We start from the raw sequence: 121,896 nt of genomic DNA, 5'->3' as shown, positions 1-121,896 counted from the left end.
CAGTTACTGTAAAACGAACTGTAGTGAATAAATCTACATGTACCTCTAGACGTACTGCATAAATACCAGAATTTATCTGGTATATAAATGTTAACTTTCTAGGCAATTGCTACAGCACATTAAAAAGAAACACATTAAAAAGAAAATGACAAGTATGATTTTTTTTTTTTTTTTTTTTTGCGGGGGGGGGGGGGGTGGGCTGGGCTGGGACACGAGACATTACAAGGAGGAGCTGAAAGATTAAATCTTGTCAAACCGCCAAACCTCCTTTAAACGTCCAAATAATTGTCAGTACTACACTGACAATTATGATAACATACCATACATCAAAATTGAGTACATGCATCTATTCATTCAATATCGCATTCATATAGTGATAGTGCTATATGTGTACTATCTCATTTGCAAATATAAATCCTGAATGACAACAAATATTTCCATAGATTCAAGGTCCAATTGAACAATCATTCCCTAGTCTGGAGGCAAATGAACATGTATGGATATGTACTATGCCAGTTTGAGTCTGCCCTTGTTAGAGGCTCAACACTATTTTCTTTTCTTTTTTTCTTTCCTTTTTTTCGTGGCCCATGTGGGCAACGAAAACAATTTCATTTTCTGGTCGTCAAACAATAATCTTTAGTGAAAGTAAAATTCCTGAATAATAATAAAAAACATTAGAAATAGATTATAGAAGCAACAATTAAAAGAAATAAACTGATTGCCATGTGCAAATTGGTAGGTATAGTGCTTCAAATACCACATATTTTGACTAAGAAGTATGAAAGAACAACAAATAAAGATGATTATAATGAAACATTAGAATACTTGTGAACCAGGATTACCTGTGCGAAAGTTAACAGGCATGACAAGAGGGCTTTTAGTACTGTAGGGATACCATATTGTGATCATGCTCTCTAAGTTTAAAATATTCAACGTTGAATTGAGCCTCAAACATGATTTTCCATAACAGGTATTCATAGCACGATTACATTTAACATTGAAGTAGCCTATACTGTATGTTGTATAAATATTACTACTTGTATTGCTAGATAAAATCTCGGCATGAAATTCAGCCATGAGAACAACATAGTTTGGCTAAATTTCACAGAAAAACATGGAGTTACAAAAGACGGAGTTACATCCATGACGACCAGCTGTGTTCTGACAACCCCGGTCAAGGCAGGCAAGCTGAAGTGCGAGCAGTTATCCAGCACTGAACCGAGAGTTATTCACCCTTACTGGATGAGGAAAACACATTAAAAAAAATACACTCAAATTGTCAGTGTCCTGATTATTTTCTGTCTTACTACATTTCGATCTAGAGAGAAAAAAAAATCACATTTACAACGTTTATCCTGGGACCTAATTGCCTCGCTTGGACCCCTTGTTGGTCATTGGTGCTTTTCAAACAGATTTATGTATGGTCTGTAAAGATAATTAGTAACATGTAAATGCAATCATGTATGTATATGACAGAGCAAGTTGAAGACTAGTCCTGAGTATACTCCTGCAGGTGTCCATGGAAAATGTGTGTTTATATCGCAAAATCAGTTCGTCCTCAACAAGTTAAAGATCTACAGAGGGTGCACAATGAATGACAGATGATAAATAAGTGATAACAATAGAATATATTCTTGTACTCAACTTTTTTTTTCTCATCTTATTCAAAAACTCTTTGATTTCTTTAGTTTATTCATTTATGATCTGCTCCTGTTGTTGTTCTGTCTATATCTGGAGTCCAAAATTTGCACATTGAGCTAACAGTAGCAGTACTTGATATACAATGTATTTCCTCTCAAGCTGTTTGCAAGATACATCAAAATCATTTAAACTCCATGAGAAACACCTTTAACCAACTGATAATATCACAATGACGATGAAACTACAAAATGGACCGACAATCAAGTGAGTGACTCAGTAAATATGAATCTTGACATTACTGCTAATGGTAATTCCATTTGGTGTTTTAAAGTGTTCAGTAATAGTCCCTAGACAGACTGGTGTTAACTTTTATGCAATGGCTTATCTTGAATTTCCGCGAGACGCCTTTGGCGTTTCTCTTCCAGCTCAATCTGTACTTTATAAATTTTCTCGGTCATGGATCGCGGGATCCTCGTGAACATTTGCACTAGACTGTATAGTTAGATTTTACACATTTTAATTTATGTACATGTATCTTATATTAATTAATTTTAAGCTAATTTATGCAGAAATATTTATTTTTGCCTATGAATAAAAAAATAAAGCTCCAAGACTTGTAATTTTTGGTTTAACATATTCTTTTCAATATCCTCAACAATAATATTGAAGCAAAAATTCAGCTTCATAATTATTTCTCATGCATTTTATTGTTTATTGAATTTCTTATGTATTTCTGTTTTTTACTTTTTGTTTTTGTTTTTTGTCAAAATTTGTCGCAGAAACTTTTTAAAGCATAATCAGGCTAAACTAAATCATTATCAGTCATTGAAGTAAAAATATTTATTTTCATATGAATTAATTGCAAAAACACAATTTAGATTGGATTTGTACACAAAATCATGTTTTTGAGCAATTTTGGGGTCGACAAATTTTTCCAAAGGGGCGTGGCTTCAAAATGGTATGCCCGGGAGCAACAAATTTGGTCTCAAAAGTTGTGCGATACTTGAAAGAAAAAAGTCGTAAAATGTCGCGGCAAGAGCATCAAGCGTTGCAGAATAATCACGCGAAACGTCGAGGGGGGGGGGGGGCAAACAAAATGCTTGATATTTTTCCTACATAAAGTTTTGTATAAGATACATAAAAATCATATTTACACTGCATGAGAATCACATTCATTTTACTAATAAAATCACATTGACTTTCATACTACAAAATGGACAGACAATAAATTCAGTGGCTGGGTATATATGAATTCTGACATTACTGCTAATGGTAATATCCATCTGGTGTTTTCAAGTGTTCAGTAATAGTCCCTAGACAGACTGGTGTTAACTTGTATGCAATGGCTTACCTTGAATTTCCGCGAGACGCCTTTGGCGTTTCTCTTCCAGCTCGATATTTATTTTGTAAATTTTTTCAGCTATGAGGTGGTAATACTCTTCCTGCAAAGAGAGTGAAGGATTTTATTTTATGTCAACAAAATAATGACAGTTAATATTAAAGAGACAGTGCAATCTTGATGGAGACTAGCCCTTCATTTCTTATACACATATATTATACATATATGTATAAAAGAATGCTCAGAATATCTTTAGTGATGAGTTTCCATGGTTATCAATTGAGTATATGAATATAAGAACGACCCAAGTCCATGGAAGACCATTTCGAGTAAACTAAAAAAAACTTCATATCTTTTTTGTTTGTCCAATAATATTCTATTTAACTGTGATGGGATGGCAACATTGTATATACAAATTAGAACATTTATATTATTATGACAATTAACATTAACATTAATTGTGGAGAGGCCATTTTGTGTGATGGACTTGGGTCGTTCTTTTATTCATATGGACTTGGGTCGTTCTTTGATTCATATACATGATATTCTGCTATAGAGATGAGAGAAGGACGAGAGAGGGCGCTATAATATGAATGTAAGAATGACCCAAGTCCTTCATTCTTACATTCATTTAAGATTTAACTCATTTATTTCAGGCACTTCCGGGGGTAATTAGGATTTATCATTTATACACAAGATGAGTCCATGCATAAGCTACAATTTCCCATGTCAAACTGAATTTGGCCAAAAATTGGACTTGGGTCGTTCTTATATTCATATACTCAATTGCAAGCGTATACAAAAAAGAGAAAGAGAAAAAAACAACCATTTTAATGTTACCTAGAGTGCCCACAACATACAGAATATATCTGACAAATTTGCCTCTCAATTGCATAGATAAATGCACTATAAAGAATATAATCATTCAGGCACTTTAGTCAGCAAGTTACCCTGCTTGTGGCTCGTTCAAACATATCCTTCTCCACCTTGCGGGCATAGTTCACCAGGTTCACTATGCGCCTGTCTCGCAGCGCCTCTTGGGTAGGAGAGGGAAATATTGCTTGTACTCTGAAAAAAAAAGAAACAAGAACTATTCCTCTTAAAGGACAAGTTCACCTTCATTAACATAAGGATTGAGAGAATGTAGCAATATCAGTAGAACACATCATTGAAAGTTTGAGGAAAATAGGACAATCCGTTCAAAAGTTATGAATTTTTGAAGTTTTTGTTCTTTTTTTTTTCTGGATGAGAAGACTACTGCAGTGTATGATGTCACATGCGTACAACAATACAAGGAAAATATAAAGAGAATTTCACAAAATTTCATCTTTTGAAAAAAGTACACATTCCCTTGACTCGTTACTGACATATGTTATGGGTAATATTATTCCCATTGCCTTTAAAAAGAGGCAAGTCAAGTGCTCTTTTATTATGCAAAAAAAAAAGGTGAAAATATGTTGAATTTTCTTTATACTGTTGTACTCATATGACATCACTAGTCTTAGTAGTCTCCTCATCCAGCGGTTTCAACACAAACATTTTAAAAATTCATAACTTTTGCATCGATTGTCCAATTTTCCTCAAACTTTCACTGATGTGTTCTACTAATATTGCTGCATTCTCTCAATCCTTATGTTTATGAAGATGAACTTGTCCTTTAAAGGAGAATGAAACCCAAATATGTGTGAATTTTGGGAATGCAGCAATATTAGTAGAACTCATAAGCAAAGTCTGAGGGAAATCAGACAATCCATTTGAAAGTTATGAATTCTAAAATTTTGGTGCAGCCATCGATTGCTTCATGAGAAGACTAGGCTTTGTGATGTCACATACAGAAAAACAATAAAAGAAAAATATCCAGAAAATTCTACACATTTTAATTTTTCTAGTAAACTAATCAAAGAGCTGTGACTTACCTCTTTCAGAAAGCAGGGGAAATAATTCCAATATCTACCTTAACCTTTAGAGGGTCAAGGGGGATCCCCCCCCCCCCTTTCAACGTTTTGCGCAATAATTCTGCAACACGAGAAGACCTCATCATGAGGCTTCTTGAATTTTTTCTTACTTGCATACCATTGTGAAGCCATGCCCATTTTTATAACGGCATGTCACCCCAAACAGGCACACTCTGAGTACATTTCCTATGGAAAACGGTGCTCTGTCATGAAACTCATAGAAACCTGACTATGACTATTTTCACTATTCATCACTTTGGTTGATTAATTTTATGCTAATTTGGTGGAAAAGTGGTCCATGCCAATTTCCATTGAAAAAACAGAGAAAACTAGAAATGACGCTATGGCGACTGGTATGCCTCCGCCATAATGCATGATTCTCCTAATAGGCCTATAGTACATGCGGACAATGTGTGATGACAGTTTCACATAACTGGCAAAATATTAAAATGACATGTTTGTCACAATTGTGTTGAATGTTCACCTTCCATTACCTAGGTTTAATTGGATGAATGGGAGAGCATGTATTTGGGGATATGAGGACTTTTACTTGATTTTGACCCTTATATGCATTGAGTAATTTTCAAGGTATGGAAAAAAAAGTGCAATTTCTGTATTGAATAGTAAATTGTTTCCACAGGGATGCCAAGTTCAAAAAATTTCTATGAGTGAGATTTTCATAGCTCGGCATCTCGGCGAGCGAATGTGCGCGCAAGCGAGGGTGTGGGAGGGGTCCCCCCTGTGGCCTCCCACGGTACGGAGCTTTTTCAATTTTTGGCTGTTAATGGTGCGATTACGCTTAAGTGACTATTTTTTTTACTTATTTTGAAAGACAAAAGCAAAATATACCTTCAATTGTAACTATCACTTTAATCCTTTGAGCTATGCTCCTTATTATGGGCCCAAATTGCAGACTTTGCCCGATGCGTGAGAAAAATGGATGCCATGCGTGAGATCGTGAGACGACCCCTAAATGCTTGAGTCTCACTCAGAATATGTGAGACTTGGTAGCTCTGTTACCATATCACCTGGCCTTTGACCCTTGACCGATGCAAGTATGGCCCTAAAATTCATAAGAGAATCACTGTCAGGCAGAGAACATGCATAAGTATGGACTAGGTTTCAAGATAACTTGAGCCATTTCCGAGATATGGAGGAAGAAGTGAAGTTCAGCACTTTCACTTGATCTTTGACCTTTTGACCTTTGAGGCAAAAAAAAAAAAAAAAATCCCAGAGAACCTTAATATTGGGTAATACATATACACCAAGTAAAAAAAAAAGAAGAAAAAATCCTGCAGGCATTGCACAAATATTGCAACGTACTGCATGATAGCAACTGATATATGGGACCTAGTATACCAGGTTCCCAAGATGAGGGCATCATGCCTGCTTTTGTGGCCTAAATTCATGCTCCTTTGTGGTATAATGCCGAGAAATGTGGGTTTGATAAAAAGATAAGAGTTTAGTATCAGCATCTGTTCTCTTTCTGTTGGAAAAATGTGTATACTACAGTATAATTCACCCTTTTTCTGATATATATAGTTTGCGTTTATTCTGCTATAAATCCCATATTAACATGTAGGGACCTACATACAGCTCTCAAAGCTGAGCTCAACTCCATGCTTACATTTTACGGACTAAATGTGCTCTCAGCTCCGTAGTGATGAAAGCATGCCAAGGCTCGTCAGTTGCAGGCGCCTCGGAGGAATTGGGGGTGATGCTGGCCATGGTGTTGATGGATTTACTGACAGGGCAAAAAATGCTGTGTGGTGGCAAGCTGTTAGGGGTGGATACATGGAAAGACAATCATTTCTTTGGGATCGAGTTCAAGATACATCAAAATTTGTGTCATTATTACAAAACCAATATGAAATGTCCCCAACATCTCTGTACATCAGGTCAAAATTCCATTAGAAAATCATAAGAGATTTCTGATGGTTTCCAATATGGTTAGTTCTGCTGGAGACATCTGGAGTCTGATGGATCAACAGCAATCCCCGATGGACATTCTGATGGTCAAACAGAAACCATAGAAAAATAAAAGAGAAAAGGAAATTCTGTGAGTTTGTGTATAAAACATTTCTGGTATGGGAGACTTATGCTCTAATGAAGCTGACATCACCTTGTTTGAGAAATAATTGATACAGCTATAACTGCAAACCTCCTTATTGTACAAACGATCACTTATCATGTGATACGACAGACGTTAAAGCATGCCTGCCCTGGTACATTTATACAATAGGCTATAGATAATAGCCAGGCACTGACACAAAACAATCAGCGGTCCTTTGGATTATTTCTTTTTCTTTTCTTGGAAAGTAGAGTCCACCAATGGGTGTATAGTCATACTATTTGGCAGGTCTGGTGTGGTGTATACAGTGCCTTTTTATCTTAAAAACATTTATGTGTCTATATGATGCTCAGCCTCTATTACTCAATGAATCAGGATGCTCTGCACGTACCTCCTGCTTGAAGAGGTTTGCAGGTCGGTGGTGGTGACTAATACTGGCAGCTAGGGCGTTCCATATGAAGGGTTTGTTTGCAAAAACCGATAAGTCCATTTTTGAAGATTTTGAAGTACGAGCTCTGTCATAAAGTACAAAATAATACCTTTTAAATGATATATTGGGCACTGCATATGTTTCTTTTTATTTTTCTTGACTTTTAATCGCAAATACCTCCATTTGGCAAATATAGACTTATCGGTTTTTGCAAACAAACTCTTCATATAAACCTAGCTGCTGATAGTGATAATCTGGAAAGAAGGATCTCTGACAGACAAGAATCCGTTCCGCGCAAAAGGTATCTTGAATAGTTGGGTGTGTGTCCACAGAGTACATGTTGGTACCGGATCATTAATATTTTCAACTAGAACTACTAGTACTGATATCGACTGAAGCTAAAAGCAAGGCCTATCCGAGATTACGACGTAAATTTAACCCAACTACAATGTATTCAAAAATCAGATAAGAGATAATATGAGCACAATGAACCCGGGATGAAGTACAAAGTATGCGTGGCCTCTTCAATGATAAATTACCCCATATCAAAAGTGTATAGCAATTTAAATGATATAGACTACGATCCTTACCGTGTCTTGTCTTGGGTAGGCTCCTACTCGAATGAATACAATCGGGGACTAACGTTAGCATACGAGGCCGGATCGGAGGTGGAAATTAGGCGGTATACGGTACACAACTCGTTTCAGTATCCACTAGATCTATAAATGCATTACTATTTACTTATACTATAGTATTTATGTCCAACTTCGGTGTGTCTTTATCGTGGACCCATTTCCTTCTCCTACTATGATGTTGACTCAGGCTGTACATACTAGTCATAGTATACACTATTGCACCAGACTACCTCTACGTAAGAGATCAGTTTGTGGGGAATACCCGTATGTCCCAAAGAGAGTCTGGCCCATTTTGAGGCCTGTGATTGGTCAAAAGTGGTCCCGTGATATTTGCGGAGCCATGTCGTTACCAAAGTGCGCCCATACCATCTGTTTTCCCCAGTGAGAAGAGAAAAAATCTCTTTGGCTCAAGAGGTTCTATATGTAATAGAGTAAGCGCTCACCATACAGTGCGTACAAAATTGAAAACGGGGCTAATTGAACAGTGGCGCGCGCGCACGAAAGAGGTCGACTACCAGAAGCCCGAACCCGGAAGTGCCTATATATATAGTAATACACATAAAGTACAGCTTCGAAGATGGGGTTGGGTTGGAAAAATCATTCTAATTTTAAGGAAAATCAATATTTGTCCATATGCCTCCGGATTTTATAAGTGAGATACATTCTCAACACAGTATACGTGTTTTGATCAAAAAAGGACTTGCTCTAATGTGTCAAATATGTGCCTTAACATGAAGCCAAAATTGCCAAACAGGCATTCATGCATTCATACTACATATAAAGACTGCAGAAAGGTACAGTGTATACTCTTTGGTATGGGAGTACTGATTTCACATAATATACGTCACTTAGAAACATCAGAAACACATACTGATACAACACACACTCCCTCACGCATACAGCACACACTCCCACACACTTTTGTTTTTCAATGATATTTTATTGATTTCATTCAAATCAATCATAAATCAACCCATTCTGGGTGTAACATGAACATAAAAATGGTGCAAATGCCATTCAAAAGACAAATCCATTACCAACTTATACTGCCAATCATCTTCCTTCAAACATAACAACTCGATTATAAATCAATCCTACTGACCATTTCTTCACGAGAAAGTATTGACATGTACAAAAAAAAAAATATATATATATGTATTAACTTTGACTATGGTATACTTATACTGCCAATCATCTCTCTTCAACATAACAACTCGATTATAAATCGAGTATTATAAGGGTATATACAAGGGTATATAATCAAAAAAAAATTGTTATACAAAACTAGAATGAAATCATTTCATTGAAAATCAAATCCCCATCCCCACCAACCCCGATGCACTCAAACCTATCCCACACCCCCACCACAACCCCAAACACATACATCCACAACCACCACACACCCCAAACACCCACACACATACACACCAACACCAAAAACACACATACACACACACACACCCCACACACAAAACACACCCGAAGCGATACCACCTTCCTTCCTATAAATGAAAACGACTTCCAAATGTTAATTGATACGTACAACATCCAAGCGTGTAATGGCCTATGCAGAAAAGCATCGTCCGCCCGCACCCAAATACCACTCCAAATACCCATTCAAATTCCCCAAACAAAACTCATCAAACTCCTAGCTGCGGACAAAATCCTAGAACTTTTACACCACCAAAAACTTATCCCTCCCCGCGCGCGGCCAATGACACATATATTGCCTTCACCACTGATAACTACACTGTACTAATAAAAAGAAAAAGAAAACAAAACAATACTTAAGCTCTCGTTTCAGAAACATTTTCCCATTTCAGCAAATGTAATCCCAACTTATTTCTTTTTATAGCAATTTCTTTTTCTTCATCCCAAAAACTTATTATTCTTTTACAAATTTCCTCCAAAGTAGGAATTTTTCCCTCCGACCTAGATCTGAAAATGATATTATATTTCAAAATAAAAATTATTGTATTATGAAATTTTACTTTTGGATCCCTTCCCGTAACACCAAAATGAACATCTCTCCACTCTATATTTCGAAGATCTGCCATCTCTAACCTATCTATCACTTCCTGCCACAAATTCTTAACATACACACAATCCCAAAATAAATGTTTATATGTTTCTACCGATTGCTCACAAAAAGAACACCGGTTATTTGCAACGAAACCAAACTCAAAAAGATTTTCCTTTGTATAAACAACTCCATGTAATAATTTACATGTATACTGAAATTCCCTAAATTTTGTTAGAAGTGTTGTCATTCTTGGTCTTAAAAACATGTGTGTAATTTCCTTTTTCGAAAACAAATAATCATTTTGGCCATCTTTCATTCGTAAAACATACAATTGCTATAAATTTGTAACAAAGAGTTCATACACCTTTCTAAATGAAACATCTTTCAATAAATTTACATTCTCAAAAATTTTCAAAGAAATATTATATTCCTCTTTATTAACAGAATAAAAATCATATATATTTCCCTCAAATTTCTGGCTTCTTACAACAACCTCCCCTATTTCCCAAACTTTAACTATATTTTCACTATCTAATCCTAACCTGTGAAAATATACTGCTGATCTCATACGATCTTTTTCCAAAATTTGCCTCACTAAATAAATATTCTTCCTATATAAATTTTCACAAAAAATCATTTTCCCTTTACACAAATAATCCTTGTTATTAAAAAAAAATGGATTAATCTTGCCTTCTTGATAATTCCGGTTATTCTCCATTTCTTGCCATGCTCTCAAAATTTCTAAATAAAACAATGGTACATTAAACTTTAGAAATCGTATATCATAATTGCACAAAAATATGAATCTTCCTCCCGCAGTCCTAAAAATAAAATAAAAAAAAAGTTTCCATCCCATGAGCTTCTCACCATATAACAATCGCTTCAACCACATAATTCGTTGACTCTTAACAGACAATTCAAAATTTGTCATTCTAAGACCGCCCTCACTATAATCCTGATAACAAATAACCCTTTTAATTCGATCTTTACCATTCCATATAAATTCAAAACAAATATCTGCCACTACCCACTTTGGAACCTCTATTGATGAAGAAACATAATATAATTTAGACAGAGCATATGTTTTGAGCAAAAATATTTTTCCCATTACAGTCAAATCTCTTTGTCTCCACCATCCCAAAAGTCTTTTAATCTTACTCAGTATCTCTTTATAATTCATTTCTTCTCTGACCTTAATATCCAATGCAAAATACACTCCTAAAATCTTTATTTCAGTTACAACATTACCCATGGGTAATCTTTCATGTTCTCCCTTTTTCTTCCCTATACTCATTACCGTTGTTTTATCAATATTAACCTTCAAACCACATAATTCATAAAAATCCTTAAATATTTCCTGTATTCTGATAATTGATGACCTATGTCTAACAAATAAAGTCATATCATCAGCATATAAAACTTGTCGAACCTCAAAATTCTCAAACTGAATACCTCTAATCCCATTATCCCTTCTCACCGCCTGCGCCAGAATTTCCATTACCAATAAAAACAAATATGGTGATAATGGGTCGCCTTGCCTCACCCCTCGCTTTATATCAAAATAACCTGTCGAAACACCTCCGTTCATAACACAACTACTTATTCCATTATACATGATTTTCACCCAAGAACAAAACGACTCACCAAACCTAAATAATTCTAACACCTTAAATAAGAATTTGTGCGAAACTGAATCAAACGCTTTTTCAAAATCAACTGCTATCAAATATGCCTCTTCTTCGCAGTAATTATTACAATAGAAAATCATATCGTCTATCAAACGCAAAGCCTCACCAATATACCTGTTTTCTATATAACCAACTTGATCCAGATGAACAATCTCATATAAAACTCCCTTTATTCGCTTTGCCATTATCTTAGAAAGCATCTTATAATCCGTGTTCAACAAAGTAATCGGTCTATAATTCTTTATAAATAATGGATCTTTGCCCTCTTTTTCAATCAATGTTATTACACCTTGTTTTTGAGATGTTGCTAAACAACCTTTCTCAAAAGCTTCATTGAAAACTTCAACCAATAAACTTCCTATTTGTGGCCAAAATGTAAGATAAAATTCAACTGTAAATCCATCATTCCCAGGTGATTTATTTAATTTCATACTTTTTAAACACTCCCAACATTCTTCCTTAGTAATTTTTCCTTCACAAAAATTCTTACTGTCATCACTTAATTGAGGAATGTCTTTACAAAATACACTTTCTCTGAAATCATCACATACTGATTCATTTTCTGAATACAGATTTCTATAAAAATTTCTAATCAATCGCATTATTACATCCTTCTCTTTAATCACATCTCCCTTATCATCGCACATTTCCCGTATAACCGTTTTCTGTTTATTCGACTTGAGCAACTGCTCAAAATACTCTTGATTCTGTTCACCCTCTTCACACCAGACCACTCTTGACCTAACTTTTAATCCATCCGTACACATTATACATTTTCTTCAATTCCGTTTTTTTACTCTCTATATCCTTTAAAATTCCACCACTATCAGGAGACGACAGAAGATTTTTCTTCAAAATATCTATTTCATATTCCAATTGCTGTATACTTAATCTTCTCTCCTTTGATTTTTTCTTCGAAAATTTCATTGCAAAATTTCTCATTTTCATCTTTAAAAAAATCCCAGAAAGAAGATTTAGTATCAAACTCCGTCAACCACTATAATTCAATACTTTTTATTTCTTCATTCATTCCCTGTACAAATTCCTTATCAAAACACAAACTATTATTAAATTTCCAATAAGACTTCCCATAACTTTCATTATATCGAATAGATTTCAGTTGTAAAAAGATCCCAGAATGATCAGGTGCTACTGATGATATAATCTCACATGTTCTTACTGAACTTTCCAAATCCTTTGATATAAACCAGTAGTCTAAACGACTTTGAACCAGCGGAGCGATTTGCCTAAAAGTAAATTGCTTTAACACTGGGTTCCGTTTCCGCCATATATCAATCAAATTCATTTTCTTTAAAAAAACCCTCTAATTCTTTACTACCACTCATTCTCAAATTAGTACTTACACCCATATAATCCAAATCTTTATTCATTACTACATTAAAATCTCCACCCAAGATTTACGAATAATTCATAGAATATAAACTTGACAAACAATCATTAAAATTCACAAGAAAATCAATTTGTCTTTGCACCCTATCCCTTGTTGGGAAATAACCATTTCCCAGAAGCAGTTTATAACCTAGCAAATCCCCTTTTAAAACCTCAAAACGCCCTTCATCATCTTTCATAACCTGATCAATCTTAAAATTCAATCCAGGGGCTAACAAAATCATTACTCCCCTACTATGATTTGACCCATGACTAAAAATGATACGTCCTCCCCATTCTCCTTCCCACTCTTCCTCAATATCAGGGGTACTGTACGTTTCCTGTAACATAACCATATCCCCTTTTCTCATTCTAACCCAATCAAAAATCATCTTTCTCTTTACTCGATCCCGTACCCCCCTCACATTAAGTGAAATTAAATTCAAACCCGCCATGATGTATGATAAACGGTATCTACGTAACCTAGAGGGAAAATCCTACCTACATGATATTGATAAATCAGAGCAAATAACTCAGACCTACTACCTCCAAACCTCTGAACTGTATACCAAGAAAAAATATGGTATCCCACACACCACTTCAATTTCACACCACCACACACACACAACAGAACACACACCCACTCACCCGTACCCTACTGAAGCCAAGTCTAAAAGACCAAGAAAAAAGATGGTATCCCACACACCACTTCCATTTCACACCACCACACACACAGCACAATACACACTCACTCATCCGTACCCGACCCACCCCCGACAACACAAAACTTATCCTATTCATCCTCATTCTACCACACATCCGTCAAAAATTAACACCTACACATTTCTGAAGCCGCTCCCCTCCCACATTATACTTTCTATCAGGGAGGTGAGACACCTCCCTGTTTCTATCCCGTCACAAACAATTATCACACACAAAGTTACCCATCTATTGCAGTGGTTACCAATAATCCCAAGCATGGTATACCTGCTTACCTTCACACAAACAACTAGGACATCCACTCCCCGCACACCTATCTCTCCCACTTAATTATTGATCTTAGTCTTCCAAAACCTCCTAAACTCAAATACCGACAATTATAAATATAATGAAAGTACAAATATTCTATATCCCCTCCTCCTATTCCTAAAACAAAATGTTGAAAGCTTATTTAATCTAACAGTCTGAACCCCCAAAAAGAGAGGGGGAAAAAGAAACAGAACAGTGGAATCTACGTTATAATCATTATGCACGTGATATAAGCAATATAAAATCACGTTACTGGCTACCTCCGCGTTGCCAAGGCAACACTCGAAAACTGATCTGACACAACAATCACACTGGAGGGTGATTTGGTATACACAACAATCCTCATGAAAGGATTGGAAAGACACAATACTCTTTTTCCTATTACACCGAGCAAAAATATCTTGAAGAGTCAATTTCAAAAAAAAAAAAAAAAAAAAAAAGATAACGACATGGCTTACCAAACAAACAAATCAACCTGTGCAAACCAATGTCTTCACCGAAACCTGTAGTGGCAAATAGCCACTTTGACAGCATGAAATCACATTTTTATATAAATTAAAAATATGATCTTTCCTTCGAAGCATAATGACTCCGCACAACAAACAAAGGAAAACGTCAGGTCAACATGTCCCCCATTATGCCTAAAACGGGAAACCCTCATCTCATTACGTCACTGACTGCCTCCGCACTGCTCCAGGCATTCCCAAGACGTCAAACGTCTATTCAAAGACACAACAGAAATACCGTAGGAGTCGACTCCTAGCTGTCACCCACTATGCCTTCAATGATAAACATTCATCGAATTTACATATTCCGTGGCTGACTGTCTCCGCGCTACCCAAGGCAGCGCAGAAACAGCCATTGAGAGGACCGCATGGCCTACACAGCGTAGAAACAGCCAATGAGAGGGCCACACACACACACACACAACAAACACACACATACGCACACACACGTACACACCAAACCACATTTTTTTTTTCGAATTCCAACACACACACACACAACATGCAGTGTGTTTTGTGTGTGTGTGTGTGTGTAGGAATTTGAAAAAAAAAATGTGGTTTGGTGTGTACATGTGTGTGCGTATGTGTGTGGGTGTGTGTGGGAATGTGTGTTGTATGTGTGTGGGAGTGTGTGTTGTATGTGTGTCTGAGGTGACATATATTATGTGAAATCAGTACTCCCATACCAAAGAGCATACACTGTACCTTTCTGCAATCTTTATAGTGACCGTGGCACCGTGCACCTCAAAACGAACATAAAGTCGCACACACTGAATTTGCGTGAGGACTGAAAATAAGTGAAATGGGTCAACCTAGCCGAACTTGACTTTTTCATATTTTCTGAAAGAGCGGGTCATCTTCTACATTATGCTAAAATTTGGTATCATAAAACGGGCAGGAAAGTGTTTTTTTAGCAGTTTATCTCGAACATTTTTGGTAGAATATTGTGATTAGGTGTGTCTTTAGAATCCCTTTTTTTCATTTCTGAAAAACCTTGTCCACACTCTTTACTTTCAACTCTAATGACTTTTGGAAGGATAGTGCTACTGCTTTGAAAGTTGGCATTCATTATGGACAGAATGTGTTAATGAGGCATGCTTAATTTCAGTTTAATCTGATAATCCCTTCATTGTTGTTACTCTGGTGGTTTACTTCCTGCTTTTTGTCCCATTCATCGCACAGCCAGCACGGTTTGGTAAAGATTAAGCGCTTGAATAGACACTGTACTTATAATTCAGAGCCTCTTTTCTCAGTTCACACTTTTCCTGAGTTTGTGCTTTCTTTCCAATATTTAGATAGGTTAGGAGAGTCCATTCGATTTGTGCTATACACCATTTTAAAGCTTAAAGTCTGGTCTTTCAGAATATGGTCTTAACTAAAAATTCATGTCTGGCGACTTTTTGTTTGTTTTGAGGTGCACGGTCACAATTATTATAATGTAGTATGAATGCATGAATGCCTGTTTGGCAATTTTGGCTTCATGTTTAAGGCATATATTTGACACATTAGAGCAAGTCCTTTTTTCATCAAAACACGTATACTGTCTTGAGAATATATATCTCTCTAATAAAATCCGGAGGCATATGGACAAAATGATTTTTCCAACCCAACCCCATCTTCGAAACTGTACTTTACGTGTATTACTATAGGCACTTCCGGGTTCAGTCTTCTGGTAGTCGACCTCTTTGAAAATGGCGGCGGGTCGTTCAATTGGCTCCGCTTCTGTATGCGAGCGCATGCTCTATTACATATAAAACCTCTTTGGCTCATACGCAGTGCCCATTGTTCACTACCCCTTGGTAGGTTTATTACGTACGTCTGCAGCGTGCACGGTAACATTTAATATATTGTAACGCGTAATAAGCTGAGCAATGACTTTCTTTCTTTGTTTTGAATGGAGATCTATCTAGTGATAATTTTCCCCACAATATGCGTATTCTTATATAAATTCATGAGTTGTTAATGAGGATGGGTGGTTTGTTTACATGTGAAATGAGGGATGTAGCGATATATAATATTGGGTTCATTAATTCGTAACAATTTAAAATGGTTCATTCTATTTGTAATAATATACATGTGGGTTCATATTATATAAATTCATAATATATAATGATATACTGCTAAGGCTCCCCGGCCCAGTATAGGTTCATATTATATAAGAATATATACGTGGGTTTATATTATAATAAATGCGCAATGATATGTATTATATCATTACGCATATTATATGAATTCATAATGGTGTATATAATATATATGGTTTGTATTTTATAAATATGCGTAATAATATAAGTTCTTATTATATAAATTCAAACTTTAAATATTTCTGTGTTTGTTCTGAAAAACACCAAGCTGTCACCTAAGGGATCAACTTACAGACGCCTATATCCCACAAAACATATAGTATCTATTCATAATACCTGTCTATATCATTTCCGCGCAAACATATACTTTGTATCTGTATACATATATTAATTAATATCATAATTACAGACAGAAATGCGACTATATTAAAAAGGGGCTTCAAGCCAATGACTACTGAAAAATTAAAAGCCAGAAGTGGGTCAACCATGGAGTAAGTACTCCTATAAATTTGGTACATACATGTATTTAACAAATTTGGGACAGTCGCAATTCTGTCTAATAATTTTTTTTTTTCTTTGTAATTTGTAACAGGTCTCACTCGCCTGTGTACATATTCAATGTTCAACCCATCAAGAAAACATTACAATATCGGATGGGTATCAAAAAAAAAAATTATATAATATAACAAAGTCACAATGTCCAATGATAACATTTGGAACCGCTCTCAGCTTGTTGGTTGACCTCGGATTTGGAACAGTGCTGGGAGCGTTTTGTTGATACTGGACTGAAAATCAAATTTCAAATCATACTCTCTAAAAAAGAAAGAGTGAATTTTCACTCGATTTTCACTCCCCTTGGTAGTGACGTCAAGGATCACTAGAAGTGGAGTGAATTTCGAGTGAACAAAAATTTCACTCCAAAAGAGAGTGAAAAAAGACGGAACTGTTTTTGGTGGGATGTTCACTCCTTTCTCACTCTAAATTCACTCCTGACGTATTTCACTCTTTTGTCAGTCGTTTTTCACTCCTTTCTCACTCTCAATTCACTCCTATTGTATTCACTCTTCTTTAACTCCGGAGGTTTTTCACTCCTTTTTCACTCTTTTTTTCAATCCTTTTTCAATCTTTTTTCAATCCTAAACGGAATTACACTCTACATGAGCACACATCTCTATCACCATTGATCACAGCACTCAGTGCACTAGTTATTCAACCCTGGAAGAAAAAGTGACAATATGGTGATGAATTTGGGAATAATCTAGGTGGTCTGGACTCATTTTTGGAATAATGAATACCAATCAAACTAATACAAACAAAAACAGCAAGCTACTTTCATAATATAGATATTTGTTAATATTAATGCATGTATTTAGAAGCCAACGATCCACCACTGGTAGCCCAGTGCATTGCCAACTTTGTGTTCCAGTTTTGAAAGTAATTCCTATCCGAGCTGGATCAATACATGAAACTGAATAAATATAAGCTAGTAATCCAAATGATTGTTGTTTCATTCTTTCTTACTAATTTATTCTTTCTTTAAGTAGCATTGAGGGGGATATGAGAAGATAATATACTAAATGCTACGCATGTTATGGGTTTTTTTTTATGAGCTGATTCTCTATATTAAATAAATGTGTGATGTCCACTGGATCACCTGAAATTTAAAAAAAAAAAAGGAATATACCTCTTGAAATATCTAAACTTCAACTGCAGAGCAGTACACCATTACAAACAGTCTTCATGTGCTGAGTATCTGGTTTTCCATGAATTATGTGGCCAATAATAATTATACATATTTTTATCATTTAAGAACAACTGTCACCATAATCATCACAAGGTCCCTGTAAATAGGCTATTCTAGCTGTCATTCCCAAAGCTCTACAAATGAAGAGTTTGTTTGCAAAAACTGCTAAGTCCATATGTGCCAAATGGATATATTTGCGATTAAAGGTCAAGAAAAATAAAGAGAATAATAAGAAAATGTTTGCTTCTTTTGATCATAACTTTAAAAATGTACCTTTATATGTAGTGACCAATATATAATTTAAAAGGTATTATTTTGTACTTTATGACAGAGACCGTACTTCAAAATCTTCAAAAATGGACATATCGGTTTTTGCGAACAAACTCTTCAAATATTAACATCACACATTTCCCCGAAAATATGCCAAATTCATAAAGTTTGTGCAAAAGTGAAAAATTTTACAAGTACCCTTCCTGAACATGTTTAATTTTTGACTACAAGTGAATATAATCATTGCATGTCCAATGATAAGCTACAAAAGACTTGCAAAGTATAGTCACCATCATCTATATTATAATACAAAAATAATTACACATGTAGTAGGAATTGTGATTGCTTCGAAAAGTTGACAAAAATACAGAAATTTTCAATACTGCATGGTTAATCAAGTTTGGATCCTCTGTCATGTAACACAGTGATGCTCTACAAGTACATTGTACAAATACCTAAACATACTCGATCAGAGAAGCATGGTCTTGACTTTAAGTAGGCTTTAGGTGGGGTATTTATGTAGATGATAGAGCCAGAGGGGGGCCTCCCTGGAACCCCCAGACCTCGGCCATCAACCGTGCGATCATTACAAAATCCACATACAATTTGCCTCTGACATAATCTATAAAACGGTAATGTTGATTTTCAACAACAAAAAAAGTCACTTGGCTAAATTATGCTAATTTGAGCATGAAATCAGACCATTTGCCATAAATAAAGTTCCAGCAAGGCACATTTTTTGTTTTTTTGTGTAAATATTCTTTCTAGTGTCCATAGCAAATGAAAGAGAAAAAACTGTGCCATCAAAAAATTCTGAAGTATCTATTTTTTTCTATTTACTCATGTATTTCTTTGTTTCTTACTTTTTGTTTTTCATTGCCTTTTCAATGAAATTTGTCAGCAACACGTCCAGCATGAAAATATTTGTTATTGATTACAATCAATAACCCCCCAAAATAATCATGCCTTCATGAAATTGGGCATGGAATGTCAAAGGGGAGGAGGGCTCGTAGCCCCCCCCCCCCCCCCCAACCAGGCCCACTATTTATGGAAAAAGAATTGCAATCAATACAGTTGACACAACATGTATCATATCATTGATCTTCTTCACCTAAATAAGGCATCATTGTACAATATTGAACACTTGTAATCCTTTCGAGTCTTGACAGATGTAGCAAAAACTAATGCGTGCAAACTGAATTTCTTATAGAGTGATTTCATGTGACGTCATGTGGGCCACCATAATGGTGGCTTCCATAGCAAAGACGATCAATATTCATTCATGCATGCCTCTCTAACAAAGGTGTTCTTTTGCCTTAGGTTTCCCTGAAGTAAGCATTGCTGCAGCTTTTGTATGTAGTCTTGATTTCCAGTCGGTTTAGGCAATTGACTTCATTAGGCTGCGTTCACATAGAAGTATACAGTATTCGCTATTCGCTATTCGGGCACCCAGTACACCATCACCCGCACCGTCAACTCGCCATCCCATGCAGTGAGGATTTCTTCCTCCTACATCCCAGCAAATCTTATCAACAATTTCTAAACTGCATCAGAATGTCAGTCTACATGCTTATTTTTGCTAAAGGGCAAATCCAGACCAAAATTGTCATTATTTCATAAACGAGAGACGGTATACGCTGCAAGAAAATCGAACAAGCTCGATTCCCACTTTGCTATACTATTCTATGCTATTCGGTACATTCAAATAGTGTCCTCTTATGTGAACCGGTGTTAGGAAATCCTTTCGTTCGATTCAAGCTATTTGCGTGCCTTCGAAAACGAGTCCCAAATACCCAAATAGTATACTTCTATGTGAACGCAGCCTTATGGTGGGCAATTGTGACATCACTGCTAACACTCTATATCAAAATATGATTGTCAGTTGCAGGTTATCTTAATAATTTGTTATGAGATCAAGGGAAGAATTATCCATAAGTTTGACTTGGCACATTAGTGAACTAATCTATTTAACTCCATCTACTCTAATGCCGTGGATTTATCAATGATGGGCTGCAGATGTTTCGGGGAAAAAGAAGTTGAACCAATTGAGCTTCTACCCACAAGTTTTTCAAAGTACAGTACATCAATTACATAAAGGTGAAAATGTACAAAATAACTCTTGGTCCCGTAACCCTAGGGATCAATGATTCCCATCAATTTTGCTTTATTTTTTTTAAAGATTTTTCCCCCTACTCCAAAGAAGATGGATGCAATAAACTTGAGCACATGCATATTGTACTGCATCAATGCTAATCAAAGTGGTGACAAAGGTATGTGGTAACTTAATCACAACATGGAGACATGATCTTCATCCCAAGAGCATGGATGACAATTGAAAGATTCTGCTATTTTGAGCTGCTATTTGTAGCATCCCCCCCCCAAAAAAAAAAAGAGGGAAAGAAAAAAAAAATTACATACGAGTGTCTGTCAACAGTTTTCTCTCTTGAATATTAGACCATGAAAAGGTTTTATTAAAGCAAGTCAGAATTGCCTGGAGAGAAGGGGGTGCTTTGCAATCATGAGCGCAGCCAGATTCGTATCATGCGGAATGCCAAGCTGTGTGTGGCCAAACATTCTTTGATATGCTTGGAACACCTCACAGATGAATGTATTGATTAACTTGTGGCCATGAATTGAAGAGGGGATTTGTTTGACTACAGTATGTAAGTCAAAACTATTTTCAGTTACTAGTATATACAACAATCAACAATTTAAAGCATTAACAATTACACATTCTATGCAACAAACTCTTTTCATTGGCGAGCCCTGTTCTACTTTTAATGTTGAAGTGCTGCAGTACATCCTGGTAACAGCTTCATGCTAAACTACCGCTGAGCCTGATGAGGCTGACTCTTCAACAAGAATGTAAGTTCCAACGTCAGCGGAGCATATGATGTATCTCAAAAGAGGAGAAAGCAAGGGTATTTAGACCTATACACTGATGGTAGCTGTCTCTTCTCATTGGGCTTCTAATCTAACGTTGGAATGGTGCTCGGTCAGGGGCTTGGTGGGAGCTGCAACTACTCTCTCTCTCTGCCTGAGGTGATGTGTGGTGTCATAGCTCCTCAAGGTCTTCAAACAATACTCAATGAATCCATGATCCTTGCCATACAGGTATACTCCTGAAATATAAGAATACATTGTAAGTCAAAGCTTTTTCTTGAGTCTCAACAAATTTGACTTTGGCACAGAGTTGACTATAACTGATGAAGATCTGATAGCAGTAGAAATACATGTACCTGTAGTGGCATTCTTATGGAAGAAAATGAGAATAGGTTTATTATAAATGAACGGCACAACTGGCATGTTGGAACTTAAGTTACATTACGTTACGTTGAAGTTAACGTTCATCGAACCTAAGTCATGGAATCAGGCCAATCTGCACACAACTTTATTAGACATCTATGAGAAGGTACATCACAATCCCCACATTGCCTGTATATTTGCACAATGAGTTGATTAAGAAATAGATGCAATTTCCCTGTAAAGGCCATTTTTTTTTTTTTTTTTTTTTTTTGGGGGGGGGGGGGGGTCATGCCCATAATCTGAAAAAACTTTGGGTCCTTGCCCCCTAACTAAACAAGGATGATCAACTCCTCGTTTGGTTGCTTCATTCTGTCCACTAGCTCTTGAGAAAAGTTGAAAATGTTGAAGTTTTTGCAAGCTAGATGAATAAGATACCATGTATGTCACTTAATCTTTCTGCTAAAGAGGGCTAAAAAAAAAGTTGTAGATCACATAAACTTACAAGTATAAACTTACATGTCCTTTTGCACCTTGTGTGGTGTCTCACAAAGTGGGGTACTGCATCGCAACTGCCTTGGTTACAACATCCTTTGCCCACGACTTGGTATCTGAATTTAAAAAGAAAGCAAGAAAAATTTTAATCATATTCTACGACGCAAACATCAAAAATTTGGCCCTCATTTTAATCTTTTAAGGGGCTGAACTATTTTTATGTTTTTTTTTTCTTGGCATTAATTTCTATTGCTATTCAGTACCACTGTTTCAAGTACATTTATTGCTACTTGAGCCAGATATCAGTTAATACATATGAAAATTTCATGCAGATAGGTTAAGTGTGAATGTGCACAGTTAGTAGAAAAATTTATACAAGATGTGATTATCCATTGAACTTCATGGCACATCAACTCCCACTTTTTTATTAATCATTGTGATGATTAAATCATAAGCATTAGGACTATTATCAAATCAATATACATGTGGCCCGATGGGGCTACCACGAAAATAGGTCAGCGTGGAGTCTTGTACGTACACTCTGTTTACATGTTTCATACAAGTATACCAGTCTTTATTTTTAAATCTATAACCATCACTTCATTAACAATGTTATACTTACCGGTCCCTTCTTCTTTCTTCCCCCCCCCCCCTTTTTTTTTTGGTGGGGGGGGGGGGGGCAAATTTTAGTCTGCTTTTCTCTATACTTGAGAAGACAAAAAAAAAACACACAACAACAACAAATGAACAGGCAAATTACATGGTTATATATTGGACGGAAATGTACATTGCAGTACATGACATGACAATGGGAAACTGGTATTCCAGACCAATTTTCAAATTATAATGATAATATATGAATGTTACCCGGGTCTCGGGTAACTGGGTTGAATTCACAATCCAATATCACTTTCGATCTGTATGCAGAGAAAGATAACACACGTCCAGTCAAGATGGATGCAGGGATGAAAGTGTTTCTCTTTATTCTGGTATAAATCATACCGAATTTCAATGATCATATTAATTGCAATCAACATAATTATCAAACACTTCTTCTCATCAACACAATATGAATGACACATGCAAGTTGCTGATATGAATACCTAATTCTTCATCAGTGTAATTGATAATTTGCCTTGCTCAATATGATGCTTGATTTATACCTCAAAGAGTCTCGAAAATCAAAGGTTATTTATAACACTTACTCGTAACAATCACTCTTATCATTCCTCTGTAGTAAGCATAATTAACTGTAAGCTTCTCTTTTAATAAAAGCTAGCTAGTTTAACCTTAACCAGTCATTTAAAATACAAATGATTTAATCAAATAACGCAACTATCATTAATCTCTGTTTGTATCCATGAACCAATCAATGATTAAATAAACCTAAACCAGGAATGCATTCATTTCTTTGGCAAGAATTGTTTTAAAAGCAAGCGGGAAACTAGTCATCTTAGTACACTGCAAAACAAATCCAACTTCTTTAGTTTTCCTTTGTTTCTCTAAAAGTCAGGTTTTCTCTCTCTTTCCTGCTCGTTTCTATATTTTATTCCTCTCATATAAAACAAAACGCTTCTGTAAAATCTTTTACCTTATAAACTTTTGCAACATTTGAGATGATCCCTGCCGTCAGGCAAAAGCGAAAGTATTTCGGAATTTTTACGACAGTCGCTCTGAAGACCAAACTTTGGGGACGATCCCTGAATGATTCCTTTTTAATTTCTTTATACCAAAGTGAGGAACTGGCCAAAAAGTGAGGAACTGAGGAGCTGGGAAAGTGAGAGAGACACTGACCACAACTATAAACACTCCGTCCAGAGAGCTAGTGGTCAGAGCTCTGGCCGATAAGGTGTGGAGGTTGGCGTGAGTCACCCAAACTGTGTTCACACCGACTCTCTGTCTCTACCTCTATTCTACATGTATCTACAAATGTACACTATTATCATCCGTCCCTGTTTCCATTCTGCACAATGCTACACTACTATTCCATTAGCATCATACCAAGTATCCATGTATTTACAATTAGCACACGTTAAGGCATTTGGGCTTTCAGTCAGAATAACATATATATCAGTTACTTTGCAGTCATTCCCAAGATAGCCTAAGGTCAACGGACTCTTGCACGGTGCACCGCCTAGGAGAGTGTTTAGACTGACCGTCCTCCTACACAGGGTAGTACGGCCTATGGCTTGTTCACACTCGCACCAACAGCACTTAGTCCGGAATTAAATCAGCTTAAGTTGTAATTTCAACTCTTGCAGCATGAAAACTACTTAATCACTACACAATTATAACAGTAACACGATTTCTATTATTCACCAACACTAACATATCAGTCATATCCAGTCGTAAGTGATAATAGGTCAATACAAATACATATATTCAATAACTTCGCTAAGAACACCACTGGTGTTCAGAATTCCTCTTCTCTGAAGGAATAACCATTCAATTCAACTACAAAACACTAAATATCACAAAATCACCAATTATAACAATCGGAAGGAATGATTTTGAATAGTTGAAAAGGGGTAAAAGCAAGATTTCTTACCTGTATGCAGAGAAAGATAACACACGTCCAGTCAAGATGGATGCAGGGATGAAAGTGTGCTCAAAACCACATCCATCTGAGTGATGTCATTTTTCTCTGAATTTCAAGCAGTTTGGTTAAATCCACTCCGGGTTTTAGGGGTGGATGGATCAAGTTTGTGAGGGTATGTTCTTGTCATTTGAATCAGTGCAATTGTCTAAACTTTCAAAAAAATGGGGGGGGCTATTTTCTTGGGGTATCACATCTTTCCCTCCTGAAAGAAATGTCGTCCTCGACATTTACACAATAACTATATATTGACACCATCAATGCATGGATTACAAAATACCTTATGTTCAAATTCATGTCAATTAAATCCATACAATATTATTACATGCTGTCATTATCTTATCGCTTTCATCGTCTGTTCATACAGCACAGTGAACAAATCACTTCAACTGTAACATCATATTAACATGTCCTGACACATGGCGTTCCTCCATATCACAGTTTGCATTTCAATTTCGCGGGGTTAAACCCATTATATATGCTACATTGTATAGCACACTAAGAAAAAATACAGCTTCCCAGGCGCGCGCTTCTGAGAGTGTATTCTTCTGATCCTTTGAGATCCACGTGCGAAATATTACATAGTATTACTCTATATTCATACAAACATGATATGGCGAAAAGAAATGACTATTGACCTGTAGAACTTCATAACTAGCAAACAAAATAAAGTTCTTCCACTTTTACACTGCGCAGTGTTTCTTTTCTGTTCATTTCTTTTACAATTCATCTTTGCCACATGATTCAGGGGTACAATTTCTGAGAGAAAGCTGCTTTCCACAGAGGTTTAAACTACTGGTTACCTAAATTACAACTACCTTCATTTGACGAATCATCGTCTTACTCAGCGTACCCCTCCACTATGGGGCACACATAATGTTCGGCGTATTAGTCGACTGCATAGTTCACTGTTGATTTCCCACCTGTTGTCCGTGGTCATACATTGTTGGGAATGCAAACGGCATTCCGTAAGGTACAAAAGGGTTATACAAGGGGTAGTTATAGGTCGGGTTCATAGGTAGATTGGGAGGATACATATTAGTATTTGGTGGCATTGGTACCTTGGGCATGGCAGGGTTTATGTCATTAATGTACAGCGGCATGCAATGGGGGGCAGGATTTCCGAGATTGTGGTATGTTAGGGTATTTGGGGGTTGCCTGTTTCTGCGAGGGCGGCCTGAGCTGAAGGATGCATTGTCAGATGGTGTTGTCTGGGGTGCAGCGGGGGGTCCCTCAGGGTTCGTCGTCGTTCCTGGCTCCCGGTTGAGAGCAGCGTGTTGTGGTGGCACCATCGTCTGCTGCCCATCTCCATCAATCGGGGTGCCCTCGTTATGATGACCCTCAGTATCCGCGTTGATTTCCTGGTCTGGCTGGTGGTGGCCCTCAGAGGCTGGTACCGCGGTGATTTCCCGGTCTGGTTGGTGGTGACCCTCAGGGGCTGGTACTGCGGTGATTTCCCGGTCTGGTTGGGGCTGGGTGTCTGGTGGTGGTACTGGTTCTGGCTCTTTTAGTACCTGCTGTGTCTGGTGACGGGTTTCGATGAGGGTCTCTTGACGGCCTTCCTGCTCTCCATACCCACGGCTGTACCATTCATGATGGAGATCATCGTCAGAGCTTTCCTCCATGTAGGCATTGGAGGGATCTGGTGTCTCATTCGGGCATTGGTCAGGAAGGTGTCGTTTTCTTCGTCTGCCTCTCTCCGGTGCTCCTCGTCCACTTCTCTCTACAGCCGGTCTCACAGGAGGGGTTTGTCTTTCAGCGAGTAGTGTATCGCAGGGGAACAGGAGACTGCGATGGAGGGTACGAGTCCTACCCTTGCCATCATCTGGCTGAATGTCATAGACGGGGAGGTCACCCTTTTTGGACACAACAGTATATACTCTGTCCTCAAAGTATGACCGTAGCTTTCCAGGTCCTGATTTCGGGGAGCAGTCTTTGACGAGAACTCGATCGCCCGGCATCGGCACCGTACTCGCCGGTCTCTTGTCATGGTATTTTTTCCCTCTCTCTGAAGCCTTCTGTGCATTCTTACGTGCAAGGTCATAAGCCTCTTCCAGTCTTGTTTTCCACTTCTGAACATACTCTGGAAGATTCTGACACTTCGCCTGTTCTGACGTGGTCAGACCGAATGCTAGGTCGATAGGGAGCCTTGGTGAGTAGCCGAAAAGTAGGTAATGGGGTGAGTAGTTTGTAGCGTCGTGTCGTGTGTTGTTGTAGGCATGGACGACTTTATTGATGTGGCGTTTCCAATCGTGCTTCTGCTCCTCAGCCAGGGTTCGTAGCATGGCTAGCAGGGTCCGATTGAACCGTTCCACTTGTCCGTTGCCTTGGGGATGGTACGGGGATGTCCTAGAGGCTGTGATCCCAGAAAGTTGTTGTAGTCGGGTGAAGAGTTGGTTCTCGAACTCCCTTCCCTGGTCGTGATGAAGCCGTTTCGGGAACCCGAACTTCAATATGAAGTCATTGAAGATTCGGTCAGCAGCGGTCTTGCCAGACTTGTTCGTAGTTGGATAGGCCTGCGCAAACCGTGTGAAGTGGTCCATCACGACCAGCACATACTCTTCACCTCCTCGACTGCGCTCTAGATGGAGGAAGTCAATGCACACAAGTTCAAATGGTTCGGAGGTGGTGATGGGGACTAACGGGACTTTGGTGTTCTGTGCGGGTTTCTTCTGCATGATGCATTTACATTGCCTGGTGATATAGGCCTCGATGAAGCGCTCCATATGGGGCCAGTAGAACCGTTGCCGGGCGAGGTCAACTGTTCTATCAGTCCCTAGATGGCCCATCTTGTCATGCAACTCAGTACACACCAAATTCCACCACTTCAAGGGGAGAACGAGTTGTGTTTTCGTTTTCGTTCTACGCCTGAGAATTCCATCATGTCCAACCTCTAGTCTCCTCCATTCGTGCATCATTGCTTTGGTTCCTGGAGATTCGCCTGTGCGTTCATCTGCACGTGGCCACCTTCCCTTTTGCTTGTAGAGGAGCACTCGTGAGATGTCTGGGTCTTCCTGCTGGGCTGTTTTGATGTCAGTCATGGAGAAGGAGGTAATGGATTCTGGAGACATGTCTGTTTGGGTGTCAGTGGGTTGTATGAATAGTGCCTGGACCAGCGCCATTTCGTCCTGGGTCTGGTGAAGGGAACCTCTCAGCGCGGCCTTGGTAGTCGTCGTGATCTCCTGCGTACAAGATTCCTGTTGTTGGGTGGGGGTCAGGGGCATTCTAGATAGAGCATCAGCATCGCCGTTCTTCCTTCCTGGTCTGTACTTGATTGAGAAGTTGAAGTCGGCGAGCTCACCAACCCATCGATGCCCTGTGGCGTTGAGCTTTGCCGTGCTGAGGATGTAGGTCAACGGATTATTATCTGTATACACGGTGAAAGACTCAGCATAGAGGAGGTAGTTTCGGAATTGCTCAGTAATCGCCCACTTGAGCGCCAGGAACTCAAGTTTCCCTGAGTGGAGATGGTAGTTTTTCTCCGCAGGTGTCAGCGTTCGGGATCCATAGGCGATTACCCTGAGCTTTCCATCGCTCTCCTGGTACAGTACGGCTCCCAGTCCCTCCTGTGAAGCATCAGTGTGTAGGATGTATGGTGCACTGAAGTTCGGGTACATCATCACAGGGGGCTGTACGAGGTCATCGATGAAGGAGTTCACGATTTCCTGATGAGAGGTTGTCCAGGTGATTGGGGTGTTGGAGGGGGCTTGTCCGTGGTGTTTTGTCTTGTTTGTCCGTTTGGCAGGTCTGTGTGTCCGTTTTGCGTCCCTTGTGGTCACTGGTGCTTTTAGGAGGTCATAGAGGGGTTTGGCACGCTTTGCGTAGTCCTTGAGGTATCTTCGATAATACCCAGACAGGCCAAGTATCTTGCGCAGGTCTCCTACCGTCTTCGGGGTGTGGCTCTTAAGTGAAGTGAGGGCCTCTGTTTCACTGGGGTCTGCCTTGTACCCTTCCCCAGAGATCACTTTGCCCAGGAACTTCACTTCCTGCTGGAAGAAGCTGCACTTTGCTGGCTTCAGCTTCACCCCATTCTCCCGGAGACGCTGTAAAACTGTCTGGACATGCCGGAGGTGATCATCGAAGGTCTGGCTGTAGATGACAATGTCATCCAGGTAAACCTCACAGATGTTGTGGTTGAGGCCCTCGAGGATTGTCTCCATGCACCTTTGATATGCAGCTGGTGCATTCTTCAGTCCAAATGGGATCCTATTCCACTCGTGGAGACCCCATGGAGTGATGAATGCAGTCATCTGTCGGCATTCCTCGGCGATGAAACCCTGGTGGTATGCCTTACCCTGATCTAGGGTGGTAAACCACCGATTTCCTCCGAGTCCGTCGATCAGGTCCTGCATTCTAGGTATGGGTTGTCGGTCAGGAATTGTCTTCTTGTTAAGTCCGCGGTAGTCGATACATAGACGGAGGCTTCCATCTTTCTTTCGCACACACACGACTGGAGAGGCATAGGGTGATTCAGATTTCCTGATCCACCCACGGTCAAGGAGGTCCTGTAGGTAGAGTTTCACCTCTTGGTAGAGTGGCCGGGGAATAGACTGGTAGGTCTTCTGTACCGGGACGTTGTCGGTGAGTCTGATGGTCATCTTGAGGTCGGGGATACATCCCATGTCCTGGTCACCCGATGAGAAACTCTCTATTTCCTGGTGAAGGAGTCCTTCCACAGCCTTCTGCTCCTCTGCTGCCAAGTGGTCAAGCTTGAAGGCGGGTCCTTCCATTTTCTCATCGGTACCTGACACTGAGGCGATGTAACTGTCGGTTTTGGGTTGGTAGTTGGCGGGTTGTGGGTCATGTGGATAGTCAGGGAGTATCGAGTGCATTGATTGTAGTCTTCCCAATTGCGTATACCGAGGGACTACAATCGTTTTCTTGGAGTAGTTGTACACAGGAATGTCTAGACGAGGGGACTGACCTTGGGAGACTTGTACAACACAGGAGGGAACTTCTACATCTTCGGGCAGGTTGCTGTTGATCCCTGGCTCGAACAGTAGTGCCTCATCCCTCATGTTCCCAAGTCTCACCATTACTGTCACCTTTGTCCAGGATTCCGGGCGCAAGATGATGGGGGAACGACCAGTTCTTACGGTGCACAACTCTTCTGGTGGTCCTGTCCTCAGTAGGGAGATTACTTGGTCAGCTGCCCTAGGTGACACTTGCATTGAGCTTCCAAGCTGTCGCGTGATGCCAGGAAGGCTCCCAATTGGTGTTGCTTGGACCAGCTCACTGATTACATTGTAACCAATGATGGTCTCAGGCAGCTCCTCAGGTGTCACTAGAAAAGGTACGAGTATAGTTGATGATGTGTTGGTGTCAGGGTCGAGGCTAAACCAGACTTCTATCCAGCCTTTGTATGGTAAGGAAGTGCCGTTGGCCGCCTTGAGTTGGAGGTCAGTATCTAGTATTTCCTGGACTTCCCTCAGTTGGACTTGTGGAAGCACCTCTCGATAAATTCTCTCTGGCATCACCGAGACCTGTGCTCCTGTGTCCCAGAGAGCTGTAGAAGGAATCCCATTCAAAGAGCATTTAACTAGACACCTATCACCAACAAGTTTCACAACCCGTCCCCTTTGTTTTGATGTGGTGACATGGCCAGGGCTTTGTGGGAAAATCTGGTTTAGTTTTGGTTGTCCGGGTCTGGTCGTGGTTGGGGATCCTGGTCTTGGTTGGGTTACACCCTGTCCCCGCTGGGTGCCCCCTGGTCGTTTCCCTGTCGTTTTCTGCATCCCCGAGCGAAGTGTTCACTGCTACCACACTTGTAACAGTGCTGACACTCATCTCCTGTCCCTTCTTGGCGGCATGATGGGCAGCCCCGTGGTCGCTGAGGTGGTCGACGCCCGGCTCCTTGTGGTTTTTGTTGTTGTGGGGAGCGCTGAGATGTCGACATTTTCCCCTGAAGAGCTTCAATACTCGCTCTCAATTCTGCAATCTGGGCAGCCATCTCTTCGCGCAGGTCTGGCTTCCGTTCCTTAGGGCTTTTAGATGGGGGCTCCTCCGTCGTGATTGTGTTGATTCTTTGAGGTTTTACCCCAACCTTCTGGAGGCGCTTTGCTTCTAAGGATGCAGCGGCAGTGAGTTTCTCCAAAAGTTCTTCATCAGACACTCCTGGGGTGAGGGATTGCTTAATGTCCTGCCGGATGTTATCGTTTGTTAACCCCGTGACCACTGCATGTACAAACATGCTCTGGACGAGGTGGGGGTCATACCTCAACCCAGCGGTGGAGTCTGCAGACGCGAGGAGAACCCGCTGTTTCAGGTCAAGTGCCCTCATTACGAATGCCTGTGGCGTTTCACTTTTAAGTTGGCTAATGTTTGACAGTTCCTGATAGACTTCCGTGGCATCCTTCTCCTGAAAATGGGCCTTCAGAACCGTCCTCAGAGTGACCAGGGTCAGGCAAGCGTGATTCTCGAGGTAGGACCTAAGGCGAAGTCCTGGGGTGATGGCTCTCACCACTGCCTCTATTACTTCCCTTTCGCTGTAACCCTTTGAGAGGGCAGCCTCTATCTGGTGGTTGAGGCTAGTGTAGGTTAAACGATCTTTCTGGTTCGGTTCCCCGATCTGCCCACTGATCCGCAGTTCCTTCCGGAAGAGTGGAGGGACAGTTGAGGGAGGCATAGTCGTCATTGCGTGGTCGGGGATGGTAGCAGCAGGTGGTGGCGTGGAAGGAGGCAAGGGGTGCGGTTCTTCTTGTCGATGCGTGTTCTCATCAGCACGGGCTTCCAAAAGTCGCAACCTCTCCTGGAAGTCACTCTCCATCTGGCTCATCCTGGCCTTGTGAGCCTCTATTAGAACCTGCATCTCGTCCTTGTCATCACTGGAACCTTGCTTAATCGCATCAATCCGCGCTTTCAAGGTCTCCAGTTTTTCCTTGGCTCCCTCCTCCTCCGGGCTTAATTTCCGAAGGGAAGACTGCACCATCCGTACTAGAGCTTGTCTGGACAGATCCTCGGCCGGTGTGGGTATGCCCAAGAGAGGACATACTTGTCGTAGCTCCTCGATGCGAAGACCAAACAGCTGCTCTTCTATCTCAAACTGAGCTTCCTCGAAGGCTTCCATGTCGAAAGTGTCGAATTCTCGGATCTGCAAGGTCAGGCTCTCCGGCAGCTACTTTGCTGATATTCTGCCCCTATCTGGCCTTGTAGACTAGCTTTCCTTCACTTTCACCCAAGCCTTCGCCGTGGAGTCTCAGTACGTATAGCTGTTAGCCAATTCGTCGTCGCATCACGAGGTTAACTGCTCATACCAGGTTCAGTGTCCAAGGACAGCAAGTCGTCATCCTTCAAACCCGTTGATTTGCCGTCCTGGCAGGGTCGCCAGAAAATGTTACCCGGGTCTCGGGTAACTGGGTTGAATTCACAATCCAATATCACTTTCGATCTGTATGCAGAGAAAGATAACACACGTCCAGTCAAGATGGATGCAGGGATGAAAGTGTTTCTCTTTATTCTGGTATAAATCATACCGAATTTCAATGATCATATTAATTGCAATCAACATAATTATCAAACACTTCTTCTCATCAACACAATATGAATGACACATGCAAGTTGCTGATATGAATACCTAATTCTTCATCAGTGTAATTGATAATTTGCCTTGCTCAATATGATGCTTGATTTATACCTCAAAGAGTCTCGAAAATCAAAGGTTATTTATAACACTTACTCGTAACAATCACTCTTATCATTCCTCTGTAGTAAGCATAATTAACTGTAAGCTTCTCTTTTAATAAAAGCTAGCTAGTTTAACCTTAACCAGTCATTTAAAATACAAATGATTTAATCAAATAACGCAACTATCATTAATCTCTGTTTGTATCCATGAACCAATCAATGATTAAATAAACCTAAACCAGGAATGCATTCATTTCTTTGGCAAGAATTGTTTTAAAAGCAAGCGGGAAACTAGTCATCTTAGTACACTGCAAAACAAATCCAACTTCTTTAGTTTTCCTTTGTTTCTCTAAAAGTCAGGTTTTCTCTCTCTTTCCTGCTCGTTTCTATATTTTATTCCTCTCATATAAAACAAAACGCTTCTGTAAAATCTTTTACCTTATAAACTTTTGCAACATTTGAGATGATCCCTGCCGTCAGGCAAAAGCGAAAGTATTTCGGAATTTTTACGACAGTCGCTCTGAAGACCAAACTTTGGGGACGATCCCTGAATGATTCCTTTTTAATTTCTTTATACCAAAGTGAGGAACTGGCCAAAAAGTGAGGAACTGAGGAGCTGGGAAAGTGAGAGAGACACTGACCACAACTATAAACACTCCGTCCAGAGAGCTAGTGGTCAGAGCTCTGGCCGATAAGGTGTGGAGGTTGGCGTGAGTCACCCAAACTGTGTTCACACCGACTCTCTGTCTCTACCTCTATTCTACATGTATCTACAAATGTACACTATTATCATCCGTCCCTGTTTCCATTCTGCACAATGCTACACTACTATTCCATTAGCATCATACCAAGTATCCATGTATTTACAATTAGCACACGTTAAGGCATTTGGGCTTTCAGTCAGAATAACATATATATCAGTTACTTTGCAGTCATTCCCAAGATAGCCTAAGGTCAACGGACTCTTGCACGGTGCACCGCCTAGGAGAGTGTTTAGACTGACCGTCCTCCTACACAGGGTAGTACGGCCTATGGCTTGTTCACACTCGCACCAACAGCACTTAGTCCGGAATTAAATCAGCTTAAGTTGTAATTTCAACTCTTGCAGCATGAAAACTACTTAATCACTACACAATTATAACAGTAACACGATTTCTATTATTCACCAACACTAACATATCAGTCATATCCAGTCGTAAGTGATAATAGGTCAATACAAATACATATATTCAATAACTTCGCTAAGAACACCACTGGTGTTCAGAATTCCTCTTCTCTGAAGGAATAACCATTCAATTCAACTACAAAACACTAAATATCACAAAATCACCAATTATAACAATCGGAAGGAATGATTTTGAATAGTTGAAAAGGGGTAAAAGCAAGATTTCTTACCTGTATGCAGAGAAAGATAACACACGTCCAGTCAAGATGGATGCAGGGATGAAAGTGTGCTCAAAACCACATCCATCTGAGTGATGTCATTTTTCTCTGAATTTCAAGCAGTTTGGTTAAATCCACTCCGGGTTTTAGGGGTGGATGGATCAAGTTTGTGAGGGTATGTTCTTGTCATTTGAATCAGTGCAATTGTCTAAACTTTCAAAAAAATGGGGGGGGGGCTATTTTCTTGGGGTATCACATGAATAATAATAATATTTTAAATAATTGAACTTACGCTGTACAGTTTTCTGCTTCCACTTTCAACAACAAATATGCTGCAATGATCTGGATGTGCAGATGTCTCCTCGGAACAGTCAGAACTCCTTCCCTCTGCTTGGAAGTATCTCTTCCCCCTTGAAGTGATGTGTGTGTTGAATTCCTGGGCAAATAAGTAAAATTTAATGGTTTTATGAATAGTACAAATGGCATGAGGATAGTAGGTTCCTCCAGTTTACATTATAAACTTGAAGAGCAAAATCATTTAACATACATATTTGACATAAGCAACAGCTCTACTTACACAACTCAAGACTGAACATAACATGGTTTTCACTTCTGTCGATACGACAAGTACACGGTACACATTTTTCTTAAATACAAGTACTAACCTGTCAAGACATTCATTGTAAGAGGGAAGGACAGCTCCAAAACTGCTCCATGAAGTATCTTGAAAATCATTTCTTCAAACAAAATAAAACCAACCAAGCATTCAGTCTCTTGATGTACATGTAGCCTCTTATGTAATTACTAAGACTCTAGAATGTAAAATAAATGTAAATCAATTTCAAAGTAGTCTCCCTTCATTAATCATTGTGGAAAACAACAGAATAGCTTACAGCAGGGTTAATGCAATGGAAGTCCATATCTCAGAGGCTCCTTCGCTGATGTTGGCCCTGTGTTTCCAGCATTCGTCAACCCTGAATTCAATGGCTAGTCGTTGTATGACCACATCTGGTACTTTGCAATCTGGTGATCTGCACCCTCTTCGTGTGACAGAGACTGTACAGCTATCAATATCTGTCTTTGTTCTCCAAATGATGACCCCTACACCGAGTTCCTTTAAATCACCATCACTCCCGAAGAGCTGTCATGTCTACGTCCTTATCTGGAGGAAAGTATGAAAACACAAGGTTCAGAAATGGATTTAGAACTCATTTCCACAAGACAATATGCAGTTGTTTTGTCCACACAAATACTAAGTGAGCACCAATACAAAAGCTAGTACCAGTAGGCCTAATTACTTTTTTAGCTACATCAGCATATTTAATGTTAGAATTAAAGACCCAAAGATGATCTCTGCCAAATTTCAATACCTAAGGTCACCTGTAACTTTCATAAAAAATAATGTTGAAAATAGTACCAGTCATCGTCTGCTACAAGGGGGATCGATCTCCATGATGTGTGAGCACGCTGATCTTCAGCTAACGTTTTTAGAAGTGTGATCGTCACAGTGGACCAACACTTAACACGAACAGTACACGCATCATACTTAATTCTTACCTAGTACAGTAGTAGATGATCACGACACATGACGTGGGAGCTAGTGTACGTGGTATTCTCTCAGCTGTTTGGATGCTCAAAATCAAATGTAGCGGCAATAAAAGTCCTTTTTACTACATACAGTGTATATAATGAATAATCATAAATCACCAAATTTCACCATTCTTTATTACCGTACTGATCGAGATCACCATCTCATCTGGCAACACAGACCAGTGTCAGTGATTCGGTTGTCAACTCAACAATAGCAATGTAGAGTATGTGTCTGGCGCTAGGCGCTTCTAATGTATTGCTTTAATTAGCACAGCTTAGTAACAGTTAGGACCCTATAGTATAAGTTCGATCTCAACACTCGACCACAGTAATCTCTGTGTGATGATATGCTTACGAATGTCAATTCAATGACTAACAACCAACGTTTCATTCATCACTCATTTTTTTTTTTTTTTTTTGAATACTGGTACTCGTAGTTCAAGCCCTAGATCCCAACGTGTACAATTAAAGTGTTGTCTCAGAAGACTCAACGTATTATTAGATCCCAACACCTAGCGTGTATCAGCTGAGTTTCGGCCTCGGATTCTAGCTGTTGGTAAGGTGTTCTATGGTATGACCAGCCCCATAGCTAACTGTGTACAAACCATTGTATATTGTTCGAAGGAGCGCCAGTACGGGCCCGGGTACTGTTATTCGTATAGAACCCTGGCCTAAAGGTAACTTACTTATGGTCGTTTACGGAGAGGTATAGATCGATCTATGGTTTGCTTACCTTCAAAAATGTGAATAATATCTCCGCCCCACTCAATTTGAAGACAGACATTTTCTCCCGTCCATCACGACATCCAGGCTCAGATTCTCACGATTGCACTTATACACGCACGTAAATCTGTGATCCTATGCATAATACACGCACAGTTAGCACACAGCACACAATTGCACACAGTCCACGCACAGGCGACGCGTCGCTCTTCAGGTAAACCTGCCCGCGCCCAAGCCAGGGGAAATTGCGGCTGGTGATTGGCTTAGAGTAAACACATGACAGGGGAATTCTCAATTTCTATTGGCCTAGCCAAATGCGTTTAATTGTGTATTCACTCAAAATTCACTCGGCTTAATTTTCACTCGGAATTCACTCGGCGAATGGGTTTCACACAAATTTCACTCGTTACAAGAGTGAAATTCACTCGACAACTAGTGAAAGTCACTCTTAATTGAGTGAAATTTTATTCACTCCTTCCGAGGAGTGAATTATTCACTCGAAATTTTTTAGAGAGTAAGGTTACTTTAATATTTAATCAATACAAAAGAGCAGAATGATATATAATTCACATGGATTCATGCATAAGGTTGAAAAGGAAAACTATAATCATAAAATATTGAAACAGATTTTTATTGGGGACAAGAATGCGGCTGGAAGAGGCAGGGAATGACATGGCCAGACTATCTTTATATACGGCACTGAACCCAAGAATGTAGAAACGCCCCCTAATGTTAGAAATACATCAATCACAAACGTATAATAGAGACCAAAGAGTATAGAAGCTACGCTAGCTTCTACAGGTTGGTAGAGACGAACAGCGCTCAACGAAGTTGCAGCTAGACATCAACCACAAATACAGAAATTTTGTTGGCCGAAAGATCGGTCTGTATCTTGTCGTCGTGGGATATGTTCAGCGGAGACTAAACAAGGGATATGTCTGGCTTCACGGAATCCCCTCCTATATACAACGGAGGAGCACTGTAAAAGTAAAAATAAAAGTAAAAGTAAAAAAAAAAAAAAAACGAAACAAACAAACAAACAAACAAACAAAAACTCCTCCGGACATTTCACGGATTTTCTGTCTAGGGAACAAATTATTTGCTTTAAAAGAATAAGTATTCTTCATTAAACATCACAAAAACATGATGTAAATGCCAAGATATTTCAAAATAAACAAATCTCTTCAACTGAATTAAGAAAAACATAATTTTCCAATGTCATGGTTACATCATAACAATGATGGTTGCCATAGTAGCAATTATCATATTTTTTTTTAAAGTAATAACTTTAGTAGGTATGAGAACTTGATGAGGAAACAATCACGTCTACCTCCAGGGCAGTCTTCAAACAGAGACTTCAGAATGTGAAACCTCTCCTGCCCTGCAACACACGACCATAACCCTGTAGGCCTATAATCACAGCGTTGATAGAGTAGGCCTGTGGAGCCGGGATTTGTAAAAACGCCGGGAAATGTAATAATGTCTCATCGGGAAATGTAAAAAATCTCGAAAATTGCATCAACGGGAAATATAAAAATATCCCGCCGGGAAATGTAAAAATGTCCAACTTTGGGGGGGATTCTAAAAACGCTGCCGGGAAATGTAAAAATCATGCACTTCAACGGTATGACGGTATTAATAAAGATGAAATTGATGTCTGTAAAAAAAACTGCTCATGAACTTTACCGTTTTCATTTTTGTAAACCCCACAACAGCCCGGATTTTCACCAAACTTGGCAGATAGCATCTTGTTTGTTTGTTTGTTTGTTTGTTTGTTTGTTTGTTTGTTCGTTTGTTTGTTCATTTCCATCTGAGAGATGGCTGGATAGCCCATATTCAGCTACGGGATCCAGTTGGATGTGAGGTGGGACCACTTCACTGGGTTATATACACCCTGCTCTTTGCGATGAATGAATGAAGCGGGATCTTTTACGTGCATGAGTTGTTACTCTCATACACGGGACTTCCATTTACTGTTTTGCCTCTTGCTAGAGGGGACGGTATGCTTATACTCAACATTGCTCAGTCCAGACTCGGGTTCGAACCCGGGCCGCGTGATTGTGAGGCAGACGCGCTACCGACTGAGCCAACTCACCGCCCTTAAAGGACAAGTCCACCTTCATCAACATGTGGATTGAGAGACTCCAGCAATGTTAGTAGAAAACATTGGTGTACATTTGAATAAAATCGGACAATCCGTTCAAAAGTTATACATTTTTAAAGTATTAGGTTCGGGATCGCTGGATGTTAAGACTATTACAGCTTGTGATGTCATATGTGTAGAACGATATAAAGAAAAATCATTTTCACTTTTCTCGCATTTCCACATTTTCTTAATCTTCTTGAAAAATCTATGACGGATTTCCACCAAACTTGGCTGGTAGCATCTGATCTTAATTTGTGAATGATTTGTGAAGATTTTGTGAATAAAAACCTTCTTGTTGGATCTACAGATGGCGGATTTGAGATTCATTCTTTATAGGCCTAACATTCGAAGTCCAACACGTGGAAAATGCCAAAATGGATGTATATAATACCAGGCCATTGTTCGAGGTTGCCTGGGCCCTGTTTCATAAAGCTGTTTGTAAGTTACGCACGACTTTACGAACAACTTAATGGAAACAAGTGGGTTTCCTAATCATTGTTAATTTCAATAGCTAAAGTTGAAATTTGCAGATGATAATGATTACATGTTAACATACGTTTGTAGTTGAAAGTGTATTTTTGCCCCAATGTAGATGAAAATGTGACATACAGTCGTACTTTAATTATTAAAACGTATAAGGGAAAAATGTGCGCACATTGGCACTTCATAATATTCCAGTCGTTCGTAAAGTCATGCGTAACTTTTGGTATAACATCTTTATGAAACGGGACCCAGGTAGGATATATTTGTATAATAGCTACTCATAATCTAATTATGTGTAACTAATGACAGCAGTAATATATAGGTAGGCCTATGAGTGAGGAAAATCTCTTTGACATAAGGGGCGGTAGAGAACAGATATATCCTGCCATTAGGCAAGGTCTAATGCGTGTGCGAAAATGTGGGAATCAGCAATTACCCATCTTTTGACACAAAATTTGTAATGATCTCAGGTTTGCTGCTCCTCATCATCTGTATTTATTCAAAGACATTTCCGTCTGAAAAAAAAGGCACATCAGCGAAACAAGACAGAAATGAGGGAAAAGATTCTTTTGTTACTAGTGACGATACATAATCACACAATGTCGTTTCTGCCAGACACCTGAATGTACTCATTAAGATGCACATAATCAAGTGTTGGCGACGATCATTACATCAAAGAGAGACTGCAGTGAACAGTCCATGTATATTAGGTCCATGCTTTCAGGATCAGGGCCCTTGGATCTTTTATCAATTCCCCCTCCCCCCCCCCCCCCCCCCTCCAAGGTTTTTGAACTCGAATGTGACATCTTGCGATAGCCAGAAAATCAAATTACCTGAAAGAAACTTGAGTTTAGTTTCAATCAAATATGTCAGACTAAAAGAGGATTGTATCATTCATTGCATGCATGATGAATTATCGAAAAAGATGTGACGTCAACTCAAAATCGGCCACTGTATCTAACGTATACAGAGAACACCTGTTTATATCGAGCTCGCTTACAACGATCGGGGTATCGCTTTTAACGAGGGCGGTCCTGATTTTCGATTACTGTAGGCCTGTATAGTTAGCTGGTCTAGCTCTTTTTTAGTACATTACAAGGAGGTATTGGTTATAACGAAAATAACCATTTTTTCCCCTCTAAAGCGCATAATATGTATAGAGACCTTGCTAAAGGTATTTTTCGTTATATAAGAACAATAATAATAATAATTGATAATAATAATTAATAATGATAATGATAATATTAATAATGATAATAATAATGATGATAATAATAATAATAATAATAATAATAATAATAATAATGATGATGATAATAATAATAATAATAATGATAATAATGATAATAATAACAATAATAATAATAACGGAGTAAAATCAATGACCACAGCAACCTTATCGTAACAAGATTTCCCTTCATCAAAATTATCAGATGAAATAGGCATACCTTGACGCACTGTATTATACTCAATAGGGCCTACATGACAGTCTTCTATAAGCAGATCAAGAGGCTGCTCTCCGATCAAGGCCTAGATTATATATTTTGCTGCTTCACTTAAAGCTATTTCTCTTCATACTGACACTCATTGGTGCAATGGATGTATATTTTGTATTCTTGAAGTTGAAGATAAAGAAAAGGCTGTTCAATTACTGAAGGACAGCTTTTCTTCATTCTGGGTGTACATGTATGTTAACCGAGAGTCAACAGGGAGGCTCCTAAAAGCAAAATGAGTGTATTATTGAAAGATTTTGGTTTAAGAAGTTGATCTGTGGGAATTGCTTTCATCACTTTTCATCACATTTTTCTCCAGTGTATGCCGGCAGTGAACGCAACCCATTTCAGCAAGTCATATTAATGTGTACAAACATTGACAAAGGGAACTATAAAAGAAGATGAAAGACTTTTTATTCCCTGGTGATCTACAGTTTTGACCATTACCGTACGTGCTTACACACAACTAACAAATACATCAGCAACAAATCCATGTAAAAGGCATGTGTACACTATACACAGACCTTATAAATTTTGATGTGTTGTTACCAAAGACACGTCAGTTACCCCCGAGATAAAAGGAGGGTCATATTGTTGAATGGTTCTCTATTCTTTTTAAATTTGTATGCATTCCCCTGAAGGTTGTGAGAACAAGTTCTTTTAGCCAAAGCAATACCCAGGCCCTGTTGCATAAAAATGAAATTGTGTATAAAACCAAATTTAAATATCAGACGTGACTTTCATTCAATCACAATACTGCATTTATGATGTATGGAATGCATGGTATGTTCGTAGTTTATATTTGATTTTAGTCATAACTTTCTTAGGTGCAACAGAGCCTACGAGGATTAGCGTCCATTTTCTTCTAATTCATATGATTGTAGTCAGAGGTGATCTAAATTGAAATTGAAGCCAGCTCTGAGAGCATTTTTGAAGGTTTGAATAAAGGATTATGTACTGTCATGGTAAGAAGAAGGAGAATATTCTAACTGACCTATGGTGTTTAACTTGCAAAGTTTTTGTGATGTGAGAGAGTTTATTTATTACATGCATATCGAATGTTTCTGTTCATTGGTGATTGTTGTGGTCCAGATTTGGACCAAATGATAACTCTGGTAGAGCAGTGGCAACACTGAAGAGGCTACCCTGGGTAAATAAGACCTTATTATTAAGTCTTGAAGTCTTCAAGGGAATTGTTGAAATAAAATGTTCCAAACTAAAACAAGTTTCATGCAGATTTTAATTTTGGGAGTCTGGAAACAAATACAATACATGTATTGGGGGATTAGCTCATGGTTCCCTTTAAGGAAGTTTTGTTCATGAACAAAGGAACTGTACAAGGAAAGGTGCTTGTATATTTATGCAAGTTACAGAACCAGACTTCATTGTTTGATATTTTGGTGCATTTGTAGTGTAAGATGTAGTAGCTAAAACGCACATACACATGCACACACACACAGTTTACATAATGAACATCAATGAAACTGAACGTTACAGGGAAATTTCTGTCCCAACGTCCCATTTTTCTTATATACAAGTTCATTTATTTTGTTATTCTTGTAACAAAACTACCCTTTATTGGGACTACTTGTATAACAGTTTTACTGGAAAAAAAAACACTTCATAGAATTGTTGAAACTTTTACCATATGCTTGAAAGACGAAGGTAAAACAGTAAAAAGTTTACAGATAACGGACAACAATAATAGTGGAACTCTCCTTAGACAGATAGTACTGATAGTTCTATTAAAGAAATATCCTTAAATTAAACAATATCAAATTTTCACCTTTTGATCAAGACAATTATTCATTAGTCCACAGCAATCTCTATTGGCAGTGTGCACACACATGTACAACTTCATTCATAAACTGCACATGGCTACACAGTGTACATTACTATGTACAATGTATCGTTATCATCATCATTAAAATTATGGTCCATTTTTCCCACTCAGTGGACTTGGGTAGTTAATTTCCCCTGATGGTTATTCTCCATGGTATGCTGTCAGAAAGATCAATGTGGATAATGCTAGCTCTTCAGTCTTAAAGGGAACGCAAACCCAAAGAGCAATGTGGATTGAGTGAAAGCATGCAGCAACATTAGTAGAACACATCGGTGAAAGTTTGAGGAAAATCGGACAATCGATGCAAAAGTTATGAATTTTTAAAGTTTTGGTGTTGGAACCGCTGGATGAGGAGACTACTAGAGGTTATGACGTATGAGTGGACAACAATACAAGGAAAATGTAAAGAAAATTCAACAAAAATTAACTTTTCTAGCATTATGAAAGAGCACTTGACTAACCACTTTCAGAAAGCAGGGGGAATAATTGCTACCCTTAACATATGTCAGTATCAAGTTGATGGAATTACTAATTTTCAAGAAAAATGAATTTTTGTGGAATTTCCTTTATATTTTCTTTATATTGTTGTCCACTCACTATATTGTTGTCATAACCTCTAGTACTCTTCTCATCCAGCGGTTCCAACACCAAAACTTAAAAAATTCATAACTTTTGCATCGATTGTCCGATTTTCTTCAAACTTTCACTGATGTGATCTACTAATGTTGCTGCTTTCACTCAATTCACATTGCTCTTTGGGTTTGCGTTCCCTTTTCCTCTTCTACTGCTTCCTTCCCATGTCTTGTGGTTTCTCCCACGTGGATTTATCCAAACAACTGGGAAATTTACTATTCTCTGAAACTGAAAGGTCTTTTCTCTCCGAGCCACATGTCAATACCATCTCAGTCTGCTCTGCGTCATCACCTGCCCTTATTCCTACCAGCCCAGTTGACTGGACAAGGTTTTTAGTCTTCTTTCTATCACATAGTAATGCCCTGCACATCCATCTGGCCATCCTCATCTTAGCCTTTTCAATTTGTTCTACACTGGATGATTAATTCATTGCCCATGTCTCACTACTGTATGCGCAGGTCATACATTTTTGCACACAGGCATTGTACACCTTCCCCTTCACTTATATGAAGGAATTATTCAACATCCATATGATAGGACTGAATGGAGATATATTGCTTTCTAATATTGTTTTCTGCCATTGGACATATTCTTAAGTATAAACTGGATCATACTGTGTATTAATTGAGAATAATGCTTGGACAAGGGAGGTGTGAGAAATTTGTCACACCTCCCTGCTTGGACACAAAGAAAAGGCATCAACTTCATAAAATACAGTTACATTATGAGCAGAGAAAGCATATATATGAAGTGTTTGTTCGCAAAAACTGATAAGTCCATATTTGCCAAATGGAGATATTTGCGATTAAAGGTCAAGAAAAATAAAGAAAATAATAAGAAATTTTTTGTTTCTTTTCACCATAACTTTAAAAATGTACCTTTATATGTAGTGACCAATATATCATTTAAAAGGTATTAATTTGTACTTTATGACAGAGACGATACTTCAAAATCTTCAAAAATGGACTTATCGGTTTTTGCAAACAAACTCTTCATATGTTCTATCATTTGTACGAAGTGCCCTGTGATGTTTGTTAATCTTTGTGACAGGCAAACATCTGCTTTCAAAAGTGCTAATAACTGAATAAGTTCAGACTAAAAGACCTGTTGCAGTTGTGCAACAACCCTTCACTTACTGGAAAGGGAGGGGGATGAGTAGAGTTTGGAAAAAAAAAGTGAGGAGGGAAAAAAGGGCTAAATATCACGAGAGCATACAAAATACAGAATGACCCATTTCAGTTACAGCAATACAATGTAATTATGTACAAGAACAATGGGTTACCACTATTGTACAAAGAGCTAAAAAAGTGGAATGTCAATTTATACAGTGCACTCCCGTTATAACGAAATGCTCGGGACCGGCAGTTTTCTTTCGTTATAACGAAATTTCGTTATAACCGAACAAATACAATATATAACGAAAACAAGGAACCACGTATATTATGTTTGCTGAATACTCCTCATACACTGCAAAGCTATGTGAAATGTGATGGGATAACTGTATTACAATAATAAACGCAAGTTCCCCTCAGAAACTGTGTGTGACACAAGGAGCGAACACACAGTGGTGTGAAGCGTTCACCCATGCAGAGACGCTATAAATGCTTGTTCCGCTACGTATTTTCGAAAGCAATTCGCATTTCGTTATAACGGAGCACATTTCTTTTGTTTTTCTTTGTCTGTGGCGCTCGGAAAAGACTTTGTTATAACGGAAATTTCGCTATAACCGTGTTCGTTATAAGCGAATTTTGTACCATAGACTTTAATGGTGATAATTTTGGGACCAGAAGATTTACTTCGTTATAACGAAATTTCGTTATAACCGTGTTCGTTGTAACGGGAGTGCACTGTACTTCAGATATTCAATTGTAATGTGTACTGTATATAGATACTCTCTACACAGATATGAAATTTCGGTGTTCTCTTTTGTTTCAGTTGGAAGCATGTACAGACAATAGTCCGGGGGACTGGCAAAATTTCGTTACAGCTGAACAAGAAAATAAAGATACAAAGACAACAATTTGTGTAATCTTGATCATTATAATGGGAGTGCACTGTACAACATCAAAATTATGAAATACAGTTGTAGTAAAATGAACTGTAGGCCTAGTGAATAAATCTACCTCTAGACGTACTGCATAAATACCAGAATGCAGTATCTGGTATATAAATTTTTAACTTTCTAAGCAACTGCTACAGCACATTAAAAAGAAAATGACAAGTATGATTTTTTTTTTTTTTTTTTTTGGGGGGGGGGGTGGGGCTGGGACATGAAACATTAAAAGGAGCAGCTGAAAAATTAAGTCTTGTCAAACCTCCAAACCTCCTTTAAACCTCCTAATAACTGTCAGTACTACAATGACAATTATGATAACATACCATGCATCAAAATTGAGTACATGCATCTATTCATTCAATGCGCGCATTTATATAGTGTTAGTGTTATATCTGTACTGTCTTATGTTCACATACAAATCTTGAATGATAACAAATATGGTTTATTTCCATCGATTCAAGGTCCAAATGAACAATCAGCCCCTAGTTTGGAGGCAAATGAACATTGTATGTATATGTACTATGCCAGTTTGAGTCTGCCCTTATTAAAGGCTCAACACTATTTGAAATTGTATTTATTTATTTATTTATATTTTTTGTGACCCCTTCGGGCCACCAAATTCATTTCATTTTCTGGTCATCCAATAATAATCTTTAGTGAAAAAAGAAACCCGAAAAATAATGAAAAACATTAGAAATAAATTATTTAAGCAAAGATTAAAATAAATAAACTGATTACCATGACCAAATTGGTAGGTATCATAAGTGCTTCAAATACTACATATTTTAACTAAGAAGTACAAAAGAACAAATAAAGATACAATGAAACATTAAAATACTTGTGAATCAGGATTGCCTGTGTGAAAGTTAACAGGTACAACAAAAGGGCTTTTAGTACTGTAGGTATACCATATTGTGATCATGCTCTCTAAGTCTAAAATATTCACTGTTGAATTGAACCATAAACATGATTTTCCATGACAACAGGTAATCGTAACATGATTACATTTAACACTGAAGTAGCCTATACTGTATGTTGTATAAATATTACTACTTGTATTGCTAGGTAAAATCTCGGCAAATTCAGCCATGAGAACAATATAGTTTGGCTAAATTTCGCAGAAAAACACAGAGTTACGAAAGACGGAGTTACATCCATGACGACCAGCTGTGTTCTGACAACCCCGGTCAAGGCAGGCAAGCTGAAGTGCGAGCAGTTATCAAGCACTGAGCCGAGAGTTATTCTCCCCCTACTCTGGATGAGAAAAACACACACAAACAATATATATACACACAAACTGTCAGTGTCCTGATTATTTCCCGTCTTACTATATTTCGATCTAGAGAAAAATCTTCACATTTATAATGTTTGTCTAAGGACCAAATTGCCTCTCTTGGCCCCCTTGTTGGTCATTGGTGCTATTCAAACAAATTTATGTCTGGTTTCTAAAGATAATTTGTTATATCCAATCACATATGCACAACAAAACAGGTGAGTTTAACCAATTGAAGACTAGTCCTGAGTATACTCCTGCAGGTGTCCATGGAAAATGTGTGCTATTGCAAAATCAGTTTGTCCTCAACAAGTTAAAGATCTACAGAGGGTGCACAATGATTGACAGATGTTTCATAAATAATTGATAACAATAGAATATTCTTGTTCTCAACTTATTTTTCTCATCTTATTCAAAAACTCTGATTTCTTCAGCTTTATTCATGTATGATCTGCTCCTGTTGTTGTTCTGTTGGTACATGTAGTAGGAGTCAAAAATTTGCACATTGAGCTAAAAGTAGGCCTACTGGTACTTGATATTATATTTCCTCTCACATTGTTTACAAGATATTTCAAAATCAGGTTTAAACTCCATGAGAAACACATTCAACCAACTGATAATATCACACTGACAATGGCACTCTACAGAATAGATTAATAGCAACATGAGGGGCTGGGTATAAAAATGTGAATTATGACAATGCTGCTAATGGTAATCCATGTATCTTTCTAATGTTCTAAGTGTTTGGTCTAGTCCCTCGTCAGACTGCATGGGGTTACCGTTCAGCGTGGCATACCTTGATTTTCCGGGAGACACCTCTATCATTTCTCCTCAAGCTTTGTTGTTATCTTGTAAACTTTTTCCGCCATGAGATGATAATATTCCTCCTGCAAGGAATGTAAAGGATTTTGTTATATCATCAAATAATGAAGACTAGACCCAGTCTCATCTTGCTGGAGACTACGACTTTTCACTTCTTATACAAACAAAAAATGCATAGAATTACTTTATTGACACATTTCCATGGTTATCAGTTGTATTGCATACAAAGACATAACTATAACCGATCTAATGTCAGTTATAGAGTCCAAAATACATACAATATTCCTGAGAAATTTGCCTTTCGAGGGCGCATAAAATAGATACACTAAAAAGACGTCTTAAAGGGTGTCTACAGTTCTGGTTGAGGTGAGGATTTAGCTTTTAGCGTTTTGCGAGATATTCAGAAACCACTTATGAGATGTCAAAGAGCATGCAGTTCTAAGGGGTATCAAAAGTTTATTTGATGAAAATCGGTTTTCAAATGGCTGAGATATCCAAAAACAAGGTGAAACAAAGAGATCCTAATAAAAGGCATGGCCTGTCGCCTTTTATTATTATCACTTTTTTGGATATCTCAGCCATTTCAAAACCAATTTTCATCACATAAACGTTGAATCCTTCTTAAAATTACATGATCTTTCATATTTCATAAGAGGTTTCTCTTTATATCACTTAGGAATGTTATAAACCTGAATCCCCACCTCAACCAGTACTTTACAATCCCTTTAAAGGACATCTTAAGCCTTTGTGTCAGACAACTTACTTTGCTACTGGCTTGTACAAAGATATCCTTCTCCATCAGACGGGCAACATTCACTAGACTTGTCATGCGTCTGTCTAGAAGGGCCCCTTCTTCAGGAGAGGGAAATATTGCTTGCACCCTGAAAAAATAAAATGGCGACAAGAACTAAGCCATCTCCCTATGATATTATGGACTTCTTGTGCATCATGAAATGATACTTGGAATAAGACTGTTGATTACAAAGAGAAGACTTCAGATACCATAAACTGGTATTATGCCAAATATTTCGCGAGGTTTTTATTTTCGCGAGTCAGGTGCTATTCGCGAAATTAAAGATACACAAAAATATTGACTCTGATCACGCTATGAATGTGACGTACACGTACACATTTCTCCGTCTGGTACAGGACTCCATGATTGCGAATTTAATCAACCGTGAAATCGTCGGGAAGTTCTGATTCACAAAAAATTAGGCTCGCTAAATATATGGCGTATACAGCAATTTCGTTCTCTGTCAGTACTGAGCGATCGAAAACTAACAGGATTGCCATCAGTTTTTAATAGACACATGGCCATCGTGTATAAGAGCAAACCAAACAGGGCTCTGCAATAGGGATATTAGTTCTCTCCATTTAATTGTGGTATGACGGCAATTTCACACAGGTTGCTGCTACAATCAATTAGTATATTTGACTGTGTATAATATATATACAGAAGTAATATTCATTTCTTGCATTATTTATGAAATTCAAGACATAACGCAACTGCAGTAAAAAGATGCATGAAGCGAACAGTAATGATTATTCTACATGCTTTTAATTTCTGCCGGTTTTGTTGGAGCAGCATTATCATGCTTACAATTCATGGACTAAATGTGTTCTGTGCTCCAAAGAGATGTTTGCATGCCAAGGCTGACTAGCTGCTGTGGATGGCAAGGCTGTATAATTGGGCAGGTTTTCAGCAGTGAGTAGTGCTGTGAGTTCCTCCGGGATGCCATTGATCTCCTCAGTTTCTGGCCCCTGGCCTATCGAGTCGATGGAGGCATTGGGGGCGCTGCTGGCCGTAGTGTTGCTGGGAGTGCCGGCAGGGAAAGTGCTGGCTGGTGGTATATGTTGCAACGTAAAGCATTTATATTTCATGTGAATATTTTAATTAGAGTTCTTTTGGGAGAGCCCACGCTTTAACAGATAGAAAAGTGTTAATATACAGCAGCAAAGAAGAGGGACTCAGAACCCCTAAAAGAGAAAGATGATTACACCCTGGGGCCTAAGGAGAGAGGCTGCATATGTACAGATTGGTTAGTAACCATGATGTCATCCACATTCCTGTCACTGACAGCATTTGTATTTGTGACCATTCAGCTCAGAAACCAACAAAAAGTAGGCCAAAATCAATGTCTGCTTTTTACCTAGTTTACAAGAGCATGCTCTTTAGAAGCTAAAGAACACTTAAAAAATTTTTGAAATGTCGCTATGGCAACTGGTATACCTCCGCTATTTCACAATCTCCCAATAGGTCTACACAGTAGAACATCCTGCCAATGTAACCAATGGTTTTGATGGTAGGCAGATAATCATACATAAAAAAGACCTTGTCCAGGGATGTTTCTGACTGTTTCTCATCTCCAACAATGTTTTTCAAACTCATAGTGTAATAGCTCGGCTTGATGATATGTTTGTTGCTGTTACTCAGTAGGCCTATGCAGCCATGCCTGAGAGTTGCCCGGTAAGCAGATTGTACAGGACTGAACAGGATTGTAGCCTACACCTTATAAGGCGCGGTCAGACTGGCAAAAGATCGAGAAGTTTAAGATCGCGAAGTTTGGGCCATTCGTACGTGCACAAGAAAGAGTGCGCCGTCCGATGGCTAGTGATTGTGACGTAACAATGCACATCTGTACATGACAATGGTCTCGCGCTTCGGAGACACCGCCCGCAAACAGATCGAGAAGTTTCGCGAGAAGTTTCGCGGGAAGTTTGCGGTCACACTGGCAAAACTTTGAGATCTTAAAGATCGCGATCTTAAACTTCTCGATCTTTTGCCAGTCTGACCGCTCCTAAAGAAACAGTACACGTATTGCTGGGAAAACAGCTCAAATCAATGCTATAATGCCAATGAAAGTGCTGGGGCATTCATTATTATATTGCAATGTAGAATCCAAACTATTACCTACAATCATATGTATAAACTTATACTTGTGCTACAGGTGTGTAACATCCCTAATTTTGTTTTCTTAACGAATTATGCAAATTCCTGAAAAAAAAATGTGGATATGTTGTGTGATATTACATTTTTAGCTTTGAATGTGAATTTAGAACAGATTTTGACCAAAAGCCAGCATGCTAAAAAAAACATTTACATCTAAAACATTACAGACATTACACTTTAAAAGAGGTGGAAATAAAGGGAAAATTGTAGTGCTCATTAAAAAAAAAAGAATCACTTTCTTCCAAACCAAGAGGAATGAATTAAAAAACTAGAAATGTCGCTATGGCGACTGATGCCTCCGCCATAATGCATGATTCTCCCAATAGGTGTATGGTACAATGTCTTCACAATGTGTTATGACAGTTTCACAAAACTGACAAAATATTGAAATGACAGGTTTGTCAGAAATATCTTGAATGTTCACTTTCCTTGAACTAGGTTTGCTATAATTGTCTAAGAGTGCAGGTACCTGTATTTGGGGAATTGAGAACTTTTACTTGACTTCTGACGTACCCTTTTATAAGTTTATGCATTGAGTAATTTTCAAGGTATGAAGAAAGAGTGTAATTACAGTATAAAATATATATATATTTGCATTTAAATCTGACCTTTGACCCTTAACCTTTGACCTTCTGGCTGGAAATTTCTCAGAGAATCTCCATTAGGGAATACATGTATAAATCAAGTTTTAGTTTTAAAAATAATAATGTAAGCATTGCATATACTAGTATACGAGGGAAATAGTAAAATTTTGAGGAGTTGACCTTGACCTTTGACCCCCTGACTAGTGACCCATGACCCCTACATTCCCAAGAAAATCCCTGCCAGTCAGTACATGTGTATGTACCAAGTTCCATGAAGATACATTAAACCATTTGCAAGAAAAGTAAAATTGTAACATATTCACCTAACCTTTGACCTTTTGACCTTTGACCTTATGACATGAAACTCTCTCTGGAGAATCTTTATGCAGTAGTACATGTCTACAATAAGTTTCAAGATAATACCTTCGGGCATTGCATGGATATGGGGGAAATAGCAGCGTTTTTAGCATTTGACCTTGACCTTATGACCTTTGACCTCTTGCCAATGTCACTAAAATCTACTCAACTAATTGCCCCATCATACATCATCCTTGGACCAAGTCTGGTGAAAGCTGCTTCATCCAGTTTAGAGTTATCACGTAAACAGATAAATTTTAGGATTTGACCTTGATCTTTGACCTTTGACCTCTGTCCAATTTCACTCAAAACCTAATCAAGTAATTGTCCCATCATACATCATCCTCAGACAAATTTTGGTGAAATTTGCTGAATCCAGTCTTGAGTTATCGCGTAAACAGATACAATTTAATGATTTGACCTTGACCTTTGACCTTTGACCTTTGGCCGATTTCACCCAAAATCTAATCAATTAATTGCCCCATCATACTTTATACTTGGACCAAGTTTGGTAAAATTCCAGTCAATATTACTCAAGTTATCGCGTAAACGAATGCGGACGGACGTACGTACGGATGTACGGACGTACGGACGTACGGACGTACAGACGTACGGACATACGGACGTACAGACGTACGGACGTATGGACGTACGGACGGACGGACGGACGGACAACCCGAAAACATAATGCCTCCGGCACCACTTCGTGGCGGAGGCATAATGAGTCATCAGCTTTATCACAGCATAAAGAAACTAGACATGTCGCTACGGCGACTGGTGTATGCCTCCGCCATAATGCATGGTTCTCCTAATAGGTCTATAGTACAATGTCTTGACAATGTCAATGTGTGATGAAAGTTTCACACAATTGGCAAAATATTGAAATGACAGGTTTGCCACAAATGTGCTGAATGTTCACTTTCCTAGAACTAGGTTTAATTGGATGAAAGATTAAAACGTCAGAGTGCAGGTATTTGGGGGAACTGATGATTTTTACTTGACTTTTGACCCTTTTATAAGTTTATGCATTGAGTAATTTTCAAGGTATTGAGAAAAAGTATAATTTCAGTATCAAATGGTAAAATAGTATTATCTAAACCTGGCCTTTGACCTTTGACCTCACAGTTCCAAAGAGAATCACTGTTAGGTAGAACATGCATAAATATGTAAGTTTCATGATAATACCTTGAGTTACTTTTGAGATATGGAGGAAGAAGTGCAATTTAGCACTTTCACTTGACCTTTGACCTTTTACCTTTTGGCAAGAAACTTCCCACAGAATATATATTGGGTTATACATGCATACATCAAGTTTTAAAAAAATCCTTCAGGCATTGCATAAATATAAGGAAAGCAGTGATATTTTGAGGAGTTGACCTTGACCTTTGACCCCTTGACCTTTGACCCATGACCCCCAACTTCCCTAGATAATCACTGCCCATCGGTACATGCATATATACTAAGTTCCATGAAGATACCTTGAACCATTTGCGAGATATGGAGAAACACACGAAATTTCAACCTTTTTTTCACAAAATAACCTGTGACCTTTGACCTTTGACCCCGTGACCCTAAAATCCAAACAAAGTATTATCCCCCCAGGATATACCCTCATACCAAGTTTGATGCAAAACCACCTCACGGTTCTTGAGATATCGACAAAAACAAAACGGGATAGACGGACGCACGACCCGAAAACATAATGCCTCCGGCCACTTCGTTGGCGGAGGCATAAAAATACCTGTTCATTTTTGTACTGAAAATTTCTACTTCAAAAGAATTACATGGAAATTAAAGTGAATTTTTCTACAATGTCTTTGAAAAAACAAGAAAAAACATATTTTTCAACAGCTAAAGATTTGCAGTATTTTCCAAAATGGACCATATTTTTTTTTTATTATATAATAATAATAATAATAATACAGGGTGCTTATAATGCGCCAATTCCACATAGCTAACGTGCTCAAGGCGCAGTAGAAGTAACTTATGAAATACAAAAATCCTTGCACAAACATGCACATGAAATTAAATGAATGACACAATAATGATAATGAAGAAATATATCAGTTCAATATGATCCTTCCTGAATAATTTCTTGGGTGAAAAAAAAAAAAGTTGTTTCTTGAGTTTTACCTATTCACCCTTGGGTAACATTTTTCATGGTAATCCCCACATCTAGAAATTGTCCCTAGAGGAATGGGTCCATACTGGCCCAAACACTATTGTACTTGACATTACGTTCCTCTTAAAGGTAGGGAATCCCATTTGCATGCCTTAAATGAAGAGTTGTATAAATACAGTGATATGTTGAAGAGAGTATCATTTTAGAAACTCCCATAGAGTATTGAAAGTGGGAGGTAACATTTGGTACATTATTTTGACCATTAGATTTTGAATTGAATTTTTTTCGGGGCTCACCGTAAATTCCAGTACATTACTAGGCTACCTTTGCAGACCACTGCACTGCATGTGTGTCCATCATGTATATTTTGTGAAGAAAGTTCATCCAAACTTACAAACATTTCTATATACATTCTTGCCACACACTCTATATGTTATTACATCAGCTCTTATACTTTTAGATTTGTGTTTATAGATAAAAGATACAGAAGACTGCAACAAAAAGGCTTAAGTGTGGCTGACACACAGAACTACTGAGTAGTTGAGTTTTGTGCATTATTCAAATTGTAGATAAATGTTGACTTCCAAATTTCTCAGCAGTGGCCTAAACAAATCCCATGAGGTTCATATTTAATGTTTTGCTGCATTTTGGGAGGTCTGTAAAAGGTATCCCCTACCTTTAAAGGGGATGGCTAGTAACTGGTCATTGGGAATCAGTGGGAATGCTGGGGGACGGTTGTTCCAATTCTTGTGGGATTCATTTAAGAGTACTAGTTGTGTGAAAATTACTTGCTTCAGAATGGTCTAACATTCAAGTAATGTGCAGTTTAATGCCCCGTCACTGTACAAGCATGCTAACCTGGAAACATTTAACTGCACATTACTAGAATATGAGATCATTCTGAAGCAAATAATTTTCACACAATAGATATATAATATACTCTTAAATGAATCCCACAAGGATTGGAACAATCATCCCCCAGCATTCCCACTGATTCCCACTGATCAGTTACTAGCCATCCCCATTAAAGGGGAAATCCAGTACAAAGATAAGTTAGTCTGCTAAGAAAGAGTTAAATATTACGAGTTTAACAGTATAGTTTTGATTGAAATCGGATGAAAAATAAGGAAGTTATTACACTTTGAAGTTTTGCTATTTTGGGTGAAAACAGTTTTTGTACAGTCAATATGAATATACAAATGGAAAAGTGAGCATGTCATTCCCTCACAACTTGCCATATGGTTTGTACATAAAATTTTGAAATTTCCAGTTTTTCATTCAAAGGCAATGCAATATACATGTATGCCTGAGGCTCAAATCGTGGTATATCTAACGTAATGATCACTATTCTGAAGTTATTCAACCAGGAGTAATGTCATGTTTCAGACTTCTATGACAAAAACACTGAATTTTCATCATTTTTTTTTTTTTTTTTTGTACACAATCAATGAAAAATTGTGAGGGTATGACATGGTTTTATAGCTCACTCATATGCATATTCATATACACTGTACAAGATCTGCTTTGCAGAAATTAGCAAAACTTCAAAATGTCATAACTTCCTTATTTTTCATCCGATTTCAGTCAAATTTTTACCGTTGAACTCGTAAGATTTTACTTATATCAGACTAACTTATACAGTGTATTTGGACTGGATTTCCCCTTTAAGCTTATATGTACACTACATAAGAAAGACATTCATCCTACTAAGAATTATCACATTAACACCACAAAATGGATGGACAGTCAAATAAATAGCTGGGTAAATATGCATTGTGTTTATACTGCTAGTGGTTATCAGCCATCTGATGCATATTAAGTGTGCAAGTTAGACCCTAACCAGTCTAGCGCTGCCTTTTAAAGGGGAAGTCCACACGATTTTCATTATTTCACATCAAGTAGTAGGCATACATAAATCAACAGCTCCATGTTTAGATTTGTGGAATTAATTGTGGTCCTTGAGCAGAGAAATACTATAAAAACCCAAAACAAACTACACTGAATAAGGTAGCAGTTTCACCTCAAGAATGCATGAGTGGGGACTCACCATAAGAATGCATGAGCAGGAGGCTCACATACTTTAAAAATGTAGCAAAACAATTGCTATGTGTAGATATTATGCATGCTTTCTTATTTTGTTCTGCTTCCTTGAGCCACATTCATTTATTATTATGGTGAGGCTGCTATGTCATCATCCTTAATCATTCATTGTGATTTGCTATAAATCTTTAAAACATTCTTATTCCTTATCCTAATCACAATAAATTCGGAAATTCCGTACCCAGTATATAATAACCAATTTATGGTGATTCAAACATAAAAATCTAAAAAAAATCAGTCAAATATCTCCTTTGTGTACCTTGATTTTCCACGAGGTGCCTTTGGCGTTCTTCCTTGAGCACCATCTGTATTTTGTAAATCTTCTCCCCTAAAAGATGGTAATATTCCTCCTGGAAAGAATTAGAAAGATTTCTTCATTGTGGAAAAATAATGAATGTTTAACCAAGAGATAGTTTCATCATGCTAGAGTCTAACCCTTCATTTCTTAAACAAACAAGAGAATTATGCATAGAATCTGTTTATAAACAAGTTTCCATGGTCATCAATCATGATTTATATATCCACTTTAATGTTAGACAGAGTGTTAACAACACATAGAATGTACTTGAGAAATTTGCCTCTCAATTGCATAAGATAGATGGGCTTCAAAAGGACATCTTCAAGACTTGTGCCGGATATTCATCTACAGTGCCACTGCTACCCAGATTGAGAAATTACAGCAGGTTCAAAATGCAGCTACCAGACTTGCCACAGGCACATCCAAATATTCCCACATGCAACCTGTCCTCCGTCAACTGAATTGGCTTCCCATCAGGTCCAGGATCCACTACAAGATACTTCTACTCACTTTCAAATGTATCCATGGTCTCGCCCCTCCTTATGTCCGAACTCATAACCATCCGTCACCCATCCCGGTACGACCTCCACTCCTCACAAGGTATCACACTGAATCATCCAACTTCCAAGATGCTGGCCACACTTGGTAATAAAGCATTTTTATATGCTGCTCCAAAACTGTGGAATCGAATACCCAAAACTCTCCGCATCCAGCAATCTCTCATCATCTTAAAAAAAAATTTAAAAACTCACTTGTTTCATCAATGTCAATAATCAATGGGGTTACTAGTAAAGCGCATTTGAACATGTACGTTTATGGAAAATGCGCTATATAAATATTATATGAAGAGTTTGTTTGCAAAAACCGATAAGTCCATATTTGCCAAATGGAGATATTTGTGATTAAAGGTCAAGAAAAATAAAGAAAATAATAAGAAAATTTTTGCTTCTTTTGACCATAACTTCAAAAATGTACCTTTATATGTAGTGACCAATATATCATTTAAAAGGTATTATTTTGTACTTTATGACAGAGACCGTACTTCAAAATCTTCAAAAATGGACTTATCGGTTTTTGCGAACAAACTCTTCATATTATTGTTATTATTATTATCTCACCCTGCTGCTGGCTTGTTCAAATATATCGTTCTCCATCTGACTGGCAACATTCAGTAAGATTGTCATGCGCCTGTCTAGCAGTAGCAGGGCTCCTTGGTTAGGAGAGGGAAATACTGCTTGCACCCTGAAAAAAAGAAACGAGAACCAAGCCTTCATCCTTTTAACCTGTTGAGGACGTGTCCCGAGTATACTCGAGCAGGTGTCTACATGGGAAATGCGTGTCGTAGCAAAATCAAACTGTCCTCAACGGGTTAAAGATTTATTCACTCTGTGTGCATCATCACTACACCAAACACTGATTGTGTCCAATTAAAGCTTGAAACATGAACAAGTTGTTGCTTTGAACCCTCAATAATATTCTTCAAAACCCGTTGCAGACGAGTCCCAAGTATACTCGGGCAGGTGTCTATGGGAAATGCGTTTTGTAGCAAAATCAGCCCGTCCTCAACGGGTTAACAAGCAGGGGAAATACAGTAAAAATTTAGAATAAGACGATACACATTCATCACAAAAAGAAGACATATGAAACTGTCAAACAGGTTAGCCCATTCCCATTCCCATTCCCAATCAGTGAATGAGCAGGCCTACAAACTGATGAAAGGACTGTGATTAGTTTAATTTGATAGACACATGGCCATTGTGTATGAGAATAAATGGACAGGGCTCTCATAGAACAGGGACATTTTTTGCTGCAGTTGCTGTATGGTGGCTATTAACACTTGGCCAACAGCTTTGACTACGTGAATACAGTAGTCATATTTGGTCCTAACATTAAGCATGAATTTAAAGTCACATTTGCAGTATAAAGATGCATGACATCCATGGAAACCGTTATCCTACATGCCATCCATGGAAATCAATATCTATGATGCTTTTTATTTCTGCCAGTTTTGTTGTAGCAGCATTTATACTTACAATTTACAGGCTAGATGTATTCTCAGATCCGAAGTGATGAATACATGCCAAGGCTGACTAGCCACCTTTGATGACGTGGCTGTACAAATAGGCTGGCTTTCAGCAGTGAGTAATGCCGTGATTCCCTCAAGGATGGTGTTGGTCACTTCAGTGATCGGCTCCTGGCTTATCGAGTCGACGGAGACGTTGGGGCCGCCGCTGGCCATGGAGTTGCTCAGTGTGCTAACAGGAAAAATCCTGGCTGGTGGCAAACCGCTGGTGGCGAATATATACAGCCACTGCTGCATGAGATGTTCTAGTCTAGATCCAGTCTAGTTCTGTTGGGGCTGCTGGACAATCATCTTCTGCTATTAAAGGCTATGGCAGTAAAAGGTATTGCAACATATAAGCATTGAAATATGTGAATATATTCATTAGCGTTCTAATTGATTCAATATTAAAAATCTCATCAAGTAATAATAATAATAATAATAATAATAATCATGATAATAATAATACTAATACATTACAAGGTGCTTAAAGGGTGTGTACAGTTCTGGTCGAGGTGAGGATTTAGCTTTTAACGTTTTGCGAGATATTCAGAAACCACTCTATGAGATGTCAAAGAGCATACAGTTCTACGGGGTATCAAAAGTTTATTCGATGGAAATCGGTTTTGAAATGGCTGACATATCCAAAAACAAGGTGAAACAAAGAGATCCTAATAAAGTTGTGGCATGTCGCCTTTTATTATTAGCACTTTTTTGGATATCTCAGCCATTTGAAAAACAATTTTCATCAAATAAATGTTGAATCCTTCTTAAAATTACATGCTCTTTCATATTTCATAAGAGGCTTTTCATTATCTCACTTAGGAATGTTCAAAACATGAATCCCCACCTCCACCAGTACTGTACAGTCCCTTTAATACAGAGTTTCCAAGTGTACAGTTTACCAAAAAATTAATAGGAGATGGTTCCCCACATGTAATGAATTCCTTCCTTGTTACAACTTGTATCAGGACTCGGTTCGGTTTCATCCTGAAAGAGTATCACTTTTTTGCACCGTACAAAGGAATACATAGATGTCACCACTTGGCCCTCCCATCTTTTTTTACCCTGGAAGTGCATAAGTGGCACTGGAAAGAAATATTGATAAAAAACCTTGAATTGTGAGTGCAGTAAGGCTTTATTTTTGCACTGAAGTTGTGTTTCTTTTGGTTTTTTTTTTTTTGGTTTTTTTTTTTTTTTTTTTGCTTGTCAGCTGAAGAAACGTGCTTGTCAGCTCATGAAACCTGGAAGTGGGCCCTCCACTTTTGAAAACATGGTGTCAGCGGAGACTGGTTAAGAGCCCTGGCCTGGCGGAGTTAACTCTGTATGTGCCACGTTCGCACGTCCGACTCAGTCGACGCGTGCCAACTTTGCATATTCTGCTAAAACACACAAACCCGCCTAAACTGACTGATAAATCACCAAAGTCTGCAGTATACAAGTACAACGAAAGAGTTTCTCACGATTTTGTGCTGGCCTCTAACATATACATGTAGGTTGCATTTTATGTGGTGCTTGACTAGCAAGCTGTGTTTTCTACTGAATTGGTGTTTAGATCCTAAGTTTCTGTCACTATTTTTTTAATGCAAAAGTCATGCCTTTTTACAATAATGTAGTTCCTGGTCATTTGAAAAGACAAGCAATAACAGATTTGTCATACAATTTACATCAAAGCAATTAAAAGCTTGGCGTTCTCTCTACTACATTTGCTCACTACACCACAGGTCCAGCTAACTATACACATAGCCCTGTCGCTGTACACTTAAGTCGCGACTTACACTTGTGTACAGCGACAGGGCTGTATATAGTTAAGGTCCAGCTAAACAGAAATATATAAAAGTATAAATACATGGATTTGAAAAACAGAATGTTAAAGTGGGAGTAGTGTCCACTTCACAGCGTAAAATACTTACTGACTACGCCAGGCTGACGATGGACTGGATTCAGGTAGATTTATACAGGTGTATGCCTTGTAGTTGTTTCCTTCCTAATCCGTGAGTCCATTCAGCGTCGAGTCAAGGTCGTGTGGGTGAATTGTCACCTGATATAAAGTTGGATGTGTCAGTCAGGTGACCCCCTAGTCATGTTAAAGTCACAGTCCGGGTCTGGTTAAGGTCGCGAGGTACAGTAGATAGGAGGGGAAGTTAAAACCAACCATCCCCCAAACCAAATCCCACCACAGTCTCCCCCGTTTTATTAAATAGGAGGAGCCCCCGTACTGTGATTAACAAACCCAAATTAAATCCCATTTAAATCGCCTTAAACTATGTCTACTTAAAACATCCCACAAACAGGGGGAAATCACGTCCAACCGTGGACAACTATAAAAACAGTTAACAATTTGTAAACACTGGGAACAGAACGTCCCTATTCAACACTAGGCGAACACTGGCTTGGGCAACAACAATGACCCAAATACTCAACAACAGTGAAACATTTTAATCACATCTATTGATTTGTAATCATTGTCCCGGACTATGATTTAGTCCCCTGTTTTCTTTGTTTACGCACACTAATAATATTGAGTAACCATGGTCCCCTCGGTATCCAGAGGTTTTCCCTACACTATAAAATCCAAATTTACTTTAAAAATATTTTCCCAAATTATAACAAAAATTACCAGATTATTTTTGCCACAAATGTAATTAAGCATGTGCAAAATTGTCCCCCATAAGAGATGGAATAAAGACAATAACACAATATAAATAAATACCTCTGGAACCGACTTCCACTTAATCTGAGGCCTATATGCATAGCACCTCTGGTATCTGCCGCCAGCTTAGCGGGGTGTCCAGACAATGGGATGGCATTGTCCTGGCTGGTGGCATCAATGCCCTGTGCCACCTGCTCCTGCCTACCCTCTGCCACCAATACAACTCTAGCAAAAGCTGACTTAGTGGGACACCCGCCGAGGCATTTCACTATTCAGCTCCCATACGGGAAACCGTTGTGTAGTAACTGAAGTAAGCATGTGGAAACGCCTTCCTCCACGTCACTGCTTCAGTTGCAGCCGGCTGGCAGCAATGGATGTGGACCCGCTGGTGATGGGAGCAATGCTCTAGCTGCCCATACCAATTCAGTGGAATTGGTGACTGTGGGATCCACACACCCAGTAGGAGGATCCAATTCTGGAGTCCTTCTTGGGCTATGAAGGCCATGGGCGGACATGATGATCCAGCCCCACCTCCCAAGATTGCATTGGTTCTGGAGTCGCACATTGGCACTTGAAGGCGATCCAACGTCAATGCTGTGACATGCGGGACGTGTCGCATGTATCCCCCGTCACCTCCCACCTGGGTCCCACACCATCCTTGTTTTATCCCTCGGCTCTATGCCAGTGGATACCCACTCATGAGGAGTTGCAAAGCTTGCACCTCCCTTCTGTGTGTCCTTCCACCTCTCCCATGGTAATTGGATGGTATTGGGAGGGTCATCTGGGACCGACAGAAGAACTTCAATCGGGTCAGCAGGAGTGGTTCCCAACTTATCAGGCTCAGAGCTCTGATGTGGGTTCCCATGGTCTTCATCACGCAGATCCTCCACAGTGGATCCATCAGGGTTAAGACTCTCCTGCGTCCCCTCCGTTACAGGTAAAATGAAGTTGCTAGTCAAATAACTTGAGCTCGCATCTTCTTCCTCAATGTTATCTGTAGCTGGAGCTGTATGATTGATATTTTGTACGAATTCCATGAACTCACGAAAATAATCCAACAGCTCTGAGTCCTTGGTAGACCTATCCTTAGAGGAGCGAGATTGATTCACAACCCTCGACTCCTGAGCTTGGGGAAAAGCAACCTTGATCTCTTTAGGTGCCATATCCTCTAGCTTCTCTAACCCTTCTTGGGACTGGCCAACTCCTGCTCGGGCCAGGGAGTGGCCTCCTCCTCTGGCCCGCTGTCGTTTGACAGCTCCTCTTCGAGAGCCATTTTCCTGTCCACCTCCGGACAGTCTCGTTTGAAGTGACCAAATTTCCCGCAAAGGTAGCACGGATTGCAGCTGGGGTCAGCTGCGGATGGGGTGGTAGATGGACTGCGCGAGAGCGCATTGGCTACATTTGCTGACAGCTGATTTACAGTGTCCTGGAGAGAAACAAACTTCTGCTCTAGGCTCTGTATTCGCTGCCCCACACTTGACGTCGGTCCCTCGGGTGTGTCGTGCTGCTCAACCTCAACCTTATCAAGCTCACCAGAACGTTGACAGGGAGACCTTGGACTAACATCTACCTGGCGGCCACCTGCCTCTGCAGGCTGGGAAGTATCCCAACGTACAGAAGCACTGCACACTTCCCTGTGACTGCGAATTCCTTGAGAACCCTGTCCCAATACCGCATGTCGGGAGTATACCAGCCAGGTGACTAACTCCAATGCAGCTTCCACTGTCTTGGGTTTCGAACTAAGAGCAGACAAGCCTGCCTCCTGTTTGCGACAACCCTGACAAAAACGGACAACAGCATGGCGCTGGACGAGGGGCTCTGGTACTCCTGGAAATGCTTTATTAGCAAGAGATACCACTCTCCTTGACCATTCTAAGGTGGTTTCATCCTCAGACTGTTTGGCGCGGGAGAATTCCATCTGAACCATTTCAGGTGGATCGGTAGCACCAAACTGCTTCTCCATGCACAGCACCAATTCCTGGTAACTAGCAAGAGGGTTTCTCTCAAGGAGCATCTGGTAGTAATCGCTCCCTTGCCCCTTTAGACACCACCACATTTGGTCACGTCGCTGCATGGGAGACCAACCACCCTCGTCCGCGAAAGTAGTGAATTTAGCATAGAAGGCTCCCCAATTTCCCTTCCCGTCAAATGAGATTGACCTGAGCAAGGATGGGAGCTTCCCCACTTCCTGAGAGGTATTCCACCCACTCAGACTCATGTTTGCTAAATCTAGCCAGCTAGAATGCAGCACCCCATAGCGGGTTGATCCCTCCACATAAGGTTTTGGGATTGAGCTGTCCCCTGTGAACTGAGGTGCAGAGTAACTATACAACTGCTCCTCCAACATGTCATTATCAATCCTACCCCCTTGACCCTGTGGGTAACACCTAGTAGGAAGGGACTGTAATGGGGTCGATACCCGTGAACGTCCTAACGGAATGCTACCTGCATGTCCGCCTACATGGGTTCCACGCCAAGAGTGTGGATAGCTGTTGTAGGGGTGTTGATGTTGTCCTACTTCCCCCTCTGTTGATGGATGCCCTCCTAAAGGACAGGGCGGGCCTGTCTCCAAGACCTGATAACTTGTGGTGGCGACATGGCTGGCCAACCCCGAACCTGGTCTTGCACTAGGAGTATACATCCCAAATCTATATAATTCACCTTTACTGGCTGTACTAACATCCCAAACCTACCAAAAATAATACAGTTATATACCAAAATACTTTATCACAGCCTTTCACAACTTGTAATCTTACAATAAATTCTATACCCTCAAAACAATTCACTTTACTTTCATAAATTCAACTCACTAAATCCCAAAATATCTCCTTTTAATTTTAACTTTATACTTCTCAACCCTACTCAATGAAAATATATACTCACTCTATTTATCTAATTCTTCAACTTTACCTAAAAAATTATTTCCCTATTCAACAGTTAACCTACAAATCATACACTTTATCAAATCTTACCAGATTCTCTCAAATATCTTAATACGACCTATTTGAGGTAAGACATTAACCAGAACAATCTCGCCTCAAAAATCCTCACAATTATCTTACTATTTTTTAACAAATATTTATCTAACCTCCTTAATAAACTAACTTATCCTTCCAAATAATTCCTAATTATATTTCCTAACCACTTTTTCCTCTTATTCCTTTATCAAAAGTGTTATCATTGACCAAATCAATATCTCATATAAATTGAATATCAATGCCAACTAAATATCCAACTATTACGCCAAACCAGACCTTTGTTATTAAATAAACCTATAAACCTACCTAACAATTAAAATGTTGGGAGCTATGTGGGTTGCACAAAAGCGATCCAAACCGGCCCTATCAATTAGGGAAGAGGGAGACAAAGATAGTACACAGTAGAAAAGAACAATAACAAGAAACAATGTTACAATGTGACAGGAGTGCACCACAAAATACACGTAAACGAATACGGAGTACAGCTGACAACGCACGAAGAGTCAGCTGGCGTACCATAGACTGCTATGCTCCGCTACGGAACGGCTGTCCGCTGTTCATCCACACTGCGCGGTGTTAACACACCGCTAGATGCACGTACAGGGACAATGCGGCCGTAGATCGAATACACAAATGCGGTTAATGCAGCGTCCTATTACAACGTACAGCGCGACGCGCGAATGGTACACAGCTGCAGTGTGCAAACCACGCTCACGGGTACGATGCGAAACAGATCGACGTTCCGTACTCCGTTTGGTCCAAGACCCAAACAAAGCGTCGCGCGCATGCAACGCTATGTACTAGACCGCGAATAACTGTGCAGTGTGCAGTAAGCGACCGCGAAAAGCGTAGCAACACAGTGTGTATGTAGCAATAGCACACACACTCGCAGAAAACTAGTGAGCGCGCAATGCAATATACAGTGTGTACCACCAACTTTAGCTACGTTATACGGGTCTAAAGTTTGCTAGCTCGTATAGTGCGCAGCGTGTGTATGTACTCAAAAGTAGAAGTTAGACCAAGTGCAGGTCCTGGTCTACTACGTCAAAAGCTGACAGTAACACTACAAACAGAACGGTTACTATAGACCTAATTAAACGTGGGCTAGCGTTCCTGATATTCGCGTGATAAGCTTAACGCAATACAAAAGCACCAACAAACACAAACACAAGCGAGACGCAAACGCAACCGAACACCAATCGACTCGATCACAAAATGACTCGCTCGGGCAAAAGTGTTCTTGTTATTTTGTTTTTGTTCGTTTTTCTTTTTCTTGTTTCTGTTTCCTTTTCTTCAACCCCGAGCGGCTCCCCAGACGTTAGCTGGGTGGGCACGTCATATAAAACAACAATCACAGACTGTATTCACACACACTCAACAAACCTAGAGTCAGAGAAACAAATCTAGGTCTACAAAAATATCAGGAGAATTTAACACACAACAGTAACGTAGAACAGCTAGAGTAGGACGGTCTGACTAAACAGTTGCCTTTACGAACGTCAATCTATCTCTCACTTAGACGACGATTTGACAAATAATACGATGTGACGCTAAACAGTAACACGAGTTCGCAATCAAAAAATATCGTTCCAATCACTCGCTCGGACGTCGCACAAAACACAACGATGATAACAATCAACACGTACCAGGTGTAAGTTCGCACACAATCGTTCACTTTTGATTCCCCGCCGGTCGCTCGCCCCTTTCAGCGCTACCGCCCTGAGACAATCCCCGTCTCCCTGCAGTCAGCGCCGACCCGGTCCGCGAACCGACAACTTACAGTACAGTAATTATACACACAGTGCAACGCGTAATGTGCGAACATTGATACACACACATAATGTATTCACGCGGCCATTGCCCTGCGACTTACCTCGCAGCAGCCCAACCGATACGGTTGATTAAAATCGGCAAAATTCGCGCAAATAGGCCAGCAATCCTGCCGACTACGCCAATAAAGTGGGAGTAGTGTCCACTTCACAGCGTAAAATACTTACTGACTACGCCAGGCTGACGATGGACTGGATTCAGGTAGATTTATACAGGTGTATGCCTTGTAGTTGTTTCCTTCCTAATCCGTGAGTCCATTCAGCGTCGAGTCAAGGTCGTGTGGGTGAATTGTCACCTGATATAAAGTTGGATGTGTCAGTCAGGTGACCCCCTAGTCATGTTAAAGTCACAGTCCGGGTCTGGTTAAGGTCGCGAGGTACAGTAGATAGGAGGGGAAGTTAAAACCAACCATCCCCCAAACCAAATCCCACTACAATGTTTTCCCAAAGCATGACAATGTTGGTATCTCAGAATAATATGGCACACTGAGGGTTTATACCATGGCACATAAAGATTAAACCAGGCCAGAAGGAGGTAGGGTCTATACTGCCTGGTACTACTCGGCTCGACCAGGCAGTTATAGTTTAAACTTATACCTCCTTGCCTGGGGCTGGTTAAACCATTGCCATGCCAGTGAGTGCCAGTATAATTACTTTCAACTCACTTTGTTGCTATCCACTGGTATTCCGTCAGCGTATCATCATCATGGATCTGTTTTCCTTCTTGGGAGCTACTATGATACTACTACTGTTATGAGCGTAACAGTTTATGAACCCTCGCCCTTGCCGGTGTAGTAGTACATGTACTACATAGCTGCACTACTGCGATACAACTGTATCATTCTGTACCAGAACAGATGGGAAATCCCCCATAAACGTATGTCCTCCTGTTATTTGTTTTGCTTTGTTCTTTGCTATTAGGATTTGTGCCACAAACAAGAGAGGGCAGTATTGTATACAAATCTGCGGCTCAACAAGACGTGTTGATGAAAAGTGTTTGTGATGTGAAGGAAGTATAAAAGTTGCAAATGATTGACAAATTGCCCTACATCGACTTAAATAAGCACTGAATTAATTAGTGTTTTAGTAGCAGCCATGATAAAAAGTCATGGGCGTACGTATTCGGGCAGGATTCGAACCTACGACCTTCGGATCTCAGGACAGAAAAGTTGTAGGCTAATACCTCACTTGGTTGGGAATTCCTCATGGGTGAGGAAATACGATTTAACGTCTTCCTTGACTTCGATTATAAGCTATATGTTTAGAAAAAAAAATATGATTATGTATAAGTTTGAGTTGTTATGATCATTGATTGACATGTTTTGTAATTTTTTTTATCATTGAGTCAAACAAGGAATGAGTAAAATAATAAAGCATTTTCCAGTATATTCTGTATCGATGATCTTGTTTTTGTTTTACAATGTAACCACTCTTTGTATTGTAAAATTATCATTATTTTGTTTATTGTGAATTCTTGGCAAGAGAAAGGAAATAAAATATTATTTAAGGCAAAAAAAAAACCTCCAAAGCAATGGGCTCTAATCATTCAGATCAAGCTAACAAGACTGAATGCGTACATTGAGAATGGTCCACAAACAAAAGAGGTAATAGTAATGATACAACAATACATAACAGTCAATGTTAAGAGAAAACTAAAAATTTAGATGCAAGAAAATGCTTTAAACCTTGGGAAATAATTTTGTCACTAGTTTGACGGAGAAAGCCAAAAATCATTTTCCACCACCTCCTCATTACTGTAACATTGCCAAAGCCCAAAGTACATTTATCTTTTAAAAGAAGAAAGAGGGACTAATTAAGGTCTCCGATCGGCGACCATGACACGCTTAGAGTTATATTCTTACAAACAAACAATGGATCTCAAGTTTTCTTTTTTTCTGTAAGTCAATATCAACAAGATCGAATTCATTGTTTTGGCATTCTATTCCAATTGCATAATCCTGTGTATTGCTAATGAAATGTGCTATTTGCGAAGAACACGTTAATTTTCAATTTTGTGAGAGATGGTAATACAACTGGAATACTGTTTATTTGAAAAGTCGTGCAGTCATGAAAATAACAACATGAACAGAAAAACATACTATTCCATTGGTTTAAAAAATCTTTAAAACAGTTGAAAGATTACTCTGCTCCTCCAGCGCTGTCATTCATGTTCAACAATAGCAGATGGGTATTCACGGTGTATGTTTGAGGAAGGCAATTTGTTTGTTTGTTTGTTTGTTTGGGTTTTTTTTTTTGCCACGACAGATCAGCCATAACGAGAATTATATGTGACTTTGTCCTAACCTCGTATTTCCACTGCTTGAACCACATCGGCGGGAATCAGCGTCACGAACACATAATAATGTTACATGGAAAAGTTAAATTTCATTAATAATAACTGAACATCCAAATTAAATCATAACAAATAAATATTTCAGGTTTACATGATAAGAAATGAGACTGCAGATTCAGACCAAATTTCCGGTAACTTCATGTAGGCCTACTTATTCATTTGTTATCTATCGATCTGTCTGTTTACAGGGAATTACACAAACGTTGACCCTATTGTCTCTGTACAACCCACGAAAGCATAGATTTCGAAAAAAAAGGCAATGTAATTCTTTGTTTTTACCCAAGTAATAAGCCCTTGTGTGACTCATTCCTCCATGAGAGGATGTAGAATATGCATGCATTGCAAGAAGAAGCGATATTTTCAACAACTTAAAGGGTGAAATAGGCCTAATATCTGGTGAGAAGTTGTTTTGTGAAGTCAACACGCTATGCATTGTGCAGACTTGAACTTTTAACTGGTATGGCTAAGCGCTTTCATCCTCTAATCAAACTTAGGAAACTGCAAAACGACACCAACTTTATTCCAGCAAGTTATCTCTTGCTGCATTATCACCACTCACTAAATTTTTCCAAATCGAAAATATTGTGACACCTGGCCATCGAGTGCCCCCTCTACACATCCGTATACATGCTTAATTGAACTGAGCATGCGCATTACACTGCTGAAGACGAGGGATTGCGTTGCTATCACAGAACTCTTACAAGAGTTCTGTGGTTGCTATCTGCTGCAGCGTTCCGTATCTAGCGTAGCTTGCTGCTGATCAGCGACTAGACTGCGCTTTCATTCTCGCAAAAGCGTACTGCAAGACAGCAAGTGGGAATCCAAGTCGGGAAACAACCTCGTAAGAAACTCAAACGCGGTCAACGTTTGTGAGCAACATGCCTCCCAAGAAGAAAGGAAAGGGCAAGGGGAAGAAGGGTAAAAAGAAAGGCAAGAAAAACGGTGAGTCCGACAGGAGACATTGTAAATACCGGGGATCATTTGTGAGTTGGCCGGTCACGCACGATGAAGCGAGATTGCAAGAGAGATCGCCTTGCCTAGTCCCATATTATTTGGATTCGAGTAGGGTTTATGATCGCAGCATTAGTCATGTTTTTGGGCAATTCCACGATAAAGTGGACATGACCATCAAATTTTCAAAATAGTCAAATCTCATTCATTTTGGTATCAAATGAAAGCTTAAGGACTGAATTTTTCATATTTGACCATCTTGTTAAAAAATTGCATCATTAACTTTGCTAAATATGTGCATAAAATCAGCATAATTAAATTTGACAGTATATCTGAAAAATATAATGAAGTTAAATGAATGTAGCATGATTGAGAAAATGAAAAAGGAGGTAAAAACTTTGCCTTTGTTTTCAGAGTTTAAGGGTTGAACATCATTACCAAATCATCAAAGTGCAAGATTTTCTATGTGTTAAGCTTCAGCAAACATCGCAAATACGATCATCAATAATGTCACGGTGTTACAGTAAAAACTGATGTTTAATAGTATTGTTTGAAAATTACAGACACAAAAGGGTTTATTTTGATAGCCCAAATCATGACCACATGTAGCTACCAGAGTTATGATGGTAACTCATTTTGTTTATTAATTAAAGCTGATTAAAATGTGTCATATGTATAACACTGTGACTTGCATTGCAATAACACAGGACACATACCGGATTACACATGATCATCAATAATGTCACGGTGTTACAGTAAAAACTGATGTTTTTAGTATTGTTTGAAAATTACAGACACAAAAGGGTTTATTTTGATAGCCCAAATCATGACCACATGTAGCTACCAGAGTTATGATGGTAACTCATTTTGTTTATTAATTAAAGCTGATTAAAATGTGTCATATGTATAACACTGTGACTTGCATTGCAATAACACAGGACACATACCGGATTACACATGATCATCAATAATGTCACGGTGTTACAGTAAAAACTGATGTTTTTAGTATTGTTTGAAAATTACAGAGACAAAAGGGTTTATTTTGATAGCCCAAATCATGACCACATGTAGCTACCAGAGTTATGATGGTAACTCATTTTGTTTATTAATTAAAGCTGATTAAAATGTGTCATATGTATAACACTGTGACTTGCATTGCAATAACACAGGACACATACCGGATTACACATGATAATGAACTGTTGAAGTGACCATCTGCTTTCTCTGTCACATTTACTCAAAATATAGAGGTTTTTCAAGGATTGTTCATAACAGATGGGTCAAGCTATATCCACAAAGATTATCCCTTGTACTTGTTGCCAGCATCATGCAATTTTAACCCTTTCTGTGCCAAAAATTGAGAATTGTGTTTACAATGCAGTGGGGTTTGATATGCCAATCAACACTCGGAGCACATGGTGGGTTAAAATGGAAGCAGTCCACTCACAGTGTGCCACCTACCAGATTCATAACTATCCAATCTCACTGAAATACTACTTTCCTGTGCATGGTGCTGTGCACAATCTTACAAGTTTCACCATCAAAAGAGCCACACTCACTAGGATTTATGTGTATGAATGAGAATTTGCATTGTAATCATTTTTATACTGATGTACATGTTCATTTTCCAGTACATCTTTGAAAAAGAATAATGATTATGGTACATTTTGTACCACACAAATTGCTTGAATGATTCTTTTTATTGCTACTGAAATTGCTAAGTTGGTTCACCTGGCTTTGTGACCAAAGGTATTAAAATCAAAGTTTCAAATTTGTATGTCATCTTTAAATATACAAATTGGACTTTTAAAGAGTAGTTGTAAACACTAAAAGTTCACTCAGAAATATTTAACCAGCTTTCAATGATGATAGAGTGAATTATGTCTCAAAACATAAAGTATATTTTACTGAAAGAGCAGCGTTCCTGACTGTAACGTGTACAAACGTATATGACATGTCACGGCATTACAGTGCAAAGTTTTTCTTTACTTTGTTGTTTTTGCTAATCTGTTATGATTTCAATAATTTTCTGTTTTATCTGGAAGTGTTATACTGTGATGTCAAACATTCATCATGAATCATCATTTCATTCTACCTAATGGAGAAATATTATGAGCTGAAAGTAAGACAACAGGATTCTCCATAGGTTTTCTACACACATTTCAGAGGTCGCGGTGTTACAGTCACGGTGTTACGGTGCACTTATTTAAAATCTATGTCATAGTTTTCCTGTCAATTGATTCTTTAATCAAATTTTACTTCATTATTGTCATTGAGTCTCTAGTACATCCAATGAACAGATCCACTTATCAAAATGTTCATTAACTTTGAACACAGAGTTTGGTTAGTAAACAAAGTGCACAAAAACCCATGTCCATTTTGCGTCACGGTGTTACAGTGGTAATTAATCTTGCTTAACTCATTTACCACAGCAGTTTTTCTTCCTTTCTTTTGTTTTCAAAATTGCTTATGACGACATGCATAGATACACAATAAACATTTTTTCTCAAGTGTTACATTTTGATTATTATTTACATTTGATGAGTGAAATTATACTCAAAAGTGTCACGGTGTTATCGTGGAATTGCCCTTTTAGCGTTTATTGGTGTGATTTGACCGACTTCTATCTTGACTTGAGTCATCTCATTCCTCTAAAGCCATGGAAGTTTGCTGTTATCTGTATCATCCTTGAAATACCTATTGACCACATGTTTAAAATCCGCATGACATGTCTGTTTACTTCAAACAGATGTGTAACATTCGTTACGCGTTAATAACTACGTCTATGGCCACCAAACGTCATGATTTGATGGCTAACTAACCATGGTTTAATGTGAAGTGTTTTGTGCTAAAAATACAAACAAACAAAATATGGTTCAGACTGCTAAGAATTTTTGCTGGTACATTTGTCATGATGCTATATTTGAAATAGGCCTATAGACCTATGTGATACTTCATATAAAGTATCGTTATCTTTAATACTGACTTAGTCATTCTTACATTTTTAGCAAACTTTTTGTCATAAACTTTTTTTCTTATGTTCTTTCTTTGTAATGTTACTAAATATTTTAACTCAATAACTGACCTTATCATTGCAACTCTAATATAATTTGTGTGGTTGCATTCATTCCTTTTTATCCATATCATCATGATGAACATGTTGTATTGATTGTGACTCAAAATGAATAGATGGAATTTACTGTATTTTAATAGTGAAAGCAGGATATGAAAATTTGTATAAATTTATGTAATGTTGCTAACCATGAAATCATCCAGGTGCAGACATCTGCATAAATCTTTAGAATGAAACTGACAAAGAACGGAAAGTGTGGTATTATCCAGCTAGGGGTAAATAACCCTTTAAAGCCATTTGATTTATTCTGCATACAATTGTAAGAATAGCTTGATGATTGCCTTTACTGTGCAGGTTCATTATTTCTTCATCTTGAATCTTGAATCTTTCACCCACAGATGCAGAGCTGACGATCGAAGACAAGTACCGGAAAACTTTGTTGGAAATAGATGCTCTGAAGGATCACTTGGGTAAGGACCAAAACCTCATTGAACCTCAGTGAAAGTTATTATCAAAATTTATGAAGCCCTGCTTGCTCACATATTTTGATTTCTGTTTTTGTATGAGGGTTTATGTGATTTTGAGAAGACATAGTGACATGATATACAGCACATAATTTATATATGTAATTTAAAGAGTTAATTGATCCTTGTTCATGATTGATGCACGTTTGTAGTTGGATTATATTACACTGATACCACTTACATACCATGTTTATAACTATTTACTGTGTAAGGTAATTATATGGAATGTATACAAATGTAGGCTCTACATCAAGGATTAGCATTCTAATGAATGACAATGTAGGAAAAAGGTTTATATGAACAAGTGTTCATTATGTTACAGCATATAGATGAATAGATTATGAAATGTCAACCAAAATCATATTGCATTATTTTGTTATGTTGTTAAAGACATTATTTACCATTCCCAGATGAAACAAAAACCCAACTTTAGTGCTTCAAAATAGTTCTAAAATGTGAGTTAGGGATAGAAACAACCAATGTAAAAATTTGAATCAGTATGATCAATGTTAAATAATGTTAAATGTACATAATGTGAACAATAGTTATGATGAGAATGTTTCTAGACTATTAACACCGTCTACAGATATGGTTTAGTCAGAAAAATTGTGATATTTCCTTATAATTTAGGCTTTATTACAAAATTTTTACATGATAGGATGTTTTGTGATACAGCTGACTTACACAATTTGTATCACCTGTGTTATCTTGAATATTTTTTAATCACTGCTTCTGATGGTAAACAGTACCTTTAATGATATAGACCTACAGTTGTATTTTCAATGATCTTAGGCTTGTTCACATCCCGGATACAGTTATAGCATATTAAAGACATGTACATCCATGCATGCACTACTAATATGCTATCCGTGTGTGCTTGTCCTAACACTTTAGCCAACAGGAAGGATCTGACGCGCCGCTCCCAGGCCCAGGCTGAAGAATGGAAGCAGCGAATGAAGGAGGCGGAAAAGGATGTGGAGCAGCAAAAATCAGACCAGAAGGATGTCATGTCAGGTGGGTGTTTTACCCCCTCTTAGGACCAAAACACTTCATTATGTTTACCCTGTACAGTATATGTCTGGATTGAGTGAATGCAGTAATATTGGTAGACCACATCAGTGAGATATATTATGAAGAAAATCAGACAATCCGTTCAAAAATTTATGCATTTTTACAGTTTCGATGCAGCCATTTCTAGATAAAAAAAAAAAAAAAACTACTGCAGTTTGTGAAGTCACATAACTGCAGGGACATTAAAAGAAAACGTAAACAGAATTCCACATATTTTCATATTTCTAGCAAAATAAAAGAATGCTTGACATGCCTCTTTCAGAGAGCAGGAGATCACAAGTCAGTAATATGTAGAGGGAATGTGTACAGTACTCATTGAAATGAAAATTGCAGAATTCTCTTTATATTGTCTTTGTTTGTTTATTGTAATACATTACAGACAGAGTCCGTTAAGAGATACTTGTATTGTGTTTGCTGACTTCAGTAAATTGAACACCTGTTGTTTTTTCCCCAACCTGTTAGACATGACCCGTCAATACAAGACCAAGCAGACAGAGATGGATGCCCACGTCAGACGGCTGGAAATAGAGCTCAGCAAAGTTTCCAGTGCACTTGGTAATTTAAAGGAAGAGAGATGATTTTCACAAAAGTACCTTGGTCCCCCTCCTTCATCATCACTATTAACTTCTTCTTCTTCTTCTTCTTCTTCTCCTCCTTCTTTTGGTTCCTTGTTCTTATTGTGCTTTTTCATCCGCCAAAATGGAACTCTTCAATGCAAGATGAATAGTCTCTATTATGTTTGTACATATAAAAAGAATACTGTAAAAGTGGATATTTTTGCGCGACTAATTTTTCATGCTCTGTAGAGTAGGAAGAGTTTTGCGTGTTTTTAATTTCGCGGAATCAAGACATCAACTACTGGAACATATGGCAAGCAAAAATATTAGCATGCTTTTATTTTCGCACTAGTTTCTGGTTAGTCAAGTGCAAAATGCGCAAATTCAATACCGCGAAAATTTTCACTTTTTCAGTATCATGTGATTTTTGTAGTTAAACATTTATTATGAATTACAGTTGCAGACTTTTGAGACTGAAATGAATAAAGACGTTAAACAACTGTGTCCACTCACGTTTTCATATCCCGTGAGTTTGTCTTAGTTTTATATACCAGTATGTATAATTTTATTTTTATCTATTTATTTGGTGTTCATGCAGCCAAAACAGAAGATGAGCTTAAAAACACCAAGGAGGAAAAGGAGCGAATTACAAAACAGAAGGACGCCACCATTGGTGAACTGGAGGAGAAGATCAAGACCATGGAGTACTCCTACGAGAATATGCTGGAGGTAATGTTTGTAGCTCACTTTATTTGTGTTTATTTGTTTGAAAGTAAAGATGTCCATGCATGAAACAATAAATCATCATTCCATAATCTTAGAGTACAGTGCTGTACCTGAATCCATCACTGAGCAAGCATTGATATAAAACAGACTTTATACAACTGCAGTATACTTTTTATAAACGTAGAAACTGTAAGAAAAGTAAATTGATAGTATAGACTTGGCAGCATGTTAATGCTGTTCTGTTTTTTTTTTCAAAATGATTATGACTGTGAACAGTCAACCTCACACAGGCTTAAATCACTGGAGACTACAATAGGATAATATATAATATGCAAATGTGCATAAATTTATGTTAAATCCTAATGCAGTCTACTATCATTATAAACAGGGCTCGACACTAACGGTGGCCAGGGGCCACCAAAAACGCACGTTGGGCCACCAAAATTTCAGAAATGAAGAATTTGGTGGCCTGATCAGGCCACAAAAAAGGTCGGATGTTTCCCTTTGGGCCACCAAAAATAAAAGTTAGTGTGGAGCCCTGTTATAAATGTGTTCAACAAGCTGTGTACTGAATTAATATAACACTAATTTTATTGCTAGGTTGTGTGGTTATATGTTTTAAATGTGTTTTCTTACCTGGGATGTGGGCTTAACTACCAAACTAATTTGCCCCTCTGCACCAGTACAGATGATTGAGTTCTAAAAGGCTCTTTGCAGCTGGTGTACATGGACAGTTGAAAACTTCATCCAGGTTAAAGTCATATATCCTAGTTACCCAAAATGTCTTTAGATTTCAGGGGAGGGGACAGATCAAACATTCAAATTTGAAAGAGGTTTTAAGAATATTGTAGAAGTTTGTTTCATAACAAAATTACATGTTTGCCTGAAACATATCATTTGCATATAACATGCACTCCCGTTATAACGTGTACAAAATTCTGGTTTAATAGAACAAAGTAAAAATTCAGGCAGCAACATTGTATGCTCTATGTTTTTCATATCTTATTTGTTTGGTTATAACAAAATCTTGATATAACGAAAGAAGACTTGCAGACCCGAGGACTTCCAGTCTTCTTTCGTTATATCAACATTTTTGGGAGTAATTACCTCCGCCAAGGGAAGGAGGTTATGTTTTCGTTACCTTTGGTTTGTTGGTTTGTCCGTGTGCAAAATAACTCAAAAAGTAGTGAACAGATCTTGATGGAACTTACAGGAAAGATTGATAATGACTCAAATAACAAATTATCAAATTTTGGTAGTGATCCTAGAATTTTGGGGGAATTTTTGAATTTTTGATATTTTGACAGGTAGGGTCAATGAACTTGGGAGTTCAAGCTGCGCATTTTTGAGGTTTTCAAACGTGCACTAAAGTGCGTGCTCTAGTTTCTGCTAGGGCTAGGTGTGCCGCGTAGTTGAAGGTTTATGATGTAACAGAGGCTTCTATATTGAGAAATCGGGCGATATGGGTGGAAATCACTGATCTCTATGGAAGAGCCCAAAGAGCTTTTCCCAAGTGGTGGAGAGGAGAAAAATCTCTTTGGGAAGAGCAAGATCATTGGTGGAAAGTAGCTGCTTGGCGGAGGTCTGCGCTCTCAGAGTGCTTTTCTAGTTAAGTTGTCGGAGTCCACTGTATGTGAGTTCAAAGTATACATGAATCCTTTCTCTTCTGTAGGAAGCAATGGACAACATGGTGGAGAAACTGAACAACGCCAAGATAAGATGGCTGGAGGAATCTAAGATGATTCACTTTGAGCACAAACAAAAGCTCCTGGAGTTTGGGCTCAACCCCCTGGACATTTGATGCCCTGATCCAAAGCCTGCGAGGTACTCTGTTAGTTGGAAAGACTTTCCCCACTGGGACGTCTGAGTGATACCCCATTCACACTCAGAGTTGGGCACAGGAGTGCTCCTGAAGTGCATTGTATGTCCCTTTGAGTCTGGATCTTCATACAGAGAATCATCACTCACTGAGACCACACATGAAGTGATTGAGGGGACTTTATACTGTATACGCCATATATTTAGCGAGTCTAAATTTTCGCGAATTTCCGACGACGATTTCGCGAGTGGTTAAATTCACGATTGTGGAGTCCTGTACCGAATGGAGAGATGTATACGCGTGCGTCACATTCAAAACTTGATCAGAGTCAATATTTTTGCATGTCTTTAATTTTGCGAATAGCAACTGACTTGCGAAATTCGCGAAAATAAAAACTTCACGAAATATTTGGCGTATACTATAAAAGTCATGGTGACCTTCGAGTATGTGGAAACTTTTAACGTGTAAACTGTATACACAGTGCTGCAAATCAACTTTGGAGCACTGCAAATGTTGATGACCATTTATGCAAAGTTTGGAGTGTGTTTCAGAAGCACTCCTGCACCTAGCCTTGAGAGGGGCATAATGTTAGGACACTCCAAGACCCGATCGTCTGTTCATACAGAGTTTATAGGGCTTCAGGAGTGCTCTGGGAGCGCTCTAAAATGTTCTCTTTGAATAGGGTATAATATCCGTGTCCTGAGCCACATTTTACCTCTATTGCTTTGAGTCAACACTGCCTGGACAGGTAATGTCCCGGTCCCCAGCCCATTGTAGCATCTACTGCTGAGACTCATGAAACACTGGTTATGCCATGTCTTGATCTAGAGCTTCTCAGGCATCTGCTATTTGGATCCACAACCACCAGGGGATATGATATTTTGGTCAACGGCCTCCCTTGGCATCTACTATTTCTATTTCCTTACCTCTTGGGATTTGATGTTGTAGTCTACAGCTTTAAGATTCTTGACCTATTAAACCTGTGTGACATTTATTAGACCAGAATACAAAACAGTTGTGAAAAATCTTGTCCCTGCATAGCAAACTAACCTTAAATTAATGTGCATGACATTGGAACACCAACAGACATTGTTGACAATGAGTGCGTAATGAGATGTGCATGTGCAGGGTTTTCCTTTTTCATTCTTTTTTAAAGTCTACAAACTAAATTTTAACCACAGATTTGATTTACATTACCATGCTGAATGTGGGCTATTATATCTCGTTCTACCCTCCCCAAAAAGATATTTGTCTTTTTGTTTATGGTCCCTGCCTAGATATCTGATGTCTTTCTACAATGTATATGATATTCTCTTTGAGGCTTGTGATGTGAGAGTTCATAACTCCAGACAAAATGTTTCTCATCCTTGTAAAATTGACCACTGACCACTGACCATTGGTATCTTCTCCCAGTATTGTCTCTTACACAGTGGTAGCTATGCTATGTCATCTAGGAGTCCATGTGGAGTATTCAACAAATTTGATGACAATAGCTACTGAATGTTTATATCAGTTTGCAACACATGAACGAGTGATAGTCTTATCCTTTAATGGTGCCATATTGCAATGTTTTATAGGAATATATTCTCCTTAAAGATGTATCATGTAAAGAAAGTTATTTATTACATAATAGATTTGATATGAAAGTTACAATCATTGAATGTTCTAATCAAATCCTACAATTATTCAATTGCTGTTTGATCGGCATCATGCTTCCATGCATATGAAATGTCAGTTTTATTGAATATGGTGTAATATGATGCATGATAACTGCATGGCGCATTATGTTTCAACCCGTTCCATACTGAATTCTGAAATGCCCATAGACTTAATATGCTGGTCACCAGGTTCCCGTGCTGAACAGGTTGATACTTTCATGTGACATGATCGAATGGTTTAAAGAGGATGTGATCTAGGAAGTACTAGTGTGACCTTTCAATTACAGAGTAAGCAGAACGATGAAATAATTGAGTGATCAGAATAAATGTCATGATGTACATGTAGATCTACTTTACACAGGACTGCCAAAAATCTCTGGACAGACCTTTATGTTAGGATGATATTTCTGAAAGCTGTAAAAGGAACAATAGAAATACTATAAACATGCATTTAATCATCTTCACCTGACTGATATTTGAAATTATCGTAAAGTGTAACAGGCTTTTGTAATGGCAATGGTATTTAGATGGTGATTCTGAGAGTTTTTGATGGAGAAATCTATGTATGATCATGATGAAATGAGATTTGAAAATGCTTTATTTTTTTTCTCCAGTTGCATTGATCATGCATGATAAAACATACATGCAGTACTACATAAAATATCAGTAATTCTGAATATATGTGCTTTCAGTGTAAATGTTATCACATAAATGCTTCCTTTTTATGTGTTAGCAGCAGGTTAACCAAAGCATGTAGAGTTAAAGAGAGGAACAGATCTTGTGCATTCTAATTTGATCTTTGTGTTTGATACTTGTAGATGATTGCATGTATTGATAAGAAACATTACCTTCTGTTGTTCTACAGACCAAAAGGGTGACCTGCAAACATGGTCAAGATTCAATATGATTTGATGAAGTAGGTGTAGTTATGGGGAAGCTTGGGATATTTTCTCGTCAATCAAGCTGCACTTTTGGTCTTACTCCAACTTTCAGGTTGGGGGAATTACAGCATGCTTTTACACTGGATCAAAGACATTTTCTTCATAGGTATGGTGTACTAGTAATCTGTGGCTGTCACCTGGACCCCATTTCATGAAAGATGTTAGGATGACAACTCTTGATGGAATGGCGACTTCCCATAGCAACAGCAGCTTAAATCAGGAAGCTGGAATCTTGTCGTTACCATGACAATTGCCATTCCAGTAGGAATTGCCATCCTAACATCTTTTATGAAATGGGGGCCCTGGTGTATGATATTTGCTTAGCAAGAAGCTCCAGTAGGCCTGTACATGATGTCATGGGTTTTCTAGGCTTATTTCTTGTACATAACATTTCTGAAGCTTATGATTAGTGTGACAATCATGTCGAAGTGTTGCTTCAAGTGGAAATTCTCACTAGCCAAAATTTTGTGCAAGTTGACGTAAATTCTCAGATTGAAGTATGAAGTGTGGGAGTAATCATACTGTTCCAGTAAAATGTTACCTTTTTTAACCATACTTCTACACTTTTTTGGAACTTTTTTTTATAACAGGGTCGCATTGTACATGTATAGCGAGATACGTGATATACCTCGTAATGACATAATATTGCGGGTCCTTTTCATTTTGTGTTGTTTTGTTTTTATCCATGACGTAACAGACCTGATAAAACGAGAAAATGAGTGCTCCCAAGCAGCTCATGATGAAGACCCCCTGTATTTGATTTTTGCAGAGTTAAAAGTGGCTGCCTGCTTTAACTTCTTTACAAATGTAAATCACACTTCTCACATGATACCTTGTGGAACCCCCCCCCCCCCCCAAAAGAAAAAAAAAAAGATCTCTGAAACCTTCCAATATGTTCAAATGTGTATCTTCATAGTGTCAAGTACTTGTACAGATAACATTATCCTATTTATTGTAAATTACCAGGTGGTAGGCCTATATTTAAATTAACAAGTTGCTGCCGGATATTAATGTTCGAATTGACCACTGGTTCATGAAAACAATAATCATGTTGTTAAATGTACATGTATGTGAGTGATACAAACATGTAAATTACAATAATGTAATTGATACATCGTGTAAATGTATTGGGTACTGTTTACTTCGTGTATAAGACTGTATTGTGCCCTCAGCTTGCTTTCTTGGTGTGTGTGTATTTGTGTGTGTGTGTGTGTGTGTGTGTGTGTGTAATGTGTCTGGTGTATAAGCACAGTGCATTGTACAGTAAGTTTACTACTCATCGACCACCTATTTTTAGATCCACCACCTTCGCGCAATGGCATCCTTGTGTATAGAATAAAAAGCATATGTGGGACTGGGCGCAATACGCTGGACCATTCGAACATACATACAAATCAAGAGAAATGAGGCGGGTACATGTAAAAACCTGAGGAAAACAGAAGGAAAAAGAATTGAAGAAAATCTGCATTAGTAAATAAACATAATTGATGTTAACATGTCTTTGCCATTCACTAGATTTACATGCTCTATCAATGGAGATCAGGTGGTCGATTAAAGTGATGAGCTTGCACCGGCGCACAGTAAAAAATGCCACTTGGGTTTGTCACCGAGAATTTTGCGTGCATGATACGAGTCAACAATCTGAGCCAGTAATATGAATCTGCAGTATTTTCTGCAATTGTGAAAGTGAAATTCAGGTGAAACTGAGGAATATTTTCTATAAAGATACACAAGGTAATTGTTAATCCAGAAGTAATTGATGAGCAGTAGGTCCAACCATGTATTCTGTATCATGGAATTGCTGTTGGTACAATGTACAGGGTATGTGTATTAATACAGCTGTACTGTGAACATGGGTAGCTGCTGTAGATACACTTACAAGGAAAGCTTGAATTTTCTGGAAATGCCAGGGAATTCCCCTTGGAGCACATAAAGTAACTATTGCCACAAAAAGAAAGCGCACATTTCCCTGAAACTGATTACAGATGTATATGTTTTTCTGTCCCTACTGTGTACTCTCTATACGTCTCTCTCTCTCTCTCTCTTTTTTTTTTCTCTCTCTCTATCCTTACATACAATCTTTACTCATGGCCCTGGACTCCTGTGTGTTCATCACAATATACAAATAACGCACAGGTCTGAATGCATCAGTAGGAATTGTGTGCATAAGGTGACTACAGAACGCTTAACCCCACGAGGCGAAGCCAAGTGGGTTTAGGCTAAATTCCATAGTTACCGCATGCACACTATATTCCGACTGACACACGAAAAGACATGTGCATCATCTGTGTTATAGAATGGGTAATTTTCTTGCCAAAAATCCATTTTTCTATTATGTTTACCCAATGATAAATTCACTGGATGCATTTCCTTTTGGCTTGCCATAGACATGAGCCCAAAAATCATGTATCCAGTATTTAGTGGATGCATGATTATTTAGCCAATGGGCGTCTTGTACTGAGTGCGCGAACGCTTGCTTAGTGCACAAACCTTTGTTACAAGTGCGTGATAACATGTTTACCACTGTGACTCAGCATGCGGCCAGTACAAAATCAACACACAGCTCTCGACCAATGAGATCACAGGATTCTCGCTACCCATTCTATAATGTCTATTGGTACGTGACTTTTCTGGTAATTGCAAGAGAGGGAAATCTGAGTACAATACCACAAATGCTACTACGTGTATACCTATATTCATTTGACATAATAAAATATGTACATTTATTACATAACACATGGAAATGTGCACCTTATATTGAATTGGTGTAAAAAAACACACCATAAATATGTACAACTTGTATGTCTGTAACATACGCAACTGTATAGGGCAGTTACAAAATAATGTAAATGACTATAAAAATACAACATGCAACAAGACTGTTCGAGGGAAATACCTCCCAGTACAGTGGAAAGTCGGTACGACCAGATCCTTGGGACCAGGACAATTTGTTCTTTATATCAGATATACCGGTATTATTTGATCAGTAGTCAATGAACAATACAGAGCAAAGGAAATAAATTCATTGGGACCGGAGAAACTAGTTTGTTATATCAGGTATTTTGTTATATCACATCTTGATATCAAGTTCCACTGTATTGCAAACCTTTTTTTTATGCCTCCGCCACGAAGTGGTGCCGGAGGCATTATGTTTTCGGGTTGTCCGTCCGTCCGTCCGTCCGTCCTTCCGTCCGTCCTTCCGTCCGTCCGTAATGAATTTTGTGGACAAGGTAACTATCGAAACCTGTTGAGGTATCCTAATGAAACTTGGCATGTATGTGTATTAGGGGGTGAAGTTGTGCCTATCAACTTTTGAGTGCACATGCTCAAGGTCAAAGGTCAAAAGGTCAAGGTCAAATATATAAAATTTCACTATTTCCACCATATCTAGTGAATGCCTGAAGATATTTACTTGAAACTTAGTGTATACATGTATTACCCAATTGAGATTCTCTGGTGAAAGTTTGGGTCATGAGGTCAAAGGTCAAAGGTCAAAAGGTCAGGGTCAAATACTTAAAATTTCACTGTTTCCACCATATCTATTGAATGCCTGAAGAGATTTTCTTGAAACTTAGTGTATACATGTATTACCCAATTAAGATTCTCTGGTGAAAGTTTGAGTCATGAGGTCAAAGGTCAAAGGTCAAAAGGTAAAGTAAAAATATTAAAACTTCTTTTGTTTTCTCCGCACCTTGGAAAATTGTTCAAGGTATCTTCATGGAACATAGTATATACATGTACTGACTGGAAGTGATTATCTAGAGAATGTAGGGTTCATGGGGTCAAAGGTCAGGGGTCAAAGGTCAAGTGCAAGACTTCAAAATTGTACTATTACCCTCATATTTATGCAATGCCAGCAGGGTTATTTTTTTACACTTGGTGTATGCGTGTGTAACCTAATAGAAATTCTCTGGAAAGTTTTTTTTTTTTCTCTTTTTGCCTCAAAGGTCTAAAGGTCAAAGATCAAGTGAAAGTGCTGAATTAACTTTTTCCTCCATATCTCGGAAGTGGCTCAAGTTACCTTGAAACTTAGTACATATTATGCATGTTCTACCTGAAAGTAATTATCTTATGAATTTTAGGGTCAAGGGCCAGATGAAAATGGTAACAATTTACTATTCAATTCAGAAATTGCACTTTTTCTCCACACCTGTACCTTGAAAATTACTCAATGCCTAAATGTATGAATGGGTCAAAGTCAAGTTAAAGTCCTTAAATCCCTAGATACATGCTCTCCTATTCATCCAATTAAACCTAGGTCAAGGAAGGTGAACATTCAACACATTTGTGACAAACTTGTCATTTCAATATTTTGCCAATTTTGTGAAAATGTAATCACACATTGTCCACATGTACTATCTAGACCTATTGGGAAAATCATGCATTATGGCGGAGGCATACCAGTCGCCAAAGCGACATTTCTAGTTTTTAAGTGCAATACTGACATACTAAATATTGTTAACTGTAGTGTGTTTTGGTCCATCCTGTAATGGCTTTGGTATCACTACAATATCATTCCTGATATAAAATGGGAAACATGCTGATTATTAAATGTGTTTCTAAAATGCAAATAACAGTTGAACTGTACAACTTCAGGAAATTTTGGCACAGACCCAAAAGACGCAATGAAATTTTGGCTGAAAAAAAAAAAAAATGACACTGACTAATCTCATGCTCACATATTTTGTAATTGGATGTACCTTGTGTTGCTGTACACAGAGACAATAATCATGAAAATGTGTGTTTACGTTGAAATTGTAGTTTGCTGGAGTATTAATTTCAAATCTGCAGGGACTCTTGAACCCCAAAGATTTAAAAGGACAATTCAAAACACTTTCCAAAAATTAAACTCACTGCTGCCAACTGCAAAGCAATTACAAAATAGTCAATACATTGTTGCCATTGTAAACTTCAGAGATTACACGTATGTTCAGTACAAACACAGAGATCCAATGTAAGTGAAATTATGTTCTCTATTTGACATACAGTCAACCTTGCCTAAGCATCTCTTTGGACCGAAGAAAAAACTTCGACTTAGAGGCAATTCGACTTATGAGGGATTAAAATCAATGGAATATAAAGAGATAAAGAGAAGAGGACTTGGAAAAGACGTTCGACTTATGTGATTATTCAATTTATGCAAGGTCGGTTTACGAAAAGTTGACTGTAGTTTCTTATCCAAATTCATGAATTCTTCCGTCAAGTTTATTATTGCAACTGACTGACAAATACACAGTGATGTAGGGCAAATTGTTGCAACATCATTTCTTGTTCTGCTGAATCCAAGGTGGAGCAAACTGTGGCTATACTGTGTGTCCCCCCCCCCCCCCCCCCCCACAAAAAAAAAAAAATTACAACAGGACCCTCCACAACTATAACTTTAAAAATAGTGAATCAATCCAAATACAATTTGAGGGTATGAAACTATAACTTATTACCCACATCTTACAGGCCATCCAATTTGCTTCAGTGGTCAAAGAGAAATGAGGATTTTTGTAGAGCATGTCAGGAATCCCTTCCCTCAACATTCTGTCCATTTTGCTCAAACATTAATATGCAGTTCCAAGAGCATCCAAGTGCTAACTTGGCAGAATCAGACCCATGACATGCTTTATAATTATTCACATTGCTCTGTCACCACTTAACAAAATTGAATGGGGGTTTCTGCAAAATATAGCTAAGATGTTATTTTCTAAGACCTTGAAGTAGAATTCAAACAATTTAATCATATTGGAAGTTAATGATGCAAAAATCTGGTTGTATTTTTTTTTTTTTTTTTTAATTTTTTTTTTTTTTTTTTTGGGGGGGGGGGGGGGGGGGGGGGGGGACGACACACTGTACTGGTCTGAGGTGCACCCTGTGCATCATTTCCAATTTTAATATGCATAATATCAAAGTTCATATACTATAATAATATACAAATAATTAATGTTTATGAGTGCCATGGATCAATAATTTCATCTTTCACTGAATGAAATATTCTGTCCATTGCACAAATGAAAAACATTTATCATTTGTTTTATATAACGCCTAAAATAGATCCTTGTCATTTGATGTTTTATTAATTTAGAAACAAGAGAAATGTGCGGATCTGAGATCAAGAGAGTGCTTGCTGAGCGCTTCATACACTAGCATGCTGTCGCATTCTACACATTGCAAACGCGAGCGTTTCACACACGTAGTGTGCCGAGCTCTCGGCGTGCGTGCAATGGAGCAAATCGTATGGATCTAAGATTGCACGGTAAATGGAGCCACAATTGCACGAATGATGACATAATAGTGATACGGGACAAACGATCAACAGGAAACAACCAATCAAATGACAAGGATCTGCCTAGGTGTTATATAAAGTAAAATATTTCATCTTGGTTGATTGGTACCATCTTGAAAAGGCTTTTAACAAAGATCCTACACTCCATATTAAAGATGATCAACTCTCCCGACTTTACGCGGCTGCTGGTGAAACGGAAATGGCTGCCAACTGCTAGCATTGAGCGGGTGCAGATTGAACAAGTGTTAGCCTTTGCCTTTGGCAAAGGCAGCTCGCAACAATCTATGGATGTGCACAGTCATAACGAGTGTAGCAACCTGCGAGCGGAGCTGAGCGAGCTGTGTGCGAGTCTATCGCTCGCTGTGACCAGGGAGGAGAGACGAAAACTCCCTGTGCACAGTCTTTGGAAATCATATGATGATAAACCTGCTGATGGTTTGGTGTAGCTATTGATGCGGTTTAAATGCACTGCACCAACTCCTAGGTTTACTCATGATTCTTTACAGAAAATTCCTTCTTTCTTGTCTTAGCCTGTTTGGTCCTACAAAAACATATTCGAAAAGTACAGCTCACCTGGAAACTTTCCCCGCTCAACCCTAGTTGGCGCACTCCATAAAAATCCAACAATTCCAAATGGCAGCAATTCAACTGTGAGTTGACTATCATAATGTGACCGTGCATCACAAAACGAACAAAAAGTCGCACCCCTTTGGTTTTACGTGAGGACTCAAAAAAGGTGAAATGGGTCAATCAAGTCAGTATTGAGTTTGTCATATTTTCTGAAAGAGCTATCCTTCTATATTATTCTTTAGTTTGGGATCATAACATTGATGGGAAAGTGTGTTTTCAGCAGTTTTTCTACAATCCTTTTATGGGGGAGAATAGAATGATCCGGTATGTCTTAGAGTCCTCTTTTTATCTCTTGAAATCCTTTACACACTCTTCAATTTCAAGTCTAATAACTTTTGAAAGGATTAAATTTTATACTGCTTTGAAAGTTGGCATTAATCATGGGCTGAATGTGTTAATAGAGAATGGCAAATTTCGGCTTAATCTGATAATCCCTTCATTGTTGTAGCTCCAGTGGTTTACATCTTGTCTTTTGTCCCTTTCATTGCACAGGTAGCCTGGCTTGGTAAAGATTAAGCACTTGAATAGGACCCTGTACTTCAGAGCCTCTTTTCTCAGTTCACACTTTTCCAGAATGTGTGCTTTCTTTTTAGTATTTAGTCCATTTGAATTGAGTTATACATCATTTTTTATTTTCATTTTCTTTTTGTTGGTTTCATGATGCAGGGTCACATATGTAGTGTGTGTTGTAGGATCTTTGCTTTTACTGGTGGATAATTCAATAGCACCAATTTGATGCTTACAAACATAAGCAACCAGAACAGACACAAACACAACACAAACACAACACAAACACAAAAACAAAATCAAACACACACAACAACAAAAACTAACACAAATCACTAAACAAGACACACAATCAACAAACACAGACATTGACAGAAACAACACCACACATACAATATAGTAGAAGGTTGAAACCCTGCATTTTCTGGCAAAACCAGCTTTCATAGTCTTTACATGTCCTCGACACTCCACTTATAGGCCAATTCACTGGTAGCTCTCTTGTCTGCCTGTCGCTGGAAGTACTTGCGCTCGAATCCACTGGACCTATCCACGCCATCCCATCGGTACCCAGGTTGGATGTTGAAGCGGTTCGGTGGAGGCTTCGGTCCTTGATATTTCGGTTTCTCTGTAAAAAGTATTAAAACAAGTTTATATTGTACAGTGTACAGTAGTACACGATATTTGCCAAAATTTTCAAAGGGTGGTTTTCATTTCACAAATTTTGCATACAGACTCTCCGTCATGAAAATGACAACATGAGAAAATATTGATAAAAATGAAAGCAAAATTTAGTCTGCAATGGCATGTGGTACATGCTGAAGCTTAATGCTTCTTGCTATTGGGACCGCCTCCTGCTTAAATCCTTAGAACACTTGTGTATTTTCGTTCCAAGAAATTTGACCTTATTTCAAAAGCAGTTTTAACAAAACAATTTGAAGAGTCACACATTCTTCTGAACATGTGTTACATACTTTTTTTTTGTTGCAAATATGACGAAAAACAACAACAAAGGGTGTAACTACATAACTTACGAAAATGTCTGATTGACTGCTATTCATGACAATATGTGACCGTGCATCACAAAACGAACAAAAAGTTGCACCACTTGATTTTACGTGAGGACTCAAAAAAGGTGAAATGGGTCAGCCGAGTCAATATTGGATTTTTCATATTTTCAGAAGGAACTACCATTCTTCAACATTATTCTTACGTTTGGGATCATAAAATGTATGGGCAAGTGCATTTTCAGCAGTTTTTCTACAACTTTTTTTTTTTTTTTTTGTAGAGTTGTGAGATCTGGAGGCCCCTGTTAATTTCTTGATAATCCTTAGCACAGTCTTCACATTTAAGTCTAGTAACTTGTAAAGGAATAAAGCTATTGCCTTGAAAGTTGGCATTAGTCATGGACAGAATGTGTTAATAGAGCATGTTTAATTTCAGCGTAATCCGTTAATCTCTTCATTGTTGTTGCTCCAGTGGTTTACACCCTGTTTTTTGTCCAATCATCACACAGCCAGCACGACTTGGAGAAGATTAAGCGCTTGAATAGACCCTGTACTTCAGAGCCTCTTTTCTCAGTTCACACTTTTCCAGAGTGTGCGCTTTCTTTCCAATATTTAGATATGTTAGGAGAGTCCATTTCATCTGAGCTATACAAAATTTTATAGCTTAGAGTCTGCTCTTTCAGAATCTGCCCTTAGCTAAAAATCTGTGTCTGGCGACTTTTTGTTGGTTTTGTGATGCAGGGTCACATATAAAATATCCGCGGGCACAGCATAAGAAAAGCAGACAGTTCAAATCAGCAGACAACTTAGAAACCTTGGGTTATTTTGCTTCAACTAGGAATAAACCTGAGCAGGACTTAATATAGGTTGTATGTGTACAACTAGTAAATATCTTGGACATCTTTGACACCAAAATAAGGCAAGCAATGGCCATCATCAATTACAAGCAGCTGAGTCATATCTTCCTGCTAAGTGCAAAGAAGTAGAGCTACATTTTGATATCTCTTTACAGCACTGAATATAATTGTGATGGAAAATGTGAGGATTTGTGAGAGAGATTAATGAACAACTTGTAGATACTTGTAAATACTTTAGCTGTAATTCCTGGGATGCTATAGAAAGACCAATGGTGTATGTTGATCCCCCCACAAACTGATATAACTGTTTTCATGTTGTGTTTTATCTCTAGTAAAACTGATACACAAGTTGTACATATTTTTTTTCGTATTGTTTTGATGTTCTATGTACAGTTCTTGTAATTCTTTGTAAATCGTTTCTATCGGGATGTGGAAATAAAAGAAATTTAATGTGAGGACAGTGATATTTACCTTTAATACCAGCCTTGGCCCTGGCCTTGGACTCTTTCTTCTTAAGGAAGGCCAGCATGGGGTCTCCCTCTCGGTCCTGTTCCTTCAGCATGAGGTCCAGGTCCTCGTCATCTTGGTACCGTGCTAGAGGCTTAGCCATCTCTTTTACCATGTCTTCCACTTGGTCCTGCTGCTGTTTGACTTGGGCCAGGCTGGACGTAAAGAATGATCCGATACAAAACTTTTAAAGGACCAGTTACCATTGGGAGGAGTAATTTTTAAATTTTATTTGAGTTATCACATTTGATGCATATGTGTGTAAGTCAGTTGTATCACAAAACATCCTATCATATACAAATTTTGCAATAAAACCTACCATATAGAAAGATATCGCTGGGTTTCTCTTTAAACCATGACTGTAGACAGTTTAGTCTAGAAACAATTTTATTATACATGTAACTACTGTTCACATTTTGTATACTTAACAATACTTATCATTGATTATACTTATTCAAATTTTTACATTGGTTGTTTCTATCCCTAATGCACATTTTAGAACTATTTTGAAGCAATAAACCTGGGTTTTTGTTTAATCTGCAAATGGTAAATTATGCCTTTAAAATAAATCTTCTCATAGTCCATGGTCTTTTAATGATCTTTGCCTTTAACAGAGTCTGGTCTTTTTTACCACACAAGGCAAGTCTTCCCTCAAAATAACTCCCCCCCCCCCCTTTCTTTGCTCTATTTCTCCAAATATTTATTATTTCTTTTTTTAATCCAGTTCGATTGAGTACAGGGTTATCCCATTATTATGAACACAGTTATAATGAAAATCTGGCTACAAGACAGTAAAAATTCAAGCTGCAATATTATCCGCTGTATGTTTTTATTGTTTATTTGTTCTGTTATAAGAAAGTTTGATACACAATGGAAGAAAAATGCTGGTTCAGAGGATTTCGTTATTACAGGAGTCAACTGTACACTAGCAACACAGGCCTAAATTCTAAACCCGTTGAGGACGGGCTAATTTTGCTTCAACACACATTTCCCATAGACACCTGTCCGAGTATACTCGGGACTTGTCCTCAATGGGTCAACCCTAATCAGGCCGGACTTTTTGGGCTATGCTAAGACCGGACCGGATCGGCCCCTTTAATGTTCGAATGTATGTTTACATATCTGCCACTCCATTGATTTTTTTGTAGTTGCTGTCATTATTGTATTTGAAAGACTTTATATTATACTGGAAATAAGAGTTGAATTGAAACAAAAAAGGCACAATTTCTTGAACACGACATTGTGCCATGGGAAAACATATTTTTACTTTTCTTTCCATACACACTTGCAGTTTTGGGAAAAACAATATTTTTCATGAAACTTGCCGGTTTTTTTTTTTTTTTTTTTTGGGGGGGGGGGGGGGCAAAAACAGAAAAACAGTATAAAATACTGCAAATAGTAACAGTTGGCATCTCTGTTACGGTCAAAAGAATTCACTGACCCTTTCCCCCATTGCATGAATTTCTCGTCTTTCTCTGCTTGCTTCTCTTCCTCTTCACGTTTAAAGCGACGTTCAGCCTTCAGGTCTCTCCTCTTTCCGCTCTTGTCTCTAAAGATGGTCTCTGAAAAATTAGCATCACACAAAAGAATTCATGATAAACATCTTACAACACACTGCAGCAGAAACCTCACACAAATATTCACATGGATGCCAGCCTTGTCAACAGCACTGCTGTATTCCGAGGACTGAAAAGGCATATTTTTGGTGGTAAAACAGTATAGTATTCACCCTCAATACAACAGACATGTACTAAATACAATTAAAAAATGAAAGAAAAAAGCCTTTTCCATGAAACTCACTGCATATGGAATCTCTGCATTCAGCCACAGCACATTGAGTCATCTTGGGGATAATAGGGGGCTTTAGATTTTCGCGACGGAGACGTTCAGAGGAAAAAAAATGTTCTGAGCATGCGCAGTAGCGCGCGTCAAGTCGATATATTTTTAGCTTGCGTCGCTTGAGTTTTTCACTACGCGTACTGGGCTATTTTTACATCCGCAGAGTTTGCAACGTAGAGAACTACATCTGTACTTCATGCACCGATTGTATGGGGTTGCCATCTTATTTTTTATATGTTGCATCCCAGCGTACTCTAAAGCGACTGTAGGGGAGAGGAGAACGTCCAGCGCAAGCGTCAAAATCTAAAGCTCCCTAATATCACACTTGTTAAACACTTGGAAAATCTTCTTTATACTGGGACAAGTGTCTTCAGTACCAGTCTTGGATGTGCAGTAAATCAATTCGCATGGCTTATTTCAAATGTCTTACACTGCTGCAAAAACAGTGTGTGTCTATTCAGTAGATGTAAATTGATTCTCCACAGAAAATCAGGTGCAGATTAGCATAGTGCTTAACTTGCATAGGTGGTATCATGAAAAGTGTAGCCACTATATCACTACTGGCAATAGGGAGCTATTGATTTTTGCGATGCAGATGTTCAGAGTAAAAATAACTGTTCTGCGCATGCAAAAAATTGCTTATCCAAATCCATCTCGCGTCGTCCGAGTTTTCATGGTCGGGTCTGGGGCATTTTTGTGTCCGCTCAAATTCACAACGCAGAGAGCTACATGAAGCACTTATCATACAGGGGCATCAATTTACTTTGTACAGTCTGTATAGGTTGTGTCTTCGTGTAATCTAAAGCTACTTTGCAACACAAAGCAGGGAGAGAGGAGAACAGCCAACTCGATCGTTGTCTCAACGTCTGCCTCCAAAATCTAAAACTCCCTAAATATCTTAAGGATTTGTCGTTATTATTAAGATTTATTTTTGTATTGCAAGAGGATGTTTCACATTGCTATTGGTTAGGGGACCTTCCAAAAAGTATGACATGGTTAATGAATAAGATAATCACAGAATACAATCCTGAAAGGTACATGATTATCAGCTTTGCAACTGAATTTTTTTTTATATAACCACATCCCTCCTATAAGACAATTGTCATGTATTTGATTTTACCTACACTGTGCTATAGGTAAGATTAAAACACTGATACATAGATCCTGTTATACTGTAAAACATGATATATTCGTAGCATGAATTTTTCGTGAATTGGAGCCGGCGGCCCTTTTTGCGGCATGAAATTTTCACAAACTGCCACTGGCATTCAGTGCATATAGTGTAGACAAGAACTCTCGTGTGCATTTTAATTTCGTGAATCTTGGCGCTCGCGAAATTCGCGAAATTAAAATGCACGCGAAAATTCCTCGTTTTACAGTAGATAAGAAACTCAATGAGGGTCATAAAGCATTCATTTTATACACATAAAATGCACTCTACTCAACTCAGCTTTGCCTCGTTCAACAGAATGCCTCATCTTTCACCTTATGCAAAATCTTACACCATTGCGCTTGAGGTCATTCTCTAAAATCTGTATACAAGAGAATGGGGACACAGATCTAGAAAAAGACAAGACGACAGAATGAACTGACCAGCATTTCTCCCGCTGACGTCATCTGAAAGTTTGTTGTAGGCGTCCTCGTTTCTTCTCCTCGTCGCTTCGTTCTCTCTCCTCAAGGCCGCTGCATCGGAAAGACCAGCCTTGGCTCCTAGAGTGCCGGGGGAAACAATCGTAGGGCCAAAGTTTATGAAGACTTTATGACATTGGTAAAAGCTTTTGATTCTAGCCATCCATTCTAACTGACAAACAAACATAGAATATATACTGTATTCGCCGGCGATAAGATCGCACTATTTTTAACGAAAACAAGGAAAAGTAGAAATTACGCAGTGCATAATATATGTCCCCGCCGGAAGTAGCATTTTGTAGCAAAATGTGCAATATAAGTCAACAATCAAGGTCAAAGGTCAAAGAAGTCAAAGGTCAAAATTCTGTGTAGAAGTTTTGAAGCCCTCACCTAGTGCCATCACATAAAGCAAACGGAATCAAAATCGGGTTAGAAATGGCGAAGGAGTAGCATTTTGTAGCAAAAAGTACATAGGTAAAAAATCAAGGTCAAAGGTCAAAGAAGTCAAAAGTCAAAATTCTGTGTAGAAGTTTTGAAGCCCTCACCTAGTGCCATCACATAAAGCAAACGGAATCGAAATCGGGTTAGAAATGGCGAAGGAGTAGCATTTTGTAGCAAAATGTACAATATAGGTCAAAGGTCAAGGTCAAAGGTCACGGCTGAAATTCTGTGTAGAAGTTTCAAAGCTCCCATGTAGTGCTATCATATAAAGCAAACAGAATCAAAATTGGCTCATAAATGACAGAGAAGTAGCAAATTGAACATTTTGATCACACACGGACGCACACACGGACGGACGGACGGACGCACGGACGGACACACGGACACACACACGTACGGAGCCCGTTTCATAGTCCCCTGCTCGAACTCGTTCGGCGGGGACAATAAAACAGTAAAGTCGGGGTGAGGCCTATACACCAGCACAAGCAAATTACTGTATTGTCTTTCCAACTCAAGAGAATCACCTGCTTAACTAACACACATACGCATGTATGGGACTATGCAATGTGCCGATTGTTATTGTTATTGGTAGGAAATGTGTGGAAACACATAAAGATAACAAAGATTCTTTCTAACGTACAAAAGTATTAGTTTTGATCAGAACAAAATCCCTCTGATTTCTTTTTCCTGTTTTTCATTTATACCAATGTCGGGATGTGGCTTATCCAGTATTGCGGCCTTATCACCAGCGATCACTACAGTGCATATTGTCCCTCAACTCACCAATACACATAATGGAGGAATCCAAAGTACACTACCTCTTCTACAGACTATTGTAGGGTCTATGCAATATATTTTGCAAGTTTTTATCTTCACCGGTCGGGTGGTATTTGTGAATTTAACCCATTCTGAACATGAAACTATCAACTCTGATTCCCACAGTAATGTGTTGTCCAAGCATACATTTCTCCATTCACTATTGCACTTCATTATCACAAATTCGTCATTAAGTCCAGATTCGCAAAAAATAGACTCGCTAAATGTATGATGTATATGTTTGTATCATAATATGATACAATGTCAAGACACAACCAAAAAAGCAAACACAATGGTAACTTGAATATATGGCAAAGACATACCATCTAACCACAGTTGTGTCTGTCCATTGACAAAAACAAACAAACAAACAAACAAACCAATAGAAGGTGAATATTCCACAAGGTTCTCAACATAACTGACACACTATGTACAAGTCAATGTTATATGACTGCAGCACTGACTTGTGAGGAGTAACATTCTCTGTCTATAGATAATTACACCAATACAAGGTGTACAATGTGTGCTGTGACAGCATTTTACAGACTTCCAATGCAAATAGGTCATAAACACAACACTAAGGCCCCCCCAAAAAAATTGTTGCATTGGCGTAACCCGCCCGACCCTAAAAATTCCGCCGACCCCATGTTTTTTTATTTTATTTTTTGCTATCGATATCAAATATCTTGTTGATTGCGATCGCGATCGCACAAACCCGGAAGTGGAAACAGCTCTGGGGATATCGGATGTACGAGGGAGAGATCTAGCGCCTCGCATTTATGCCTTCCTTGATCAGTACGTCATCTGTTTCCAACACGGACACGTACTCTAACAAGATTTATTCAGTGTATACGTAGCATTCAGACTGCGATGTATTGTGCACAGTTTTGCCATAGGTTTCTTGTGTGGAGAACTTACACGAATCTGTATATGTGGGACTGTAATAGAGATCGCCGTGTGCGATGAAAAGATCGTACATATGGGTCAATTTGCATCTATCTTATCTAAGTCAAAATAGTAAAATATGAAGTGAAAACATTCAGGATAGGGATTTCAACATCTTTAAATTCTGTGAAGGGGTATAATTCCAGTAATATCGGCCTCATAAATGATTTGTAGAATAGATGAACACAGCACATTCGGTGCAGCAGTTGTAACTGTTTACTGAGCTGAGCACGAGTTTTACACGTAAACTGCAGGTAGCAAAAAAAAAAAAAAAAAAAAAATCCGCCCGACCGACCCTATTTGAAAATCTCATGTTACGCCAATGCAACAATTTTTTTTTTTTGGCCTAATGCAAATTTGCAGCCTATTATTCTGTATCCCACCTGACAGAGTTTTGCTGGGTTTTTTCAAGCTCTGATTATCATGCTTCTTTCCTCCCCTCCTCTCAGGTGAGAAATCTGAGTCAGAGTCCATCCTCCTCCTGGAGCCTCCATCTTGCCCTGACCTCCGTGGGGGTGAAAGGTCGGAATCGGAACTTCCCCTTTCCCCTCTCCCAGATTTCTGCCTCGGTGGGGAAAGATCTGAATCCGAGTCTGGTGGTCTCGACGATGCGTTTGACTTGCCTCGAGAACCAACCTTATCTTGCCTTCGAGGCTGAACATCCCTACTTGACCTGACAGGTGAGAGGTCAGAATCGGAGTCATGCCGTGAACTTTGACCCCTGGAGTCTTTAGTCTTTGATGGCCTCAGTGGGGACATATCAGAATCGCTGTCGTGTCTCCTTGATCTATGCACTCCTTTCCGAGGGGGTGACATATCGGAGTCAGAATCGTGGCGCCCTCGTGAGGCGTGCCCTTTAGTCCTCTGGGGTGAAAGGTCAGAGTCTGAGTCATGGCGACCTTTGGACCTAGCCCGACGTACATCAGCATCCTCCAGCGGTTGCCTTCTCACAGGAGACATGTCTGAGTCTGAATCGTGCCTCTTTCTGCTACGAGGGTGGCTGTCCCTTAGAGGCGAGAGGTCAGAATCTGAATCCGCACGACGCCTGCGTTGTTTGACCACAGCGTCAGATGAATTGTGATGACCTTTACTACCCTTCACTGAGTTATTCCGATGGTCATTTCCCTTGGAGGTCTGGTTATCATCTAAATAAAGAAACAACAACAACAGAAGACTGACAAGCATGCACTTCTGCATAAATAACTAATTCTACTCAGCTAAGTTAATACAGTCTTAAAGGACAAGTTCACCTTCATATACATGTGGATTGAGTGAATGCAGCACTATAAGTAGAACATATCAGCGAGAGTTTGAGGAAAATCGGACAATCCGTTAAAAAGTTATGAATTTTTAAAGAATCTGCTCAGTCACGGCTGGATGAGAAGACTACTATAGCTTGTGATGTCACATGTGTACAACGATATAAAGAAAGGATAAAGAAAATTCAACATATTTCCACTTTTCTCGTATAACAAAAGAACACTCAACTTCTCTCTTTCAGAAGGCAGGGGGAACAATATTTCCCTTAAGATACGTCAGTAACAAGTCGAAGAAATATGCACTTTATTCAAAAAGTAAAGTTTTGTGATATTCTCTTTTTATTTTCCTTAACTACATGTATCATCGTTGTACACTGTACGCATGTGACATCATACACTGTAGTAGTCTTCTCATCCAGCAGTTACTGTGCAGATACTTAAAAAATTCATAACTTTTGAATGGATTGTCTGATTTCCCCCAAACTTTCACTGATGTGTTCTACATGTACAAATATTGCTGCATTTACTCAATCCACATGTCTATGAAGGTGGACTTGTCCTTTAAAGCATCAGTGCTTTGTATCACATTGTATCCCATTATTATTATTCTTTTTTGGGGACAAGTTAACTCACCATGTCACGTCATCGTTTCTTTTTGTTGCTTTTGTTTTACCAAGGATGGTGAAATAAAGAAACACATAGAAACACTAAACTTTGGGGTGGGAAACATTACTTTTTTTTGGACAAAAGTTTGTTATATCAGTGATTTTAATGAGAAGAGTCCTCAGTACCAAGTCTTGCTGGCATCAATAAATTACTCATCTTCTATCATAAAACTGGGAAGAAGTTGACACGATCCATACATTGTGAGTCCAAGATCTCTTTGCAGTCTTCATCATACCAACAGCTTATCGTTTATTTTCCAATCTTTTTATTTACAAGGGAATACAAGAGAGCTTATTTCATGGCAGACATAGAACAGGAGAGTACCTTCATCAGCAAATGTCCTCCATTTTCCGCTGCTCCTGTATGCTTCTAACTTGATTTCTTCCTCGGGACGTTCATCCACGAATTCGGCTACCAGAGGGGCCTCATCCACCTCATCAAGCATGGATTCGTCATCATTGTGGTCTGTTTTGTTCTTCCGGATGTCAAAGTCATCGTCGACGACCATCATTCTGTGACGTGAAAGGAAAAACCATGTTCCTCTATCAAATGCTAGAAGCACACGGGGTAAGAGTGTCCTATTCTAAATGAGTCAGCAAAAATATAAAGAGAAGTCAAAATATCTTTTACGAAATGAAAGAGCACTTGAGTTGCCTCTTTCAAAAGGCAGCAGAATAACCACCATTACCATATTAAAGTCAGTAGCAAGTTAAAGAAATGTGCACTTTGAATAAAAATAAGATCTTTTAGAATTTTTAAGATTTTACTTTTGACTTTTCATTGCATTCAGGGCACTGCTCCTCAAATAACATTGACTTACTCCATAATTACATCCCTGCTAGATCTTTACGCTCATCCAACTCCGGTTCTCTGATAATTCCAAGATTCACTACAATATGGGGCACACGTGCCTTTGGCCATGCTGCTCCCACCTTATGGAATAACTTACCTTCAGCTGTAAAAAATTGTTCTTCATCAGACTCCTTTAAAAGCAGTCTAAAAACTCACTTGTTTAAAGCCTCAATTTGACTACTCATTACATGTACTTGATATTTGTATGTCCTTTATCTCCTTCACTTTCTCTTCCTTCCGCGCCTAGAGCACTCTGGCAGAGTGGATTTGGCGCTATATAAATCATATCAAATATTATTATTATTATTATTAATTCTCCTGGCAAACCATAATCTTCTCATCCAGCCATGGTGGCACCAAAATTTAAAAATTCAGAACTTTTCAAAGGATTGTCCAACTTTCCTCAAAGTCGGCTGATGTGTTCTACTTTTGAATGTACGTGTATACTGCTGCATTCACTCAATCCACACAATGTAATTGGGTTTCACTCCCTGTTACAGTCTAACCGTCAAGCAACTCAAATCCCAACAAATTCTCTGTATCCCTGGACACCATAGTCTGCATACCCTAGGATAATAAACAGGCTCTTAAAGGAAACCAAAACCCAAAAAGCAATGTGGATTGAGTGAAAGCAGAAACATTCATACATGTAGTAGAACACATCTGTGAAAGTTTTAGAGGAAAATCAGACAATCGCTGCAAAAGTTATTAATTTGTAAAGTTTTGGTGTTGTAATTACTGGATAAGGAGACTACTAGAGTATGACGTCATGTGTGGACAACAATATAAAGAAAATATAAAGAGAATTCCACAAAAATTCATTTTCAGGAAAATTACACATTCCATCAACTTGATACTGACAAATGTTAGGGGTAATAATTATTCCCCCTGCTTTCTGAAAGGAGTTAGTCAAGTGCTCTTTCGTTATGCTAGAAAAGTGAAAGCATGTTGAATTTTCTTTATATTTTCTTTATAATTGTTGCACTGCAGCAGTGTAGCCTTTTGACCAGGCACTCTTGCTGCGTGACATCGTGTCGCGCCCGATCGCTCTCTGCTGGTGTGGGTGCGTTTCACTCGAACCCTTTTGCTCGCCACTATACAGCACGCAGCGAAAGGGCCTTGTTCAAAGGCTAAAATCATCGCGACTCTCATGCATATTCATATCACTATCGCCAATGCGCAAAGTGCCACGCAAAGGTTGCATCGAAAGTTAAATGCGAGGTATGGAGATGAACTCATAGAAAAACATTTTTCAAGACCACATGGGATCAGTGTGGATATAAACAAGTGAACATATTATGAATGAGATAAAAAATCTACATTATGTACATATGTATGTATATTATAAAATTAAGCCTTTTGCTGGTGAAATTCATAATTTATAGAGGTGTGAAAACTTGTGTTTCTTTTTCACCACACAGAGATAGCACTCTTTTGACTCAGGGTGCTCCCACAGTATAAACCTAACTGTGTGAAGGAGTGCCCCGGGGCGGGGTTAGGGGTACATATGAAATTCTTGCCATATTTTCTTCATATCGTTCTACACATGTGACATCACAAGCTGTAGTAGCATAGCCACAGGGAACGAAACGCTATTGGAACATTTACTTCACATCCGCATCCCATCATCGAACACCTAGAAGTCAGAACCTAACGTCACTTACCATAAGGTCGCCACCATTTTAATACGCCACCAACATGTAGGTTGTTTACTTGAATCCTTCGTGTTTTGAAACTAAAGTGGTGAAAGACCCTTCTGACAGGCAAGTTAAATGGCCGATAAAATATTTTTCCGTCATGTAATGAGTCCGTAGTCTCCGCGGGAAAATTTGTTTTTACGGAACCCCACTGAAAGCCGTGTACTAGCCTATGCAATCACACTACACAGTCGATCAGCTCGGGTGACAATCAGTGAATGCCCAATTGGAATCTCTTGTGCGGAGACTAACCGGAAGTGAGACTGGTAAGCCTATTATCATTTTGTAAGCGAAACTAAGGGAATAGACTGATATCACGTTTGATGGGGAAATAACTCAATATACAGAAAAAGAAGGGGTGGCAGCTTTGGGAAAATACCACCCGTCTTCCCTGGCGGACTAAGGGTAGTGCTGGCGAATGATTTAGCCCGTGTGTTTACGTGCGTAATGCAGTGTTGGCGCGATGGCGATATGTGAATGTTCGGGTGCAGAAGATTCAAGGTGTATTCACCTGTCTTGTCAGGTTTCTGGAAAGACAGTAGTCTTTTCATACCCTCCCACTTTCAGTAAGTTTTCACTGTATGTCAAACTTGAGTACCTCTTCTTCTTTATTGCAGTAATGACTGCTACTATTTGAGACAATTACTCTGTGGAGTATGTGAATTTGATGTACTTCTTTGACAGGAATGCATCAACTTCTGACATGAATTTCTGTTGACAGTAGGTACCTAGTTGCTTCCACAGCTGACTTTGGTAGCATATTCCAGTGAGATACTACCCTGTGAGTGATGTTGTTTTTCCTGATGTTCAAGGTGTATGGGATGTATGATTGATGAGGAAAATAAAAGGCATGATTTGTGAGAATGTTTGTTTCTTCTTGTGAAAAAAAAAATGAAATTTGATATTTCAAATGTATTTTGTGAAATTTATAAACAATATTTATATGTAGCGTAAAGATGAGCTGTTAAATGTGGTTAAACTTTCCTTGACTTTGTTGCATGGTTTGAGAGTGCTTGTGAGGTTGCGTGTGGGTAGCTGTCAATGTGCACAGCGTGGCGCACATATGGAGCTTTAGATTTTTGTGACGGGGATGTTCAGCGGGAAAAAAACATGGTCTGAGCGTGCCCAGAATCGCGTATCAAAGTTGATCTATTTATAGCTTGTGTCGTCTGAGTTTTCACTAACTAGAATAAAACCACCAATTTTCAGACCTAAGCTTTCCTGCAATATTTGTTCAACTCAAATAATACATACAAAATCATAGGCCCTAGTACTAGGGCCTATGATATGTTAAATATATCAAATTACTTTTTCCCAATACTGATTTTGTTAAATACATCATAAAATAAAATTTCACAAACTCCCCAAACATTATCACCTTGATAATTCCCCAAAATTCGGACACACACTAGATCTATGCACGTTCTATGTCAATACGCATACAAGGCCACTGAAAAATTAGCGCGTGCCATATAGAATCTACTCACGGAAAAGGCCAATATTCAAGGAGAACGTCCAGCTCATCAAGCGTCGAGCGTCGCCGTTGTCTCAAACGTCTGCGCAGCAACTCTATACCAAAAGCTCTCTACAAATATGAAAAGGGAGAAACGCGAACTGGAGGCCTAATGGGAGATACTTCCTAACATGATGATCTCCTCTCTCAGACACCTGCCTTATACAGAAAGGCTTAAACTCCTCAACCTACCATCCCTTGTGTACAGAAGACGAAGAGGAGATATGATACAGGTGTACAAGATCATACATGAGTATGACAGGATAAACCCTGATGACTTCTTTGTACTGGCAGACACAACTACACGGGGCCACAGGTACAAACTCTCTAAGCTGAGATGCAGAACAAATGTAAGGAGGGATACATTCACACATCGAGTAATAGAGGACTGGAATTCCCTGCCGGAAGAAGTAGTGGAAGCTCCATCTATCGATGCTTTTAAGACTAGGCTTGATCGGCACTGGGAAGACCAACGATTCTTGTCCCCCTATTCCCAATAGTCAACTCTGATGTGTGATGAGCAGTAATTACTGACAGCCTGTCTGCCTTGCCTTCTTTTGAAGTGAACAAGAAACCACCTACCGTGGGCAGTGGTGGGCTGATGATAGATTAGGATAGACCTGGCTGGAAGCTCGACTGCGACTGCTGCTACACAGCAATATTCCAGTGAAAGCAAGCTTGATAAGGCAATCCTCATGTTTCAAAATAGCTTTCAGGTTCTGGCTGACAAGCTGGATAGGAAGGTTGATCGAGTTGAGGTTGAGCAGCTTCAGACACAGCTCACAGCTGTTCAGTGTGACGTGGATAAGTTGAAAGCAATGCAGAATGTAGCCCCTGCTGCAAATGAAGGTGTTGATTCATGTATCAGTGAATTGGAAGCAAGGGAAGAGAGGAAACTCAATCTTGTCATTTTCAATGTGAGGGAGAGTGACAGTGCTGATGGCAAAATTAGACAGAGGGAGGACACTGAAACAGTCCAGGCTGTTCTGGCTCAAATTGAGGTAGCATCAGTTACTATCACAGACTGCAGACGCCTGGGACCATACAGACGAGATTTTGCTGGGAGGAAACCCCGTCCCTTGCGCATCAGTACTGAGTCAATTGCCCAGAAGGATGCTATCCTCAAGTCAGCCCATCGCTTGAAGGAGCTAGATGGCACAAAAAACATTGTAATTAGGAAGGACTTGACTCCACTTCAGAGGGAACAGGAAAAAAACTTAATGGCAGAGTGGCAAAAAAAGAAGGAGGAGTCTGTCCGGAAAGGCGACCTGTCAGCCAAGTGGATTCGGAGGAACGGCAAAGTTGTAAATATCGGGAAGTATCCAGCTGTTCCCAGTCAGTCGCCTCAGAGCACAGCACAGGTGCCTCAAAGTCAAACCCCGCCTCGGGAGAGGCAGGTTCCAGAGATGCCGGATCTGGCCAGTCGTCAAGACTTCCCAGAGATCGGCAAGTAGGAGGGCACGCAGATAATCTCAAGTGTATATATACTAATGTAGATACATTGTTAAATAATAATAAATAATAAATAATAATAATAAATAAGAGTTACAAGCTCTTATATCTGTTCATTGTCCACATGTTATTGGTGTTACAGAAGTTAAACCTAAAAATTCACGTTACAGTTTGTCTTTGGCTGAAATTCAGCTTGATGGGTATGAGGTATTTCACAATCTGCAAGAAGATGGTAGAGGTGTGTGTTTGTATATTTCTTGTTATTTGAAACCTGAGGTGTTTTCGGGTTTGTCTTCACATAATTATAGGGATGCTGTATTTGCAGAAATAAGCTTTAGTGACAAGAAGAATCTTCTTATTGGGCTGTTTTACCGCAGTCCAAATAGCAGTGAAACAGAGAATGAATGTTTGTTTTCAACAATGAGTAATATTGGATCACATAACTTTCACGAGATTTTGATTTTAGGGGACTTCAATTTCCCTGAAATTGATTGGAGTACGGAGTCATGCAATGTAAGTGCAGACCATAGTGCCTTTAAGTTCCTAGAAAGCACTAGAGACAGTTTCCTAGTTCAACATCAATCTGAACCGACCAGGTACCGATCGGGGCAACGTGCCAATATTCTGGACCTGGTATTTACTAGTATGGAAGAGTCAATAACTGGCATCACAACCTCAGCGCCCATTGGAAAAAGTGATCATTATACCCTTCTTTGAGATGAAGTTATGTGGAAATGATGGAACTGGAAGGGAAGTAAAATACCTGTACAACAAGGCAGATTATGACGCAATGCGGGATACCCTTGGTGCCGTTGACTGGGAGGCGGAACTCGGTTCAGGATCTGTGGATGATTCCTGGCTGTTTTTTAAAGAAAAGGTAAATTCTGTACTAGATAGATACACGCCAAAGAAGGATCTTAAGAAAGGCAAGAAGAAGAAATCATGGATGGATGCTAGCACTCTCAATCTAGTAAGGGAAAAACATAGACAATTTAGAAAGCTGCAAGATATGTTGAGAGTGCAGACTAACTCACAGTACAATAGTCATGATATCAATTAACTATACACAGCCCAGTCGCTGTACATGGTACGTCGCGACAGGGCTGTACGCGCGCGACCACCAACCACTAGGAGAGCGACGTAATCGTATCACGATAGCTTTGAATTTTGATACTTAACATCATTTTTGTCACCTCAAACTCATCGAGTATACTCTTCAATATTTACTCTACATCTGATGCTATCAGTATTCAAATGTACGCAATGAAACTTACCGAAATTGATCATCATATCCAGCATGTCCACACGGTACACAATCTTTCACGCCAGGCTTAACTATACACTTGAACACAGCACAGTCGCTGTACATGGTACGTCGACGTACCATGGAATTGCGCCAGAAAGTGTCATTTTATTTGTTCCACGGACTTATCGCAAGTGGTCTCCATGGACCCAGTGTGGCGAACTATTCTTCTGTAATAGAAACATGCATTTAACGTGAGTAAAGTATTCTGTTTAAAGGAGAAAAGTATACATTTTCCTAAGTTTTGTAGTTGTGTTGAGGTTCCTCACTTTGAGGCTGCATGCCGCGCTCGTCAGACGCTGTTTTCGCATAGCGTAACAGCGTCTGGTCGGGCTAGATATCAATATGCAAAGACTGTGCTACACTCGTGCACGGAATCAAGCCAGATGGGCGTGTAGAAAAGCAGTTCGTAACTTTGAAAGTCGTATAGCATCTGGATCAAAACAGTGCCCTAAAGCTTTTTGGTCGTATGTGAAATCGAAGACTACTGTTCGTGAGTCTGTTGCCAATCTTAAGAAAAGTGATGGGAGCATCACCTCTTCAAGCAAAGAGAAAGCAGAGGTATTGCAAGGTGTATTCACATCAGTATTTACACAAGAGGATCTGGAGGATATGCCGGACCCACCGGTAGTTGAGTTTGACCATCCACTCTCAGATTTTGCCATATCGACTAAGGATGTGTTTGACCTGCTCCACAATCTCCAACCGAGTAAATCCCCGGGACCTGATAATCTTCACCCTCGCATACTCAAAGAATTAGCAGATGTCATCTCTGAACCTCTTGCCATTCTTTTTAAGGAGAGTCTTGAACAGGTAATTTACCAAAGGATTGGAAGAGTGCTAACGTGACTCCTATTTTCAAGAGGGGTAGTAAGGCAGATGGAAAAAACTATAGGCCAGTAAGCTTAACCAGTGTGGTGTGTAAGTTGTTTGAAAGCCTGCTGAGAAAGCAAGTTGTTAATCATCTCCAAAGGAATGATCTTCTTTCTGATCATCAGCATGGTTTCATTGCTGGGCGGTCATGCATGACAAACTTGTTGGAAGTGTTGGATGAATGGACACAAGTACTAGAAGAGGGTGGTACTGTTCAGCCATTCCATGTAACTAGACACCAGGACCTTAAAATTTCAAGTTCAAGCAATTAAGAAAGAGCATTCATATTTGGGTAGGTATATGATCACAGGGTGTAAATCTAATTTTTTACTGCTTTTCACTTCCTAACAGCCGAGTTACACCTCCCAGAACAAAGATCACATTTGCTTAAAAAATGATGCCTCTTTGGTACTTTTGTTGATTTCACTATTTAAGGCATGTTCTATTATTCATAGATTCATAATTTTTTGATGCAAGGTCTTATTGTATACCCATTTTACCATATCAAGTTGTTTTTTTCATTTATATGTAATGGGTTTGGCAATATTTTCGATTGAAAACACCCTCGAAATGTGTCACGCGAGTCACAAAAATAAGTCTAAATTTTAGATTGCTTAAAAAGTAGTAGACTATATGAATTCTAGCTGATGAATAATGAGGATCTAAGAGTCCTCAGTCATACCAGAAAATAAGGTTTCCATTCGTAAACCCCTTCATTGTAAAAAACACCAGAACATTTGTGTCACGTGAGTCACGCAAGGATTTCTTAGGGTTGTCACGCGAGTCACAGTTTACAAGTTTGAGAAAATTAAAGACCAGAATGATTGAGATTTTAAAAAATGAATTCTGCCTTGAAACTAAATCATGTAATATGTTTAATTTTCCCAGTAAAAGTAAATTTTTTATGTTAATTGGTAAATAAGTAGTGTTATAATAAGTAATGAATAGCTAATTGGATTGTCAGCTTTCGTCTGGTTGGTCAGTAGAAAAACTGGTAGGAGGTGGGTGGCCTCCTCATCAACAAAAAAGTAAAATGCATCAGGAACTCTTCATGAAAATTACATCTACTTGTATTGTATGTCAGCTCCACTTCTGTGAAGTTCTTAAAACATTGCTTCATAAAGTGGCAACAATCAGCAAGTTACATTGTATGAAGATGACAAGAAAATTGCTTCAAATCTTCCCTCAGATTTTACTGTACTCCAAATTGGCTTCGCTGAGAATCATTCATGCTCCAGTTAAGATAAAGTCCAATCTGCCATTTGGAATCAGGAGCAAATAGCTCTCTACATATACATCAATCATGTGACCCCAGGAGAAAATTACTACAAGTCATCATCAATGATGAGGCCTACAATGTACGTTAATAGACCATGACAAAACAGTATTATGTTGTAGACTGTAGATTTTTTGGATGAACTTCTTTAAGTGGTCAGCAGTGAAGTGCATTAGTCAAAATGTGGTTATATGGTCCTGCAAGCCAATTCAAAATAGATTTGTTATCAGTGCCCTACCTATGCTGAATGGAGAAACACAACATTGACCTACAATGTAGTGTGGAATTTCAGCACTACAAGTCAAGGGAAAGATCCAGTTGAGTGGAGCAAGCCTGAAGCGACAGAGCTGCGGCTATGTGAAAAATCAAATCTTGTGCTCTATCTCCACTGCTGAGGAATTTTGTCTTGCTGTAATTCTTTAAACTCTTCCTACAACTTTCATCACAATCAAAGGGAAGTTGAAGATTGTTCTGAGGGTTTGTACAGGCTGCCTGTTATCTTTGGAATATAGCTGCACCACATAACTTAATCATCCCTTCGATATACATTTGTATCACCTTCAAAAAGTGAATATCTTGTCGCAAAAAGGTTTACTTCTCAGAGAAGCAGTGGTGATCTATCCAATAATGGCCATAATGATGGAGGAAATGAGGATACCATTGGGCCTGCAATTGGCTGATGGTGGCAGCTGCCTTCAGCAGAAAGCATCCCGCTGCATCTCTGGCACAAGCCTCCTAAGTGGTCAGAAGTGACAATTACTTTAAGTCACCTAGAGAAAAGGGGAATATATTCCACTGGCTGGATAAAAGAGCCATGGCAGCCTGAATCTGACATCTAATGCAAATTACAGCAGCCATATCTTGTCAACAATAGGAGACTTTAAATGAATCAAAAGATTGAGTCTTAAAAATAAAAATAAAATGGCCCCAACAAACTAGGCATGAAAACTGTCTCCACGAAGCAGTGACAAACTTTCTCAAACTACAGAAGACACTTTGGCAAAGAAAACGTAATATAGTATATACTGTATCATGTAGTTTGCTATGATTAAATAAGCAAAACATGGTGATCATTCTTCACATCAGACTCAGTAATGTTACATGTAGATAAAGAAAAAGAGTATCAGTATGTGTGAACATTATCTATTATAAGAAGTGAGGATTCTTTGTGCATCAAAATAACTTTGTTTCAAAAGGAGCTTAAATGGATTCATATAAATCCATAAGCAAATATGCAAGCTAACCTAAAGAAAGTTTAAATTTGATTCATTTTGAATAGAAGACTAGTTGATACAATTATAGTAAATAAGAGAGAAAAAGAAAATTCATTGAAAAAAATGATTTCCCAGAACTCTTGATTTGACAAGGAAAAAAAGAGGTTCAAGTTAATTTTTTGTTGGATGTTTTATGCATTAAATGTGCTATGAGCTCCCATGATTCCATCAGAGATTGGAGTTAGATGATTTCTTTGTTTTAAAGATATGTGTGATGAAACTAACCATAAATAACATGTTAGGTTAAACATTTGGCTCATTTTACTCAATAAAACTATTATATTAGGCTCAACTTTTGGTCCTGAATGATACTCGTCACGCGAGTCACACCCATGTGTCACGCGAGTCACATTTTTAATATGCCAACTGAGTTCAAAGGAAAAGTCAAGGCCTGATAAAATTTTTACTATTTATCGCTTAATGTCTCAAAATTGAATGTAGAAAAGTCTGTGTACATAGGACAAGTACTTTCTTACGAAAATTCATTTACGTACAGTAAGGTCAGAAATCTTCAATAGTGTCGCGTCACGCGAGTCACAACAAAAAAAGTCAAGTATCTCTTACTAGAATGACTTGACATCAAAAATTTCTATGAACCAATGTGAAGGGTCCATACCTTGATTGAAATATATAAACTAAACAGGTCTGCAAAATAAATTTTTCAAGTATTCAACCATAACAAGTCAAAATTTTGTATAAATGTCACGCGAGTCACAATGGAATGGCTGTGTTGATGTTGTGTATATGGATCTAATGAAAGCTTTTGATACCGTTCCCCACCAGCGCTTGCTCTGTAAATTGGAGGCATATGGCATTCAGGGCAAAGTCCTTGCTTGGATTAGATTTTTTTTACTTGGCAGACGCCAAAGGGTCGTGGTCAGTGGTCAGAAATCAGGTTGGTCAGCTGTCTCAAGTGGAGTACCACAAGGGAGTGTACTTGGCCCGATTCTGTTTGTAGTGTACATAAATGACCTCCCAACATGTGTTCGGTCTAGCTCAAAACTCTTTGCAGATGACACAAAGTTGTATGTGCGCTCAGATAAGCCAGGAGCTACTGAGCAGCTGCAAGAGGACTTAGAGGCACTTGAGTCATGGGCAGATAGATGGCAGCTTCGTTTCCACCCTGACAAATGTGTTGTAATGAAAATTGGTCGGTCATGTTCAGACTCCCAATATGTCATGAAGAAAGGGTCTGACACAATTGTCTTGGCTCAAACAAAAGCTGAGAAGGATTTGGGTGTTTTAGTGGACTCACAATTGACATTCAAGGACCATATTTCCCAAACTGTTGCAAAGTCAAATAAGCTGTTAGGAATTATTAGGAGATCCTTTGTATATTTGGATGAGGATACTGTTAAGCTCTTGTTTAAAGGCATTGTGAGACCCATCTTGGAATATGGTCAAGCTGTGTGGTCACCTTTCAAGCTAGGTGAACAAAGAAGACTTGAAAGTGTTCAGAGAAGGGCGACTAAAATGATTCCGGGGATTAGGTATTTGTCCTACTCTGAACGTCTACGTCACCTTTCACTGCCATCTCTCAGTTACAGGCGAAAAAGAGGGGACATGATTGATGTGTACAAGTATCTACATGGACACTATCACACAAAGGTTGACATGTTCTCTCATAATAGTAATGGACGAACACGTGGTCATTCTATGAAACTGGGAAAACGGTTTGCAAGGTTAGATGTCAGAAAGTATTTCTTTGCTAACAGAGTTGTTGGTATGTGGAACTCTCTCCCAGAAGAAGTGGTCTCTGCTTGTTCCATAAATGCCTTTAAGAATAGGCTAGACAAGCACTGGAAAGGTGTTGTGTTTGCTTTAACTATACACAGCCCAGTCGCTGTACATGGTACGTCGCGACAGGGCTGTACGAGCGCGACCACCAACCACTAGGAGAGCGACGTAATCGTATTACGATAGCTTTGAATTTTGATACTTAACATCATTTTTGTCACCTCAAACTCAACGAGTATACTTTTCAATATTTACTCTACATCTGATGCTATCAGTATTCAAATGTACGCAATGAAACTTACCGAAATTGATCATCATATCCAGCATGTCCACACAGTACACAATCTTTCACGCCAGGCCTAACTATACACAGCCCAGTCGCTGTACATGGTACGTCGCGACGTACCGACGGTCAGGAATTGCGCCAGAAAGTGTCATTTATTTGTTCCACGGACTTATCGCAAGTGGTCTCCATGGACCCAGTGTGGCGAACTATTCTTCTGTAATAGAAACATGCATTTAACGTGAGTAAAGTATTCTGTTTAAAGGAGAAAAGTATACATTTTCCTAAGTTTTGTAGTGCTAGTTGTGTTGAGGTTCCTCACTTTGAGGCTGCATGCCGCGCTCGTCAGACGCTGTTTTCGCATAGCGTAACAGCGTCTGGTCGGGCTATGTTTGCTTATGACTGATTGGGATAGTCATTACATGTATGTGTATTGGTACATAATAGATCTACATGCTCTTGGTCTCCAGTAGCTGTCAACTGCTGCCATACACTGTAGGCCATTTTTGGTAATAACACAAATACGCAATAGAAGTTGAGCTGTTAATTGTATCAGAAGGGTAACAGCGCTGGACAATTGCTTGATTGGAAAGAGAGCATCATCAAGAGAGAACTCTACCTGATCGATGAACAGGCTCTGTCCTACACCATCGTTCCGGAAAAGTAAAAGTAAAAGTAAGTAAGTAAGAAGGTCACCATGTGCTAATGCCATACAAACCCGTGCAATAGTGGCGACCTTATGGTAACAACACGTGCAATAACAGAGGTAGGAAAGGAGCTGGCGCTTAGCGAGTCGGCGATTACCAAGTGCCCGCAGCCGCTGGCGTGGTAGATGTTGTCGAACTCGATATGGGCAAGTCTCACAGATTCAGGTGCAACGTACCCGGTACGTGTCTAAAAAATCAACAGATTCTACATTCATACCTTGAAGTCTTTGGTTTTCCTGATGCATTTCCCGTTCCTTTGAGTTTCTTTCTCCTCTTTTTCTTCTTCACTTCATTCTCGCCTCCCGACAAATACCGTTTCAGATATTCTTTTTGATTAATAGCCGCCATTTCACTACCAGGATCGAGACGTTCGAGACTAGCTAGACTAGCGCTTAGCTAGCTGTCGAAGGTTCTACCTTTAACTTATTTATGGTGTTATTCACATTACAATACTACTTCTTTATTTTTTTTTTTGCATTAAACAGAAATAAAAATTATTTCTTGCAGAAAAAAATTCAAATCAATTTAAATGTCAATATTTTTCTTTAAGATAAAATTAATTGTCTTTTTATAAAAACATTTCGAAAGAGGATGCAATTAGCTACCCATCGTAATCCATTCATTCTATGCCAGTCAGCTGTGATGAGCCTATCGCTGCCCGTAAACATGGTAAACATGGCACTAGATTCCACCTAACGTTAGTTGTGAATTGCCGCATTGCTACACTTGTCGTAATCAGCGAAAATGGCAAAATTTCGCTGTTTTTCTCATTAATAGCGGACTTGAATTCTCCCCTCGTCATGGATAGAGGTAAGAATTTCCTTTACATCCGAGATTCCGATTTCACCAATAATGTTCACTGACACTGTCCTGTGTCTGTGTGTGAGAAAGTGCAATTGGCAAATAATTAATGAGCCTTTTCCAAAGTCCGTCCAAGCAAAAGGAAAGGGTGAATTGTGAACATGTTATCATTTTGTTACCGTAGGTAGCAACATGTTAGAGTCCAGAGTGTTTTCAGTCATAGGCCGTACCATGACCATGCATGCGCATGCCATGATATGCCCATCCCATCTTGAACTTGTCAGTGTAATCATACTAACGTTAGACTCTACATTCAGTTGACATTGGTATGCATTGTATAAATTTACTAACTTTATAGACAATACCCGTAATGTTAGGCCCTGTCCCACCAACATTTAAATTATTCTCAACTGGGATAAATTAAATTAAAGTAAATTTTACATAGTTGTACCCATTTTCAACCAACCAGCTAACTACACGTAGCCGCTGTCGCGAAGCGGCTGCACCTCTATTCCTTCGCAGACGTTGTCATTTTTCAGTGTGGTTGTGCGACTCCTTCATGAATATCTTTATTAATCATGGAAAACTAAAATACAAGGAATTATCGTAATCTATGATAATCATTCAATAATCGGTATGCGATTTTTTGTGTAATTACGTCAAAAACTCACCGAAATCTGTGGCTGAAATCAGGTCTGTAAACGTCCTTATTGCTTCACTCCTCATCTGCGTGTTATTTGAATGGCATTCACTCTCGTATACTACAACGTACAACGTAGGTAGTCGGAGAGCTAGAGGGCGCCTCTCCGACTACCTACGTTGTACGTTGTAGTATACGAGAGTGAATGCCATTCATAATAACACGCAGATGAGGAGTGAAGCAATAAGGACGTTTACAGACCTGATTTCAGCCACAGATTTCGGTGAGTTTTTGACGTAATTAAACAAAAAATCGCATACCGATTATTGAATGATTATCATAGATTACGATAATTCCTTGTATTTTAGTTTTTCACGATTAATAAAGATATTCATGAAGGAGTCGCACAACCACACTGAAAAATGACAACGTCTGCGAAGGAATAGAGGTGCAGCCGCTGTCTCTACAGCGGCTGCGTGTAGCTACCAACCACGAACCAGCATGACCAGTGGTCTAGTCTCATCATGATCGATCATAATCAGACGTGGCTGTGAGTGTGAGCTGTGAGTGTGAGCTGTGACGCAGTGTGAGAATAGAATAAATGTAGAATTGACTTTTTATACCTACACTGTAAGCTGTACACGTAACCACCATATATGCAAACAGGCCAAGTTAGGCACATTCTCCATATGCTAGAACCCATGTCTTTTTGTGAAAATTGTGGAAGGAATTGATATTAGCATAATGTCTTTTTATGAAAATTGTGAAAGGAATGGATAATAGCATAATTGTTATTGCCTACTCAGAGTAGATCTACTCTACTGCAATTTTTTTTTTTTTTTTTTTTTTTTTGGCCTGGGCGCAAAGTTTAAAGCTTACGTGTACTTAAAGGTGACTGACGAAAAAGTGTTCAAAGTTTATTAATAATTTAATACCGGTATTACCTCCACCTCCCCCCACCCTACGTATTTTCCCTCTGCAACTGACACAACACTCGATACATTGTATATGATTTTCTCTTCTTTTTCAATGCTGTCTTTTCTCTTTCCAGAGGTTGTCATATCAACATTCCCCTGTCAGTTTTGTGGTGAAGAGTTCACATCCAGCATTCTGCTTGCTCAGCACTGGCAGGACCAACACGACAGCAATCAGTCAGTTGGCGAGGGGGCAACAGTTCTACACACTGTGCTTCACGCAGTTGTTACAACAGGGTTCATTACAGACTATACGGACCTTGCAGAGGAAAAGACCATCGCCACATCAGAGACGATTTTACTCGATGAAGAGGGCCAACAAGATGGTGAGACCAACGTGGTGATCTGTAATTATCGTGAGCATCAGACAGCTCCTCAGGCTGTCGAGCATGTCCAGACCCAGACTTCTTCGAAAAATGGTCACCCTCCATTGCAGGAGGAGCGCTCAAATGGAAAGTGCGTCAAGAAATATTGCTGTGAGATATGTGGCAAGACGTACACGACATCATCAAACTTTTACAAACACTGCAGAACACACTCTGGAGCTAAATTTAAATGTGCACATTGTAATAAATCATTCACATATAAAGAGACTTTAAAAAAGCATGAGAGAATCCATGAAGGCGGCTACACGGCTGAAAGCAAGGAGGACGTTGCGACTGAATATCCATGTCCCTATTGCAATGAAAAACTGCTAGACAAGCAGGCACTAGCTATCCACCTGCGTTCTCACCCTTTTGAAAAGCCCTACAAGTGTGACATTTGTGGTTCTTCGTTCTCGCAGAAGAGTGGCCTCAGCAGGCACAAATTAATGCATTCGGGAGAAAGGTCACACAAATGTACAATGTGCGATGCAGCTTTTGTAAAGAAAGGAAGCTTACGACTTCACATGAGAACACACTCCGCGGAGAAAGCATTTGCCTGTGATGAATGCGGCAAGAGATTCCTTCTGAAGCAGACACTGGAACAACACAGGAAAATACACATCGTCAGCGAAGCAGAGGCGCGAGTGTACAAGTGTGGGGTGTGTGGCAAAGGTTTCCGACAGCGAGCCACTCTGTGGGGTCATGAGAAAATTCACAAGAGAGCGAAGGTGCACAAGTGTAAGATATGTGACGAGAGCTATGGCACGCAGAAAGAACTGGAGAGACATGAGCGGAAACATCTTCGAGACTCAATGGAGAAGGCAAGAACAGAGAAAGGTGATGGAGACAATGCCTCGAAGAAAGCAAAACTCTTTGCCTGTGAGCACTGCGACCAAGCCTTCACCCTGCGGTCGGTGCTGCAGACGCACCTCCGCAGACACACGGGCGAAATGCCCTACTCGTGCAAGGTGTGTGGCAAGGCGTTCAGGCATCTGGCTTCTCGCCGCAGACACGAATTAGGCCACAGGGGTGAGAAGCCGTTCAAGTGTGACATATGCCCCAAAGGCTTCACCAAGAAAACGTACCTGGACTGGCACGTGAAGAGATTCCATTCAGGAAGTGGAGCATCTATCACAACAGCAAACAGTGCAATGTCAGGGAATCAATCTGGTACATGTGGAGGTGAAGCAAAAGGAGAGTCAAGTCTAACAATGCAGATAAGTGAAGGAGTATCCATGCAAGTGAAATCAAAGAAATCAAAGCAGAAGAGGAGAAAGGAAGCCAAGCTCGGAGTAAAGTCAGCACCAGACAACCATAGTCAAACCCGTAGCACTCTGTCATCAGAGCCTTGTCAACCAAATCCAGATGGTAGCAGTGGGGATAAACTTTCAATAGAAGACTGTGTGCTCTCCTGTGATGAAACAGACGGAACCAATCGAGATGGACAATCTGTTGTCCAGATGAAGGTATCCGATCAGGAAATTATTTCACTGCGGGACATTTATCAGCTGCCAGCAAATGAGGAGTGTGTCGAGACAATGAACCTCCTGGATCATGTCATGCAGTTGGCAAATATTTCACAGTCGGACGTGGCAGGGGAGCAGCTCACAGAGGCTCTCCAGCCAACTCAACTCGGTGCCCTACCTGCCAACAACATCATCCCGAGTATTGCACAGAATGCCAGTGAGGAGAGGGTTTCTGCAAATGTCAAACAATTTGTCTGTGAGCTGTGTGGCCGCATGTACAATTCCCACTCCAACCTCTTGCGGCACAAGCGGACTCACACATCGCCCCGGCCGCACCAGTGCCCTCAATGCAGCAAGTCGTACAGTCGCAGGCCACTGCTCATGGAACACATCCAGTTTTCGCACACAGTCGGGGGCAAAGTGCATCAATGTAGCTACTGTCAGCTGTGCTTTCCCAATGCCGCACGGCTGTCTCTACATATGAGAGTCCATACTGGTGAAAGGCCATACAAGTGTCGAGAATGTCATAAAGCCTTCTCCGACTCGAGCAATTTATATCGGCATGAAAGAGTACACAAAGGAGATAAAGTGCACAAGTGTGAGAAATGCGATCGCAAGTTTGTGGAGAAGTCGGCCCTTCATCGCCACCTCAGGAGACACTCCCAGTCAAAGCCATTTACATGTGAACACTGCGGGAAGTCGTTTTCCCTCCACTCTGACCTAAAGAGCCACGCCCACATCCACGTGGCAGCGGAGAATCCAAAGTGCGCCCTCTGTGGGATGGTTTTTGCCAGGCGTGTGAGCTTCAACAACCACAAGCGGTCCTCCAGGAGGCATGACTGGTCCTGTCGGATCTGCCGGCAGGGATGCAGCAGTGCCTGCGCCCGAAGGCAGCATGAGATCCGTGCCCACCAGTTTCTCATTGGGGAGGCTGGCTTTGCCTGTGGAACGTGTGATGTCAAGTTCAGCAGTCAACGGACTCTCATCCGCCATTTGAGGAAAAACTGCGGCATTGTAGATTAGGAAGTCTTGAGGACATTGAGATTTGCCATTTTTCAATGCATTCCCATTATAACAAATACAGTTAGATAACAGAATTCCGGTAACAATGAAGTAAAAATTCAAGCTGCAACATTATGCTCTCTATGTTCTTTATTGCTTATTTGTTCAGTTGTAAAGAAATTTTAATATAACGGAAGACAACAGCCAGTCTTGAGGACTTTGTTGTAACAAGAGTCTATGATTTTTCAAATGTGTGAAACTCGGTAAGGTTATCATTTGTAATCGGTCATGCGTCTATTATTTGAATTGATACAAAGCCATTCCTGTTAGATATGGTAAATGAATAATACAGAAAGGTACATAACTCCACTGATTTAGCCTTTTTTGACAAGTTGGTTCATCTTCAGCTGACTTTTGGTTTTTTCCTTCATCATTGTATCGGCCTGTTTAGCTTTGTGCAATATGAGGAGTTTTCAATATGAAAAAAATAAAAAGCACACCAGTGATGACTGCCTTAGCAGAAATAAGTGCATAATGTAATATTGTTTCTCAAAATCCAGTGTATGTTGGTCTGATAAGAAAGAGTAAACTATTACGAGTTCAACTGTAAAATTTTGATCAAAATCGGATGAAAAATAGGGAAGTTTTGACATTTTGAAATTTCGCTAATTTCTGAGGATGAACGGTCAATATGCATACGCAAATGGCTAAGTGAGCATGTCATCCCCTCACAACTTGCCATATACTCACGTGTAGTTTGTACATAATATTTTGAAATTTCAAGTTTTTCATTCAAACGCAGTTATGCCGAGGCTCAAATCCTGGTACATTGTTTATCTAACTGATCACTATTCTGAAGTTATTAAACCTGGTCCATGGAATAACATCATGTTTCAAACTTCAATGACAGAAACATTGAATTTTCGTCATTTTTTGTACATGATCAATGGAAAATTGTGAGGGTATTTAATCAGCTCACTCATTTGCATATTCATATCCACTGTACAAGAACTGCTTTGCAGAAATTAGCAAAACATCAAAATCGCATGACTTCCTTATTTTTCATCAGGGGGGTGTTTCATCAACGAGTTCGTCGGAGATTTCACCGACAAATTTGCTATCAGCCAATCAGACCAAGGATTTCATTAGCTTTTAACAGTTGTCAGTGTAAATCCTTGCGTCTGATTGGCTGATAGCAAATTCGTCGGTGAAAACCTCCGACGAACTCGTTGATGAAACGCCCCCCAGATTTCAGTCTAAATTCTACCATTAAACTTGTAAGGTTTTACTCTTTTTTATGAGACTGACTTATTTGTGGACTAGATTTCCCCTTTAAGATCAAAGAAATAATATCTGTAGTGGTTGAAACAATGTGATCTTAGTGGCCTCATGGATGTAGTGGTACTGGAAAGTAATAATGATGTGATAAGAGTTCCATAAATCTCCACAGGAAGCTCAAATACCTTTCTTTTTATAAAAAAAGAACCAAAACAATCAACACTTTTACTTCATTAAATAGAAAGGAATGGCTGTTGTGTGTGTACTATTCAACATTTTATTGGAAAAGTCAAATACAATGTGTACTGGTAAAAAACAAAAATAAAAACAAAACAAAACAACTCTAAAAATAGAAAATTTTTGGAGCTGTAACTTGGAAAGTATTGCAATTTTGTAAAAATGAATCAAAGAATGACTGCTTTTTCTGAAACTACATGTAGTCAAGAGTGCAGAGTGACTACAGAATGTGAAGATAAAATGACTTCTTTCATTTTTTTATTATGCTTTTACAAGATACAGTTGTTGTATGCAGGCATTTCATCTGTGTGAAATTAATCTGAGTGATACCAGGCAAATTGCATGAGTTGTTTCAAAACAACAGTAAAAAGTCCTTTGCTTAATAAAGGAAGGTCGCAGAGGGAGAAAATACTGAACTGACTTAAACAGTATCTTGGTATTGATTATGATTTTTTTTTTAAAGGTAGGGAATCCCATTTGCATGCCTTAAATGAAGAGTTGTATAAATACAGTGGTATGTTGAAGAGAGTATCATTTTAGAAACTCCCATAAAGTATTGAAAGTGGAAGGTAACATTTAGTATATTTTTATTGACCGTTAGATTTTGAATTGAATTTTTTTCGGGGCTCACCGTAAATTCCAGTACATTGCTAGGCTACCTTTGCAGACCCATGCACTGCATGTGTGTCCATCATGTATATTTTGTGAAGAAAGTTCATCAAAACTTACAAACATTTCTACATACATTCTTGCCACACACTCTATATGTTATCACATCAGCTCTTATACTTTTAGATTTGTGTTTATAGATAAAAAAATACAGAAGACTGCAACAAAAAGGCTTAAGTGTGGCTGAGACACAGAACTACTGAGTAGTTGAGTTTTGTGCATTATTCAAATTGTAGATAACTGTTGACTTCCAAATTTCTCAGCAGTGGCCTAAACAAGTCCCCTGAGGTTCATATTTAATGTTTTGCTGCATTTTGGGAGGTCTGTAAAAGGTACCCCCTACCTTTAAGGTTCTGAGCGGTAATACAGTGCATTCCTGTTATAACAAACACAGTTATAATGGATTCTGGTTATAATGAAGTAAAATTTCAGGCCACAACTTATCCGGTCTATGTTTTTAATGGTTTATTTGTTCAGTTACAATGTAATTTTGATATAACAAAAGAAAACTGCAGATCCCGAGGACTTTGTTATAACAGGAGACCACTGTATTATGTACCAGTGAAGATGCTGTATACCTATGACTTTGAATGAGTTTTGAGGTGATGATAAGGGTGTTTGGACCAAAATGTTTGAAACAGAATTACATGTATGTACAGCTGCATATCCTTTAATACAGCATCCAAGCTCGACAGTTACAGTAAGGAAAGTGCAGAAATTGGGTATTGCATTATTTTACCCATCAGCAGTGTGTCTCGGGGAACCATATATGTATACCTGTACAACTAAAGGATGCATTTTTTTTTTTTTTTTTTTTTGGGGGGGGGGGGAATATTGCCTTTCCTTGTTTATCATTAATTCAAATGATGCTGAATGCTAGCTTGTGGAGATTGTGTATTGCAGTAAGAGTGTGTGCAAGTATGATTATGACTATGTACAAGGAGGTTTCATGGCTGGAGTTCCTACTGACTGTTATTATAGTGTATGTATTCAAACAGTTGTTAGTTTTCTATTAATGTACAGAAGAATTCCACCGGTGCATTTGTGCTTTTGATGATCAGTGCTTGATGCCGCCATTTTGTTGAGCAAACTGAAGATTCATTTTGAATGTAAACATTATGTTGACTACATTTTGCGTGTTTATATTAAACAAAATGAAATTTCACTTCATGATAAAGCATATAAAACAAAAGTCAATCCCGTCCAGAAATTTGTGCAAAAGTGTCAGTCAGAACTGTAACATGTGAAAGTGTTGAAAACTGTACCACACTGGAAAGCCAGTTTTATCACTTTTCCATTTAATTCCCACAAATAAAAGTGATATGGAATAATCTTCAAGCATAATTCTTTATTGATAGATTTATCAAATTTATGCCTGGTCAAGCTCTGTCGAGTACTTTTCATATCTATTTCAATATTTTTTGCCCAATTTCTATTCACGCATCCCCATGTCTTTTATCATTACAATTGTATACAATGTATATCACCTCCCTCTTATGTAGGGATTGCAAAAAGTAATTACTATCACAAAGACATATCTTTCGCTGAAAGTGGCTGGTGATTATGCAGTGAGACACGAGTCAGTTGTCTTAGTATCTGCACGACAAATCCAGTTTGCTACAGTGTAGTCCCCTACATGCTTCAAATATTTTCAACTGGCGGCATTGAACATCTAGCAAAGGAAAGAAGACGGTTGTGACTCCATTCTCTTAAACCTCCTTGGTTTGTAAGACAGAGAGTGTATATGATTGTGGGTTTCTGCTAAAATATGTATACATGTATGTACATGCATGATGTTTTGCATTCATGTATTGTGAGGAAAGATGGTGTTCAGAGAAGTTAGTGAAGGGAGTGAATGCATCAAGATGGAGCATACACATGCACAAGTTTTGTCTCGTTTTATTTCTTCTTCTGTCCCCCCCCCCCCATTTGTCTTATCACTACCTCTTCGCATTTGTATATCATATTCCACAACTTCGTACATATTTACTATTTTTCCACCTGTTACGACCTTTTCATCGCGCCAAGCGTACGAGGTCGCGAATAATACTCTACATATTGATGGTGTAGCGCCCTCTCAGGCCGAGATCTGATAACTCAACAGGCAGGTCTGCGCACAGAACTAAGAGTTCTGTGGGTCTGCGTGACTTGTCGACGAACCGATAAAATAAACTGGAAAGTCAGTCAGTGATCTATAACTGTAATAATTTGGTCTATCATAACACTTGATTTCGAGGTGTACCATCAGATGTTGCGGTGGGGAGGGGCACGATTCTGTACATCAAGGCTGAAAACAATAACAAAAAGATAAATCATCATAATTCACTCGAATATGTACACATAAAATTATCATAAAAATGATTACTACAGGCCTATAAGCTGTTATTTTCGCAAGATACTGTTTTTCGTGATTTTGACACCGACGCTATCGCAAGTGCAAGAGTGCCTGTCAGTTCGAGGTATTCCCGTGTTAAATTCGCGGTCCACATGGTGATTCGAGAAATTCGCGAAAATTGAACCCTAGCAAAATTTGCGATAATAACGGCTTATAGGTAACGTACGGTACAGTATATCTTGTCACGCACACAGAGACAGATACATCCCTTTGCATGATAGTAACAACCGTCACAACACAAATCCAGTCTTTAATCTATCACAGCCGAAATTCAAAGACAACACATTAATTTTGTACATGTACAATGTTTTTACCACCTATTCTAATGACACCAATCGCACCCAACGTATGAACTGCAATGAACCTGACATTAGTGAAAATTGGACTCTTATGTACTACTAGTATACTATACTCACTAAATGCACTCATTATACTCATTATCATACAAAGAAATACATTGTACATCATCACCCCAAACCACAAATCTCAATCAAAAGATGGTTAAAGTCTCCTCCTCCGTCGCCAGGCCGTTTCCACAATCATGAAAAAAAAAAAAAAAAAAATTGCTGAAAACTGCTTATATCCAGTGGCGGCGAGACGGTGGAGTAATGGAGTCAAAAGATGTTTCAACATCTTGATAAATACGATCACCTTAGATGTCATCTGGTCTTTATGTATGTATATATATATATATATATATATATATATATATATATATATATATATATATGTATATATATATATATATATATATATATATATATATATATATATATATATATATATATATATATATATATATATATATATATATATGTATATATATATATCTAGGGCTTTCAATAGCTCAGTCGGTAGAGCACCGGTCTAGTAATCCGGAGGTCTCGGGTTCGAATCCCGATGAAAACCCATTTTCTTTGCTCAAAGTTTTCGCTATTTATTATTACAATTGTTTCTGGTCAGTTTTTCCTTCCTTGTTTCAAAATATATTACAAAAAGCTGCGTCGCTTCGGCGATCCCTCACATTTATTCCAAAGTTGATTTACATCATTTGGGTTTATGTCAGGTTAATGTGTGTGTATGTGGCACACATACACACACTATAGCTTCTGACCACACGAGCAAAGAGAGTTAAGGGTTTGGGACGAACACCGATCTAGGGCTTTCAATAGCTCAGTCGGTAGAGCACCGGTCTAGTAATCCGGAGGTCTCGGGTTCGAATCCCGATGAAAACCCATTTTCTTTGCTCAAAGTTTTCGCTATTTATATATATATTTATCTATTTATTTATTTATAGATTATCTATTTATTAATTATTCATTCATTCATTCATTTTTCAGTCTTTCTCCCTTCTAGTACAGATATCGTACCATACTGCTTCCCTATATCAAGTATTTATCATTGCAAAAACAAAAATGTTACCTTAATCTTATAATGGCAGCATCATTTCAGAAGCGCGCTCAACAATGGAATAATGCCTAAGCAGCAAACCTTTATTATCACCAAACACGAGTGCATGTTCAAAGTGGCCAAGGGGAGGGGTGGGGATATGACTATCGTCAGTCTGACAGTCTGAGAGAACTGTATTTTGTGCACTGGGAGGGATTGAGTACAATGGCCATCTTTTATCACTAATGTTACTGTTTATGCTTTCACTATCCCCCCATTTTTTGACAATTATCACTGGTATTATTTATTTCTATTGTCACCATCACAATCATCAACATCATCATGATCATCATCATCATCATCAATACATTTTATATAATAATTCATCATAGCGCATACTGTCATTCTTGTTGAGTTGAATTTATTAACAACATATTTGTACATACAGGTGTATATACATGTGAATATGATAACATGAAATTATATAGGATAAGATTCAATAACATGAAAATCTTTTATGAGAATACAATGATACAAAGTACTTTCAGCTATGCATGCAAATATTTTACATATTTATATTTATCTTACATAAGAATACATGTGGTATAACTGATTTAGTTTCGTTGAATCATTGTGATATATTTATCACTGAATAGGCAAAAAGAATGAATAAGTATGTAATATAGACATATATGTATAGACAAAGGTTCTGAACAAAAAAAAAACAGAACAGAAAACAGAAGATAATGTTGTTGAAGGGGGAACCAAAAGTTAGCACAAGTGCTAGTCGAGAATGGCTTATTGCAAGTTCTACCCTTCTAAAGTAACTTTAAAATTACAAAAAAGTAAGTAAAGTTACAAAAGTACATTAAACAAAACATTTAAATATTCTATTCATCCCTAAACTTTCTCTAACAAGACAGTGATTTTTTAGATTTCTTCGAAATCAAGATCTTGTTCTTTCCTCTTGAATATTTTGGGGCAAACTATTCCAGAACTTTGACCCGACAAAAGATATAGAAAATGTACCATGTGTCGTTTTACATTTCGGGAGTCTAAACCGACACATGGTACATTTTCTATTCATTTTCATTTTCTATTCTATATACCGTGTTATGTTTGCAATCATTGTCATTATTATTATTGTAATTATGATGATTGTTATTATAGTTGTTAGTATTATAATTACTAGTATTATTATCATTATTATTATTATTACTATTATTATTATCAATATTATTATTATTATTATGCTATTACTATTACTATTATAGGCCTATAGTATCATCATGCATCATCATTATTATTATTATTATTAGTAGTAGTAGTAGTATGCTATTACTATCACTATTATAGGCCTATAGTATCATTATTATTGTCATCAAACTTGTTATCAGAATTAAAATCATTAAAATTACCCCACCTGCTCTAGGCCTATAATAGTGAAGATTTAGTACCGTTCGCACCTCTATACACCTTTGAATACAATCCAAAAACCAGGATAAGAAACACTGAAACCAGTCTATTCCA

The 121,896-nt window shown here is 38.7% G+C and overlaps 4 protein-coding genes across 5 annotated transcripts; 2 read left to right on the top strand and 2 right to left on the bottom strand.

Annotated features, from left to right (window-relative positions):
• Positions 1–213: 213 nt before the first annotated feature.
• Positions 214–60,155, bottom strand: LOC140230231 (uncharacterized). Of its 2 annotated transcripts, XM_072310412.1 has the most exons (8): positions 59,593–60,155; positions 57,651–58,007; positions 56,736–56,859; positions 55,579–55,669; positions 48,807–49,047; positions 3,931–4,048; positions 2,993–3,083; positions 214–1,238 (listed from the first exon to the last, which is right to left on the bottom strand). In XM_072310412.1, exons 2-8 carry the CDS (start codon positions 57,935–57,937, stop codon positions 1,204–1,206), a joined length of 987 nt encoding a protein of 328 aa, XP_072166513.1. In that variant the 5' UTR covers positions 57,938–58,007; positions 59,593–60,155; the 3' UTR covers positions 214–1,203. The 2 variants fall into 2 exon arrangements, with proteins under 2 accessions (XP_072166513.1, XP_072166514.1); XM_072310413.1 differs by lacking the exons at positions 214–1,238; positions 2,993–3,083; positions 3,931–4,048 and adding exons at positions 47,194–47,271; positions 47,970–48,087 and having other exon boundaries at positions 59,593–60,153.
• Positions 60,156–68,337: 8,182 nt separating this feature from the next.
• On the top strand, positions 68,338–76,253 carry LOC140230241 (dynein regulatory complex protein 12-like). Its single transcript, XM_072310421.1, has 6 exons — positions 68,338–68,434; positions 71,915–71,986; positions 72,935–73,054; positions 73,574–73,666; positions 74,267–74,397; positions 76,067–76,253. The coding sequence occupies exons 1-6, from the start codon at positions 68,371–68,373 to the stop codon at positions 76,193–76,195; spliced, it is 609 nt and encodes a 202-aa protein (XP_072166522.1). The 5' UTR covers positions 68,338–68,370; the 3' UTR covers positions 76,196–76,253.
• A 10,354-nt stretch (positions 76,254–86,607) lies between these two features.
• On the bottom strand, positions 86,608–109,498 carry LOC140230229 (uncharacterized). The gene is made up of 7 exons (XM_072310410.1): positions 109,368–109,498; positions 96,508–96,695; positions 94,642–95,403; positions 92,021–92,137; positions 90,030–90,150; positions 88,553–88,743; positions 86,608–86,845 (listed from the first exon to the last, which is right to left on the bottom strand). Exons 1-7 carry the CDS (start codon positions 109,496–109,498, stop codon positions 86,670–86,672), a joined length of 1,686 nt encoding a protein of 561 aa, XP_072166511.1. The 3' UTR covers positions 86,608–86,669.
• Positions 109,499–109,869: 371 nt separating this feature from the next.
• Positions 109,870–115,461, top strand: LOC140230228 (uncharacterized). Its single transcript, XM_072310408.1, has 2 exons — positions 109,870–109,960; positions 111,643–115,461. Exons 1-2 carry the CDS (start codon positions 109,951–109,953, stop codon positions 114,417–114,419), a joined length of 2,787 nt encoding a protein of 928 aa, XP_072166509.1. The 5' UTR covers positions 109,870–109,950; the 3' UTR covers positions 114,420–115,461.
• The last annotated feature ends 6,435 nt before the right edge of the window (positions 115,462–121,896 follow it).

Source organism: Diadema setosum, chromosome 6, assembly GCF_964275005.1.
Source record: "Diadema setosum chromosome 6, eeDiaSeto1, whole genome shotgun sequence".
Taxonomy (NCBI): Eukaryota; Metazoa; Echinodermata; class Echinoidea; order Diadematoida; family Diadematidae; genus Diadema; species Diadema setosum.
This window is presented reverse-complemented; position numbering and strand designations above follow the sequence as displayed.

Coding starts and splice junctions, on each gene's coding strand:
- LOC140230231 (XM_072310412.1), bottom strand. CDS start 57,937: ATGCAGCAGTGGCTGTATATATTCGCCACCAGCGGTTTGCCACCAGCC. Junction 49,048..55,578: donor GCACCTCGTGGAAAATCAAG/GTACACAAAGGA, acceptor ATATACCACCAG/CCAGCACTTTCCCTGCCGGC. Junction 1,239..2,992: donor GCGTCTCGCGGAAATTCAAG/GTAAGCCATTGC, acceptor TTCCTCATCCAG/TAAGGGTGAATAACTCTCGG.
- LOC140230241 (XM_072310421.1), top strand. CDS start 68,371: ATGCCTCCCAAGAAGAAAGGAAAGGGCAAGGGGAAGAAGGGTAAAAAG. Junction 71,987..72,934: donor TGCTCTGAAGGATCACTTGG/GTAAGGACCAAA, acceptor CTAACACTTTAG/CCAACAGGAAGGATCTGACG. Junction 74,398..76,066: donor CCTACGAGAATATGCTGGAG/GTAATGTTTGTA, acceptor TCTCTTCTGTAG/GAAGCAATGGACAACATGGT.
- LOC140230229 (XM_072310410.1), bottom strand. CDS start 109,498: ATGGCGGCTATTAATCAAAAAGAATATCTGAAACGGTATTTGTCGGGA. Junction 96,696..109,367: donor GGAAAACCAAAGACTTCAAG/GTATGAATGTAG, acceptor TTCACGTCACAG/AATGATGGTCGTCGACGATG. Junction 90,151..92,020: donor CGTCAGCGGGAGAAATGCTG/GTCAGTTCATTC, acceptor CTAATTTTTCAG/AGACCATCTTTAGAGACAAG.